Genomic DNA, 107,167 nt, shown 5'->3' on the forward strand with positions numbered 1-107,167 from the left:
GTGAACTTTTATTGTTTATGGATCCCAACGTTCACTCACACTCCTTCTAGGAAAGAACTTCAACAGATTTCCAAGTGGTGAATTTCTCCCTTCCCCCATGGCACAGTTGGTTACTGTAAAGCTGACACCAAGCCACTCTGCAAGAGTCTTCAGACAGTTAGTACTTTACATTAGCTTAACTCCAGTGATTCCTTTCCCTCAATTCGTGTGTGTGGACGATTTCCCACTTTTTCTGCTGGATGTGACTGAGAAAGCATTTAGCCCTGGGAGGTGCTGGTGATCTGAGAATGAAGTCATTCAAAGGAAAAAATGAAGAGACTATGTCCTGATAATAATATCTGGACCCTCCTTTGAGCTGCTTCTAACCCCAGATCTAAACCTGGGCTACTCAGTTATGTTATTTTTAGCATAAAAGAATTTGTGTTGGATTTTATTATCCTTCAACTGAAAAAAATCAATTTTCTTTTCCTTTGTTCCTTCCTTCCTTCCTTCCTGTTTTCTTCTGTCTTTCTTTCTCTTTCTCTCTCTTTCCCTCTTCCTTCCTTTCTCTCTCTTTCTCTCTTCTTTCCTTTCTATTTCTCTTTCTCTCTTTTTCTTTCTCTTTCTTTCTTTCTTTCTTTCATTCTTTTTCTTTCTTTCTTTCTTCCTCCCTCTCTCTCTCTGTTTCTTCTTTTTTTTTTTTTTCTGATACAAGATCTTGCTCTGTCACCCAGGCTGGAGTGCAGTGGCACAATCACAGCTCACTGCAGCCTTGACCTCCTGGGCTCAAGTGATCCGCCCACCTTAGCCTCCCAAGTACCTGGGACTACAGGTATCAGCCACCACCCCCAGCTAATTGAAAAAAACATTTTTTTCTTTTGTAGATACAGGGTCTCCCTATGTTGTCCAGACTGGTCTCAAGCTCCTGGGCTCAAGTGATCCTCCTGCCTCGGCCTCCCAAAGCATGGAGATTACAGGCATGAGCCACCGTGTCTGGTCTGTTTTGATTTTTAAAAGAAATTTATTGGCTCACATGATTGACAAATAGAGTAGTAAATCCCCAGGTATGGTGGCAGCCAGTGTGGAAAGCCTGTTCTCTCTAAAGAAGCTGGAAGTAGGAAAAGGAGGGCTGGGTTGGGGGTTGGAGATGGCAACAGCAGGGTCCTGAATGCCTGGACTGGCTGAGAGGGGCTAGGCTGTTTGCTCACAGGATCTTAAACCAGAAGTAACTACTAGAAGCAACATTGCGGGAACTGCCACACTCAGGTCTGGTTCACACTGAGTCACTAGGGTGAAGAAAGGGAGTCTGGATTCAAAGCCAAATAAAATGGAGAAGGGGCACTTGAAGAGAGGAGAGGTTCCGATTAAGTGGTGGTGAGCAATGCTTGGAAATATTCCACCAGCTTAGAGTAGGGAATCTTCTTATTTCATTATTGTGGCTGTGGGCAGAAGAGCACTAAATCACTTAACGGAAAGACAGAAGGGCAGATTCTTGGACTTTTAGTCATCTTATCTTTGGGATTTGATTTGTATCCTGCTTGACACTGCTTACCTCTATATCCAGTCATCACCCGGCTTTTCTTTCTGCTTAGATCCATTCATTTAATCAACAAATATTTGCTGTCTGTTAAGCATTGTGTTAGGTGCTGGAGATGTAGCAGTGAACAAAACAAAATTGCTGCCCTCATAAGCTTATATTCTATATATTCAGAGACAGAGATAAATGAACAAATAGAAATAACCATGGGAATAATGATAAGTACTATGAAGACAAATAGAGCAAGATCTGAATTAGGTCACGCAGAAACCTACGGGACAAGCTTTGCAGGCAGAGAGAAGAGCATGTGCCACAGAAGCATGCTGGATCTGTTTGAAACCTGCAAGGAGGGCAGTGCATGAAAGGGGAGGCTGGCGGGAGAGGAAGTCGCAGGGATAGACAGAGGCCTGAGAATGTAGGAGCTTATGGGCCATAACAAAGACTCTGGATTTAGATGGTACTTGCTACTCTGATCCAGTTCTAAAATGCCAGCTCTTTGTGTTCAAGGTTCAGAGGGTTAAGAAAGAATGAATCAGAGACAGGACTTTGAGAGCTCAGGGAGTGGGTTAAACAGATGAGATAACAATGCTAAGGCTCTGGCCAAACTCACATCCCACAGTGCAACCACACCCTGCTTAGATTTCATTTCTATCTTTAAACTGGAGTTTGAGCAGAATGGGAGTGGAGGTTCAAACTGCCTCCTTGTGAGAATTCTCTTCTGATCTCTTTCCACTGCATGCCTGGGCAGGGAAAATGGAAGATCGGCACAAGTGAGTGTGAGATCAGAAGAGAATTATGCAGCTGATACTCTAGTTAAAAGGAATTCCAGCATTCACCCCTACTCCAAAATTATCAGTGGCTATTTCTGCCAAAGCAAAGGTTGACACTATAATGCTATACTGATTTGCTCTTCATTTTAACAGAAAGCATATTTCCATAACTTAAAGATAAAAGTCAAACAGAAGACCCTACATATTGTGATCTCTTAACTTGTCCTGATAAGTTAATCCTTTGGAAAGTATTGAATAATTTACCCTGCTTAGAAAAATATTCACTATTTGCTTTAAATGGTAGGCTTAAGAGTGATTTTTCTTTCTTCCATATTTTCTTTGTTGAATGGTAATTCATTGTATGGCAGAAGAAAGAAACTTTGTTAAAATGAAAAAGACATTTGTAAATATTTTGTACCAAAAACATCTATATTAGAAATGGATGCAAGCGAATGACTATACTCAGGTTTGGGGCTGGCAGAACAGAAGAATAGAATAGAATAGAATAGAATAGAATAGAATAGAATAGAATAGAATAGAATAGAATAGAATAGAATAGAACAGAATCAAGTATTTTGAGAACTTAGATATTCTTTTAAATTATCCTGACTTTTTTAACATGAGAAAATTAAGTTTGAAGAAGTTTGACTTAAGTTTGTCTTTCAAACTTTGCATGAAAATTTAGGTAATCTGTTCTATCTGTTAGGTAATCTGTTCTATCTGTTTTAACTTTTAGTTATCCCTGCTATCAAAGGTAGTCATTTTATTGTGATTATATTTTTTGTAGATGCACAAAAATCTGGAGGATGGTATCTCCCATGGGGTTGGTTATAGTATTTTGGCGAAAATTACCTAGTCATTTATTTCATAAATACAGGTCTATATCTATGTCTACATTTACATATCTATGTCTACATTTTAACTGTAATTCACATAAAGAAATGTATTTAATATTGAGACCTAGCACATACACATACACTTAAAACAAAAGTTTCTTTCTTTTCTTCTTTGTTTTTCAATTCTATTTTATTCTTTTCTGTTTAATTAAACTTCTGGTCCCAATCCACTGAACTGATTTTATAACCCACTTTTGGGTCTCAACTCGCAGTTAGAAAAGAAAGTATGATTTTGAAAAAAAATTCTTTTGGATTGAGAACTAAAATTTAAGCTATTAGCTAATGATGAAATCCATAATGGCTGTAAAGTGAAGGTGGGGATTATTTTGGGATCATAGTCCTAGGCTTTGGTGGTTGCTATCATGGAATAAGTTTATTCTCTACTCCTGGACCTGATGGCCAATGGCCATAAGTTTGACCATAAATATGTCTTTTTTCTTGGTGCCATTGATTAGCTTAACTGGCCTTGCAGTACTAGCAAAAATAGGTCACAAGTTCTTGAACCACTCGCGCTATACTATGAGCCATAAATATTTGCTTATAACTTTATACTTTAGGTTTCATTAGGCAGATAGAGAGGGAAATTGAGAGTAAAGTTCATTACTGAATTTATACATGAGATTCAATCATCAATCCAAAGTTCACTTAGAACTTTCAATGAAACTGTGAAGGCTTTAATCCTGTCCAATACATTGAAGTCCACATAAATCCCATATAAGTTAATTATTTTGAACAGATCTGTAGCTTAAATATCTCAGAACACATACCATCCTTTTTTTACTCTGTATCCCTTAGGCAACAGCAATGTGTTGAAACTCATTGTAGGGGATAGCTTTTGTTCTTGCCAACTGAATATCCATGAAGTCTATCCATGAAGTAACTTTCCTCTTGAGTACCATCCACCTCTTCCCCTTCTCAGTCTTGCAGTGTAAGTCATGAGGGTAGGGACCAATTCTCAGAACTGTTTGCTGGATTTTTGCAATACACCCACCCTCACCCCCCGCTGCCTCCTCCCTGACACCCCCTGTCATTGCATTTGAATCCCAAGGCATCCTCAACCTCACTCCAGCCTTCAGGGCCAATATTGAAAAGAGGCGAGAGTCATCTAAAGAATTCTATGATGCAGCATCATGATTTTTGTTCCTAAATTGGTTTCTGACTTTGTGCCTCAGTTCTAATGATGGGTTATCCACCTTGATAGCTGGGTCCTGTCACTGTATGTAACTTGTCTATTCTCTGAAAACCTGACACTTTGCCTTACTCTTATTTGATACTAGAGATTTAGATTATGACTGCATCAATTGTCTGACTTCGCTGGTACTACTGACCTGATTTACTGGCTCTCTTTACTTTTCTGTAAACTCTTGGGAAACTGGTCTATAGTCACTAGGCATCTCATGATTAAGAGTGTTCCAGGCTAGGTGCAGTGGCTTATGCCTGTAATCGCAGCACTTTGGGAAGTCAAGGTGGGAGAATCGCTTGAGGCCAGGAGTTTGAGACCAGCCTAGGCAACAGCAAGACCCCATCTGTGACTTATTTCCTTGTAAAGACCACCTGAGGAACTACTTTCCTATGCTACCCCAAATTGTTGCAATGTTCCAGATACTGACTATTGCCAACTCACTGGGACATCTCTGTAGCTGAGTTGAATCTGAATGTCTGCCCCACTTCTGTAGATGAGTCTCTTACTAGAGGCCAACCCTTACTCCCTCTTTTTTTCCTGCTGCTGACTGGAACATAGCTGGTAGAGTCTCAAGACATGTAAGACTAACTTTTTATTGTCTTTCCCCATGTCTAACAGGGCATCTTGTTCAGAAAATAGTTGAATAAGCATGGCCATTTGAAAATTAGCATCAGATTTCACTTTGTTTGAGGGGTCAGATTGATTTACAAAATGAAAACTTGTACCTTGATATCTGTTTTAAATGAGAAAAACTTGAGAATAATGAGTCTACTTCTTCAAAATTTATTATGAAATAAAATGTCAAAAGTTCAAGTTCAGAATGATGTATATTTAAATGCAACATCCAACTTGTTTCATTTTGGTGCTAACAACTTTTGAGTATGTTCCATGAAACCTCAAACAGCTTTTGAATTTTGTCTTTAATTTTGCTATTAAACTATTTCATAGAGACTACAAAGAAAGAAGGAAAGGCAGAAAGAGATAAAGAAAAGGAAGGAAAGAAAGAAGGAAGGAAGAATGAAAGAAAGAAAGAAGGAAACACAGAGAAAAAAGAAAACAGAAAGAAAAAAAAGAAAAGAAACCAATTGGGTTCCTTTATAGTCCCCTGATGGGTCTATTAGTCTCTGGGATCCTAACTCTATTGTAAACACAATATTTGGGAATTTATTTTGAAAGAACTAGAAATTGGGTTTAACTAACATTATTATGTGTCAAGTTTCAGTTGTCAAAAACATTCTGTCCATAGAGAAAAAAAATAGATTGTTTTGCTTCCTAAGGAAATGCACTGAATTTGGAGTATGATGACTGAAATTACATTGTGTTGGACAGTTAAATGCAAGTTAACCAAATGCACATGGCATTGAAAATTTCTCTAAATGTTCTTTGTGGATTTGGGTATACAACCTTGGCACCCCCCACCTCTTTTTTTTTCTTTCATCTTTTCTTTTTTCTTTCCTTCCTTCCTTTCGTTTTTCTTTCTTTTTTTCTTCAGATAAGCTTATCAGCCTTTCATAGGGATGTTTTCTGTGTCTGGGTCCTAAAGTAGCAAAATAGATTTAGCTGTGAGGGAGTCAATGCAGAAGGAAAACAGTAAGATAGTATGCAGAACAAAATACTGCTATAATTGCTTTAAACGCAGCATCACGAGCTATTTGCATTTTTGTCAATTTGCTTAATTAAGCAACAGAATATTAAAAGTAGCTTTCAAGGGCCTCTCTGTCTCAGCCCAAAGGCAGACATGCAAACAAATAATTAGGATATAATGTAATGGCAAATCATAGTGGAATGAGAGACAAATTGTCTCCTGGATAAGTGAGTCATGAAGGCTTCAACAGTATAAATGATGTTTGAACTATGTCTCAAAGGGTGATAAGAATGTGCTGGATGGAGAGGAAAAGAAAGGCATTGTAGGGCAGTGAATAGCTAGAGCAAAGGCACTGAGCTGTGAAACTGCAGGGCATGTTGAGGGAAACAGTGAATGACCTGGTGTGGTTCTAGAAATATACTATGTTGGGAAACATATACTATGTTGGGAAAAGGGTTCTTGGCATGATGTGGCTAGAAAGATAGATTGGAATCAAATGATGAAGAACCTTATATGTAGATCATATGATTTTGGACTTGATCTCAGGGTCCTCTGAAGTTTTTTTTTTTTAAATTCACCATAAGTTTAATATTAAGAATACACATTTTTTTTTTTTGTCATAGTGAAATAGGCCTTTTGGAGAAGGGACATCTTGGAGTAATTGATTTCTCTGCTGAACTCGGCCATTATTTATACTTTTTCTGAGGTTTCTAACATGATAATATTTCCTTCCATTTATCTACCACCATTCCGATATTGTTCCATTGCCCACTAGTTGTGATCTCCACACATTCATCAAAGATTCATAAAGGGATCAGATCACCACAGTATTCCTTTGGCATGTCTGACACAACTTAATTTTAATGACTACTTCTTATCCATATTTTTTTCTCTCCAGGAGGGTGAGCTTTGCTTGTGCTATCTACTCACCAGGCTCAGAGCTGCCTTGAAATAGAATTTGCAGCCTTCCTCATGTGCCTGTGGTATCATCAAAGGTTTTTAAGCAGAGGAAGCTGCCACTTTCTGGGTCATTACCACCTCTCCCTCATGCTCTCTAACCCCACCTAAGCAGTATATTACATGAACTTTTTATCTCCCACTACTATTCCTCCCAAACTCTCACAGCTTCCTTAATACCCAGCCAATTGCCAACATCCTCTTTCTTCAAGCAACTGGTGATTATCATTGCTCCCCAGAATGTATTTGATCCTTAGAACATCCATAGTTTAAAAAAAATCTTACTAACCAGGCAGTTAACATCCTTTTCATGGTCATCCATGGCTTGGTGGCCTTGGACATATGACCTCCATGTCAATTCAAGCAAGTTCTGCACCCCTTTTAGAGATTAGACTAACTTTTAATAAATATTTATTGAATACCCATTATGTGAGGGATGTCATAGGCATTGAAAGACAATGATGAATAAAACAAATGAGATATCTGCCCTCAGGAGTTTATGGCCTGTAACAGGTGTTGGCAAACTACACCCCGTGGGTCAAATCTGGCCCACCATCTGTTTTTGACTATAAAGTTTTATTGAAACACAGCCATATTCATTCTTTTGTGCATTACCTATGGCTGCTTTTATGCTACAAAGTCAGAGTTACATAGTTGCAACAGAGGCTATGTGACCTGAAAATCCCAAAACATTTACTATTTCACCATTTACAGAGAGAGTTTGCTAATCCTTGGCCTAAACCATGCTTCTTGAACAATCTGTAATGAAAGATAGTTAAAAACTTAAAAAATTATTGTAGACATGTTTTCTAGCTTTTTATAAAAATGAGTTTTTAGAAAAACAAACAAAAAATCAAACATACAAAATACAAGCTCAGAATACTATGTCAAATTGTTATACAAGTTTCTAAATACTTAATCTAGTTTCTGTATTTATCTCCTGGATGATGAGTAATAAATAGTTTGCAGACAAGCACTCGTGAGCTTTGAGACCACACTGTGAGTAGTGCTAGCCTAGAAGTTAAGACAGAAATCAAGCAAATAATAACACTAATAATTATCCTAGATCAAATTTTACTAATAGCTATGATAAAAAATCATAAAGTGATATGCGGCTGAATTTTAGGGGAGACCAAGACAGGGTTTTATGAAGGGATGAACTTTGAGCTGAGATTATAGAGTGAATGTGAATTAACCAGACACAAAGTGTGTCTTTGCTGGAGTCTGATGATGTTAAAAGAACATCCATGGCAATGGAAATACATGTGCAAAAGCCCTAGGTGGGAATGAGGCAGGAGAATAGGGTCTAGAGGCAGGGAACCTAAGGCTGTTTCTTGCCGACTTCCTAGAACTAAAAAGAAAGGAAAACCCTAACTTTCCATGCCTAAGTAACAAAAGGACCAGAGGCTACTCCCTTTGCAAACCTCCCATCTTTTCTGGGCGGCAGATGGGAAATTGGCTGTCGGCAACAAATCATACTGTCAGTCTTCGTTTGCAACTTTGTAACTTCACTCCAGCCTCTGAATGGTTGCTGTCCACAACCAGTCAGACTGATTGCGGGCGGAGTCTTTGTTTGCATAGAGGTATAACTTTGTAACTCACCTTAGCCTCTGATTGGTTGCAAAAAGCAATGTTTGCACAGGAGTGTGAACTTTATAATTTCACTTCAGCCTCTGGTTGGCTGCTTTCTGCAACCAATCAGACTGATTGCGGGCTACCACTTCATTTACATGAGGTGAGTATGAAGTGGTCAATGGGAAACTTCTAGTGGGTATTTGGACCCAAGAAGATTCTGTATCCTGGCCCTTAAGCAGCTGTTGGGGCCCCTCCCACACTGTGGAGCGTACTTTCATTTTCAATACATCTCTGCTTTTGTTCTTTTGTTGCTTCATTCTTTCTTTGCTTTGCTGGGCGTTTTGTCCAGTTCTTTGTTCAAAATGCCAACAACTTGGAAAACTTGCAGTCAAGACCCTCTACTGGTGACAGGCAGAAACTTACTATGTGTCTGTAACTGTTTTAAACACTTTATGTATATTTCTCCTTTAATACCCTCTTCAGTCTATAAGGTCATTATCATCATCTCACTCATGCTTTTCATCATAAATTAAGCAATTCGTTAACATGCCCTTTTTATCATCTATTTTATATATGAGAAACCTGAGGAGTAGAGATGTGAAATAACTTATTCAAAATCACTTAGATGGCTAGTGAGGCATAGAGTTGGAATTGGTTTCCGGGGCCATAGAGTTGGAATTGGTTTCCGGGGGTATTTGATATCACAGTCTGTGCTTTCATCCATTGTGCTATGCAAGTATCATTTTTAATCATAATAACCCATGATTTCAACCCTGGAGGCATTTGCCTCTAGTTTCCAGCAATCCTAAAGAACTATCTTAATTTTACTGTCTTCCTTGACAAAGCTAGAACATATAATTAGCTTTATCAAATTTCCAACAATTTCCACATAAGTGGAGAACCAGGCTAGTCAATGAAGACTAGAATTAGGTACCACAGCCTTTGGTAGCACCTAGTAGAAGAGGTATATGGCTTGTATCAGAATTAGGTTTATCTGTGAGTAATAGAAACCCTAAATGACACTTGCTTCAAGACTCTAACTTGTTTCTTTACTATGTAAACCTCCCCAGACGAGAGCTTATCCAGAGCTGTATTCCAGGCAGTCACCAAGGCCCGTATCTTGTGTTCTGACATCTGTAGCAAGCCATCTCATAATCCAAGATGACTGGACACTGTATTCATTTCTCAGGGCTGCTGTAATAAAGTCCTACAGACCAGGTGCAGTGGCTCACACATGTAATCACATCACAGCACTTTGGGAGGCCAAGGCGGGAGGATCACCTGAACCTAGGAGTTTGAGACCAGCCTGGGCAACCTAAGGTGACCCCTATCTCTACAAAAAAAGATTTTTAGGCCAGGAGTGGTGGCTCATGCCTGTAATCCCAGCACTTTGGGACACCAAGATGGGAGAATTGCTTGAGGTCAGGAGTTTGAGACCCACCTGGTCAACATAGTGAGACCCCATCTCTATTTTTTAAAAAAATATAAACATAAATATATATTTATACATACTATATGATTATATGTAATATATAGTATTATGTATTAAATGATATATAATATATACTAATATAATATATATGTTAAATATGTATACCTTTAGCCAGGCGTGATGGTGCACACCTGTACTCCCAGCTACTCAGGAGGCTGAGGTGGGAGGATCAGTTGAGCCTGGGAGACTGAGGCTGCAGTGAGCTATGATCACGCCACTGTACTCCAGCCTGAGTGACAGAGTGAGACTCTGACTCTAAGTAAATACAGTGCTACAAGCTAGGTGGTTTAAAATAACAGAAATTTGTTATCGTAGCTCTGGAGGCTGAAAGTTCAATGGTAATGTGTCCGGAATTGGTGGGTTCTTGGTCTCACTGATTTCAAGAATGAAGCCACGTACACTCGCGGTGAGTGTTACAGTTCTTAAAGGCGGCCTGTCCAGAGTTTGTTCCTTCTGATGTTCGGGTGTGTTGGGAGTTTCTTCCTGCTGGTGGGTTCATGGTCTTCCTGGCTCAGGAGTGAAGCTGCAAACCTTCGCAGTGAGCGTTACAGCTCTTAAGGCGGGGCCTCTAGGAGTTGTTCTTTCTTCCCGGTGGATTTGTGGTCTCCCTGGCTTCAGGAGTGAAGCTGAAGCTGCAGACCTTTGCAGTGAGTGTTACCGCTCATAAAGTCAGGGTGGACCCAGAAAGCAAGCAGCAACAAGATTTATTGCAAAGTGCGAAAGAACAAAGCTCCCACCCAGAGGAAAGAGACCCAAGGGTTGCCACTGCTGGCTCCAGCAGCCTGCTTTTATTCTCTCATCTGGCCACCCCCCGCCCCCCCCACCCCATCCTGCTGATTGGTCCATTTTACAGAGAGCCCATTGGGCTGTTTTACAGAGAGCGGATTTGTCCGTTTTGACAGGGTGCTGATTGGTGTATTTAAATCCCCTAGCTAGACATAAAGGTTCTCCAAGTCCCCACTAGACTCAGGAGCCCAGCTGGCTTCACCCAGTGGATCCCGCACAGGGGTCACAGGTGGAGCTGCCTGCCAGTCCCGCACCATGCGCCCGCACTCCTCAGCCCTTGGGTGGTCGATGGCACCGGATGCCGTGGAGCAGGGGGCGGCGCTTGTCGGGGAGGCTCAGGCGGCGCACGAGTCCACGGCGGGGAGAGCGGGGAGATTCAGGCATGGCGGGCTGCAGGTACCGAGTCGTTCCCCGCCGGGAGGCAGCTAAGGCCCGGCGAGAAATTGAGTGCAGCGCCGGTGGGCCAGTACTGCTGGGGGACCCGGCGCACCCTCCGCAGCTGCTGGCCCGAGTGCTAAGCCCCTCATTGCCTGGGGCCGGCAGGGCCCGCGGGCCGCTCCGAGTGCTGGGCCCGCCAAGCCCACGCCCACCCGGAACTCTAGCTGGCCCGCAAGCGCCGCTGCAGTCCTGGTTCCCGCCCGGGTTCCCGCCCGTGCTTCTTCCACACCTGCCCGCAAGTCCAGGGAGCCGGCTCCGGCCTCTGCCAGCCCAGAGAAGGGCTCCCACGGTGCAGTGGCGGGCTGAAGGGCTCCTCAAGCACAGCCAGAATCGGTGCCGAGGCCGAGGAGGCACCGAGAGCGAAGGAGGGCTGCCAGCACAGTGTCACCTCTCAGTAAGGCCTTGCCATCACCAAGGTTTTCTCTGAAGAATGTGGGAGATGCTACTTCTTTGCCTCTTCTAGCTTATGGTCTTTGCTGGCATTCCTTGATTTCCTTGGCTGGCAGATCCATTGCTTTTATTTCTGTCTCTGTCATCACATGACTTTGTTCTGTCTGTGTCTCTCCACATCATCTGCCCTCTGTGCCTGTCTTTGTGTCTTCACATGGCATTCTCCCTGTCTGTGTGTTTCAATTTTCCTCTTCTTATATTTCTTCTTCTGGAAATATAATGACCTCTTCTTAACTTGGTTAAACCTATAAAGACCTGTTTTCAAATAAGGTCACATTCACAGGTACTGGGGATTACGATTTCAGCTTTTTTTGTGGGGAAGGAGGAGGTTGTAACAATTTAACCCATAACATGTTCCAAAATCATGTTTACATTCCAACTTTCATAAATAGGAGATCATGCCTCTTTCCCTTAAGAATACTTTCTATTATATATGATGTACAGAAAAATTCTGCTTATACTGGTCCTGTATAGGTGCAAATGAGTTGGTCAGCTTTCTGCCCAGCTAAATCAGAGGTTCTGGTACTAAGGAAGAAGGAATGCATCCATATTGAATGACAGCAAGCAGTACCTGCCATATGGTCTACAATTACTCTTCACACCTGCTACACTTTGTCATTTCTTGATCTATTGGATTGCAATGTTTGACACTCCCACAGAAAGCTACTTCATCACACACATCACCTGTTTTAGGCTGAAACAGAGATGTAGGGCTTCCTGGAAGTTTTTAACAAGCCACTACCATGGTGTAGTGGGGAAATATAATTGGAATCGGATTGTAGTTGTATAACTTACTGATGCGATCTTGAGCTATTCAGTAAGCTCTAAGTCTCAATTTCCTCATCTGTAGATTGGGGATAATCATTTCTGCCTCATGTAATTGCTATATGGCTTCAGTGGGATAGTATTTGAAAGTTCCTGGCACAAATCAGATACGTTTTAACTGTTTGTTAGATACGGATCTAGGAAGGAGAAGCAGGAGGAAAAGAAAAAAGGAAGGAGGTGGGGGAGAAAAATGGCTTTCTTGACATAACGGTGTCATTTAAAGAGAAGCTTGAGAAAAATGGATATTTCCTTAAGTGTCCTTTTAAGCAAGTCATGGTTCTTTTGAGAGAACAATGATCTACCTACTTTCAGCAGTTCTTTTGATATGATATATAACCACCTCACGCTATACTGAATTATTATTTGAGGAGTAATTCTCAGCCTTGTCAGAAAGAAATATCACTGAACAGATAATATCACAAGCCCCTAAGAAGTGACAGCTATTGTGATTGCAGTAACTTAGAGGAGTCCAAATGATTTTTTGGGCATTATATACGTAAAACATACAATGTTTCTGGCAGACATTTTTTATTTTATTTTTAAGTTCCAGGGTACACGTGCAGGATATGAAGGTTTGTTACATAGGTAAATGTGTGCCATGGTGGTTTGCTGCACCTATCAACCAACCCATCACCTAGGTATTAAGCCCAGCATGGATTAGCTCTTTTTCCTTATGCTCTCCTTCCCCTTCCCCACCCTCCCCCAACTAGCCCCCGTGTGTGTTGTTCCCCTCCCTGTGTGCATGTGTTCTCATTGTTAAGCTCCCACTTCTAAGTGAGAACAAGCGGTGTTTGGTTTTCTGTTCTTGTGTTAGTTTGATGAGGATGATCATTTCCAGCTTCATCTGTGTCCCTGCAAAGGACATGATCTCATTCCTTTTTATGGCTGCATAGTATTCCATGGTGTATATGTGCCACATTTTCTTTATCCAGTCTACCATTGATGGGCATTTGGGTTGATTCCCCATCTTTGCTATTGTGAATAGTGCTGCAGTGAACATACGTGTGCATATATCTTTAAAATAGAGTGATTTGTATTCCTTTGGGTATATACTCAGTAATGAGATTGCTGGGTCAAATGGTATTTCCAGTTCTAAAATTTTGAGGAATTGCGACACTGTCTTTCACAGTGGTTGAACTAATTTACATTCCCACCAACAGTGTAAAAACTTTCCTAATCTTCCACAAGCTCGCATTTTTTGAGCATTTGTTGTTTCTTGACTTTTTAATAATTGCCATTCTGGCTTGTGTGAGATGGTATCTCATTGTGGTTTCGATTTGCATTTCTCTAATAATAAGGAATGTTGAGCTTTTTTTCACATGTTTCTTGGCCACATGTATGTCTTCTTTTGAAAATTGTCTGTTCATATCATTTGCCTATTTTTTAATGGGGTTGCTTGTTTTCTTCTTGTAAATTTGCTTAAGTTCCTTGTAGATTCTGGATATTAGACCTTTGTCTGACAGACATTGTAGCAAATAGAGTCAGCTATTTGTCCCACAATATACAATCCCTCTCCCTTTCCATGTATGTAGTCAGTCAAATTTTTAGCTGGGACACATGGCCACCTACCAAATGACATTTCTCAGCCTTCCTTGCAGGTAGGTGTGGCTATATGATCAAACATTTGCGAATGGATATGAACATAAGTAATGTATGCAACTTCTGGTCATTTTTTGTTTGTTTCTTTGTTTGTTTTGAGATGGAATCTTGCTCTGTCTCCTAGGCTAGAGTGCAATGGTGCCATCTCGGCTTGCTGCAGCCCCCACCCCCCAGGTTCAAGCGATTCTCCTGCCTCAGCCTCCTGAGTAGCTGGGATTACAGGTGCTCGCCACCATGCCTGGCTAATATTTGTAATTTTTAGTAGAGATGGGGTTTCACCATGTTGGCCAGGCTGTCTTGAACTCCTGACCCCAGGTGATCCACCCACCTCAGCTTCCCAAAGTGCTAGCATTATAGGTGTGAGCCACCACACCTGGCCCTGGTCATGTCTTTAAAAGGGAGAGATATGTCCTTCAATTTATCTTTTCTCTTTCCTGTTACCTGGGATGTGGATGTGATGTTGAACATTTTTTGACATGGGCAACTACTTAGGACGGTAGAACAACAAGATGACAGAAGCCTGGGCCCCAATATCAAGGAGCTGCTCTTCCAGCCAAGTTTTGCTTAAACTTGGATTGTTACATGAAAATAAACTATTTTGCTTAAACCACTGTTATTTTGGGGTTTTATTATAGCAAGTGAACCTGTATCCTAAAAATGACAGGTTTTGGTAACCTAAAAATGGGCACTGACTGAGTGGCCAGGCAGTGGGTACAAGAACACAGTTAATATCATCTGGAAGGCTGTCCACATTTATTATACTGTGGAAAAATATTTGGAAAGCTGTCATCCACAATAACTTGGAAAGCAGACCAAATGCTCTTGGAAGCCATAGCTTTAAAAGAAAAGGTTAAAAAAAATTCAGGATGTTGGAATGTATTGGCTGCTTCTTTACTTCTTTCAGTAAAGTTTTCAAAACAGATATGGATTGAGTCCAGTTGCAAACAAAGATGAAAGAGAATACAACTTTCCTAAGAGAAGACTAATCATTGAGCAATTTAGGGCCCCCAGAAGGTTGAGAGAACCAATTGCTTCTGCAGTACAAATGAAAGTAATGACAAGCGGTGGCTATGAGGAATAGATGTGGCAGGAAGGTAGTTTCAGTTCCTCTTTACTACCAGCTCTCTCCCCAGCAAGTCCAAATAAAAATAATAATGTTTTCAAACAGATTCTCATAAGTGTTCAATAAGGCATCTTTTACAATTTTTAATTTTTCCACTGGAACTAACAATTTAAGTAAAAGGAGTGTTCTTACTATTCAAATAGAGCCTTAAGTAAATTCAGCCAGTCCAAAGATCTTCAAACCAAAATATGCACATTCTTGGGTTACAAGAATTATTCCCAGGGGAGCACTTGGACACATATAACTTTAACTTTCATGTTTATTATTTCAAAAATTGAACTACCTGAGAATTTCCCCATGGTCAAGAGCCATTGTACTTCTTTATTGTCTTCCCTTTCACAATTGCCCTTGTCCCACTAAACTTCGAAAGGTCTACTACCTCTCTCCCATCTCCAATCTTATAATACTGTAAATGTACAATACTTTATGACATTTGCAATGATTTATGGCTAATACATATAATAACCAGATGATTTTTAATGAAAAACTTAGACCATTGAGATCATAGAGAAAAACCTATTTACATAATTTCAATTTATATACATAGTTTTATTGCAAAGAAATATGATGAAGGTGATCAATGTGAGGGTATAAGTACAAAAATATATTAACGTACAATTCTGTGAGGGAGTGAAAAGGAAACATGAATTCAAGGAGCAAAAGGGACTATTAAAGAGCAACTTATTGACATTTAGAAAAATGAATGATGGTAGTGTTAAATCACCATATTATTTACATTCTTTAAGTAATATAATATTTTATTTTTAAAATATCAATATATACAATATGTTGGAATTGCCTCTTTTGCTACTAGTGGTTAGACTTATGAGAACATTTTTATATTTAGATTTTAAAACGTTTGAGGGACTTCATAGTATCTAAATGTTCTTTAATTGTGTATTCCAAGCAAAATGTTTTAAGACCACATTTCTTTCTTTTTCTTTTTTCTTTCTTTTTTCTTGTTTTTGAGACGGAGTCTCACTCTGTTGCCCAAGCTGGAGTGCAGTGGTGCAATCTCGGCTCACTGCAACCTCCACCTCCCAGGTTCAAGCGATTATCCTGCCTCAGCCTCCCCAGTAGCTGGAACTACAGGCGCATGCTATCACACCTGGCTAATTTCTCTTCCCCATTACACCTAAATTACTCCCCATAAGCCCCTTGTAGATGTGGAATTACGGCCCCTTGGTTTGCTCCTGAGCAAATAATCCTTTGTTTGGAATTGTGGATGACTCCTGGATGGTTGTATATTGTCTAGGGAGCCAAATGAGATCAGCAGAAGTTTTGTCTGCATGAAGTATAGAGGAGGTTAAGCTTCAGACTTGGGCATAATAGATGGGCCTTTCAGTTTAAGTATAAACAGTAACAGTAGGTTATTTGAGGTGAAGAAACATACATGGAAATGGCAACAATGTACGCCTTTCTTCTTTTTATGAGGCTTTCCTTTTCAGAAAAGTTGAAAATATAACTTTCTCAGTCCTTCCATATTTGATACTGTCACTTGGAGATAATCTTGCTGAAACAGTGTTACTCTACATGTTTTTCTTGTATCCAAAGCAAATACTAGTTTCCAGACCTTTGTATTTTTCAAATAGGACTGTTAGAGTTCTCAATTATGAACTGCATTCATTCTGCTATAGCTAGAAGGCTTGGCAAGTGTTTTATAACAGAACATTGTATACCTTATTAGGTTTGTTACTTTTTTTTTTTAAACAATGGAGATTTGGAAGAACAAGTCAATGGAATGTTTTATTAACACCTTAGCTTGATTTTCTAATAAGGAAAAAATTATTAGACCTGTATTAGCACACTGATCAATTCTTAAAATATATGAAGATAAGGATTGAGTGTCATATTAATAAAACTTTAATTTCTCTTTAGCAGAAGAAATTTCCTCTCCACTATAGTTTGTACTTATTGTTCCTGTTAAAGCCAACTATAAAAGACTAACAAAGCATGTTATAATTTGTCTTCTAACTGGAATATATTGATTTTTTATGTTTTACCAATTTTCCCCATTGAAATAAGAGAAATAAGTCTTGCATTTACTTTACCTGTGAAGTTGAATATTCAGTAGGGATTCTTATCCTGCCATATTTCTCTGGGAACTGCTCATTCTACAGCAGGAATGTCTCCCTCTCCTAATAGTCTTATTTCTATGAAAAGACCCACTTCCAAAGTACTAAGTTGATTGGACCCAGGATTGGAGCTCTCCTCCCCTTCTCAACCTAAGCTGAGCCAATCTGATTCTCTTTCAGGAATTTAGCAGCAGGGCTGAGAGACTGGAATTTGTTCTCTACCTGTGACTGAGCCTTTTGCTTATTATCTTGGAGCTGAGGACATAGCTTGCCTTTGCAAAAGAAAAGATGTCTGATCCCTAACATTAATCGAACCAGGAGCAAGAGTACAAATGGTGGCTCTCATAACTGTGTTTAAGTATTTGAAAGGCCATAAATTAAGAAAACAAACTACAAATAAGTTTTTTTTTTTTTTGAGACGGGGTCTCACTCACTCTGTCGCCCAGGCTGGAGTGCAGTGGCATGATCTGGAGTGCAGTGGCATGATCTCGGTTCACTGCAACCTCTGCCTCCTGGGTTCAAGTGATTCTCGTGCCTCAGCCTCCTGAGTAGCTGGGACTTCAAGCACCTGCTACCATGCCCAGCTAATTTTTGTATTTTTTGTGGAGACGGTTTCACCATGTTGGTCAGGCTGGTCTTGAACGCCTTATCTCAGGTGATCCACCCCTTTGGCCTTCCAAAGTGCTGGGATTACAGGTGTGAACCACCACACCCAACTCAAAATAAGATCTTTTCTATCTTTATATCTTGACAAATAGATTTTATAACTACGTGGGAGGTGAGGTTTGAACATTTGAAATTCTGTGACCCCTTGGAATTTTACAATGGAAAGTGACTTTTGGGGGAGAGATGCCACGTGGTCTTTTCCCTTTTCCATCAAGTACCACTAAGGGCCACACACTGCATGTACATGGACACCTCAGGATCCTATCCAAGCACCATCCACAATCCCCCCATACAGTTGCCCCTTGACTATGCTTTGGGACCAGAGGGGCACACTGATGGAACAGTCTGCTCTTGGGAAGACAGACCCAGGGAAGAGGCTAGTGCAGGCCTTGGGAATAAACTCAGGTATTTTCTTCCTGAAAATTCTGGGGCCTCAAGTGCCCACATCATGTTGTAGAAGGGACTATGTAGACTCTGGAAGGACACAATTTCATAAATGCATCAACTCCTTGAGTCATCGAGAAGGGCATAGATAGGGACAGGAAAGATTGGGGTCCGCTAAAGGCCCTCTTTCATAGCGCTGCTGTTTTTCTGCTCATTTTTTTTAAAGACACCATGGCATTCTTATATAACATTTCTCCATTTATCTTAAGCTAGTTTGATGTGGTTTATATTAGTTGTAATAAATGAAACCTAGCAAAATCAGGATGCCCAACTAGGAGACTTTGAATTGCTGATCCAATTAGAATTTTATTACCTGAATTTATATATTTATGATGCTTTTAGTGTACAAAGTGATTTCATATTCACTTTATAATTCCCACAGTACCCTATGAGGTAAAAATCTCTTCCCCTTTTGCAGATATAGAAACGGAAGCTCAACTAACTTGTTCAACTTGCCAAACAAGATTCCTTATGGATCTATTTCTTTCCAGACATTGATGTGCCTAAAGAAAGCAATCAGTAGGTGCTAACAGTAAAGCAAAGCGCACGTTAATAGAAAAGCATCTCTTCTCACAAAAGCTATTAAGAAAAGAGAGAAAAATAGGCAAAAATATCATTTTTGAAAAATAGACAAAAACATCATGCAAATGTTAGTCAGGTGTGGTGGCCCAAGTCTGCAATTCCAGCACTTTGGGAGGCCAAAGTGGGCAGTTGCCTTGAACCCAGGAGTTCGAGACTAGTCTGGACAACTTAATGAAACCCCATCTTTACAAAAAATACAAAAATTATCCAGGCACAGTGGTGCACAACTGTATTCCCAGCTACTCTGGAAGCTGAGGTGGGAGTATCACCTAAGCCCAGAGAGGTTAAGGCTGCAATGAGCTGTGATTGCGCCACTGCACTCCAGCCTAAGTGACAGAGCAACACCCTGTCTCAAAAAAAATGCAAATGGTAAGAATCAGAGACTTCAGTTGGTAGTGTCCTTTCATTTGGTGGCCTGCACCCGGTGCTAAGCCAGAAGTATACTTTCTAAGTGTGGGTGTGCAAGATGTAAAGCCAAGAAGGACTTTTTCCAGAGTCAATGGGAATTTGGGATGGGGAGGGGAAGCAGGTATTAAATCTCTAACTGAGGTATGCAGGGATTCTACAGGTAGCTGGTTCTATCTCTGGTTACAGAATGAAAACAAAGGTGTGGAATGTGGGCAGGGCACTCTTCTCTGGTTTTGGCAATCTGCCTCCCTGAAAATGGAGTTGGGGCAGATGCACAGAGCATAAGTCTACTGGTAGTTAATAGCACCTTTGAGCAGCCCAAGGAATGGTGGTGGTTTGTATGTATGTATGTATGTGTGTGCATGTGTGTGTGCATATGTGTGTCCTTCAAGCCAACTAATACACTGCAATTATGGTGTATTCATTTTCACACTGCTATAAAGATACTATCTGAGACTGGGTAATTTATAAACAAAAGAGGTTAAATTGACTCACAGTTCCACATGGCTGGGGAGGCCTCAGGAAACTTACAATAATGGCACAAGGTGAAGGGAAAACAAGTACCTTCATCACAAGGTGAGAGGAGAGAAAGAGAGAGCTCAAGGGAAACTGCCACTTTTAAACCATCAGATCTCGTGAGAACTCCCTCACTATCACAAGAATAGTATGATGGAAACCACCTCCATGATCTAATCACCTCCCACCAGGTCCCTTCTTCAAAATATGGGAATGACAATTCAAATTTGAGATGAGATTTGGGTGGGGACACAGAGCCAAACCATATCATTCCACCCCTCTCAACTCCCAAATCTCATGTCCTTTTCACATTTCAAAACCAATCATGTGGCTGGGCGCAGTGGCTCAAGCCTGTAATCCCAGCACTTTGGGAGGTCGAGGTGGGCGGATCACGAGGTCAGGAGATTGAGACCATCCTGGCTAACATGGTGAAACCCCGTCTCTACTAAAAAATACAAAAAAAAATTAGCCGGGCATGGTGGCCGGTGCCTGTAGTCCCAGCTACTTGGGAGGCTGAGGCAGGAGAATGGCGAGAACCGGGGAGGCGGAGCTTGCAGTGAGCCAAGATGGCACCACTGCACTCCAGCCTGGGCGACAGTGCGAGAGTCCGTTTCAAAAAAAAAAAAACAACAAAAAAACCAAACATGCAATCATGCATGACTTTGGAAAAGCCATAACTCATTTCAGCATTAACTTAAAAGTCCAAATCCAGCTAGGCACGGTGGCTCACACCTGTAATCTCAGCACTTTGGGAGGCCGAGGCGGGCGGATCACGAGGTCAGGAGATGGAAACCATCCTGGTTAACACGGTGAAATCCCCTCTCTACTAAAAATACAAAAAATTAGCCGGGCATGGTGGTGGGCGCCTGTAGTCCCAGCTACTTGGGAGGCTGAGGCAGGAGAATGGCGTGAACCCAGGAGGCGGAGCTTGCAGCGAGCAGAGATCATGCCACTGCACTCCAGCCTGGGCGACAGAGCAAGACTCCATCTCAAAAAAAAAAAAAAAAAAAAAAAAAAAGTCCAAATCCAAAGTCTCATCTGAGACAAGGCAAGTCTCTTCTTTCTATGAGCCTGTAAACTCAAAAGCAAGTTAGTTACTTCCAAGATACAGTGGGGGTACAGGAATTGGGTAAATGTTCCCATTCCAAATAAGGAGAAATGTGCCAAAACAAGGGGGCCACAGACCCTATGCAAGTCCAAAACCCAGCAGGGCAGTCCTTAAATCTTAAAGCTCTAAAATGATCTCCTTTGACTCAATGTCTCACATCCAGAGCATGCTGATGCAAGGGGTGGGCTCCGAGGGCCTTGTGCAGCTCCGCGCCTGTTGCTCTGCAGGGTACAGCCCCTGTGGCTGCTTTCACAGGCTGGCATTGAGTGCCTGCAACTTTTCTAAGTGCACAGTGCAAGCTGTCAGTGGATATTCTGGGGTCTGGAGGATGGTGGCCACTAGGCTCCACTAGGCAGTGCCCCAGTGGGGACCCTGTGTGAGGGCTCCAACCCCACATTTCCCTTCTGCACTGCCCTAGCAGAGGTTCTCCATGAGGGTTCCACCCTTGCAGCAGATTTCTGCCTGAACATCCAGGAGTTTTTATACCTCCTCTGAAATCTAGGCAGAAGCTCCCAAAGCTCACCTCTTGCCTTTTGCACACCCGCAGGCCCAACACCATGTGTAAGCCACAGAGGCTTGGGGCTTGCACCCTCTGAAGCAATGGCCCTAGCTGTACCCTAGCCCTTTTTAGCCATGGCTGGAGCTGGCATGGCTGGGAGGCAGGGCACCAAGTCCCAAAGCTTCATAGAGCAGTGGGGCCCTGGGTCTGACCCATGAAGCCATATTTCCCACTCTAGGCCTCCAGGCCTGTGATGGGAAGGGCTGCTATGAAGGTCTCTGACATGCCTTAGAGACATTTTCCCCGTTGTCTTGGCTATTAACATTCAGCTCCTTGTTACTTATGTAAATTTCTGCAGCTGGCTTGAATTCCTCCTCAGAAAATGGGTTTTTCTATTATATCACATGGACAGGCTTCAAATTTTCCAAACCTTTATGCTCTGCTTCCCTTTTAAACATAAGTTTCAATTTCAAACCATCTCTTTATGAGCACATATAACTGTACACTTTCAGGAAAAACCAGGTCACATCTTGAATGCTTTGCTGTTTAGAAATTTCTTCTGCCATACCCTAAAATCATCTCTCTCAAGTTCAAAGTTCCACAGATCTCTAGGGCAGGGGCAAAATGCCTTGTCTGTTTGCTAAAGCATAGCAAGTGTGACCTTTGCTCCAGTTCCCAATAAGTTCCTCATCTCCATCTGAGACCACCTCAGCCTGGACATCATTGCCTATATCAGTAGTTTGGTCAAAACCATTCAACAAATCTCTAGGAAGTTCCAAACTTTCCCACACTTTCCTGTCTTCTTCGGAGCCCTCCAAACTGTTCCAACCTCTGCCTGTTACCCAGTTCCAAAGTTGTTTCCACATTTTTAGGTATCTTTATAGTAGTACACACTTCTGGTACTAGTTCTCTTTTAGCCCATTTTCACACTGTTATAAAGAACTATCTGAGACTGGGTAATTTATGAAAAAAAGAGGTTTAATTGAGTCACAGTTCTGCATGGCTAGGGAGGCCTCAGGAAACTTACAATCATGGCAGAAAGCAAAGGAGAAGCAAGCACCTTCTTCACAAGGTGGCAGGGGAGAAAGGGGTAGGGGAACTGCTACACACTTTTAAACCACCAAATCTCCTGAGAACTTACTTGCTATCATGAGAACAACATGGGGGAAACTGCCCCCATGATCCAATCACCTCCCACCAGGCCCCTCCCTTGACATGTGAGGATTACAATTTGAGATGGTATTTGGGTTGGCGCACAGAGCCAAACTATATCAGAAGGCCATCAGTGGAGGGCTCTTATGCACAAACGCCTGATAACAAGAACTATCAAAAAAACCTGCAAAAATCATGATCTTGCACAAAGGTCATTGCAACTGTACACACAAAAAATATTTCTGTGAGGACATTTGCCCAGTCACTGTCTATCCAACTTTGAACTGGCATCATCCTTGTTAATCTTTGTAACCAAGGATAATTATCCCAAAATGATTATGTAATCTTCATCATTTTTTAAAGAAACTTTGTCTTCTTTTATCCTCGGAATATGCACATTAGTTTATTATCCATTGTATTCCCATTGCAATGCCTTTTCCCAAATAAACATAATTTTCTTTTAGAGTTTCTCTCTCTCTCTCTGTTTATGATTTAGGTTGACAAGGGTTTGCAAATGGAAATTTTTTAATTTTATCATTTCATTTGCATTTATTAGCTGGTATGTTTGATGACTAGAATGACCTTTCTCATATATCAAGGATATTTGGTTACCCTGAAATACAGTTTATACAAGAAAGGAAGGACAAGTGCTTAATTCTTTTTATTTTACTATTAATTTACAGGGTAATTATTTATTGCCCTAGCAACTTTCTGTGGTATTTAATGAGTTTTGTTTGGAGCTCCATCTGCCACCCTTTTTAAACTGATCAACTCATTATTAATTCTTCTATGTTCCTGTGTTTTACTAAATTGCATCTTTATTTTTTTGATGCTTAAATTGTCTCATCTTTGGTTAGTGGGAACTTCAAGCAAGCTCTGTGTCCCTGGGACATGGTCTGATTTGATAACGTTTTTGCTTTCTGGCATATCATGATATCCCATATCCATATTGCACTTTTCCTGCCTCAGATGTGGGACCAACCACTTTTGGAAGGTGTTCTGGTTCTTTTTGGTGGAAAATAATAATAGTCTAGAGGCCAAGTACTAGGATGATATTGCTTCTAAGACTTTTTTATGAAGAGAAATAAGAAAAATGTATTTTTACAATAAAAAAATTATTACATGAAGTTGTCATATAATTTTACATAGTCAATTTTACTTTCTATAGAAAGGCTGCTTTTGAACTTCTCATCTAGTGGTGGCAAGCATTAAAAAATTTATTTTATCAGAATAATAATAAAATTGTCATAACTGATTTCATTTAAAGCAAAATATTGTACATGTCTCCTGCACTCAATAATATGAGTGCACAAATATCTCTTTATTAGAAAACACAAAATAAATTATTTCTAGGGATGGAGAAAGACAGTAGTCAGCTATTACATATATTCCCAACTGAAGCTGATAACTGATGAATACAGTGATTTTTCTTAAACATCAGCTAGCCCTTTTTTTCATTATGTTCAACTGACTTCTTGGAAGTTATTGGAGAAGAGTGTTGTTTTCCCATCATAGTTCTTTAATTGTGATAAAGCATATTTTCAGAATTGAAAAGGCCACCTCCCATACCCGCTTCACTCATACACCCATTCTGTCCATGGCAAATTTTTTGTTTTCTTTAGAAATTACAGTGATTGCAAAATCTGCTGTGGATAGCAAAGAAGCCACACCAGCAATATCAGTCAGAGCTGTTCTTACGATCATAATTGGCTTAATTATTCTTATTTATTTATTTATTTTGAGATGAATCTCACTCTGTCGCCCAGGCTAGAGTGCAGTGGTGCAATCCCGGTTCACTGCAACCTCTACCTCCCGGAGCTCAAGTGATGCTTTTGCCTCAGCCTCCAAAGTAGCTGGGATTACAGGCACCCACAACCACACCCGATGTCAATGATTCTTTTTTTTTTTTTTTAACCATATTCATAGAATCCTCAACCACAGCATTATAATGGACTTCTGGGAAACTTTGCACATTTTCTTAATTATTAATTACATTTCAACACTTACATTCTTAGCAACATTCATTGTAATAATTATGCATTTCTATTAATTATTTCTGTATGAATTTTTAAATTTTCATCAATTGGAGTTAGCGAATCCTAATCTGGAACGCACCAAAACAAAACTCAGTTCTCGGGAACTGCACACAGCCAAACCCAGTGTCCAGCCTGATCAGGCCAGCCTCTCTGTTCTACTAGGTGTGAAACAGGAGGAGTTAGCTGCATTTAAAAAGGTTAGTCCTTCCTTCTATTCTGCTCTTTAAGAGCAGTTTTCACAGCATTCAGGAATCTGTAACTGTCTTTTAAAAAATTCTTTTACGTTACCTGTCCTACCAAACTTCAGTGCAGTTACTCCACCTGAAAGTTTGCCAGACATTCTGGGATGTCTTTCTTTTTATTTTTACTAGTACTAATATCTAACTCTTTAATTCTGACATGTCCTACAATATAAGTTGCCGATTTTACCAGTGTGTCGCTTTGACATTGCCTTCTATGCAGGCTGTGAGGACATATTCCAGTTTAACAGGCTGTTTTCAGAATTTCTCACCCCTGTCCCATTCCATGCAGTGTTCTTTCCTTTTGGGGAAGCCTATTTTAGCAATTTCAATATTCCATGGATCTCAGTACACTTCAGAATTTCAATTTCTCTTCTCCACATTCACTGCATGTCTGCTAGCCCTGTGCGGCTCTCTGGCATGAGGTGTTTGGGCCAAATTATTTATATTTTAGGTTCTTGAGAAAGACTTGTTACGTATGCAACCTGCAGGTTTCCCCACCCGACCCCGCCTCCAATACATTACTTGATCTCAACGATTTCGAGATTCTGCAAGATTTTCTTTTTTTTTTTTCTTCATTTTCATATATTTGGTAGAATTCACTAGTAAAGCTGAGGCTTTCTTTGTGGGATGGTTTATTGAAATGAATTTAATTTCTTCAATAGATATAAGATTATTCAGATTTATTATTTCATCTTGTGTCGGTATTGCTAAGATGTATTTTAAAAGAGATTTGCCCATCTCATTTATTCAATTTATTGGCATAAAATTGCTCATAACATTTCTTATTATTCTTTTAATATCTATAGAATTTGTAGTGATTTACTTGTTTTATTTTCTAATATTTATAATTTGTGTCATTTTTCTGTAATTCCTGCTGAGTCTAACTATGAGTTTATCAATTTGTCAGTCTTTACAAATAATTCATTTCAGGCTTTATTAATTTTCTCTATTGTTTTCTATTTCATTGATCTCATCTATTATTTTCTTCTTTTACTTTTTTGGCTTTTCTTTTGCACTTCTTTTCATAGTTTCCTAAGGTGATTTTATACTTTATTTTTTAATATAAGAATTTAAAGCTGTAAATTTTCCTCTAAGTATAAATTTTGATATATTTTCCTAGATGTTCAGCTTAAAATTCTACTTTTGAGATGTATTATAATTGTCATTATTTTTGAGATGTTTTCTAATTTCCCTTGTGATTTCTCCTTTGACACATAAGTTATTTAAATGTATGCTATTTAATTTCTAAATATTGTAGGTATTTTAAATATTTTATTGTAATTTATCAAATGATAAATTACTTCCATTATGATCAGAGAACAAACTCAGGTCAGGATTTCAATCCTTTATGTTTATTTGATATTTATTAATACTTGTTTTAAGAGCCCACAATATGCTCTATCTTAGTCAATATTCCATGTGCTCTTGAAAAGATCGTGTTTTCTGCTCTTTCTGGGTGTAGCGTTCTATAAATATCTTCACGTCATGTAGGTTGATACTGTTTTTCAATTCTACATTTTTGCTGAGTTCATGTAATTGTTATAGCAATTGCTGAGAGAGGATTGTTAAAATCTCCAATTATGGTTTGTTTACATTTCCACTCAATTTTGTCAATTTTTGTATCATGAATTTTGAAACTCTGTTATTAGGTCCACGTACATTTATGATTATAATGTATTACTGACAAATTGAGCTTTTAATAATTATGATCTCTATTTCTGGTAATGGTCTTTGTCTTGAAGTCTATTCAAACAGATATTAATATGACCTTTTAGTCTTCTTATGCTTACTAGATACATGGCATATCTTTTTCTATCCAATTGCTTTCATCCTGGGTATATAGATTTCAGGTTGTCTTTTGTAGGCAGCATATAGCTGGATGTTGCTTTTTAATTCATTCTAACAATCTCTTCCTTCTTTCATAGTCTTCATTTCGATTTCTTCTTGTCTTAATTTGCACGTAGGAATGTCAGTACAGATGCTTCTTGACTTATGATGGGGTTACATCTCAATAAACCCATTGTAAGTTGAAAATGCATTTAATACACCTGACCTACTGAGCATAATAGCTTGCCTAGCCTACCTTAAACATGCTCAGAAGACTTAATTAGCCTACAGTTGGGCAAAAATCACCTATCACAAAGCCTGTTTTATAATAATGTGTTGAATAGCTCATGTATTTTATTGAATACTGTAATGAAAATGAAAAATAGAATGGTGTGGTACTTGAAGTATGGTTTCTATGGAATAAATATTACTTTCACACCATCATAAGGTCAAAAAAATTATGTCAAACATTGCAAGAAGGGGACTATCTGTATTATATTGAATACTAGCAGTGACAGTACTGTTCCTTGTCTTGTTCTGGATCCCAAAAAATATATATAAATTTTCCCTATTAATTGAAATGTTTGTTTTAGTTATTTTGTAGATAGCCTTTGTGTCTTTGTCAAAGTAATGAGGTTCTGTTCCTGGTGTTCTTAGCCTTTTCTGCACATGTGTTAAATTTATCAAATCCTTTACACACTTTTTATTTTTATTTTTAATTTGCATAAATTTAAGGAGTACAAGTGCAATTTTGTTACATGGACAAATAGTGAAGTGGTGAAGTCTGAGCTTTTAGTGTATCCATAACCTGAATAATGTGTATAATATCCATTAAGTAATTTCTCATCATCCACCTCCCTCCCAGCATCTTACACTCTTGAGCCTCCAATATCTATCTATCATTCCACACTTTATGTCCGTGTGTACACATTATTTAGCTTCCACTTATAACTGTGAATATGTGGTATTTTTCTGTTTCTGAGTTGTTTCACTTAAAATAATGGCCTCCAGTTGCATTCATGTTGTTGCAAAAGATATGATTTTATTCTTTTTTAAAAAACGGCTGAATATTATTGCATAGTGTATATGTATACACCATATTTTCTTTTTCCAATCCTCCTTTGATGGACATTTAGGTTGATTCTGTATCTTTGTTTCCGTATCTTTGGGATGATCATATGGTTTTTGTCCTTAATTCTATTTAAGTGATGGATTACATTTATTGATTTGTATGTATTAAACCATCCTTGCATCCCTACTTGATCATGGTGTATTATCTTATTGATTGAGGCAGGGTCTTGGTCTGTCACACAGGCTGGAATGCAGTGGCACAATCTTGGCTCACTACAACCTCCATCTCCTAGGCTTAAATGATCTTCCCACCTCCACCTCCCGAGTAGCTGGGACTACAGGCATGCACCACCACACCTGGCTAATTTTTCTATTTTTTATAGAGATGGGGTTTCCCTACATGGCCCAGACTGATCTCAAACTCCTGGACTCAAGTGATCCCCTGCCTTGGCCTCCCAAAGTGCTGGGATTACAGGTGTGAGCCACCACACTTGGCCATATAATGTTTTTAATGTGGTGTCAGATTCAGTTTACTAGTATTTTGTTGAGGATTTTTGCCTCCGTGTTTATCAGGGATATTGGTCTGTAGTTTTCCTTTTTTTATTGTGTCTTTGTCTGATTTTGGTATCAGGGTGATACTGGTTTTGTAGAATATGTCAGGATAAATTTTTTCCTTCTTGAGTTTTTGAAATAGTTACAGAAGGATTAGTCCCAGTTCTTCTTTGTACATTTGCTATAATTTGGCTGTGAATCTGGTCCTGAGATTTTTGTTGTCATTGTTAGAAGACTATTTATTTATTTACTTACTTACTTTGAGACAGGGTCTCTGTCTGTTGCCCAGGCTAGAGGGCAGTGGCACAATCATGGCTCACTGCAGCCTTGACCCCCTGGGCTCAAGTGATCCTCCTTCCTCAGCCCCCCAGGTAGCTCAGACTATAGGGGCATGTCAGCATGCCTGGCTAATTTTTGTATTTTTTGTAGAGATGGGGTTTCACCATGCTGCCCAGCCTAGTCTTGAATGTCTGATTTAAAGCAGTCTGCCCACCTTGGCCTCCAAAACTCTGGGATTATAGGTGTAAGCCACTGTGCCTGGTCAGGATTCAATCTCACTACTCATTATTGGTCTGTTTAGAATTCATATTTCTTCCTAGTTCAATCTTGGGAGGTTGTACATTTCTAGACATTTATCCGTTTGCTCTAAGTTTTCTAGTTTGTGAGCATATAGTTGTTTGTAATAGTCTCTGATGATCTTTTGTATTTCTGTGGTATCAGTTATAATGTCTCATTTTCCATTTCTGATTGTTTTTATTTGAATCTTCTCTTTTTTTTGTTTAATCTAGCTAGCAATTATCAATTTTGTTTCTCTTTTCAGAAACAAACTTTTCATTTTGTTGATACCTTGTTTTTGTTTTTTGTTTTGGAGTCTCTGTTTGATTTAGTTTTTCTCTGATTTTTGTTTTTTTGTTCCGCTAGCCTTGGGTTTGGTTTGTTCTTGTTTTTCTACTTCCTTGAGGTAAGACATTAGGTTGTTAATTTGTGATCTTTCTAATTTTTGATGTAGGCATTTAATGCTGTAAACTTCTCTGTTAGCACTGTTTTTACTGTATCCCAGAGGTTTTGGTATGTTGTGTTTCTATTTTCATTCATTTGAACAAATTTTAAATTTCTGTTTTAATTTCATCATTGACCCATAAGTGTTTAGGAGCATGCTGTTTAATTTCCATGTTTTTGTATAGTTTCTGAGGTTCTCCTTGGTATTGATTTTTAGGTTTATTCCACTGTAATCTGAGAAGCTACTTGATGTGATTTTGATTTTGAAAAATTTTTTGAGACTTGTTTTGTGGCCTAACGTATGGTCTGTTCTGGCAAATATTCTCTGTGCTGATGAGTAGAAGGTATATTCTGCAGTTGTTGGTAGAATGTTCCATATGTGTCTGCTAAGTTCATTTAGTGTAAAGTGCAATTTAAGTCCAATGTTTCTTTGTTGATTTTCTGTCTCAATGATCCATCTGGTGCTGTGAGTTGGATGGTGAGATTTCCCCCTATTATTGTATTGCTGTCTATTTCTTTCTTTAGGTTTAGTAATATTTGTTTCATGAATCTGGGTGCTCCACTTGTTGGGTACATATATATTTAGGGTTGTTATATCCTCTTGTTGAATTGACCCTTTTGTCATTATATAAAATACTTTTTTTGTCTGTTTTTTACTCTTTTTGATTTAAAGTCTGTTTCGTTGTTGTCGTTGTTAATGTAAGTATAATTATTCCTACTTGCTTTTGGTTTCTGTTGCATGGAATATCTTTTTCCAACCCTTTAATTCAGTCTAAATGTGTTTACTAATAAGGTGAGTTTCTTGTAAGCAGCATATAGTTGGATCATGTTTCTTTTTTATCCATTCTGCCAATGTGTATCTTTTAAGTGGAATATTTAATGCATTTATGTTCAAGGTTAATATTGTTATGTGAAGTTCCGTTTTTGACATATTGTTAATTGTTATCTACTTGTTTTATAAATCACTTGTTTCTATCTTTTTCTCTGCCTGTCTTTGTGGTTTGTTGGAATTCTGGTTTGTTGACATTTGATTCCTATTTCTCCACTGTGTAATTGTTTTATATGACAGTGAGTTTTATACTTTTGTATGTTTTTATGATGGTGAATGTAGACCTTTTGTTTCCATGTTTAGGATTCTTTTGAGAATTTCTTGTAGGGCTGGTTTAGTGGTGTCAAATTTCTTCATCATTTGCTTGTCTGGGAAAGACTTTATTTCTCCTTCATTTAATCTTGCTGGATATAAAATTTGTGATTGGCAGTTTTCTTCTTTCAGCAATTTGAAAATCCCCTCCCATTCTCTTCTGGCTTGTAGGACTTCTGCTGAGAAGTCCATTGTTAGTCTGATGGGTTCCTTTTATAGGTGATGACACTTTTCTCTTGTTGATTTTAGAATTCTTTTTTTTCATCTTGACTTTCTTAGATTCCTTCTTCTGCCTGGTCTAGTCTATTCTTGAAGTTTCCAAAGGTATTTTGTAATTCCTTATATGATTTTTTTTATTTCTAGAACTTCTCTTCAGTTTCTTTTTAAAGATAATATATATCATTGATAAATCTTTGGTTTATATCCTGAATTGATTATCTGATTTCTTTCTATTGGTTTTCAAGCTTTTAAAAAATTCACTATTTTGAGTTTTTTAATCTGGCAGTTTGAGGATTTCTTTTTTGTTAGGATCCATTGCTACAGAATTACTGTGTTCCTTGGGTTGGAGGGGGGTGGTGTCATAATACCTTGCTTTTTCATGCTTTCCATATTATTATTCTGCTTTCAGCACAACTGGAGAAATAGTAGCTTCTTGTTTTTGAATTTACTTACTTTGGGGCAAGACTTTATTTTTTGTCTTAAGGGTATGAGTATAAAGTAAGTTTGCTAGGACCATTTGACTTTGCCTCTGGGTGTGCTCAATGTGAAGACTCTATATGACTTCCTAGGTTATAAACAGTCTTGGTGTTTTCTCAAACATCAGTTGTAGTAGTGGTATACTGGATGAATGAGCAGGCTTATGACCTTCTGAGAGTGGCCAGGGTTTATGGGCAATAGTGGTAGCATAGGTTGCAAGAGCATCATTTTATTCTTGGGTATTGTGTACATGTATCAGCAGATATTGTAATGAGCTATGTGGGTCAACCTCCTGGCCAGTAGATGATGCTTTCAGGTAAGAGCCTGCTACAGTGGTGGCAATAGGGTTTATTCTTGACCTCTATTAACATGTGTAGTTCTCAGGTGTCTCAGGTGATGGGTTGGGCTGTGGGATGCTCAATGATCTGGGTCCTGTGCTCTGTCTTGGGAGATTGGGCAAAGCTAGATGGAACTGGAACAGGGCCTGAACTTGGGCTCCCCAATATTGGGCATAAGCACTAGCCCTGACAGGGTTAGGGGGCAGTCCTCAGTGGCCTGGAGAAATGCTTGGGTGAGGAGCATAGTGGCTGTTGCTGTGCTGAGGTCTCAGTATGGGGAAGAAAGAGTGGCCCTAGTGCCATAGCCTAGCAAGTGAAGTGGGACCTTCTCTCCTCTTATGCCCCAGACCCAGCAAGGCAACTACCTCATCCCCACTGTGGCAGTAAGTTGGGACACTTACTTAGTCACTGAGGTTTGCTTCCAGTCAGCGAAGCTTCCCTAGGCTGTAAAACTCACAGCTCAGTCAAAACCGTGTTGACCGACCAACTCTCCTCCTGCTTCTTTCCTGTGAAGGATAGGAGCCTGGTTCCAGTGCCAGCAGCTGGTGCACATACTACACTAATTTCTCAGTTCTGTCTGTGCGAGCCAGTCCCCTGCTAAAGCCCCAGATCTCCAATCCCCAGCTCGAGTCTCTCTAATGCCAAGATGGCTACCACTGCTTCTAGCTTGCAGGATCCTGCACAGCTTGTTAGGAGCTAAGATCAAGAATGGCATCCTTCTATTGGTGCCTAGGTCTGGGAACATGTGTGGGACACTTCCTGGAGACATTCCTTCTCACAGTCTCCTAGCTGCCCCCAAGTTAGATCCAGGGCTTGGGAGTGTCCTGCTGTTCTCCTGTAACCTGGATTGCACAACTCCTCACTAGGAAGATGGATCACGGAGAGACACTCACTCATGCTCTCCTGTATTAGGGATTCACTTGTGGTTTTCAGCTGGACCCGGCTGTATGGGGTGCCTGCCTACCTTCTCTTTCCAAGTATCTTTCACTTTTCTGTTGAACTCTCTTGTTCTTTCTTGGATAAAATTTCAAAATGTGAATCTCTGTACACTATTTTGCTCCTTTCCTTTCTCCTTTCCTTTCCTTTCCTTTCCTTTCCCTCCTTTCTTTCTTTCTTTCTTTCTTTCTTTCTTTCTTTCTTTCTTTCTTTCTTTCTTTCTGTCTCTCTCTCTCTCTCTCTCTCTTTCTTTCTTTCTCTTTTCTGTTGAACTCTCATGTTCTTTCTTGGATAAAACGTCAAAGCATGAATCTCTGTACACTGTCTTGCTTCTTCCAAGTGGGTGAAGTGTGCTGGAAAAGCCTCTATTCTGCCATCTTGGAAAAGAACGCAAAACAACAAAACAAAACAAACAAACAAAAAACAACCCTTTTTTAAAGAAGTCTACTAATTTTTAAAAACTAATCTACTAAAATTATCATTTTTTTTCAGCATTCTTTTCCAGCCTGCCTGTTCTTGTAGTTTTTCATCCTAACTCTTCCTGAGCTCCTGTGCTACTTTGATGTTAGTATCTCCCTGTTGATTCTAGGCTGGCTTTGTTTGACTGTTGCAAAGAGAAGAGCAATGACATCCTAGGGTAGTGTTGTGAAAATAAGTGGGCATCATTACCAAGTTATCTGCCAGCCTTCCCCTGTTACTGCTTTTCAGTCTTCTTCTACATTAGGTTTCCATTTTACTCTCAATATCCTTCCCCCAGTTATACCAGGCTTTGACCTCAACTTCTCTCCCTAAGAGCTTCTTACCTTTTGGTGCAAAGTTCTGGGATTCCTTAATTTCTATGTCATTTCTGTGACATCGTCAGAGTTTGGTTTTAGGGGTGGTAGCTTTGTTAATTTGCCATCTTTTCTGGAAAAAATAATAGATTATTTATAAAATAGAAATTGTATTTATCTTGTACTATAATTAAGATTTTCTAATAGTTATCAGTGCTATGAATTTTTTTTTTTTTTTGCTTTTTTCTGGGTACATGGTAGGATTGTATTTCCCTACACTTTTGCTGAAATTCAATGTAGTCATGTGACTTGCTTTGCACAATGAACAGCGAGCAGAAGTCTATGTGTCACTTCCTCTGGAAGCCCATAGAGCCTGTGCATAATTTACCATTTTCTCTTTTACTCTCAGCCACGGCGATTAAACATGCTGTAACTGAAAGTCTGGCAAACTTCTGTAAAGAACCAGAAGATAAATATTTTAGGCTTTGCATGCCCTATGGTCTCAGTTGCAACTACTCAACTCTGCCGTTGCAGTGCGAAAATAGCCATAGGCAATACATTAATAAATGAGCATGGCTATGTTCCAATAATACTTCATTTGAGACACTGAAATTTGAATTTCATATAATTTTCACATGCCACAAAATATTATTATTTTTTTAAAAAGTGGTTTTAGCTCTTGGGTCATATAAAATCAGGCAGCAGGCCAGATTTAGTCCACAGGCCATAGTGTGTCAGCCCCTTTCTAGATAAAAGTACTTGAAAACTCTGATTCCCAGAGGGAGGGTAACATAGAGCAAAGCCCCCTACTTACCCACAAAGAATATTTGGTGTGTGACAAAAGGGGAAACTTGTTATTTTAAGTCACTAATTAAAAACCTAGCTCAATCTAATACACTAGCTCAATCTAATACACTAATTTTGTTTTTAAATTAGTGTAAACTAATTTAAACCTAGCTCAATCTAATACACTAATTTTGTTTTTAAATGATAATACAGCAATGAATACCTAGAAGACAAAGGTTAAGGGAAAGGAAAAGAGAAAGAGATGCTGAGAAAAAAACAAGGGGAGTTTGAACTGAAAGTTAAAGAGCTCATTAAAATTTTGACAGATCATCCATCTTTTCGTCTGAACTCCGTATCTATAAATCCTGATCATCTGCCCATTTACACAATTAATAATGTATCTTTTACTCTTTCTGGGATGCTGAAATGTTGATCGCTTCAAATAATTTTTAAAAATTAAGTCATGGAAGTATTTTAAAAGTGATCTGAAAACTGCGTCAGAAAGTCAGGAAGGCCAAAATAAGGAGCTCTGTTAAGAGACATTCCATCAACAAAAATATCTCTTCTCTTTTCTGCCATGGCAACTCCAAAATAGTAAAGAATATGTAATATGCAGTATCCTTATTTGAACCAGGATGCTAAGAATCGTGCAGGCAATAAATGTCTATTTTGGTGACAAGCAGGAGCATTTTATGAAAAGAGATTGTTCTGATTCTTTAGCTTTTGTTGAGCTTTCCCAATTGTGAATGGCAGAATTCCAGAGACACTCAATGTATCCACTTTCCAACTTATAATTGTATACTCACCTTGTGTATCTTTGTAATCGTTGGAGTCCTGATTCTAGCATGGTTGGTTGTGTTAAATTATCTTTTTCTTTGGACATGCCAGAGCAGGACAGAGAAGAAGATATTTATGGTGATACAGGTTGCACTTGTCAGAGCCTCCTGCCGTAGAAACATTGGTGGGGAAACAGTCCTTATTTGATCATTTTTGGGGAAGGAAATTAAAATAAGTTTTGTGCAGAGGCTCTAACTCCCTCAGGGCAGCTGAGTGGGAGAGAGAGAGTCTCTTTGGAAAATCCACAGTTTATTCTTCCAAAACAATGTAGCCTCTAAGAAGTCAGAAACATTTGGAGAAAGTACAGAAATGAAAAGCATTATTGTGTGAAGTTCAAACTCTCAAGAAAAAAAAGGTGTTTTATAAAAAGCTCAGACTTTACTTTTTGCCTTGGAAATCCTGTGGACTACAATGATAGGATTTGTTTAAAATATTGCACTTAAATATTTAAATGTAGCAGGCCCTATGTGTTTGATTTCTTTGTTTAACTGATGCATAGTTTCCCAACTATGTAGTGACTGGTGTAAAGTGTGAGGCTGTTCTATATTTATGTGGTTCAGCTTTCCAGAATATTTGGATACTGGCCTTAAATATGTACAGTATTGTTCCCTTGCAGCAGTTTTGTCAATGCCCAAATATATTAATGTTATATCCCCAAAGTCCTCTCTTCTGACAGATGGCTAACAAGGAAAAAAGTTAATTAAATTTGTTAAGTCATTTATGAAAAATATAGGGGCTTCCGAGAATTACAAAGCAAAGTTTCCATTCACTATGTGGAAAGTCAGATGCCTGGTAAATCTTTTATCTATTTGTGTTTTAAACAACTTTGCCTTCAGTATATGGATTTTGTGTGCAATGTCAGTATGTAATCTGAAGTAATTACAATAATTTAATAGCATGAAACACAGAACGGGGCAGTAAGAATTTTAAAAATAATGATTTAGCTGATTTTCTATCAGAAGCATTGAGAAAAAAATTTATGAAGGAGAAAAAAGTGAAATGTTACTCTCCAGTGAATGGTTTCACACAGAAATGAATCTGTTGTCCAACAAAGATTTGGTTTTACTGGTGCCCTGTGGCACCAATACATTGTTCTAAAGTGTAGAGAGGTGAATGTGGATGCCACGGTCTGGTCCTGACCTCGCTAAATACATGGAATCTCTCCCTGAGGCAGACCTTCATTGGAGTGAGGTCAGCAACAAGAATTTGACTTTGAAGAAATCGTGAATTGACAAGCAAGCAGAGAATCTGAAAGGATACATTTTCTACCAATGAAACTTTAATAATCCCCAGGAAGACTGTACACATTTTAAAATAAGTAGTTTTCACTCCTAGGAATTGGAGCCCAGGGCAAAAGTGAATGAAAGGATATAAAATTAGCTTGAGAAACAAAAGAAGTCTAAGGAGAGTTTATATTATAAAGTGCATACTGGATTCTATAACAGAATGATCAAAGTAAACATGATTTTAAATGATACAGATGTTCCCAAGATACAAAGCATTCTGTGGTTCTAAGAGTTCTTAGGAGGCTGCACAGACTCTTATAGTTTAGATAACATGAAATAATGTTTCTGTGTATTCTATAGGAAATCATTAATCTAAACAATTCTGTACAGCTTCCTAAAATACTTTATCAACCCTAGAAGAATCTGTTTCTTAAAAGACTATGTTTTTTCATGATTATTGCTCTTAGTCTAATTTTAGAAAAGACAAGTATTATAGGCTAAACTGTGTTCCTCTCAAATTCATATGTTGAAGCCTTAAGCCCTAGTACCTTAGAATTTTACTGTATTTGAAGATAAGGCCTTTGAAGAGGTGATTAAGTTAAAATGAGGCTTCTAGGGTGGGTCCTAATTCAATGTGACTGGTGTCCTTATAAGAAGAGGAAATTTGGAACACAAGGAAACACTAGGAATGTGTGTGCACAGAGAAAAATCTATGTGAGGAAATGGGAGAAGGTGGCCATCTGCAAGCCAAGGAGAGAGGCCTCAGAAGAAAACAAACCTGCTGACACCTTAATCTTGGACTTCTTGACTCCAGAACTCTGAGAAAATAAATTGTTGTTTAAGCCACCCAGCATGTAGTATTTTGTTATAGAAGCCCTACCAAACTAATATAAGACACAATAATGCTTTACCTTTTCCCAGAGCCAGGAGATATCTATTGGGAAGAAAATGAACTGTCATAGGGGAAATCTATGCACTTTTAGTTAGGCTTTTTGCTTTGTTTTACCTGGATACAAATCCCAGTATGATTTTCATTGAGAATGTTAGGATGAAGAGGTCAGGAAGCCAGATTTTTCAGACCACTGATATAGAAAAACCTTTCACTGCTTTATCACAATCCCAAAAGAAACCAATCAATACTTTTGATCTGAAATATGTGAGTCTTTCTGATAATCTGGTGTCAAAAAATGTCCACCTATCCTATACTAGCTTTAATATTAAGAAGATGTCCTGACGAAAAAAGTAGGAGGAAATTGGCTTTTATTTAACTGCAAAACATTAAAAATATTTGCATATTTTGGCATCATGGAGGGGTAGCCATTATTTGCATTTTAAAGGTATAGAAAGGAAAATATACAGATGTTAAAGTTTTCTTTGGTTACATAAGTCAAAATCTTTAGCAAGATGAAGACTTTTTCTTTTTTTTTAAGATTTATTTTTGTGGACATATGGCAGGAGAAAGCCCGATTAAGGCAGCATTCTGGAGAGGGTGATCTCATCTTACTACACATAAGATAGAATCAGAATGTGGGGTATGTCTAGAGCAGGCTCAGGGGGTTAGGATGACCTTGCTAAAGGCTGCATTATCAAAAGCCAGAAAATTACCTATAGTTGGAATTACATTCAAACACACACACCAAATTCATGTTCCTAATCCACACATCAGAAGTCTAGAATCCAATGGGGTCGTCCTTCAGTAAGACAAGATGACACATCAGGCAAGCAGTGAAACCCAGGAGTTAGGTGGAAAGAACAATGTCCCAAAGTAATCACAGTTCACAAAGGCAGGAATTGAAGAGCTAAGTTATAGCACAATCAGTTCACAAATGTGTACATGTAAGAAACATAAACCTGTATGTGACATTTCTATGATTGAAATTAATATCCATTTTGAGCACCTGTTGCACAAAGAGATGAAATGTGCTCTTAGTCAACTCAGGATTTCACCATCCCTTTTTCCAAGCTTATGGCCAATTTCAAGCACCTTTTATATACTATCAAGTGAGTGGCGTGAAGGAGATCTGAGGTTTTTACATCTGGCCTCAGTTGTTTTGACCAATTCATTCAGGAGTGTACTGAGATGGACATTATCTATCTGGTTCTTGTTTATCAATCCTTGCAAGTTGCTGCTGAACTACATCTTGGTCTTTAGAGAAGGAGAAATGTTTTTTTTTTTTTTTTGAGACGGAGTCTCGCTCTGTCGCCCAGGCTGGAGTGCAGTGGCGCGATCTCGGCTCACTGCAAGCTCCGCCTCCCGGGTTCACGCCATTCTCCTGCCTCAGCCTCCCGAGTAGCTGGGACTACAGGCGCCCGCTACCACGCCCGGCTAATTTTTTGTATTTTTAGTAGAGACGGGGTTTCACCGTGTTAGCCAGGATGGTCTCGATCTCCTGACCTCGTGATCCGCCCGCCTCGGCCTCCCAAAGGGGAGAAATGTTTTGTTGCTAGTCTCCCCCACTAAGGGCTATAGGGTCTCTACGAGCTGTCTTATCTGTCTGCATATATGTACCCTGCAGCCAATATGACTCCACAGATCCTGGACTTCACTGAGCCCCAGAAGCTTAGACCTTATTTTCACGATTATTATCTGAGAAAGGGAACTCCACCACCCTCATTCTCCATTTCTCCTACTCTCCTTCCATTTCTCCTTCGTTTTGGGTAATGTCAGGGTATACAACTCCTCTAGAGGCCCAGAGTTCAAGTCCTTTTCTTGCATTTTCTGAGTCTCTTTCCCCCAGCCATTACTATTCTCAGATATGATTTCCATTGAGAACCATAAACACTGCCCAGCTAATAATAGGAGCTCCTAAAGATATTGTTAGTAGCATTTATTAATGCCTTCAGTTATTGTCCTCTACCCCAGCTTTATTAAGGTATGATTGTCAGATAAAAATTGTATTATATAATGTTATAAAATGACTACCACAATCAAATTAATTCATATATGTATTACCTTACATAGTTACCTTCCCCCCTGTGCAGAACACTTAATATCTATATACTCTAAGCAAATTTCAAGTATATAATACATTATTATTAACTATAGTCACTATGCTGTACATTAGGTCTCCAGAACCTATTCGTTTTATGACTGCCTTGTCTACTCTCTGTTTCTGTGAGTTCAACTTTTTTTTTAGATTCCATATATAAATGAGATCATACAGTATTTGCTGTTCTGTGTCTGGTTTATTTCATTTAGCAAAATGTCCATAATTTCGTCCAGGTTCACTCATGCTGTTGTAAATGGCAGAATTTTCTTCTTTTTAAAAGCTGAAAAATATTCTACATATTATATGAATGTATATATGATGCAACATTTTCTTTATCTATTCTTAGTCATCCATTGATAGACACTTAGGTTGTTTCCATATCTTGGCTATTGTAAATAATGCTACAGTGAAAGAACATCAGAGTGCAGATAGCTCTTTGAGATGATTTTACTTCCTTTGAATACATACCAGGAAGCGGGATGGCTGGATCATATGGTAGTTCTATTTTTAATTTTTTGAGAACCTCTGCATGTTTTCATCAATGGCTGTACCAATTTATAGTCTCACCAATAGCGTACATGTCCTCTTTGTCCACATCACCTCTATCACTTATCTTTTGTTTTCATGATAACCACCAAGGTGTGAGATGTTGTCTCATTGTAGTTTTGATTTGCATTTTCCTGATGATTGGTGATGTTGAGTACTGTTTTTGTGACAGTGTCATACTTTTATGAATATTATAACTTTAAGATATAATTTGAAATCAGAAATATGATGCCTCCAGCTGTGTTTTCTTGCTCGAGATTTTTTTAGCTAGTCAGAATCTTTTGTGGTTTTATACAAATTGTAGGATTTTATTTTCTATCTCTGCAGAAAATGCTATTGGAATTTTGATAGGAATTACAGTGAATCTGTAGATTGCTTTGGGTTGTATGAACATTTTGACAATATTAATTATTGCAATTCAAGAACATGGGATATCTTTCCATTTATTTTTGTCTTTTCACATTTCTTTCATGTTTTATAGGTGTTGGTGTACAGATTTTTCATATCCTTGGTTAAGTTTATCCTAAGTATTTTATTCTTTTTGATGTTCTTGTGAATGAGATTGTTTTCTTAATTTCTTTTTTGGATAGTTTGTTGTCAGTGTATAGAAATGCTACTGATTTTTGTATGTTGATTTTGTGTCTTGCAACTTTACTGAATTTGTTTATTAGTTCTAACACTTTTCTGGTGGAGTCTTTAGGTTTCTCTGTTAGAACTAATAGACAATTTCAGTAAAGTTGCAGGATGTCTTCTGTAAACAGAGACCATTTTACTTCTTCCTTTCTCCTTTGGATGGCTTTTATTTCTTTTTCTTGCCCAATTGCTCTGGCTAGGACTTGCAGTACTATGTAGTGGAAGTGGTGAGAGTGAGTATCCTGATCTTGATCCTAACATTAAAGGGAAGCTTTTAGTTTTTCACTGTTGAGCATTTTGTTAACTGTGAACTTTTCACACATGGCCTTTGTTATTTTGTGGTACCTTCCTTTTATACTATCTTAGTCCTTTTGAGCTGCTATCACAAAATATGAACTGGGTAGCTTATCAACAATGAACATTTAGTTTTCACAGCTATGGAGGTTGGAAAGTTCAAGATAAAGGCACTGGCGTATTTGGTATATGGTGAGGATTTGCTTTCTGGCTCATAGGTGGCAACTTCTCATTGTATCTTCACATAGCAGAAAGGGTGAGTATCTCTCTGGATCTCTTTTATAAGGGCACTAATTCCATTCACGAAGGCTCTGTCCAGTGATTTAACTACCTCCCAAAGGCCCCACCTCCTAATACTATCACCTTGAGGGTTAGGATTTCAATAAATGAATTTGGGGGAAACATAGTTATTCATACCATAGCTTATACTTAATTTACTGAGGGTTTTATCACGAAAGAATTTTGTCAAATGCTTTTCATGCATCTATTGAGATGGTCATATGATTTTTATCCTTCATTTCATTAATGTGAGTTATTATATCTATTGATTTGTGTGTGTTGAATCATCCTTGCATCCGAGGGATAAATCCAACTTGGTCATGGTGTATTGTCCTTTCAATATGCTGTTGAATTTGGTTTGTTAGTATGTTGTTGAGGATTTTTGCACCTGTGTTTATCAGGGATATTGGTCTATAATTTTCTTTTCCTGTAGTGACCTTATCTGTCTTTAGTATCAGGGTAATGCTGGCCTTATAAAATTAGTTTGGAAGTATGCTCTTTTCTTTAATTTTTTGAAGAGTGTGAGGATTGTTATTAGTTCTTCTTTAAATATTTGGTAGAATTAAACCATGAAGCCAGCTTTTCTTTGATGGGAGACTTTTTGTTGCTAATTCAATTTTCTTACTAATTATTTTTCTGTTCAGATTTTCTATTTCCTCATAATTCAGTCTTGGTTGGTTGTATGTTCTTGGTCAGTTGTATGTGTCCAGAAACGTATCCATTTCTTCTAGGTTATTCAGTTTGTTGGCATTTTCGTTCATAGTGTTTTCTTAGGATTCTTTGTATTTCTGTGTTTCTGTGGTATCAGTTGTAGTCTCCTCCTTCACTTCTGATTTTATGTATTTGAGTCTCTTATTTCTTTTTATCTTAGTCAGTCTGGATAATTTTGATTTTATCTTTTTAAAAAACCAACTTAGTTTTGTTGACCTTTTCTATTTTTATTTTTTAGTTTCTATGTCATTTATTTATGTTCTGAATTTTGTTATTCAATTTCCTTTTGCTAACTTTGTTCTTTTTCTAGTATTTTGTGGTGTAAAATTGGGTTATTTATTTGAGATCTTTCTTTTTTCTTAATATTGGACATTATCACTATAAAATTACCTATTGGAACTGCTTTTGCTGCCTTCCAAAAATTTTGTATTTTGTGTTTCCATTTTCATTTGTATCAAAGTATTTTTATTTACCTTTTAATTTCTGCTTTGACTCATTGATTGTTCAAGAGCACATTGTTTAATTTCCACATAAAGGTAGAGTATTCCTAATCCAAAAACCCAAAATATGAAGTGCTCAAAAATCTGAAACTTTTTGAGCACCAACATGAGGTCAAAGGAAATACTCATTGGAGCATTTTGTGTTCAGTTTTCAGATTAGGGATGTTTACTTGGTAAGTATAATGCAAATATCACAAAATCGGAAAAAATCTGAGATCTGAAACACTTTTAGTCCCAAGCATTTTTGGATAAAGGGTACTCAACCTCTATTTGTGGATTTTCTAACTTTCCTCCTGTTATTGAGTTCTAGTTTCATAGCATTGTGTTCAGAAAAGATACTTGATATGATTTCAATATTTTTAAGTGTATGAAGTCTTGTTTTATGGCCTAATATAGAATTTAACCTAAAGAATATTTTGTTTGTACTTGAGAATAATGTGTATTATGATGCTGTTAGATAAAATATTCTGTATATGTCTCTTAGATCCATTTAGTCTTAAGTATAGTTTAAATCTAATGTTTCCATATTAATTTTCTATCTCCATAATTCATCCATTGTTGAAAGTTGGATATTGAAGTCCCCTATTACTGTTGTATTGCTGTCTATTTCTCCCTTCAGATCTGTTAATATTTGCTTTATATGTTTAGAGGCTCTGTAGTCAGGTTCTTATATATTTACAGTTGTTATATCCTTTGATGAATTGATCTTTTTATTATCATATAATGACCTTCATTTTTGCTTTTTACAATTTTGATTTTGTCTGATGTAAGAATAGCTACCCCTGCACTTTTTTGCTTTCCATTTGCACGAAATATCTTCTTTCATCCCTTCCTTTTCAGCCTATGTGTATTCTTAAAGGTAAAGTGAGTTTCTTGTAGGCAGCATATAATTGGATCTTTTTTTTTAATCCACTCAATCACTTCATCTTTTGAAGAATTTAATCAATTTATATTTAAAGTAATGATTGATACATAAAGCCTTACTTTTAACATTTTGCTAATTATCTTCTGGCTGTTTTGGAGTTCCTTTGTTCCTTCCTTCCTCTCTTTTGGTCTTCCTTTGTAATTTGATGTTTTTTGTTGTTGTTGTTGTTTTGTTTTGTTTTTTTTTTGTAGTGGCATGTTTTGATTCCTTTCTTTTTTTTTTTTTTTTTTTTTTTTTTTTTTAATTTTTTTTATTATACTTTAAGTTTTAGGGTACATGTGCACATTGTGCAGGTTAGTTACATATGTATACATGTGCCATGCTGGTGCGCTGCACCCACTAACTCGTCATCTAGCATTAGGTATATTTCCCAATGCTATCCCTCCCCCTCCCCCCTCCCCACCACAGTCCCCAGAGTATGATATTCCCCTTCCTGTGTCCATGTGATCTCATTGTTCAATTCCCACCTATGAGTGAGAATATGCGGTGTTTGGTTTTTTGTTCTTGCGATAGTTTACTGAGAATGATGGTTTCCAATTTCATCCATGTCCCTACAAAGGATATGAACTCATCATTTTTTATGGCTGCATAGTATTCCATGGTGTATATGTGCCACATTTTCTTAATCCAGTCTATCATTGTTGGACATTTGGGTTGGTTCCAAGTCTTTGCTATTGTGAATAATGCCGCAATAAACATACATGTGCATGTGTCTTTATAGCAGCATGATTTATAGTCATTTGGGTATATACCCAGTAATGGGATGGCTGGGTCAAATGGTATTTCTAGTTCTAGATCCCTGAGGAATCGCCACACTGACTTCCACAATGGTTGAACTAGTTTACAGTCCCACCAACAGTGTAAAAGTGTTCCTATTTCTCCACATCCTCTCCAGCACCTGTTGTTTCCTGACTTTTTAATGATTGCCATTCTAACTGGGGTGAGATGATATCTCATAGTGGTTTTGATTTGCATTTCTCTGATGGCCAGTGATGATGAGCATTTTTTCATGTGTTTTTTGGCTGCATAAATGTCTTCTTTTGAGAAGTGCCTGTTCATGTCCTTCGCCCACTTTTTGATGGGGTTGTTTGTTTTTTTCTTGTAAATTTGTTTGAGTTCACTGTAGATTCTGGATATTAGCCCTTTGTCAGATGAGTAGGTTGCGAAAATTTTCTCCCATGTTGTAGGTTGCCTATTCACTCTGATGGTAGTTTCTTTTGCTGTGCAGAAGCTCTTTAGTTTAATTAGATCCCATTTGTCAATTTTGTCTTTTGTTGCCATTGCTTTTGGTGTTTTGGACATGAAGTCCTTGCCCACGCCTATGTCCTGAATGGTAATGCCTAGGTTTTCTTTTAGGGTTTTTATGGTTTTAGGTCTAACGTTTAAATCTTTAATCCATCTTGAATTGATTTTTGTATAAGGTGTAAGGAAGGGATCCAGTTTCAGCTTTCTACATATGGCTAGCCAGTTTTCCCAGCACCATTTATTAAATAGGGAATCCTTTCCCCATTGCTTGTTTTTCTCAGGTTTGTCAAAGATCAGATAGTTGTAGGTAAGCGGCGTTATTTCTGAGGGCTCTGTTCTGTTCCATTGATCTATATTTCTGTTTTGGTACCAGTACCATGCTGTTTTGGTTACTGTAGCCTTGTAGTATAGTTTGAAGTCAGGTAGTGTGATGCCTCCAGCTTTGTTCTTTTGGCTTAGGATTGACTTGGTGATGCGGGCTCTCTTTTGGTTCCATATGAACTTTGAAGTAGTTTTTTCCAATTCTGTGAAGAAAGTCATTGGTAGCTTGATGGGGATGGCATTGAATCTGTAAATTACCTTGGGCAGTATGGCCATTTTCACGATATTGATTCTTCCTACCCATGAGCAAGGAATGTTCTTCCATTTGTTTGTATCCTCTTTTATTTCCTTGAGCAGTGGTTTGTAGTTCTCCTTGAAGAGGTGCTTCACATCCCTTGTAAGTTGGATTCCTAGGTATTTTATTCTCTTTGAAGCAATTGTGAATGGGAGGATTCCTTTCTTTTTATCTTGTGTATTTACTGTAGGTTTCTGCTTTATGGTTACCACAAGGCTTACATTAAACATCTTATAATTATAAAAGTTTATTTTAAGCTAACAATTTAACTTTGACTGCATACATAAACTCTACACTGTAGTTTTCTCCCCTCATTTTATGTTTTTGATGTCACAATTTATATTTTTAATATTTTCTATTAATTACACAATATTATAGCTACGTATTTAATACTTTTGTCTTTTAAGCATATTAGAGTTACAAGTCATTTATATATCACCATTACAGTATTAAAGAGTATTCTGAATTTGACTATACATTTACCTTTGCCAGTGAGATTTATACTTTCATAAATTTTCATGTTACTAATTAGCATCTTTTCATTTCAGCTTGAAGAACTTCCTTCAGCATTTTTTTGTAATGCAAATCTAATGGTGATAAACTTCCTTAGCTTTTGCCTTCCTGGAAAAGTCTTTACCTTTCCCTTATTTCTGAGGGACAGCTTTGCCAGGTAAAGTATTTTTGGTTGGCTATTTATTTTTATTTTCAGCACTCTGAATATATTGTTCAACTTTCTTCTGGCTTGCAAGGTTTCAGCTGAGAAATCCACTGACAGTCTTGTGGGTGTTCTCTTTTATGTGATGATTCAGGGTTTTTTTTTTTCCTGGCTTTCATAATTTTCTATTTGTCTGATTTTTGACAGTTTGATTATAATGTGTCTTGGTGAAGTCCTCTTTTGGTTCAACTTATTTGGGAACTTTTCAGCTTCATGTACTTGAATGTCCATTTCTCTTCTTTTCTCTCTCTGTTCTCCTTCTTATACTCCTATAATGTACATAATAGTTCCTTCAATTATGTCCCACAAAATCCCATAGGCTTTTGCCATATCTTTTAATTTTTTTTTCCTTTTTCTACTTTGACTGTACAATTTCAACTGACCTGTCTGAGTTCATAGGTTCTTTCTTCTGCTTAATAACAACCCTTGTTCATGCATTCTATTTCATTTTTCATTCAATTCATTGTATAATTCAGGTTCAGATTTCTATTGGTTCTTTTTCTGTGTGTGATTTATATGTCTTTGTTGAACTTACTATTTTGTTCAGGCATTATTTTTCTGATATTGTTGAGTTGTCTACCTGTGTTCTGTAGGAGCTTATTGAGCTTCGTTAAGACAATTGTTTTGACTTTTTTCCAGGCAATTTCTAGATTTCCATTTCCTCAGTGTCAATTGCTAAAGCTTTATCAATTTCATTTGATGGTGTCATATTTGCCTGATTCTTAATGATTCATATAGTCTTGCATTAATCTTTATGCATTTGAAGGAACCAATACCCCTTCCTGTTGTTACAGATTGGTTTCAGTAATTAAAGACTTTCTCCTCCCTGGTCCTCAGACTGATGGGATTGCCTCCAGGATTTCAGTTGATTGTGGCTGGAGCCAAGTTATATGGCTGTAGCAGGGTCTACAGTTGGGTCCATTGTTGGTATGCCTGCTACTAGATGTGTGAGCAGGGTGGTTCCTGCCAAATAGCCAAGGGACAGAACTATCTCTGGTACCATCATTGAGCTAGAGCCAGCTGGGTTATGTGGCTACTTTGGGTCTTCGGTTCAATCTGTAGGTAATGAGCCAGTTACCAGGGATGTAGATATATGTGGCTTTCATTGGGTCCTGGTGCAGATGTTTGGGTGGGCAGGACTGCTTATGTGACTGTAGTAAAGTGGGACTGGAGCCAGGTTACAGGACTACTTCAAGGCCTGCAGTCAAGACTGAGGTCAATGGGACTGCTACTGGGGGATCAGATGGGCATGTCTCCTGCCAGTTCTGTGACTGGGCAGAACTCCCCCAGGACCATAGCAGAGTAGGGCTGAAACTGAGTATCAGCATTATTTCAGGGTTCACACCTGGTACTCAGGTAATTGTACCTCCTGCCAGGGCATTTATGAGCATTGCTGGGTTCCTGGGTGGGCAGAACTGAGAGGAGGGCTGGAGCCAGGTCACAGAGCTGCTTCAGGACCTCCAGTCAGGTCCATGGCTCATGGGCTTTTTATGTGGCTCCTTCTTGGTCTCTATGTGAGCAGGAATGATTCAGGACTGGTGGTAGGTCATGGCTGCATAAGGGCCACAGGGCCATCTTGGGATACGCAGTTGAGTACACAGCTGGTGGGCCTATTACTGGGGACATGGAGACACATGGCTCTTCCTCTTTCCCTTGGCAGATGGTGCTGGTTGCAGGAGCATGTCCAAGTAGGGCTAGGACTGAGGCCAAAGGGGAATGGGGCTATTTCTGAGTTTGTAGTTAGGACCATGGTCAATGAGCCTAACTTGGGCATGAGTGTGCATTCTCAAAACAGCCTTCCTTGGTCTTGAGCTCTACCAGCGCTATGCAGTCTCCTACTTTTGTTCCAAAGCTCCCACAAAGGCACTTTTGAACATGAATGGCTGCCAAATTGTTGCTACTGTGGGGGGATATCAGTGGGGACCTCTTATTCCACCATCTTGCTGACATTCTTTCCTGATCTCCTTTTTAAAATTTGCTTTTGAAGTTCTAAATCCCAGGTCTTAGAAACTCAAAAGTCAAAACTATTGACATTTTTATTCGTTGTCCTAAATTGCCTAAAGTGTTGCCTAAATGGGAGAATGAGTCATATGTGAACAGGAAGTATGGCAAAATAAAATTAAACCAAGCAACCAACCCCCCACCACCAAAAAAAAAAAAAAAAAAAAAAACTCTCCCAAACACATAAAATAGGTTTTTATAACAAAACTAGACAAATGAATAGAACTGGAACTTAACTACTAACTCAAGCCCATGAGCCAAAAGTCTGGTTGCCAAAGCCAAGAAAATGATCCAAAACTTGGACAGGTTGTTATATAGCTATGTATCTGTTTTTTAAAATTCATGAGCTTAGAAAGGTTTAAATAGTCATGAATTGAAAATGAAGTATAGTAATCACTGACAATGAGAGATCAGAAACAGGTCTAGAATAATTTTAAAGGCACATTAAAGGTAATGACTTCAAAGACAATAAATTCTTGCCTCTGGTTTATATTCAGGCTCTGTAGTTATAGATGAGAGACAAGTTTTTAGTAGTTAAAGGTAAGGAATGGATAGAAGTTCTGGCTACTAAGTTGATATACAACTGTAAAGTGGGACCTACTGGATCCGGATTTGATATATAGCAACAACTGAAAGAGATTCCTTATTTTAAACTCAGATCTTTATAAGAAAAATATAATGGATTAAAAACAGATGCAACTACACTTAAGAACAGATTATGTACAGTTTATATAGACTAAGAGTGGTGTAGTACAGTGATTGTGAACATGGACCCTGAAGTCATAGAGCTTGAGCTAGAAACTTGGTTTTATCACTTACTAATCTTTTCACCTTAAGGAAATTGCTTTGCCTCTTTGAATTTCTGTTTATCTGCAAAAAATGGGAATAATAATAGTGGCCACCCAATAGGGTTATTTTCAGGATTCAAAGTTTGAATGAATGAATTTACTTGAAATATTTTAGTAAGTCCTCAACAAAATTTACTTACAGTAATATTATTATCATCACTATTATGTGATATTCTGTGTATTCACGGGATTAACTTCCAACCCTTCCCACTAGAATATTGGCAAAATCCTTACGGACGTGTCACTAAGTGAAATGTATTGATTTTTGCATCTTTTCCAGCTAGAACCGTGGAGGGTGTCGAAGAGAAGAATAAGGTTCCTGGCTGTGCCAGAAACCTTTAAGAAAAAGTGTAGGAATTTTGCAGAGCTAAAGATCAAGCGCCTGAGAAAGAATTTTGCCCAAAAGATGCTTTGAAAGGCAAGGAGGAAGCTTATTTATGAAAAAGCGAAGCATTATCACAAGGAATACAGGCAGATGTACAGAATTGAAATTCGAATGGCTCGGATGGCAAGAAAAGCTGGCAGCTTCTATGTACCTGCAGAACCCAAATTGGCATTTGTCATCAGGGTCAGAGGTATCAATGGCGTGAGCCCAAAGGTCCAAAAGGTGTTGTAGCTTCTTTGCCTTCATCAAATCTTCAATGGAACCCTTGTGAAGATCAACAAAGCTTCATTTAACATGCTGAGGATTGTAGAGCCATATATTGCATGGGGGTACCCAAATCCGAAGTCAGTAAATGAACTCGTCTACAAGTGTGATTATGGCAAAATCAATAAGAAGTAAATTGCTGTGACAGATAACACTTTGATTGCTGGATCTCTTGGTAAATATGGCATCATTTGCATGGTGGATCTGCTTCATGAGATCTATACTGTTGGAAAATGCTTCAAAGAAGCAATAACATCCTGTGGCCCTTCAAATTATCCTCTCCACAATGTGGAATGAAGAAAAAGACCACCCATTTTGTAAAAGGTGGAGATGCTGGCAACAGGGAGGACCAGATCAACAGGCTTATTAGAATGAACTAAGGTGTCTTCCATGATTATTTTTCTAATCTGGTCAGTTAATAAACAGTACATGCTCTCAGATTAAAAAAAAGAAGTGTATGATTTTTTGTCTTTCCTTTTTAAATGTATTCCACTGATGCTTTGGCATTTGCTGACTCTCCTCTATGTTCTGTGCGAATTCACCTTCCATTCTTGTTTGTGTCTGAGTGGTTACTTTGCATTGTCAGGAGTATCTCCACCTCCTTCCCACCCACAGAGGATTATCAGTATTTCCATCAGAACTTGCTTAGATTCCATCCTTTCAATTGTAATCTGCATCAATTGTATGTTTCCAGCTTTCTTCCCATTTAGGATTGTCAGAATTTGTGCAGTTGCTGAAACTTAGAGAGTTGGAGTTTATTCATTCACCAGTATTTATTGAACTCCTCATATGTGCCAGGTAATGTGCCAGGTGCTAAAGTACAGGGTTCCTGCTCTCATGGAGCTTTCAGAGTAGACAGGCTCTGTAAAATGCCTGTTATTGTTGTCCTCTCCCCAGGGATGGCTGAGGTGCATTTCTCCCTGCCCAGCCTCCTTGTTCTGCAAGTTCTCTGACATGTTAATGATGTGGGAGAAAGTTTCATACTCTGCTTTAGCATAGAGGTGAGAGCAAAGAGATGCCCATTATCTCCTTTACTGCACAGAACTCATTCACTCCATAATTCTTGTTGTTGTGTTGCAACATTGCCTCTTGGCTCCAGCGGCACTTGTGAAGGATGAAGCCTTCACGTTTTTGCCATTTCTTGCTCATTTGTGTGGTGTGTGTGAGAGAGAGAGAGAGAGAGAGAGAGATGCACTAGGAGACTTGGCTTCTCTAAGAGAGTTTATATTGTATTATAAAATGAATTATATTGAAATATATGGACTTGATATTGAAATATATGGACTTTGTATACTAGAGAGTTTGTGAACCAGATAAACTGGGGTTACAACCCCGAGTCTTCAGTTTGTTAGCCATGTGTCTTTAATCAGTATTATTCTATAAAGTTCTCAGACTACTATTTTCTCTTCTATAAAAGGGACAAATACCTCTCACTTTGGATGACTGCTATAAGAAAAGAGACAATGATTGTAGAGTCCCTGGTGTAGTGCCTCAAATTTAGCACTGGAAAAAATGAAAGCTCGTATATTGCCTTATGCAATTGATCCTCTTATTTGTGTTCTATGCTATAAAAGTCTATAAATATTTATTGATTATATGCCATAAAATTTCTGGGCATGATTCAGAGATTAAGAGAAAATATCCAGATGGCATTATCTTTTGGGGCAGGGAAATCCACGGAGGAAAAGAAAAAAAAATATGAAGAAGGTAAGAGAGTAAGAAAGATCATAGTCAGGGATTTTTTTGGTTGTAAGACATAAAAGTCCAATCAATCTAGCTCAAACCAAGATGAGTTTATTAAAAAGACTCTCAGCTATTAAAAAGGATTTAGGGTCAGAAAATGTGTATGTACTTCATGAAAAAATGGAAAGTTGTCAACAATTAGGGAGTATTTGTTCTCTCTTATGTTCTTGTTCTTGTTTTTGCTTTTACTTGTCACATGGCCTCATGTTTCTAATTGTTTCTGAATGTTTGTTACTTTGTTTTCTTCTGTCTGAAGTCTGATTCTTTCTGCTTCCTCATCAGCATGATTACACCCAAATGACCACCCTAGTTCCTGACATGTCAGTATCTTTTTAGCTTTTGCTGACTCTCAGTACTGCGATTCTTAGTTCAAGTTCACAAGTGAGTGGATCTGATGGGACTAGTAAAAGGGGCACATGTCCACCTGCAATCCAATCAGCTTATAGCCAAGGAGGAAGGAGGTCATGTGATATAAACAACTGGGACTGTAGAGTGAAGAGGCAGCTCTCAGACAAGAGGGCATAAGCTGGGCAGGCACCCTAAAATTTGTTGATGACAAGCCAAATACCTAGGATGGCTTTAATTGAGAGTTGGCTGCTGAGGAAGAGTTTGGAAAAATACCTTATGGCAAAGATCATGTGTGTGTTTGTGTGTGCATGTGTGCGTGGGTAACGGGGGTGGAGAATCAGGCGAGAGAGAACAGAATGTACTTTATAGAAACAAGGCCTAAACAGGAAGGAAACTAATCATCCAGATACCAAAAATGGATCTAAGAACAGTAGCTTCTCCTAGGGCTGGAGGATGGAAATCGTTTGGACTATCCAGAAAACTGGATCCTGGAGGAGGACAGGATCTATAAGAAAAGCCTTCTGATTCAAGGCGTGTGTGTGTGTGTGTGTCTGTGTGTGTGTGTGTGTGTGACAGAGAGAGAGAGAGAGACAGGACTCTTAGTAACAATCTCTTGGTGCAGCTTTAGCTTGCACGTGTACGTAGAGTGGGCTTCCTGTACCTTCAAGAGGCCCAGATCATTCCAGCCCTTCAAACTTTTATGTAAAGTAAACAATAAAATGAGAGTAAACAATAACAAAGAGAAAGTTAATAGAAATAAATGACAGAAGAGAGATATTAACTGTTTGGTACATTACACTTAGACTAAATTAAGAGCTGGGAAACTACGTCAGATATATTAACCTTTTAAAAACTTCCATCCAGAAATTCCCATCCAATATGGTCAGTTAGCTGTGTCATTGGGTAGTGTGTTTGTGTTGGCCAGAAATGCAAAGGAGAGAAAGAGTTACTACCTGAAAAGAATTGGAAGAGAAATGTTTGGGTCCAGGGATTCCTTTTTTTTTTTTCCTGAAAAAAATTGTTTTTTCTTTTTTACTCTTGGTTGGGTGGTAACAAAGAATGCACTCAAGCTCTAACAATAAATGAGTTGTGTCAAATCCAGCACATGTTTCCAAGCAGAATTTAAAAATATGTAGAGTTGTAAGAAAGTGTTAGCGATTATTTTTGGGGAATACGATTGAAGTAACTTGAGGAAGGAGTAGGAAGAGGGATGCTACTTTTTATTTTATACCGCTTTGTAGTACCTGACTAAAAAAAAAAATTAAAAAGTATATGTTAACTTTATAAGAAAACACAAATATTGTCTAAGTTAAAAATTCACAAAAATACGTAAATACTAATAATACCTAATCTTTCTGGCTTGGTTGGGGAGTTAGGTTTTTGTGTAAATGTTTAAAAAAAAACTGAAGCTATTGTAACTATTTTAAGTGAAAATCTCTCTAAGGTACATACTACTCCCTTGCTTTCTTAAAAAGAAAATGTATTGATGATTCAGGAATATGATGATCAAAGTGTGGAGAAACTCAAAAAAGGCTACAAACTTCAGTATCTTGAATTTTATGTAAATATCTAATCTAAAATAGTAAAACAGCATGATGCACAATTATGACATAAGTTATTCTTTTAAGAGTACAGTGTGCATGGTTCCAGGATTCTGGAATAAGGATATAGAAACAATGAAAAAATAAAAGTTAAGTAATAATGACCCCATCAAAGCCAACTGTTCTTAAGTATTTTAATATTGAATTGAGAAAAGGATAATACTGTTTCATTGCTGTTATAATCATGGCACTATTTTTTAAAATGACTGGAAACCAAATCAAATCCAATATGTTGCCTAGCAACTATGAGACACAAATACTTTACTTTGTTTCTTAAGCTGACATTAAAACACTACCAAAGATTCCTAAAAATACCTGCCTTAGAGTTCAGTTCTCAGCTAATCTCTTTAGTTCTCAAACATGGTTTTTTCCCCCATTAGAACATCTGACATTAAAATTCCTAATATTCACTTTAGCAAGTACATCAGTAATTCATCAACTTTTTCTTCTTTTTAAATCTTCAGACTGTGCCTGCTATTTAAGTTACTTGTAATATTAGCACTTTAAAATGAGAAATCAAAAGCCTAAAACATAAATAACTTAGCAAGATTTTTCTCTTGGCTTAGAGCATAATTGTAAGACGGCGTATAGCTCAAAAGTTTTGGTGCTCAGCTGTGTGCTGAAGAAAGTTATTTCCAAGTCTTTTACAAGTGAATTCCCACTAACTGGGCCCTCATCCTACAGAAACATGGTTTGTGGGGGAGGAGGAGGGAGTCTGTTTATAGCTCCATCACTCATGCTGTGTCATCAGAGCTGGATTATAAAAAGTTATGTCTTCTAGATCAGAGCCTTGCCTAAATAGGAAGTCTAGAAATCACCTAAACAAAGAGATGGCTATGCAACTCCCTGAAGGGGAGTTAGTTTATACTCCTGCTATGAGAACTATCAGCAAGTCACCGTTTTTTTGGAAATGGATTTTAAAAAACATTCAATATTTTAACAATAATGAATTATGTTTAGTTTCATTTACGTGGAGAAAAATGAAGGCAAATCAGGTGGAGAAGATGTAATGTGAATAGAGATGTAAGTACTACTTGTTTAAATTCAGAGAAATAATAATTATGATGCTCGCAAGTATTTACTGAGCATTTATTATGGGCTAAACACTAGGTAACTGCCTTACATTTAATCCTTATAACACCATATAAACTGGTAGCTAGTGCTGCTCAGCTTAAATAGGAAGAATTAATGGAGAGAAAGTTTAGGTATCTTGCTCAAGGTACACAAGGAAAGTGGCAGAGCTAGTTTCAAACCTGAGCCTATCCTGGTTCCAAAGTTCTTGTTCTTGACCAGGAAAGTGCAGTTAAGTACCCCTTTATTGTTCCGTATCAGCTAAAACCAGCCTATATTAAAAATTTTTATTCTGTTTTGAAGTTTTGTTAAGATGATCAGATAATCAAAAGATTAACAAACTTACTGGCAACTAGACCATTTGTTTTTGCTTAATTTAATCAAGTTTTAAAAATTCATAATCAACCTATCTTATAATAGTTTCATCTTATGCATGTGGGCTTTATACCAATTCATCTTATTTTCCTCCTGTGCTTTATATAATTTTATTCTCCTAGAGCTTAGTTCAGAGCATAAATATAAATGCTCAACAAAAATGTGTTGGATGAGTGAATGCAGTTTACATGTAGATCTTAGTGTGATTAATTTCAGTAGTTGAGCCTTTCCGTATATATTGACTTTGTCAAGGTCTGGATGAGGTATCCACACTAACAGCACCATGAATTACAGTAATAGTTAATGCATCTATAGTGCTTCATAGGTGTCAGACTCTGTTTTAAGTGCTTCACATACATTAGTTCATCTAATCCTGTCAATAACCTTAATGAGATAGGCGCTAGTATCTCAATTTTATAGATGAGAAATTTGAGGCAGAGGGAGGTTAAGGAATTGGCCAAGTTCATATAGATTGTAAATTGTACAGCCAGGATTTGAACCTAGGTTCTCGTAGCTCCAGAGACTTAACATCTATAGCTTACAGCTTTGATAGGATCAAAAAGAGAAGAATTGAATTGTACCAAGTTGGCTGGGAAGCATCAAGTTGTCTTTCCCTTCCCTTTCTCTTCATCTAACCTCATATCCGATTCCCTGCCTCACCCCAATCCCTTCTCTCACTTCCAAAGCGAAATACACCTAGAGTGACTGTCTTAGTTAGTTTGGGCTGCTGGAACAAGTTATTAGGTTGGTGCAAAAGTCATTGTAGTTTTTGTAATAATTAGTTGGTACAAAAGTAATTGCGTGATAACTTTTGCACCAACCTAAATACTATAGACTGAGTGACTTATAAACAACAGAAATTTATTTCTCATCATTCTGGAGGTGGAAGTCAGAGATCGGGGTGCCAGCATGTCTGGGTTCTGGTGAGAACCAGCTTGCTGGTTTCCAGACTATTGTATCCTCAAATAGCTGAAAGAGGGCAAAAGAGCTCCCTGGAGTCTTTTCATAGGGGCACTAATCCTATTCGTGAGGGCTCTAACCTCATGACTTAATTACCCTCAAAGGCCTCACCTCCTAATACCATCACACAGGGAGTTAGGACCTTAACATGTGAATTTTGGGAGGATATAAACATTTACTCCATTGCAACAACCAAATTATGTGTTAAATAGACAGGTCACTTTGGACAGTACAAGGCAATGCCAATTGGATGGAACACCAGAACAACAAGCATAAACCCAGATGCCCTGGAAACTGGGATTTAGGATCACTATATATACGCTTTGGATTTGTTTTGTCCTTTTCTTTAGTGTTTGCAGTTGTATGGAGTAAGCACATTGAAATGGATGAACCAAATTTGATTTTATCAGCCCCTATGCAAGGATATAAAGCTGTGTCCAATATTTACAATTAAAAAAAGCTGTAATGTATAACCTTATGCTTTCATATTCCACACATATGTGTGGTAACCTTTGCTAGGTAAAAAGTATGCATATTTATAGCTTTGGTAGACACTGCTAAATCACACTCCAAAAGGGTTTTACCAGTACCTACTCCTGTCAACATGAGTGAGAGTGCCCATTCCCAATAGACTTGCCAACAGAGTATGCAATAAAAGTTTTAGATCTTTATCTTCCTGATAGGTGAAAAATGATATTTCAATGTGAAGTTTATTTGCATTTCTCATTTTAATTTCCTTTTCTATAAACTGTCTATTTGTAGTCTTTTCTACTTTTTTTTTTCTATTCAGTGGATGGCTTTACTATTTATTTATTTGAGCCCTTAATATATCCCTTCTGTGATACCTCAAACTCTTGGGCTGAGGTGATCCTCCTACCCCAGACTGCTGGGTAGCTGGGACTACAGGCATGTGCCACCACACCCAGCTATTTTTTTGTATTTTTTGTAGAGACAGGGCTTCACCATGTTGCCCACGCTGGTCTTGAACTCCTGGGCTCAAGTGATCTGCCTGCCTCAGCCTCCCGAAGTGCTGGGATTACAGGTGTGAGCCACTGTTTCTGGCCGTTTTTAGTTTCTTATGGTTATGTTTACTTGTTTGATTATGCTTCTGTATTTTGCATCACGTGTACAAAGTATCTTAGACTGTCAGATTACACTTTTTAAAAACCCACGATGGTTTCTTCTGTAACTTTTTAATTTTATTTCTTACATTTTTATAATTGATCCATCAAAATTCATTAAGTGTAAAGGTGGCACAGATAGAATAAACTTGTTCTTTAGATGACTGCCCAGTTTCCCAACACCGTTTATAAATCCATTTTCCTCTCAAAATTTCTAATGCCATTTTATTGTAGACTAAATACTGTTAGGTATTTACATCTAATTGTCGGCTTCCATAGTGTTTCATTGATTTCTCTGTTTAGTCAAGTGCAGGTACAGATTGTTTCAATTATTATAGCTTTATTATATATTTTAAATACCTAATAAGTCTAGTCCCTCCACTTTATACCTCTTTTCCAGAATTCTTCTGTTTTGTATGTTCATTTTATATAAAAACTTTGGAATAAGCGTGCTCAGTTGAAAAAAAATTCTCTAGTTATTTAATAATATCAAGTTAATTGTATAAATTATGGTGGAGAAAATTGGTATTCTTGTTATAACTGTACCTTCCTATCCAAGAACATGGTATGCCTTTCCACCTGTCTAAGTCTTCTGTGGTTCCCTTTCTCAGTGTTTTAAAAAATGTCTTCCACAGAAAGATAAATACTACATGTTCTCACTTATAAGTGGGAGCTAAATAATGTGTACACATGCAAGTAGGGTGTGGAATGCTAGATGGTGGAGACTCTGGGGTGGGATGAGATTGGGGTGGATGATGAGAAATGAGTAAAATGCATGTTACTCCAGTGATGGATATGCTAAAAGCCCTGACTTCAACACTGTGCAGTATATCAATGTAATGAAATTATGCTTTCACTCTATACATTTATATGAATAAAAATAAATCTTTAAATAATAAATCTTCATATACATTTTGCAAATTTTGTTACATTTATTCCTTGGAATTTTTGTCAGATTTTTTTCATTATATTTCCTAATGTGTGGATACATAAAATTTTTTTTTTAATTGGCTTACAAATACACACACACATATATCCCAAACCCCAAACCATACATAAAATAAGTAAGTTCTCTCTCTCCGTAAAACCTAAAACTATTAAGGTTTTATATTCTATCTGTCTATCTGTCTATCTATCTATCTATCTATCATCTATCTATTATCTATCTATCTATCTATCTATCTATCTATCTATCAATCATCTCTCTGTCTATCTGTCTATCTATCTATGTTTGCACATAGCCTACAGACCACCTGTTATTCTTTGGAGTTTAATATTCTGATAAACAGGAATATATAAGAAGCAAAAATATGAAAATCATTACACATATATTAGTTTTTGTATATTTCTTTAAGCTATCCCAGGGCCTTCCTTCCATTTATAGTTAGGCTGTGAATTGTTTCCAATTCATTAGGAAAAATGCTCTTTCAGCCAGCTGGTAAAGTCAGGAGCATGCCAATTTAAATTTATTTTCTTCCCTTTTTTTTCTACCTGCTGTTGCTCAGGAATATCAAGGTATGTCAGTGACATCAGCTGGTACATTCTAACTTCTTTCAGAAAAGAGAGAAAAAAAAAACCCTGAAAAATGCACTGTTCAAACTCCTTTGGCTCCTTGGTCCCAGAGGAAAATTTGGGGAATCATTTCTCTCTGTGGTACAATCTTGTTGGATGCAGACCATGTTTACTCAACTTAAGAAAGGGGACACATCTTCCCTTTTTAACAAATGTGTTTGATCTCACAGGATTCCATAGTCATTATAGTGAAAGAGAAACAGAACCTTGTGTTGAGACCACACGACTCCCTTCTTACCCACAGTTATTCTGCTTACTGACACCGTTTTGCCATTCTCTTCAGTTGTCTCTTCTGGGCTCATGCTGCTGAGTGAAGATTTTTTCTTTTGCCTTTCTTGGTGACTGTACTAACATTGCTTCCAGAGGAGAGGTGTTGACACATAACTGACATCCCCAAGGCCCAGCCTGCAGGAGACTGTGACTCTCACACCTATCTTTCTTTCTTTCTTTTCTTTTTTGGCTGAGGCTGGTCTTGTTTGATTTCTACCCCAAATGTGATTTTTAGAACATTTGAGGAAAATCTTTTCAGAAAGTGAAACAAAATGAAAAAAAAAAAAAAGAGATTCTCCCCTCACCATCCAAAATCTTTGTTATGATTTCGTTCCTGAAGATAATTTTAGAAAATCATTTCTGTATCATGGGAACACACATTTGTCCTTGGTTCTTGACAGCTCAAAGTGTTCAAGATGGGGACTTCTCTAAACAAGTGGCTTAATGTGAAGATGATTTTGAATGTTTGGAAATTCCATGCTCGATGTGTGGAGGAGAAAGTGTCACTATGTTAGGAGGTGAATATTTCCACTTGCACTGAATGCACACCAATGTCTTTCAAAGGAAATATTAACTGTACAATAGTTAGAAATGCAATTAGGATGTGATGTTTCTAGTCAAATAGTGCCATAAGGCAGCTCTGGAAGTCAGACAGACCTAGTTGGAAACTCTGGCTTCACAACATAGAAGGGTCATGAGCTTAGGTTTAATCCTTAATCTAGACCTCATCTTCTTTAATCATTAATGGTATTTGTGTGTTTGTGTGTAAATGCTAACTTTAATTTGGTCGAATTAGCTAAGATATATAGAAACACCTAACCAAGTAGTTAAAAAATAGTAGACATTATTTTAAGTTTTAAAAATGGCCATGGTAAGAATGTAACATAAACATTAAAAAATCTGAAGGCTGGGTGCGGTGGCTCAATCTTGTAATCCCAGCAGTTTGGGAGGCTGAGGCGCCCACTTTGGGGCGGATCATGAGGTCAAGACATCGAGACCATCCTGACCAACATGGTGAAAGCCAGTCTCTACTAAAAATACAAAAATTAGCTGGCTGTGGTGGTACGTGCCTGTAGTCCCAGCTACTCAGGAGGCTGAGGCAGGAGAATCGCTTGAACCCAGGGGGTGGAGGTTGCAGTGGGCCTAGATCATGCCACTGCACTCCAGCATGGTGACAGAGCAAGACTCAGTCTAAAAAAAAAAAAATCTGGAATATATTAAGTACCATCACAAAGTCAGAACTGTTAGTATAATACATCGCCAAGGCTCAGCTTTTAGGAGACTATTGCTGTCACATCTATCTTTCTTTTTTTTCTGGCTGAGGCTGGCCCTATTTGATTCAACAGTGAGCTGCTAGTATTATGAAGACAAAACAGTGTGGAGGCCATCTCCTTGGGAGCAATTGGGAACCACAGGGGAAGAATCCCAAACAATGGTAGGCTCCCTAAAACTACTGCTGCCATAAACCAAACATTTTTACATTTATAGTGTGGCAAGGAAAGTTGGCTGGACTTTTTTCAATGGGAATTTACTAAATGTATGTAAAAAACACCTAGAAAATATATGAATTCAATCCCCATCCCCAAGAAAATTATTGTCTCATTGAGTTACTCAGTGAGGGAACTCAAAATATCAATAAAGAAAGCAAAGAAACCCAGCCTTGTACTGAACTGAATTATGTACTGAATTTCAAAATGTGCTTCCAATGTAAAGGGTGCCAAAACCAAATAGAGAGTCCCTGTTCAGATATTGTGGAGCTCTATTGCTTCTATTTGCCTGAGATCACTATCTCCCTTCTCTGTCTGCTTTTTTTTTTTTTTTGCGGGGGCGGCGGGGGGAACAGCTTTTCTCCAATTACAATAGTGTGGTTTTAGAAGGGACTATCAATCATTGTTTCCTGACTTGTTCTTTATACACTCCGCAAGCTTGTCCCCATCCAGGGATAGACAAGAGACCTGGGTTATACTAGCGGATTACCTTACTGCGCACAGGGATTGGTCATAAAATGAGGGAATGACTCAAGTTAGGCCAAACGGCATCCTTTCCTGGGTATTGCTGAGCTGGAATCAGAGAAAATTTTTTTCTCTTGTTGGTGGTGAAGCTAGTAAGATATGAGTCTGGGGATGATGATAGACATAGTTTCAGCTTTATGAACAAATCTGTAAGAATGATGTCAATGGGCAGAGAGAAGCAGAGATGGCAGAGAGAAACAGAGAGAGAGAGAGAGAGAGAGAGAGAGAGAAGTGAGGCCATGGTTCCAGTTGTTGCTGACATTGAGTTTTGAGTTGGGTTCCTGTCATTCTCAGTCAGAGTTCGAAGTTAAGTGGTTCCATCCTGTATGGCGTTGCCTACCTCATTTTCCTATTTTGCTCATCAGGATTATGACCGCAAGTCCCACGGAGTCTGAGTCATGCTGCTCATGTAACAATCTCCAAAGGAATCCCTTTACATCAGACCACGAAAAGATTAGTTGAAAAGAACCGAAATAAGGATACTAATTGAATTTATTTAATTGACTATATAATCTTCTCCTTTTTTATATTTAGAAGGATAGTCCTAGTTTCAACACGTACTGGATTTATGACTTGGGGTAAGTGACCTAATTTTTCTACACTTCTTTGCATAGCTGTAAAATGGGTATAATGAATACATGACTTACCTAAGAATAGTGTAGTATAAGATAATGGTTGAGAACATGGTCTCTGGGAGAAAGACTTCCTAGAGTCAAGTCCTCCTTCTACCATTTACTTGTTTTTGGTTTGTTGTGAACTTGAGCAAGACACTTTGTCTTTAGATTCCTTAGTTTCCTTATTTGTAAAATGGTAATATTGTGGACTACATGTTTATGTCTTCCCAAATTTCGTATTTTAAAATCCTAACCCCCAGTGGGATGGTATTAGGAGGTGGGACCTTTGGGAGTTTATTAGATTTAGATGAGGTCATGAGAATGGTGCCTCAGTAATAGGATTAGTATCCTTATAAGAGAAAGAGACTAAAGCTCACTCTTTAGGCCACATGAGGATACATGGAGAACACGGCTGTCTACAAACCGAGAAGGGTGCGCTCATTAGACACTGAGTTGGCTGATGCCTTCACAGTCTCCAAAACTGTGAGCAACAAGTGTTTGATGTTAAAACCAGCCAGCCTGTGGCATTCTGTTATAGCTACCTGAACTAAGATAGGCAATAACAATATTTACCTTATAAAGTTGTTTACACATTTAGTGAGTTAATGTATTTAAAGCTGTTCACATAACAAGTGCGATATATATATAATATTAATGATTCTTATAATTACATTATTCAATTGTAACAGAGATTAACTAGAAGCCTTATCACAATGCCTTCTTCGCTGTAAACACTCTGTCTAGCTCTACACTGGCAGTTAGCATATCACTCCGATTAATTTTAATAAGGTAACACTTTTGCTGTGTTATACTTGTACTAAAACACCTTCAGTAGCTGCCTATCACCTGTAGATAATCATACTCCTTAGGCCATCTCTGTCCGAATCATTCTAGTCTATTTTCCAGGATTGCCTCACATGACCACTTCACTTAGTTAAACAATTTTCTCATCATTCATTATCTGTCAAGAACTGTGAACAGTCTGAGATTTTACCTCATTTATAAGCTAAAAAGTTAGCCTTCTACAGTTTCGGGTTGCTGGCATTAGACACAGAATTCCTGAGTCATTACTCGTGGTGCAGCAATCAGTATGAAACTTCATTTTTGCACTGGTTACCTTTGCTTTCCGAGTCCCATGGAGGGGGATACTAAGGGGCCCAAGTGGTTGCATGCAGTGGGTTTGTGTGATAGCTGGGGACCTACAAGCTTAGAGTATCTGACATTCTTTGCTAGTAAACCAAAATACAATAGTGGTAGTTTCATAATGCTTAGTTGCAATGTAGAATCTGAAACCATATTTGTTACTATGATGGATTAAAATCCATTAGTGTATATTGAATTTTGAACAAACCTTTTACCCATATATGATTTTGTAACCAAATGCACTGGTCATCTAGAAAATATTGGTTCCCCAAGTTATGTAGAACTTCCAAATGTTGACACATTTCAATATATAATACAAAAAAATCATATTTTTTAAGATTTCCAATATTCTAATTTTTCTAATATCTGAATTAGTATGAATATTATCCTTTTCTAACATTCTCTGAAAAAATGGCTACTTCTACTTACAATTCAAACACCTACACAATTGCTTTTCTTTGAGACAAGGACTGTTTCAGTAGATCAGAAGAGCTTTATGTGTACTTTCTATTTCATCTCACAGAATATTTAAAAGGTATGTACTCAAGAGTCAATGTTTTGAAAAATTGATATATTTTACTACTTCATCAAAGATATTCTTTAGTGAATCTGGCTTCTTAGAATTTAAACTGGGAGTGTATGGTGGTGAAGAATAAAATTCTAGTATAGTTTGCTTCTACTACTCTATTCATGCTAAGTTGTCAGCAGTTTTATCACCCATTGTTTTTTGCACCATTAGTGCAAAGGTCAACACAGTAAAAAAGCCAAATAATATCTTAGTATTGTTATGAAAATAATTTTGATCTTGTGAACTCCTGAAAGGGTCTCAAAAATTCTTAGATGTCCTTGGATCATACTTTGAGAACTGCTGTATTAAGGAGACCTGTTAGGAGGCTGTTATAAGGGGATATTGATAAGGAACTGTACATATAATGTAGAGCATGAAAGAAAAGGAATTTGATAAATTGAGTACTGTCTTAGTCTGTTTGGGCTGCTATAACAAAATCCCATAAGCTAGATAGCTTACAAACAGCAGAAATTTATACCTCACAGTTGTGGAGGCTGAGAAGTCCATGATCAAGACATGAGTCTATTCAGTGTCTGGTGAGGACATGTTTCCTGGTGCATAGAGGGCCCCTTCATGCTATGTCCTCACATGGTAGAAGGGCAAGACAGCTCTTTGGAGTCTCTTCTGTAAAGGCACGAATCCCATTAATGAGGATTCACTCTCATGACTTAATCACCTTCCAGAAGGCCTCAGTTTTTTTGGATTAATTAATCAGTATTAATGAACAAAATATTAATGACATCCCCTTCCCCGTCCCTGTGGATCAAGGCAAGAAGGGCCATTTGCCGACACAGATACCAGGAGGTGGAAAGCTGCAGCAGTTTTGAGCAGAAGGCCTCACTTTCTAATACCATTTCCTTGGGGTTAAGATTTCAACACAAGAATTTTGGGACGACACGACCATTCAGAGTAGAAAGCACATTGTTTCTAAGTTATGCGTGGAAAGTTCAGGTACAGATGTCTAGCAGCCATTATAAAATATGAGATTGAATATAGAGAATTACAACTTAATGATCTGCATTGGGGAGGCATCCACACACAGGTGACAGGTTGAAGACACGGGAGTGTGCACAGCATACTGGTCTAGGTCATGGTCTGTCTTGGTTTAAACTCTAGTTATGCCACCTTCTTAACCAATTTGTGACTTGGTTTCCTCATCTGGAAAATGGGTAAAATAATAGTATCCACCTCAAAGCGTTGTTACAAAGATTAAATGAGTTAATATTTGTAATGTGGTTATAACAGATCTTGGCACATAGTAATCTATATATCTGTCTAGATCTGAATGTAATTGTACTATATAAATGAAATACAAAAATGGGAATAAATGGAGATTTCTCTGGGAGAATACTGAGGGAGAAGAGAAGAGGGCTGAGAATTGGGGCAACCAATGTTTAAGAGAAAAGCAAAAGAAAAGAAGCCAGTGAAGGAGACAGAGTGATGAGGGAGGCGGGGAAAAGCTCCAGAGTGGTGTCCTGGCAGCCTAGGAGAAGTTTGCCACATTGCAGACTTCAGGCAGGAATGTAAACTTTGAGATGGCGGGTGCTGCATTTACTTTGTTCTCTGCTGAATCCTCTGGACTTAGCACAGTGCCTGATATATAGCAGGTGTCCAGTAAATATTTGGCAAATGAAAATGCCCAAGAGAAGTTGGAAAGATAAGGGCCTGAATATGTTTATTTATATTTAACAAAAATAGGTCAGTTGGGGACTTAGGCCTCCCTATATAGTGCCATACTAACGTCAGAACTTGATGTTAAAATATTCTGAGACGGAGTTTCGCTTTTGTTGCCCAGGCTGGAGAGCAATGGCGTGATCTCAGCTCACAGCAACCTCTGCCTCCCTGGTTCAAGCGATTCTCCTGCCTTAGCCTCCCAAGTAGCCGGGATTACAGGCATGCACCACCACACCTGGCTAATTTTGTATTTATTTATTTATTTATTTATTTATTTATTTATTTATTTATAGAGATGGAGTTTCTCCATGTTGGTCAGGCTAGTCTCAAACTCCCGACCTCAGGTGATCCGCCTGCCTCAGCCTCCCAAAGTGCTGAGATTACAGGCATGAGCCACTGCACCCAGCCCTAAAATATTCGTAACTTATGAGTTAACCCTTACAGCTATTGCCTGTTATTACCATGGTTTCATTATAATTTTGTGCAACTGGCCCCAAAGTCTCTTTTTTAAAATAACTGCTTTCTGCCTATGATCACAGGCATATTTTTAGCCTTTTTCTAAATGCCAAAATTAGTCATTAGATAGAAGAATTGGTCATCAACCAGGCCACTGGATGACTCAAGATTCCATCATTTGACCTCATATTGAAAATATGAAGACCAAACAGAGTTTGACAAGCAACACTGCAGCAGTGTTTTCTGCTTTCCATTATTACTGTACAGGAAAACAATCAGATTTAAAATACTGATTTTTCTTTTATTTGAGTATGTGGCAGGCAGTACACTGCTCTTTACTACGAGCGAACTCCTTGTAAAAATCTCCACACGAGGAGGTAGACTGAATCCCCCCACTGCGTTTCTGGGCTCCTTAGACTAATGGATTCCATTGAATTGGTCTCAGATTAAATTTCTCTAAATATTACATTATTTTTTCTACTTCCTTGCTCAAAAAGTTTCTATGGATCAAGCCTCTTTAATCTGGCCAAACTCCTTTTTTTCTGAATTCCCTCTGTGTAAACTCTGCACTACAGTCACACTAGTCTACTTTCTTTTCTCAAACACTTGGTTCTCCACTTGTGTGTCTTTTGTTAGCTTGATTCCTAGATATCATATAGTATTGAAATATTTTCTCTGTTATATTATCCAATGGATTATGACTGGTGCTTAGGAATATGCCCCCAACTTTTGTATGCAGCTCTTTTACCCTTGAATCTGTGGGTTATTTTTAGATTCTAAAGGCTGAATATAGAAGCTATTGAATTTTTTGTGTGGACAAACCATATTTTTCACAAATAATGATAGTTAGGTCTCTTCTTTTCTAATTTATTATACCAAAAAATTTTATTGGCTTGCATTTACTATAACCTACACTAAAATGTTTAATAGAAGTAGCAGTAGTTGGCAACCTTGTCTTTTTCCCGACGTGTAAAGGAATGCTTCTCAAATTTCATCATTAAGCTACTTGGTTAATAATGACATATATGTGAGTCAGCATGTTAAATGGTTAAGAGCTACAACTCTGGACCAATCTGGCTGGGTTTAAATTCCAGCTCTGCTACTTAGCTGCGGCGTTATATTGGATAAATTAACTCTGGCTTGGTTTCCTTATGTGTAATATAGGGAATGACAGCATCTAAATCATAGAATTACTGTAAAGGTTCGATGAGATAATACTTATAAGGTGCTTAAAGCTATCTGGCACATACCAGCATGGTATAAGTGTTTCTTAAATATATTGAGGTAATCATTTGAAATCTCTCATTTAATATACTACTTTAATTGATATTATTTTATTGAAGTCTTTAAATTCTTGGGGTCAGCCATACAGAATTATGAGTTTAAAAAATATGTGGTTCATTTCTAGTCAATATTGTACTGAAGGTTCTAGTCAGGAAAATTAAGCAAGAAAAAGAAATAAAAAGCACACAGATCAGAAAGGAAGAGGTAAAACTATATGCACAGATGACATGATATTGTATACAGAAATAATAAAAAATCCACAAAAGCTATCAGAGCTAATAAGCACATTCAGCAAGGTTGCAGAGTACAAGATTCATATACAAAAATCAATTGTATTTCTATACTCCAGCAATAAACATTCAAAAAGGAAGTTAGCATAATAATTCCATTGATAGTAACATCAAGAAGAATAATATACTTAGGAATAAAGGGAACAAAAGAAGTGCAAGACTTATAAACTAAAAATGATAAACCCTTTTTAAAGAAACTAAGGAATAGCTAAGTAAATGGAAAGGTATCTCTTGTTTGTGGCTTGGAAGACTTCATGTAAAGATAAACATACTCCCCAAATTGATCTATAGCAACAAAATCACTATCAAAATTCTATCTGCTTTTTTAAAAAAGAAATCAACAAACTGATCTAAAATTTGTATGTAAATGCAAGGGTCTCAGAGTGGCCAAATTGGTCTTAAAAAAGAACAAGTTGGAGGACTCACACTTTCCTTCTTTTTAAAAATTTACCTCAAGAAGGTAGACACACACTTTCTGATTTCAAAAATTACTACAAAGCTACAGTAATCAAGGCATTGTGGCACTGCTACAAGGACAGACATATGATCAATGGAATAGAATATAGAGTCTAGAAATAAACCCTTACATTTAAGATCAGTTGATTTTTGACAGGAGTGCCAAGATAACTTGATTAAGAATAGTCTTTTCAACAAATGCTGCTGTGACAACTGGATATCCACATGTAAAAGAATGACACTGGAATTAAGTCACAACATATACAAATATTAACTCAAAAATGGGTCAACAACCTAAATACAAGAGCTAAAACCTTCAAACTCTAGGAAAAAAACCATAAGAGTAAGTCTTTGTGAACTTGGATGAGGCAATGATTTCTTAGATATGACACCAAAAGCATACAAGCACCAAAAGAAAAAGAATGGGATTGTATCAAATTACAAACTTTTGAGCTTCAGAGGATATTATCAAGAAACTGATAAGACAAACCACAGAGTGGGAGAAAATATTTGTAAGTCATATATTTGATAATCCAGAATACATGAAGAACCCTTGTAAATCAACAATAAAAATAAATAATCCAATTTAAAAATGGGCAAGGGATTTGAACAGACATTTCTCTAAAGAAGATATACAAAGGGCCAGTAAGCACATGAAAAGATGCTCAAAATCATTCCCTAGTGAGAGAAATGCAAATCAAGACCACATTGAGAAATCACTTCACGTTCATTAGGATGGCTCTAGTAAAAATGATAGGCAATAACAAATGTTAATGAGAATGCAGAGAAATTTGAACCCTCATTCATTTCTAGTAGGAAGATAAAATGGTATAGCCTCCTTGTAAATGAGTTTGGCAGTTTTTTAAAAAAATTGCATATAGGGTTTCCATATGATCCAACAATTTCACTCCTAGATATCTATCCAAGAAAATTAAAATTATTTCCTAGACAAAAACTTGTACATCAATGTTCATAGCAGCATTATTCATAATAGCCCCAAAGTGAAAACAACCCAAATGTTCATTGATTGATAAATGAATAAACAAAATGTAGTGTATTCCTACAATGGAATATCATTCAGCAACAAAAAGAAATGAAGGACTGATGCTTGCTACAATGTGGATGAACCTTGTAAATGTGATTCTAAATGAAAGAAGCCAGTCACAAAAGGTCACGTATGATTTCACTTCTATTAAATGTCCAGAATAGGCAAATCCATGAAGACAGAAAGTAGATCAATGGTTTCTGAGGACTGGGAGTAGGGACTGTGAGGGATATGGGATTTCCATAGGGCTAATGGATATGGGATTTCCTACTGGGGTGACAAAAACGTTCTGGAAGTTGTAATGGTTGTACAATTTTGTTACTACACTAAAAACCACTGAATGGTACACTTAAGGGTGAATTTTATGATGTGTGAATTACATCTCCCCCAAAATGTTAAAACATTGGTGAATTTAGCTTTCTACTATATCCTATTTTATTTAGAATATTTACATAAGTGTTTATGAGTGAGATTGTTCTCTACTTTTCTATTCTTAAATATTTTGTTTTAGGATCTGGACCCAAGGAATCTGACTTCTCTCTTACTGTTATTTCTCAACTGTCCAGGTGTAATTCCACCTGTGCACTAATTCCTATGCCCTCTTGCCTATGTAAGTACATAACTTCAACGAATTCTGCCTCTCTTTCCTCTGTCATCATTTACCTCCTCTTTATTTGGTAATCCCAATGAGCCTTCAAAAATTGTACAATATCTCGTATTGTGAAGGAACCCTCCCTCGACCCCACATTCGCCTCCGGCTACTGCCACATTTCTCTATGATAGCAAAACTTATTGAAAAATTTATAGTCAGCAGCTCACTTTTTTTTCTCTCCGTTCTCTCTTGGATCTACTTTAATCAGGCTTTTTTCCTCATCTATCTGTTAAAGCTACCAGTTACTTCCATGCAATTAAATTCTAATGATCAGTTCTCTGTTATCATCTGACTGGAACCATCAGAAGCATTTGCCACAACTGTAACTCTCTTCTTGAAATATTTTCTTCAATTTACTTCTGGGATGTCACTTTCTTGGTTCTCCTGTTCCCTGGTTCTTCTTCTCAGTCTTTTTTGCTGGTTTCTTCTTATATTAGTTTTCTTTTGTTGTGTAAGGAATTACCAAAAAATTAGTGGGCTTTAAACAGATACATTATCTCACAATTTCTGTGAGTCAGGAGTCAGGGCATAGTCTAACTGGGCCTTTGGATCAAGGTCATACAAGACTGTAATCAAGGATATGGCTGGACTGCATTCTTACCTGGAGGCTCAACTGGAGGTGATTCTGCTTCTGAATTCACTCAGGCCATTGGCAAAATAATTTTCTTGTGGATGAATGACTGAGGGCCTGGCTCTTTGGAGGTTGTTGGCTGAAGACCACTCTTGATCCTAGAGATCACACTAATTCCTTGCTACACTGGCTTTTCCAGCATAGCTGCATACTTCAAGACCACAAAGAGAGTCTCTTACATCAAGGTCAACCTAGTCCCCTCCCCATCCCCCCTTTTAAGACCTTTTGCCTGGTTAAGTCAAACCCACCAGGAACATCTCCTTTTGATTAACTCAGAACAATTAATTTGGATCTTGATTTCATCTTGAAATCCCTTCAACATTGCCATACCCTGTTGTCTAGAAGCAAGTCACAGGTCCTGCCACACTCAAGGGGCAGGACCATACAAGCCATCAACACCAAGGAGTAGAAATTCTAGGGGGTCATCTTACAATTCTTCCTACCACACTCCTCATCTGTTTGACCTTTACAACTGGAATTCCCTTTGGAGGCCGAGGCGGGTGGATCACCTGAGGTCAGGAGTTCAAGACCAGCCTGGCCAACATGTCGAGACCCTGTCTTTACTAAAAATACAAAAATTAGCTGGGCATGGTGGCAGGCACCTGTAATCCCATCTACTCGGGAGGCTGAGGCAGGAGAATCGCTTGAACCCGGGAGGCAGAAGTGAGATTGTACCATTGCACTCCAGCCTGGGCAACAAGAGCGAAACTCTGTCTCAAAACAAAACAAAACTGGAATTCCCTAGGGCTCAATTCTTGGGTCTCTTTTCCTCTTTATCTATTGTGCTTGGATCTCTTTTATTTGCCTCCCCATATTTTCTTTCTCCCCTCCTCTTCTTTGGTTTGTGCTCTAAGAGGTGATTCAAGCACACCATATCAACAGCTTCTTTGCCCTTGACTTTCTGTTGGAGTTTAGGAGGAGAGTGGGATAGAGTATTGCTTCCTCTAGCCTCCTTACTGCTGGGTTGCCTCCCTTAACTAAAGGTTACAGCTCTTGTCAAGGGGAGCATCTCTATTCAGCTACCTTCTCTGGGTTTCTGGTAATTCCTCCTTCCCCTGGACCGATTAGGCTGCCTGGTGTTGGGGTAATACATCATCCTTTATTCTCTATCTGAAATTCTGCCACACTATTTAAATAGACCCTTTGTTGAAGTCTTCTCAGATTGTGTGATTGGAGTGTGCTACTTGGACTTACTCATAAATATACATGCTCTCCCTTTCTGATCTTGTTTAGTCTCATGGATTTAAATTCCATTAATCTACTGATGACCTCTACATTTTTTCCCATAACCTGGACCTCTCCCTTGGGATTCCTACTTGAAATTTCCACTTGGATATATTCTATATACCACAAACTTCACAAGCCCACATCTTCAACTCTGATTCTTATCCAACTTCCAACCTCAAACCTTACTCTTCTTCATACTTTCCAATCTCAGAAAATGGCAATATCAGTCTTCCAGCTACAGAGGCCAAAGAGTCTGGAGTTGTAGCCAAGCATGGTAGCACTTGCCTGTAGTCCCAGCTATTTGGGAGGCTGAGGTGGAGAATTGCTAGAGCCTAGGAGTTTGAAGCTGTAGTGTGCAATGATTCAGCCTCAACAGCCACTACACTTCAGCATGGGCAACCTATAAAGACGCCATCTCTCTTTTTTAATGATTATTCATAGGCTGATTTTTAATCGATACACAATATTTGTAAATATTTGTAGGGTTCATGTAATATTTTGTTACATACATAGGGTGTGTAATGATGAAGTCAAAGTGTTTAGGATATCCATCACCTCATGTGTTAATCATTTCTATGTGTTAGGAACATTTTAAGTCCTCTCTTGTAGTTATATTGAAGTATATAATACATTGCTTTTAACTATAACTACTCTACCATAGAACATTAGATTTTATTGATTCTATCTAATTGTATGTTTATACCCATTAATCAGTCTCTTATCCTCCCCAACCCTTACAAGCCCTTCCCTACCTCTGGTAACTATCACTCTTCTCTGCCTCCATAAGATCAATTGTTTTAACTCCCACAGATGAATGAGAACATGTAATAGTTGTCTTTCTGTGCTTGGCTTATTTCACTCAATATAATGATCTTCAGTTCCATCCATGTTGCAGCAAATGGCAGGATTTCATTTTTGTTAATGACTGACTAGTATTTCATTGTGTGTATGTGTGTGTGTGTGTTTATCACAATTTCTGCATCCATTCTGTTTCTGGACACTTAGGTTGGTTACATATTTTGCTATTGTGAATAGTGCTACAATAAACATGAAGGTACAGGTATTCCTTTGAGATATTGATTTCTTTTCCTTTGGATAAATACCCAGTAGAGGGGATTGCTGGATCATATCGTGGTTCTGTTTTTAGGTTTTTTTTTTTATTATAAATTTCCATATTGTTTTCCATAGAGACTGTACTACTTTACATTCCCACCAAAAGTGTGTAACAGATCCCTTTTCTCTGCATCCTAATCAGCATTGTTATTTCTTGTCTTTTTGATAATAGCCATTCTAACTGGGGTAAGATAATATCTCACTGTGGCTTTGATTTGCATTTCCCTAATGACTAGTGATATTCAGCATTTTTTCATGTATATGTTGGCCATTTGTATATCTTTTGAGAAATGTCTATTCATGTTCTTTGCTCATTTTTCAAGGGGATTATTTGTTTTTGTTTTATTTTTTGCTTTTGAGTTGAGTTCCTTGTTTAATCTAGATACTAGCATCTTGTGAGATGAGTAGTTTGGGAATATTTTCTGCCATTCAATAGGTGGCCTCGTTACTCTGTTAATTGTTCACTTTTGCCCTGCAGGAGCTTTTTAGTTTAATACAGTCCCATTTGCCTGTTATTGGTTTTGTTGCCTGTGCTTTTGAGGTTATTACCCATAAAATCTTTGCCTAGATCAAAGTCCTGGAGTGTTTACCCTATGTCTTCTTCTAGTAGTTTTATAGTTTTTATAGTTCTCTTTAAAAAAATCTGGGATCATTTCTGACTCCCCTCTTTCTTTCACACTATCCTTCTGATCCAACAACAATCCTCTTGTCTCTGTCTTCAACATAATTTCAGACCATAACAACGTTTCCCCACCTCCACTGCTTCCCTCCTGGTCCAAGCCCTCATCATCTCTGGTCTGGATTGCTTAAATAGGCTTTTAATTTGTCTCCTTGCCTCTTTCCGTGCTCCTTGTCCTTCACTCCAGTCCTTTCTCACCAAGGCTGTCCTAGTGATCTTTTTAATACATTAGTTATATTATGTTTCTCTTCACCTCTAACCCCCACAGTGGTCTCTCATCTCACTGGGAATAAAAAGTCACAAACATGGAAATGGCTTTGAAGGTTCTATGTGATCTGGCCTTCTGCTCCAATTCTAACTTTTGCTCCTACCACTCTTCTTACTCACTCCTCTCATCACACTCATCTCCTTGATATTCCTTGAGCCTACCCTGCATGTCTCTACCTTAAAGCCTTTGAACTTCCTGTGCCATCTGCCTGGGACACTTGTCTCCCATGTCATTATAACTGGCTCCCTTAAATATCACATTCTCACTAGGTCTTCTCTAGCTCTCTTTATAAAACAGCATCCTTCCTTCCCTCTTTGATGTTTTTCTTCCCCTTTACCTTAGCTTATTTTCTCTTCCTAGCAGTTCCACCCTCAGACATTATATATTCACTTGTTTATTTGTGATCTGTTTCCCACACCGGCCCCTCTCCCTCAACTAAAGTGTAAACTCAATAGGATAGGGACTTCGTTTTGTGCACTCATTTTTCTCCAGCACCCAGAACACCGCCCAGCATTTAGTAGCTGCTCAAGAAATAGTTGTTGAATAAATGATTGAGTAGATGAATGAAAAGTTATGATTAAGGTATTATCCTACAAGTTTGGTAAGTGATATCTAGAAAATCTGTAGAGTTGTTCTAGGGCTCCTGATCTATATTTGGAAATCGTGGTCCTGGTTTCAAGGCAGTGTCTTTTTTCTCCCACTTTCTCAGGTCCAATGAGTCCCAGTAAGCCACAGTTCCTAACAGCAAGTGAATTGTTTTTTAAACTGCCTACGTGTTTTTGGAAGTCCCAACCCAGCTGCAGCTTCAGGCAGAGTGCCCAGTTCTGGCCAGTCATCTCTCTGAGCCTTGCTCACTGCGTTGGCTTTCTGTTCTTTTTCTGGTCCATGGAGATGTTTATCTTGATTTTGTACCCAGCTAATGTCATAATGCTTTTATCTTTTTATATATTTCCAATCATGGCTGAATGTTTAGAACAGAGGGGTGTGGTAATTTATGAACTCACTAAACCATCTTGATTAGAAGTCCCCACACATTTCCAAACAATGTTTGAAATGTGGCCAAATTTTAAATCCAGGAGACAGTACATAAAAATTCAGATTTACTGTTTATCTTGAAAATTTGTATATCTGGCAACACTAAGCCAGCATTTCTGTATGTGACAACTGACTGGAGGTGAATACTTGCTAAGACGCTTCAATGGGTCATGCACTCTACAAGCTGCCAAGTCCTCCCCACTGAACATTTTGTTAAATTTGACAGAAATGACTTCACTCCTTTGCTTTATCTGCCTAACCCTTGTAGGTATTTTAATTTGTGATCCCTATTTTGAGAACGGTCTGAGCGAAAGCATCAGGTAATTTATTAAGAGGTTAGAAAATGAAAACACCAAAACCGAAAACAAAGCCCTTATTTTGAATAATATATGGGGATGGAGGAGAGAGAGAGAGAAAGAGCATATTTTATACTTTTTCTCTCTTTAGTGCAAGTTTTAAATTCTAGCTCCGTAGTCACAGTTTCCAAACCTGCCAAACTGCAACTTTTCCCTTTTAGGTGAGACATACCATTAAGGACTTTTTCCCCCATGAAAATGGCATATAAAACTTTCTACCAGGGAGTGCCCTGGAATCCAGTGATGCCATTACACAACTGAGAATATAATGTGTCTACTTTTCTGTCAAGGTAAGATTTCTCTAATTTATCAAGAAAGAACTAACTCATTTGATACCGACAAGCTTTTCTTCTGAAATTGAACTGAGTAGTTAAGAGAATCAGATTTTTTTACTCATGCAAGAATCTGTGTAATCATCTCCTGTTACCCATCTATCACAGATACTCTTCCCAGAACAACCTGTGGTCAGTTTGAGGAATTCTTACACTTCTTGAAGTCTAAATGTCTGATTCATCTGAATAGTGACTTCCATTAAAAAACATACAGGCTTCCCAGCTACTCCGGAGGCTGAGACCGGAGAATGGAGTGAACCCGGGAGGCGGAGCTTGCAGTGAGCCGAGATCGCGCCACTGCACTCCAGCCTGGGCGACAGAGCAAGACTCCGTCTCAAAAAAAAAAAAAAAAAAGTACAGGCTTTGCAAGAGTACGCATGGAATGGGCATTTGCCTAGTTTGTGTGACTTGTGGAGCATCAGGAAAACCTACTGCTCTCTCTGTTTGCCTTGCTAGTGGGTCATGGTGCCAGAAGCAACCGTGTTTCTTATTTATTCAGGTTAATGCAATGAAACTGTTATTGAATGGCAAGTAAATCCTCATATGTTTGTGCCATTTGTCACTTCATTATAGATTTTAGATTTGAAAGCGCCATTTATACAATGCTGCTTCCTGAATACTTCGCCAGAAAACTTATTACACTATGACTTACTACTTACATATACTTATTACTTAACTGTGCCTAGGTAAGGGGGCTTATTGGTGGTCCAGAAAGTTCCATTTTTGAAGGTGTGGTTATAGCCTGTTTTTCTATTCAATTGTTATTTCTCTCCCATAAAAAGTTAGGACTTTTTCTTCAAAACAAACATTTACTATTATTTAGTTACTACATTTCCAAGAAAAATTCATTATATGGGCCGATATTGAAAGAATATCAAACATCAGGCATGATTAACGTTTAACAGTAAAATTAGATATTATTATCTTGGTTTAATATAACCTTACTTTTTCTCCTAAATTTGAGTTGGATCAATTCACCTTGAGTTACAAATATTGTTTTCATTTATTGTTTTGTTGTTGCTTAAATATTAACACCAATGATTTGTTTCACTCAGAATTTGGTCTCTTTTCAAAAGAGAAAATCTTTAGCTGCTTTCTTGGGAAATGGAAGTCAAGTTACAATTTCTTGAGAAGGTTTGGTTCATAGTAAGTGACCGAAAAATGGATTTTTTGTGGGCCCATGTGTATCACCTTACCCAGAGGTGAGATAATTCCTTCTGAGCCATCTAGATTTGAGTTTTTCTTAAGTCAGAGCAGGGTCTTTCTTTCTAGAAGTTCCAACAGTTTTCACTGCTCCTCCTTACTGTTCACATATGCCTAAAACTCAAAATGCTCATTTTGTTTTAATCACCTTACAGATTGGCCTACCCTCCCTGTTGGGCTCCTGAGATGTGTTGGAAGTTCATCTTAAAATCCTAATTTCAGTTGAATTATTCTTAAAAATGAGTCTACCCTTTTTTGAGTCCGTAGTAACAGGGTAAATTATTGCTATCACTATTACTGAACTACAATCTAGCTGACGAGGACCAGCAAGGCCTTACCTTTAGTTAGATTTGTTTAGGGAAGCAAGACAGAGGGTCACTCAGGTAACTTTGTTTGTGGATACAGTTCGTAAAGAAGTGACTGGAGCAGCAGCCTCAGAGGGAGGCTTCCTCGTAGCTGTGGAAAGTGTCCTTCATGGAACCCCATTCATCGTTTGTTCTGAGTTCAGTTGCTACCACTCTAGTAATGTAATAGCAGTTTTGATTCTCTCTCTCTCAAATTAAAAACTACTTTTGATCATATTGAAGTTCTAATGCCTATCAGCATTACCTTGGAAACTGTTAAAAATGCAGAATCTCATGCTCACCTGCAGACCTGAATCATATTCTGCATATTGACATGATCCCCAAATCTTGAAAAGTATTGCTTTCATATGCTGGCCTCTTTATTTTCCCCAAGTCCATCACCTCTCATCTTTTTATCTCTGTTGATCTTTTCGTTATTATTATTTAGTTTAGATTCCACAGTCCATTATTTGCATAACACTCTCACCAATATTCTCAACTCCCTAGTCCTGTTGTCTTAAATTTTTTTTATCTTTGTCTGACAAATGTCCAAACCTGGATGAATGCATCTGTATTCCTTCTCTATGCCTACACTCGAACAGCCTGGCACTGCCACAGATAGTCTCCCAACAGTGGAGCAGATACAGGCAGATTGGTGCCGACACATGGGGCCTGTTCAGCCTGCCAGTTCTTCCATGTGTCTCTGGTAAATTCTCTTCCTCTGTCTACAACAATTGTTTTAAACATTCTACATTCTATTCAAACCTCGAATATTCTTAACTCCTCCTCATTTGCAGCAGATGACTTCACCTCCTACTTCCCGAAGAAAATAGAAGGCATCAGATGGGAACTCCCTCAGCTTCCTGCTAGCAAATCCATACAGTTCCATCTGGACTCATGTTCTTCTCTTTTCCTCCTATTTTAGTCTAGGGAGTATCCTTCTCATTTAAGCCCAATCCCTCCACCTGTGCTTTGGAAACTGTCTGCTCATGCCTTCTCACTTCATTATCAACCTTACACTATCAGTTTCTTCTCCCACCCTGCCCCCCATTTCTATTTATTCGACATACCCTTCTCAATTGGATTATTTCCAATTACATTTAAATCTTCTCATGCCTCTTCCATCTTAAAAAACAACCTTCCTTGTCTCCCAATTTCTTTCTATGTTTCTATCTTTCAACTCCTTTCTATCTTTCCCATTTCTTTCAATCTAAATTTTCTAAAGATGTCTCATTATTTGGTGAGTCCATTTTCTCACTTCAAACTCCCTCCTCAATCCTCTTTAATTTGGCAGTTGTTCCTGGCACTGCACCAAAACAACTTTGGCTAAGGTCACCAATGACCTCCATGATTTAAGTCCAATGGACATTTTCCAGTATTTTTTTTTCTAATCTCCCAGCACTCTTTGTTTTGTTGAGATGTGTTTATTTTGGCTCCAAAACACCATGCTATCCAGGTTTTCCTTCTTACTTTCTAGCATTTCCTTCTCTTTTACTTTGCAGATGGCTGGTCTGTAAGCTTCTTCCTCTTTCCATTTTATGCTCTGTTATAGGTTAGCTTCTCTAGGTAAAATGTTGTTGACATAGAGTTTAGGGTGCAAGATGGTTGTTATGAATCAATACCTGCCAAAGGAAAGCATAGAGATGAGAAAGGAGTTGAAATTTGATGCAAGTCTAGCAAAACTTTGGCCATTGGTGGGACATTCTGGATCATGGGTTCATCCCACATTTGACTGAAGTGGCCAGGCCTTCATATTCCTGCCATGCTCATTCATTAGATGTGGTGTCCCCAGAAAAGAGATGAGGTCCTGTGTGGCATTTTCCCAGCTAAGGTATATCCTGAAAGAGCTAAGAGCTGGAAGCTGGAGGCTGTCTGCTGATTTCACTCTCCGTCAATCTGGGCATCAAATCCTTTGGTGGAGGTAGAGCTGAGTGGTGCACCTCTGGATTTATTACATATTCTCTCTTCGAGATAGTATTTTTGATATCCATGGCTCAATTTTCATCAATTGACTAATGATTCCCAAATTTATACCTCCAGACCAGACCTGTGAGTTCCTGACCCTTACACTCAACTGCCTATTGAATATTTTTACTTGGGTTTCTCAAAAAGATCTCAAGTTTATCATGTCTAAACCTCATCAATCAACAAATCTTGTCAAATTTATATCCTAAATATCTGTGAATCCATTCACTTCTCTCCTTCACTACTGCTGCGATTCTAGCCCATACTACCATTTTCTCTAGCTGGACTCCTATAAGTCATTCTATTTGATTTTCCCATATCCACTCCTCCTTTCATCCATTTATTATATTGAAGCCAGCAATATTTTCAAATGCAACTTTAAGTATATTAATTCCTCTCTATGCCCCACTCCCATCACTTTAGGGACTTCCCATTGCTGTTTTAAATAGAAGCCAAAATTATGAAGCGAGCCTTCAAAGGGCTCCTATGGTTTGGCTTCTACCTATGTCTCCGGCCTACCTTTACTCTACTCTACTTTTTTCCTCAATTCGTACATCCAGTGACATTGATTTTTTTTCTTAGTTTTCCTAATGGACTCACAGAGAGTCTCACAGCGCTGTTTTCTCTACTAGAAATATTCTTCTTTCATTCTTCAGCTGATTAGCTATTACTTCTCCTCCAGTTCTCAGCTCAAGCCTCATTTTTTCAGATAAGCTTTCCTTAAGTCTCTCATGTAGGGTGAGGCTCTTATAGCCTTCTGTTCTATTTCTTCATAGCACATAGGTTAGAATGTAAATGTATTCCCATTTATGTGATTATTTGACTAATGTTTGACTTCCCTACTAGTAATCTCCAAGAGTATAGGACACCACTGTCACTTTGCAATGTTTCCAGAACTTGGCACATGCCTTACCCAGAGTAGGCCCTTAATACAGTACATGTTTGTTGAATGAATGAAAATCTCCTAGCCAAAGTAACGGATAAAGTTGTTAGCCACCAGCCAATATGCTTTTCTTGGTGCTAAACTTTTGTTCTAGGCTACTTAAGAGGCTCTTGGTTCAGCCTATTGGTTGCTTCTGGGGAAGAGATTGTTTAAAGTCTGGGTAGTCTGATTCCATGCACTAACCTCAGTCAATCTTGTTCTAGGAGCTACATCTGGTTGCTGTCTCAGAAGGTGCCTATTGCCATAATAGACCTTGGAGAACAAGAGGCTATTCTCCACTTCAGCCCTCTCGTTTATTTACATTAGAGATTAAATAACATTCAATTTGAATCTTTGGTAGATCTAAGAAAAATAAAACCTACTCACACTGTGCTTCTCTGATTATTATGTTTAATGCCATTATAAGCACAATCCTTAGTAAGCAAGCCCTATCAAATGTGCTGTTAACGCTAACTGAGTAGCGTTGTAGGAAAGTTACCTTAGGAATGTTCACTGCAGCTAACTGGTGTTGCACAAAATCTAAATACTTTGCTCATATAAGCTCATGAATACTAATGGCTTTGCTTGATTGGAAAATTCTCAAAGTGATTTGCCAACACACAGAAAGTTCACCAATACTAGCCAGGTCTGAGGCTGCAGCTGGGGGCAGCTGTTTAATGCAGCACAATTAAGCCTTTCAACATGCAAATGCAAAGGAACACCTTATTCAACTGGAGCTTCAGGGGAAATTTAGAAAGGCATATGCAATTATGCAAATTGGACAGTTTCCAAAGAAAGAGTTGGCCAACATCTTTAATTTAGCAAAGAGGGTCATTATCAATTTTTATATATAAATCTCCATCTGTCCTTGGAGAGATATTGAGTCCCCTAGGATACAAAGTGAAGAGATGTTTTTCATGGAGAATCGGTAATACAGAAACAATAATATTGATGCCAAGATACATATAGCATCTGCTATCAAATAGACAGCTATACCGCATATAATTAAGCAGTGCTAAGCAGTGGCCAAGGTCTAGAATTTTCATTATGCATGAATTTTTATTTTTGTGTTGTGTATAGCTCCCTGGCAAAAGTGGATAGAAGATAAACATCACTTGGCTTGTTGTCTCCCAAAAAATGGCTTGGAAAATAATCCAGTCAAACATCTACAAACAGCCAATGTTTAGAAAATAAATGTTAATAAGTATATAGTTATAATTTTTCTTATTGTCAAAGTGAAAACCTGAATTCAGCTTTCACTGAAAAAATTATTGTAGTTTCTCTTATATTTTTGTTTCTTGGGAAGCAAAGGGAGCAACTAAAAAGAGTTTCTTTTTTATGTCAAGAATAAATTGATTCGTTCAATATATAATCATTTTATTGGGCACCCACAATGTGCAAGGCAATGTATTGGGTGTTAGGGCTACAACAGTGAGCAAAACTTAGACACAGTCCCTGCCTTGGCATTTATAATGCAGTGAGTATGACAGGCTATAATCAAGTAATCACACAAACAACTGTAAAGCCACAGCAGTGGCAAGGCATATCAAGGAGAAGTACTTAGTACAGTGCTATGAAGATAAAAAATTAATCTAATGGTTAGTTTGATGTGGTCAGACAGGTCAGGGAGAGCTTCTCTAGAAATTGGAATTTTGAGCAGCATGGGGAATAAAAAAACTTGCCTGGCAAAAATGAGAGCCTATGTGCTATCTCTGTGGAAGGAGGTTGTCTGGCATGTAGGGAGAAGTGAAGGAAGGCTAACAAGGCTGCAGTGGAGAGAGCTCATGGCAGGGTATAACATGAAAGGGGGTACCAGGGACTAAACCAGGCTGGGCTCTGTGTATCATGTTAAGGTGTTTGGTCTTTTCCTTCAGAGCAATGGAAAATATTAAAGAGTTCTAAGCAGAAGGTTCCAAGGTCCAATGTGTATTAATTTCCTGTTTAATGTCAATTCCATTTATATTGTCAATATATATTTGCTAAAACATGTGTGGAATAATAACCTGTATGCAGGATAACTGCATATTTTACTTTATGTCACATCTTACATTTGAGGTATTTTGAAAAGGAAGTTTGATGCCCTCTTCACCACCATTTTGAGAATGATTAATAAATTAATTAAATTGAATTTATTGAAATCTTAAAACAGCTTTGCTTTTTAAGTATTGAAACAACCTTGATCACTAAAAGATTTAAGAAAGGTGAGGACTAATAACTATTTTCAGTTTAGATGAACAGAGGATGTGAAGCCAGAAATAAAATGATGGGGATGTGTAGATAAGAAAGTGAAAAATATAAGATTAAGTTTTGGTATTAAAAAATATAAAAAGTACAAAGTCAGGTGTGAGTATTAAACGACAATGTTTAATCTGAATGAATGCAAAGGAGCTACTTGGAAAGCAAAATGAATGCGGACAAATGATATGTTTTTGAGCTTTTCTTTTTGTCTGTTTTGCCAGCTTTGCATCTTTTCCTTTTGGACAGAATCCTTTCTGCACTGTTAGTCCTTCCATGTGATTTGAGTGAGACTGACCCTGCCTACCAACCCAGGGGTGGCCAACCAGAGTACTCTATTTCCTGGCCACAGTGATTGACTTAGTGAGGAGTCTGTGATCCCAGAAGGTACCATAGGAGTCATTCTTGTAATAATTTTTGAAGCTAGTGAGAAAGATGTGTTCTGTTTTTTGGGGGTGGAGGAGTGGGGTGAGGAATAGCTATTGTAACAACAGATTAAGATTCAAGTGTTCTCCTTTGCCACTGATAAGGAAGAACTTGCCTGAAAAAGAAGCCAATAGAAAGGAAAGCGGAGTCAAGAAATGGAGAAGAAGAAGACAGATTGCCAATGACAAAAGTTAACCTTCTGGAATCAGCTACATATTGAAATTTCCTATTATGTAGCCCAATCAATTTTCTTATGTGTTTAAGCTAGATTGAGTTGCGTTTCCATCATTTGAAGTTACGAATCCTTTCTTTGCACCAAAGGTGCAAAAAACTTATCCCAGATCAGTCTAACCATCTGTCTTCTCTCTACACCTGGGATCTTAAAAATACTTACAAAAAGTGTTACAAGAACAGCTCAGAGATGCAAAGTTCTGCCGGAGATCACATAAGCTTGTGGGTTGGTGCTATGACAGCCATGGTTCACAGCACAGCTGGGACCTCGACACTACTTGGCAATATTTATTTATTTACATACATATTTTTAATTGACAGAGAAAAATTGCGCATATTTGTTGTGTACAACATGTTGTTTTAAAATAAGTACCCTAATGCTAATGGTTAATTAAGCTAATTAACATATGCATTACGTCACATCCTTTTTTTTGTTGTGGGAACACTTAAAATGTACTCCCAGCAATTTTTAAGAATATAATACATTGTTATTAATTATAGTCACTATGTTGTACAATAGATTTCTTGAATGTATTCTTCCTATCTGAAATTTTATTCTTTGACCAGCATCTCGCCAGCCACCCCACCTTTCCAAGCCACTGGCAACCACCATTCCATTCTCTACTTCTCTACTTCTGTGAGTTCAAGTTTCTTAGATTCCACATATAAGGGAGATCATGTGGCATTTGTCCGTCTTGTGCCTGGCCTATTTCACTTGACATAATGTCCTTCAGGTTCACCCGTGCTGTTGCAAATGCCAGGATTTCCTTCTTTTTTAAAGCTGAATTGTATTGTGTATACATACCACATTTTCTATCCATTCATCCATTGATGGACACCTAGATTGATTCCATACCCTGGCCATTGTGAACAATGCTGCAATGAACATGAGAGTGCAGACACTGGCAATATTTTTTGTTTTCTGGTTAGGGTGTCTCCCATTCCCTCAGTATTTATCTATTTTGTGAAAATCTCATTATGCCCTCTATCCTGCCAATTCTGTCTTCACTCTTAGTAGATGAGGCTGCCTTTTTCTTCACTGAGAAAACTGAAACCATCTGGTAAGAATGCCCTGCAACATCCTTTCTACCTGCCTACTTGGCTCAGCATCTGCACTCATCCTTTCTTCTTTTCCTCTGGGCACACAAGAAGACATGTGCTTCTCCCTTCTCAAGATAACTCTATGTTGCGTTTTGGTTTTTTTTTTCGTCACCTCCTTTTGGACCTTGCTTTGTCAATCTGCTTTTCTTCTGCATTATCAGCCTCTTGAAAGACATCTCAATTTCCTCACCTTTCATTCACACCTTAACTTGCTACAACTTGACTTCTGCCCCAACTCAAATTGATCTGCTCAGCAAAGCTCACCAATGTCTTCTATATTGCCAGATCTTTTTTCTGATCTTCATTGACCCCTCTTCAGCACTTGACATTGTTAAGCGCTTTTGCTTTGAAGTGGTCTTCTTCCTTATATGATTTGCCATGAGCCTTCTCTCTGATGACCTTTCTACTCTAGCTTTCAGGTTGTTTTATTTTATAGCTCACCGATGAAGACTCATTCTGCCTCATGACGTGCACTAACTAATAATAATAACTCACATTTATTGAATGCTGATGTTGTGCCAGGCTCATTGGCTTATGTAATTATAATAACTCTTTGAGGTAGGTGCTATAATTATCCTTGTTTACAAATTGGAAAGTTGAGGCTAAGAAAGGTTATTTAATTTGCTCAGGGCTATGCAGCTAGTAAGACATGGAGTCAGGCTGGAATCCAGAGTCTGCTTTATATGACTTTAAGTAATGAAAGTATAATACACAACAGAAAAGTGGACAAATGCTAGAAAAGAACCTGATGAACCTTCACAAGGCAAACATGCTTGTGTAGCCAGTATGCAGATGGAAGAGCAGAATGTTCTCAGCTCTCCAGAAACCCCCTCATATCATCGCGGCACTTCACAAAAGAGCAATCAATATTCAGATTCTAACACTACAGGTTAGCTTTGCCTGTTTTCAACTTTATATAAATAGGATCATAGAATCATACAGCATATATGTAAGATTAATTTATTTAGTGGTGAAAAGAAAAGCTCATTTATTGTTATTATATTTTAGAACATCATTGTGTAGATACACCACTATTTATCTGTCCTGTTCTTGAATTGATGTTTGGGTTGTTTCCTGTATTTTTTCTACTGCAAATAGTGCTATGAATATTCTTGTACACATTTTCTGATGGACAGTGTATGAGTGGAGTTGCTGGGTCATGGGTCATGCCTATACTGGTTTTAGAAGTGCTGCCAAATGATTTTCATAATTGATTTTGTCCTAAGGATTGAATATTTCAGATATTATATACCCAGAATAAATCCGTTATCTCCCCAGTAGAATAAAAAGGTTTCTCTTTTTTATTGATTATATCTCCCACCTGTGCTCTTCATCCAAAATTTATTTTTATATGTATGGAGGGTACTTTTATTCATGTCATACTCAACATGTATTATTACATTGATCAAAATCTTTACTGCATTCACTCCAAAAATAGAATCTTGACCGGAGTGAAATTCTTTTCAAGTATGCTTTATTCTCTTCTTTCTTTATCCAGATGCCACAGGCACATTTGTTAGAAGTTCTTACATTGTAATGTTGCTCTTCATGTGGCTGCCTTTCATTTATGTATGCTGAAACATTGTTCATGAACATTGACATGGTAGTCAAAGATGTCATAGTCATACCCTTTTGTTAAAAATTTTTTCCTGGGGTGGGAGGGAGACACACGACTTTGCTTCAATATTGCCACAGCAAGCAATTACTGTTGCACAGTGCTGTAATTGTTATTCCTAGTTGGACCAGCTGACTCAAACCCTAGAAAACCATGTGTGATAGAATATATACTGCCAACCCAGTAGTTTTCTGTAAAGGAAGCCCATTGTGAAGACTAATTTTCCACTGTACACTTTTGAATAAAGTCTCTCTTCATTCTTTGAGAGATTCCTCTATCCCACAGATATGCATAAGTTAAAGTCTTGCATTACTCAGCTGAAATGTTATGTGAACATATGCAAGCAAAAAGTCTCCAAATAATGTCCTCATGTGTTTGGCGGACTTGTATTTACTTCTTGATTGCATCACTCATATGCTCTAGCTATCTCTTCTACCATTTTATCAGCTGGGGATAACACTTACCCTGTCATCCATTCCCACTGTTAATGTTTATCAACGAAGAGAACAAAATAATCTATATTTTGTTCTTCTTCCATGAAATACCCTGTTTTTTAAATATATGTAATATTAAGCAGTTTATTAGTACATACTCTGGAAATACATAGCTCATGATCTTCAAAGCATTAGGGAAAAAATCTTTTGTTGAGAATGAATGCTTTAATTTAATATAGGGGCATTGTGGTATAATACAGTGGTGGCTGACATTCAGAGTTCCAGAAATTATTTTTCTACAGAAGTAATGTGGAAAATATGACTAGAAGTGAAATCACTTTCCACCTTTTAAAACTGAGCATAATTATCCACATTTACTGTTATCCACAAACTGGTAAGAAATAAAAAATCTCCTAAATTGATTTTAAGTGTGACTGATTAATATTCTTTAAATGTTACAATACTGGATCAAGACAGCCAGAACTGGCAAAAAAGCAAGAGTTACGCTTTAACGATGTTTATTTTACTCTAGTTTGAATTACTTGTGTCTGATGTTCAATCCCAGGAAGTCTGCTGTTTTCCTTTTGCATGTTGTGATAGGTGTCTAATAATACCTACATTATGAAGGTTGATTAAATAGCAAATAAGAGGAATTTCCTGCTACTGTATTGTTCATGTCTGTTCTAACTCTAAATGCTCTGCCATTTTTCTTCCCTCTTTTTCTTTCAATAAATTATTTGAAAATCTTTAATATTTCCCTTCACTATTATATTCAAACAAACCTGACTGTTTAGAGAGCCTCTAATTAGCTTCATTCAGAGAGCAATATTTTTTCTTTTTATATTTTTATTTTCCCGAGAGGGCAAAATCTGTTGTAAATTGGTAGCTGGTACAGTTAACACCTCACTTGGACATTCATGGAGGGAGACCAGGGTTTAGAGATGCTAGCCCAATCTCTTGGTTGCTGTGTCATTATGATAAAATTGCTAAAATGTATCAGTTTCTTAATTGATAAAACAATACCTGTAATAATGGCTCACATTTACCAAGCCAGGAACTATTCGAAGCACTTTATTTACATCAACTAATTTAATATTTACAGGAATCCCTGTGCTAGGTATGATTCTGCTCCCTGATTTACAGACAAACAGAAGATACTATTATTATCTCAATTTTGTGGATAAAGAGTGGAGAACCAGGGAGGTGAGATTACTTGCCCAAGCAACACAGCTAGTAAATGGCAGAGCTAGGAGATCAACTGGAGCGCACTAAACTATCTCTTAAGCAGGTTAGGTTGTGAGAATTAAAGAGATAATTCTGTGAAACACACATCACAACAGTAAATTTACCTAATAAGTGCTCAATAATTGGTGATTATTATTATTTTCATTGAGCCAGCAAGGAAGGAATAAGGCATGTCGGTGAGCATAGGAGGTAAGATGTCTGTCATATTCATTGCAGATATCCCTCCCATACCTAGAGCAGTGCTTTAAATGGATGAATGATGCATGCATAAAGAGTCATCTTAAGGCAGCATTAAACTGGACAAAATTATAGAAACCCTATATAAGGGTACAAAGTGTTTTAAGAGTATCATGAATGTCCTGATTCAATTAATGGTCCTTAATGTTTCTAGAGTGACAATAAAGTTGAGAAAGGGTTGTAGGATTAGGAGAAATAAAAATAGGCTATGAGAGAAGTCCTTAAAAACGTTACTATAATAATAATCTTGTCAGTTTGTTTTATTAATTGTAATCATGTCTACTAGAAAAAAGGGATTAAAAAAGAATGAAAAGAAAAGACAGGAAAAGAAACCCGCAATAAGATGTTAAGTAGCTGTAAATTTCTCATAGTCAAAAGAATGAACATTGTTTGGGTTCCTGGATTTAAAAAATGATGATTATTCTGTCTTCAGAAATTTTGTAAATCTGCAGCTATTTCCAATTACTTGTTGAATGAATATCAGAAATAATGCTAACGTAAAATTTTTTGTCAATTCTTCTTTCTATGAGAAGATTCACTCCTTTGAAGTGTATATATTCACACAAATACTTCTAAGAACAATAGTGCTTTATAAAATAGTAATTTTAGTTTAATAGCTGTTTTGTTTTCCTTGGCTGATAATAATAAAATACCTCATTTAATTAAAGAATGCATTTTATTTTTTATAGTTCAGGATAACAAGTCAGCTTTTATAGGTACATGTAACTCAGCAGAAAAAATTATTGAACTATTGAAAAAGAGACAATTTATTTGTGCTTTTCTTAGCTCGTGTGTTAGTCATCTGTAAGTTGCTCATACAGAAGAAAAAAAGGTAAGACCTCAGTATTAAAATAAGCATAGTCTCAATATTAAATCTCTTAAAAGTCCTGGGGTGGTTAAAACTTTTAATTCTTGAATGTTAGACTGTAATAAGTTTGGCTAATGCTATTTTTTTTTTGATGAGAGAATTAGATCATTAATTTCTGTAAAACTATTTTCTGAACTGCACCCCAAATTTTATGCCTTTTTTTGGTATAAAGAAAGTTTAATTCTAAACAAAAATGAATTAAGGAAAATTGTAACAGTATGGTCATGATCACTTGCTTTTAAATAGTGGAAGAGAATGTCATCACAAGTCAAATTTGCTTAAACAATTACAATTGCTATAGACTGATTCTACTTGACAAATTTCTGCTTTCAGTATGCCAGTAAAGAAAAAGACAGGAATTTTTTCTGTTTGCTTTATTTATTAGTTTCAGCCTTGACAAAAAAATTACAAATCTGTATGCACATGGAAAAATGCATGTATAACAATCAAATTGGTTTATGTGCTGTGAATACCTTGTATGTGTATTTTCAAATTAGATACAACTAAACTATCAGGAAGAAAAATATTAGAGTTGATACAACTTAAGTTTTTATTATTTTCTTTGAGACAAATTAACCACTAGTACTTTATCCTCAAACATAAATAAAAAATTAGAATTCAAGGGTTTTCAGTGAAACAGTTGCTAACATTCATGTGTTTTTGATTTGCCAGGCACTGTTCTAAGTGCTTTCCATATTTTAACTAATTTAATCCTCATCACAAACTTATGGGGTAGTTATTAATTATTCCTATTTTTAAGATGAGGAAATTGATGCACACAGAGGTTAAGTAGCTTTTCCAGGGTGACACAGCTAGTAAGCAATTAATTATTAATTAATTACAATTAATTACTAAAACATTTGGGGAACCTTTTTGTGCCAGGCCTATCTTAAGCAGCAGGGATGCAGAAGTGAATAGAATAAAAGGGAATAAAACATATTGAGGGTTTACGATTTTAGATAGGGTGGCCTGCAAACTTTCACTGGGAGGGTGACTGGGGTAAATAAGGAATTAGTGAAAAAGATCTTTCTCTGCTATGTGAAATGAAGGAATATTTCTAGGTATGGAGACCTTTAGGAAAAAAAAACTATTTGGTGATAAAGCAGCTTGGGTTGATGATTAAATATAAAATATTAACAGCAACCACAGTGCTGGTCCTAGATATTTTTTGCTTGCTCCTCTGGATCCCCCGTCTGCAGTTCTTCATGCTCCCTGTGCCCCAGGAGTTTGAGAAGTATGTGCTACTTCAGTGAGCCATGTTGGCCTTTGGCTGCTGGTTTGGTTTGGCCAATATGAGTCCCAGCAAGAGCTGAAGGGAAGGAGGAGAGAGAGGGCAGGTGTTCATCCCCTTGCCACCTCCCTGAGGGGGTCACCATTGGCTGGCTGCTTCTTTCTACCAAAGGCTGTGACTTCAGTCAGGTGGCTCCCTCCACAGGACTCTATCCTTTTGTTTCTCATGACTGTTCTTTTTCATCCCCTTCAGGCTTAGAATGGTAAAGATGTCCTGTTAGTACTAGGGGTGCAATTTCCCTAGACCCCACCCACTCCTTTGGAAGGAATCCCTTAAGAGACAAATGCCAAATTTGAGTGTGATTTCCGTTTCCTAATGTGATCCTGACTGACACAGTTGACATATTAGCTACTTGGCTCTGTGAGTCTTCAGTGTAATGATTTTGAATTTGCTTGTCATCATAAAGTCCTCCAAACCAATGAAACTGTATAAAAGTGTGTATTTATTAGGTATCTTTTTTGGGGGGCAAAAACCGGAAAGCTGGCTAGACAAATTCTAAAAGAGCTGTAACGCATTAGGTATCTAATACACTCAGTGCTTGCACTTTCCCTCCATTCTATCCCAATTTTAAACTGTTTATATGATTGACTCTGAAATCCCCTTAAAATTAACCTTGTCTTCAGAATAGTTTGGGTGACATCTGAGGACACTGCGGATGGACATTGTTGGAGCAAGGAAGTACTCAAATAAGTGGTCATTTCGAAAAGAAGCAGTACTTTTACTTCCAGGGAACAATTTTAGGAAATGTTAGGAAGCTGGAGACAAATTCCTGAAAAGTGAGACTAATGGAATTTTTAAAGGAACAATCAAACGTTCTTTTACCTTAAAAACCACGAAGGATAAGATTTTGAGAAAATCATTTTCAGTATTTGTATAACTTCAGGGGAATTATAGATCATCAATGGCATATAAATGATAGAGGCAATATACTTTAGAGGTTAAGCATATGGGCCCTGGAGACAGAATACCTGGGTTTGAATGCCTACTCTGCCACTTACTTGTTGGTTGACCTACCTTGGGCAGATTTCTTATTCTTATTCTTACAATAGTTCAGTTTCTTCATCTGCACAATGGGATAACTTCCCTCCAAGGATGGTGTTGTGATAAACAAACAAATTAACACACGAAAAGCAATTACAACAGTGCTTGGCATGTAATAAGCAGTAGGAAAAATAGGTTTAAAAAGACATTTTAAAATCCAATCCAAATGAAATAATGAAAAATTATGTAGCTACAGAAATTAGAATGTTTTATAATAGCATTTCAAAAAATGTTCTAAAGATTGCTCAGTGTTGACTTTTTTATTACAGTATTATTAAAATATGTATAAATATTAAGTTAGGTTTAAACTTCCAATGCTTGCTATATGACCATAAATCTAACATATGACCAATGGTTGCTATATGACCATAAATCTAACATAAATGTACAAAACTACAAACCAATAGAATATGAACTTGAGACATATATTTAATGTAATAGATACGTGGCTGAAAGGAAATTGTTGCTTGTTATGAATCCTATTATAGCATAGAATCCTTTGGGTTTGATGTACCTATAAAATCTTATAATGGCTCAATTTTACCACCTTTTTAAAAGCTTGGATAATAAGGAAATCTTTGTGTAACCTGCCATGATACCGTTTTTGTCTTTACTTGGCCCAGATTAATCATTTTGGTATTCAGTACATTTTCGTTCCTTTCTCATTAGGCAATGACAAAGCAGTACTTCTTGCTGACAGTGTACTCATAAATACAAGCACAAACCCAAGCAGAAAAACCGAGCGGTAGTATTCAGTTATAAGATGATTCAAATGATCCTCAATCTCTTTTTTAATTATCTTATTTTTATGTAAGTAAACACATGACACTAAAAAAGAATCCACAGAGAACTCTCAGACCCTGAAAAGCTTCCAAGGATCAGTTTCAGAAACAATGATTTACAGTACAGAATTTTCCCCTCAGAGACTGTAGATATTCATTAAACTAACTTCAGTAAAATTTTAGTGAAAACATATCTGATAGTCATGAAGATATTATGAGGCAGGTAAAGAATGAATACTTTAAAGAACAAAAAAATGTGTTAAATGGATTTCTGGGAAACAATGCTATATGGAGCATTATTTACACCTTATAAATAATGCAATTTTCTAAATCATAATTTTTTTTAAATTTTAAATTTTTATTTTTATAGGCATGGGTTCTCACTAAGTTGGCCTGACTGGTTTTGAATTCCTGGCTTCAAGCAATCCTCTTGCCTCAGCCTCCCAAATGCCTGGGATTGCAGCTGTGAGCCACCACACCTGGCCCATAGGAATTCCTTTTAACCAATGAAATAATACTGTAATAATTTAAAAATGAGATGAGCCTGGGCACAGTGGCTCACACCTGTAATCCCAGCACTTTGGGAGGCCGAGGGGGGCAGACGACTTGACCCCAGGAGTTCGAGGCCAGCCTGGAAAACATGGCGAAACCTTGTCTCTACAAAAAATACAAAAATTAGCCAGGTGTGGTGGGGTATGCCTTAGTCCCAGCTGTTTTGGAGGCTGACGCAGGAGGATCACCTGAGCCTGGGAAGTGGAGGTTGCAGTGAGCTGAGATTGCACCATGGCATTCTAGCCTGGGTGACAGAGGGAGACTGTCTCAAAAAAAAAAACAAAACAACCCACAAAAAACAAAACAAAAACCAATAAATAACAATAAAAATGAGATGATAGATATATCACAGCAGCACAAACACTATAATGCTTAAGAGTTTACAAACATGTTAAGGTTCTGACTCATGTCATTCAATTTTGATCTACATTGTTGCATTTCTACAGTAAACCGAGAGTAAACTCAAATTTACTCAGTAAAATGAATCTTTAGCACTATCTTTCAAATATTCAGCAAGATATTAATGTCCTGATTTTCCATTAAGATCATTATAGACATTATTCACCTAAGTGGGAAAACTGGAAAAATGAAAATTTGATCAGAAAATTAGGCTTTTAATTTTGATTTTAAAAAGTTTATTGCTATATGGACGCTACCATTAAGAGAAGTATTTCTACTAACATCTAATAAAAAAAGTTCCACATACAGGACGGGTGCAGTGGCTCATGCCTGTAATCCCAGAACTTTGGGAGGCTGAGGTGAGAGGATCAGTTGAGCCCGGGAGGTCAAGGCTGCAGTGAACTGTGGTCGAGCCACTGCACTCCAGCCTGGGTGACAGAATGAGACCCTGTCTCAAAAAAAATAAAAAAAATAAAAATAAAAAGTTCCACGTACAACAAAACAAATGAGTAGTAACTTCAATATCAACGATCAATGTCACTATCAATAGCATCATGACAGTAGCTAACATTTATTCGCTTTTCTGCCAAATGACAGACACATGCTAGTTGCTCTATCTGGGTTTTCTAATCGAATCCTCACAATAACCTTGTGATTAGGTACTATTACACCCATTTTGCAGTTAAATAAGTAGGGTAGCCTGCCTGAAGTTACATGACCAGTGAATAGCACAGCTGAAATTTGAACCTGGGCAACCTGACTACTGAGCCTGTTTATGTGACCCTAGGATGAGAAGTTTCCTGAAATAGTTCACTGATTGGACCACTACGTACAAGTAAAATATTTTTTTCTATCCCATTAATAACCCCCTTCTCAATATGGACTTCTTACACAGTTACTAGCTTAAACCATAAATAAAGCCTCCATATATTAGTATTTAGGTTGAACTATTGAGAATGTCATTGCTAATAAAGTATAAAAAGTCATTAATATCCCCTATTTAATAAATTTACAGTTATTGAGAGTACTAATTTTTTTCATTCTCACCATTAAATATAACTTTTATTGGTGTGTCTTACATGCTCTTTATCAGCTTGAGGAAGTTCCCCCCATTCCTAGTTTGCTGAGAGTTTTTTTTTTTTTTTAATCCTTAAGTTCTGGAATACATGTGCAGAACGTGCAGGTTTGTTACATAGGTATACATGTGCCATGGTAGTTTGCTGCACCCATCAATCCATCATCTATATTAGGTATTTCTCCTAATGCTATCCCTCCCCTAGCTCCTCACCCCCCGATAAGCCCCAGTGTGTGATGATTCCCTCCCTGTGTCCATGTATTCTCATTGTTCAACTCCCACTTATGAATGAGAACATGTGGTGTTTGGTTTTCTGCTCCTGTGTTAGGTTGCTGAGAATGATGCTTTCCAGCTTCATCCATGTCCCTGCAAAGGACATGAACTCATCCTTTTTTATGGCTGCATAGTATTCCATGGTGTATATGTGCCACATTTTCTTTATCCAGTCTATCATTGTTGGGCATTTGGGTTGGTTCCAAGTCTTTGCTATTGTGAATAGCGCCCCAGTAAAGATACGTGTTCATGTGTCTTTATAGTAGAATGATTTATAATCCTTTGGGTATAGAGCCAGTAATGGGATTGCTGGGTCAAATGCTATTTCTGGTTCTAGATCCTTGAGGAATTGCCACACTGTCTTCCACCATTTACACTCCCACCAACAGTGTAAAAGCGTTTCTATTTCTCCACATTCTCTCCAGCATCTGTTGTTTCCTGACTTTTTAATGATCACCATTGTAACTGGTGTGAGATGGTATCTCATTGTGGTTTTAATTTGCATTTCTCTAATGACAAGTTATGATGAGCTCTTTTCCATATGTTTGTTAGCTGCAAAGATGTTTTAGAGAAGTATCTGTTCATATCTTTTGGCCACTTTTTGATGGGGTTTTTTTCTTGTAAATTTGTTTATGTTCCTTGTAGATTCTGGATATTAGACCTTTGTCAGATGGATAGTTTGCAAAAATTTTCTCCCATTCTGTAGATTGCCTGTTCACTCTGAGGATAGTTTTTTTCTGTTATGCAGGAGCTCTTTAGTTGAGTTAGATCCCATTTGTCAATTTTGGCTTTTGTTGCCATCGCTTTTGGTGTTTTAGTCATGAAGTCTTTGCCCTTGCCTATGTCCTGAATGATATTGCCTAGGTTTTCTTCTAGGATTTTTATGGATTTAGGTCTTATGTTTAAGTCTTTAATCCATCTTGCGTTAATTTTTGTATAAGGTGTAAGGAAGGGGTCCAGTTTCAGTTTTCTATATACGGCTAGCCAGTTTTCCAACACCATTTATTAAATAGGGAATCCTTTCCCCATTGCTTGTTTTTGTCAGGTTTATCAAAGATCAGATGGTTGTAGATGTGTAGTGTTACTTCTGAGGCCTCTGTTCTGTTCCATTGGTCTGTATATCTGTTTTAGTACGAGTAGTATGCTGATTTGGTTACTGTAGCCTTGTAGTATAGTTCGAAGTCAGGTAGCGTGATGCCTCCAGCTTTGTTCTTTTTGCTTAGGATTGTCTTAGCTATACAGGCTCATTTTTGGTTCCATATGAAATTTGAAGTAGTTGCTTCTAATTCTGTGAAGAAAGTCAGTAGTAACTTGATGGGGATAGCACTGAATCTATAAATTACTTTGGGCAGTATGGCCATTTTCAGTGTATTGATTCTTTCTATCCATGAGCATGGAATGTTTTACCATTTGTTTGTGTCCTCTCTTATTTCCTTGAGCAGTGTTTTGTAGTTCTCCTTGAAGAGGTCCTTCACATACCTTATAAGTTTTATTCCTAGTTATTTTATTCTCTGTGTAGCAATTGTGAATGGGAGTTCACTCATGATTTGGCTCTCTGTTTTTCTGTTATTGGGGTATAGGAAAGCTTGTGATTTTTGCATATTGGTTTTGTATCCTGAGACTTCGCTGAAGTTGCTTATCAGTTTAAGGAGATTTGGGGCTGAGGCAATGGGCTTTTCTAAATATACAATCATGACATCTGCAAACAGAGACAATTTGACTTCCTCTCTTCCTATTCGAATATCCTTTATTTCTTCCTCTTGCCTGATTGCCATAGCCAGAACTTCCAATACAATTTGAATAGTAGTGGGGAGAGAGGGCATCCTTGTCTTGTGCTGGTTTTCAAAGGGAATGCTTCTAGCTTTTACCCATTCACTATGATATTGGCTGTGGGTTTGTCATAAATACCTCTTATTATTTTGAGATATGTTCCATCAATACCTAGTTTATTGAGAGTTTTTAGCATGAAGGGTGTTGAATTTTGTTGAAGGCCTTTTCTGCATCTATTGAGATAATCATGTGGCTTTTGTCATTGTTTCTGTTTATGTGATGGATTACGTTTATTGATTTGCATATATTGAACCAGCCTTGCATCCCATGGGTGAAGCTGACTTGATCGTGGTGGATAAGCTTTTTGTTGTGCTGCTGGATTTGGTTTGCCAGTATTTTATTGAGGATTTTTGCATTGATGTTCATCAGGGATATTGGCCTGAAATTTTCTTTTTCTAGTGTGTCTCTGCCAGGCTTTGGTATCAGGATGATGTTGTCCTCATAAAATGAGTTAGGGAGGATTCCCTCTTTTTCTTTTTTTTAATTTATTAATTATTATACTTTAAGTTTTAGGGTACATGTGCACAACGTGCAGGTTAGTTACATATGTATACATGTGCCATGCTGGTGTACTGCACCCACTAACTTGTCATCTAGCATTAGGTATATCTCCCAATGCTATCCCTCCCCCCTCCCCCCACCCCACAACAGTCCCCAGAGTGTGATGTTCCCCTTCCGGTGTCCATGTGTTCTCATTGTTCAATTCCCACCTATGAATGAGAATATGTGGTATTTGTTTTTTTGTCCTTGCGATAGTTTACTGAGAATGATGATTTCCAATTTCATCCATGTCCCTACAAAGGACATGAACTCATCAATTTTTATGGCTGCATAGTATTCCATGGTGTATATGTGCCACATTTTCTTAATCCAGTCTATCATTGTTGGACATTTGGGTTGGTTCCAAGTCTTTGCTATTGTGAATAGTGCCGCAATAAACATACGTGTGCATGTGTCTTTGTAGCAGCATGATTTATAGTCCTTTGGGTATATACCCAGTAATGGCATGACTGGGTCAAATGGTATTTCTAGTTCTAGATCCCTGAGGAATCGCCACACTGACTTCCACAATGGTTGAACTAGTTTACAGTCCCACCAACAGTGTAAAAGTGTTCCTATTTCTCCACATCCTCTCCAGCACCTGTTGTTTCCTGACTTTTTAATGATTGCCATTCTAACTGGTGTGAGATGATATCTCATTGTGGTTTTGATTTGCATTTCTCTGATGGCCAGTGATGGTGAGCATTTTTTCATGTGTTTTTTGGCTGCATAAATGTCTTCTTTTGAGAAGTGTCTGTTCATGTCCTTTGCCCACTTTTTGATGAGGTTGTTTGTTTTTTTCTTGTAAATTTGTTTGAGTTCATTGTAGATTCTGGATATTAGCCCTTTGTCAGATAAGTAGGTTGCGAAGATTTTCTCCCATTTTGTGGGTTGCCTGTTCACTCTGATGGTAGTTTCTTTTGCTGTGCAGAAGCTTTTTAGTTTAATTAGATCCCATTTGTCAATTTTGGCTTTTGTTGCCATTGCTTTTGGTGTTTTAGACATGAAGTCCTTGCCCATGCCTATGTCCTGAATGGTAATGCCTAGGTTTTCTTCTAGGGTTTTTATGGTTTTAGATCTAACGTTTAAGTCTTTAATCCATCTTGAATTGATTTTTGTATAAGGTGTAAGGAAGGGATCCAGTTTCAGCTTTCTACATATGGCTAGCCAATTTTCCCAGCACCATTTATTAAATAGGGAATCCTTTCCCCGTTGCTTGTTTTTCTCAGGTTTGTCAAAGATCAGATAGTTGTAGATATATGGCGTTATTTCTAAGGGCTCTGTTCTGTTCCATTGATCTATATCTCTGTTTTGGTACCAGTACCATGCTGTTTTGTTTACTGTAGCCTTGTAGTATAGTTTGATGTCAGGTAGTGTGATACCTCCAGCTTTGTTCTTTTGGCTTAGGATTGACTTGGCGATGCGGGCTCTTTTTTGGTTCCATATGAACTTTAAAGTAGTTTTTTCCAATTCTGTGAAGAAAGGCATTGGTAGCTTGATGGGAATGGCATTGAATCTATAAATTACCTTGGGCAGTATGGCCATTTTCACGATATTGATTCTTCCTACCCATGAGCATGGAATGTTCTTCCATTTGTTTGTATCCTCTTTTGTTTCATTGAGCAGTGGTTTGTAGTTCTCCTTGAAGAGGTCCTTCATGTCCCTTGTAAGGTGGATTCCTAGGTATTTTACTCTCTTTGAAGCAATTGTGAATGGGAGTTCACTCATGATTTGGCTATCTGTTTGTCTGTTATTGGTGTATAAGAATGCTTGTGAGTTTTGTACATTGATTTTGTATCCTGAGACTTTGCTGAAGTTGCTTATCAGCTTAAGGAGATTTTGGGCTGAGACAATGGGGTTTTCTAGCTACAGTATCATGTCGTCTGCAAACAGGTACAATTTGTGTTCTTCTTTTCCTAATTGAATACCCTTTATTTCCTTCTCCTGCCTAATTGCCCTGGCCAGAACTTCCAACACTCTGTTGAATAGGAGTGGTGAGAGAGGGCATCCCTGTCTTGTGCCAGTTTTCAAAGGGAATGCTTCCAGTTTTTGCCCATTCAGTATGATATTGGCTGTGGGTTTGTCATAGATAGCTCTTATTATTTTGAGATATGTCCCATCAATATCTAATTTATTGAGAGTTTTTAATATGAAGGGTTGTTGAATTTTGTCAAAGGCCTTTTCTGCATCTATTGAGATAATCATGTGGTTTTTGTCTTTGGCTCAGTTTATATGCTGGATTACATTTATTGATTTGCGTATATTGAACCAGCCTTGCATCCCAGGGATGAAGCCCACTTGATCATGGTGGATAAGCTTTTTGATGTGCTGCTGGATTCGTTTTGCCAGTATTTTATTGAGGATTTTTGCATCAATGTTCATCAAGGATATTGGTCTAAAATTCTCTTTTTTGGTTGTGTCTCTGCCCGGCTTTGGTATCAGGATGATGCTGGCCTCATAAAATGAGTTAGAGAGGATTCCCTCTTTTTCTATTGATTGGAATAGTTTCAGAAGGAATGGTGTCAGTTCCTCCTTGTACCTCTGGTAGAATTCGGCTGTGAATCCATCTCGTCCTGGACTCTTTTTGGTTGGTAAGCTATTGATTATTGCCACAATTTCAGCTCCTGTTATTGGTCTATTCAGAGATTCAACTTCTTCCTGGTTTAGTCTTGGGAGAGTGTGTGTATCGAGGAATTTATCCATTTCTTCTAGATTTTCTAGTTTATTTGCATAGAGGTGTTTATAGTAATCTCTGATGGTAGTTTGTATTTCTGTGGGATCGGTGGTGATATCCCCTTTATCATTTTTTATTGCATCTATTTGATTCTTCTCTCTTTTTTTCTTTATTAGTCTTGCTAGCGGTCTATCAATTTTGTTGATTCTTTCAAAAAACCAGCTCCTGGATTCATTAATTTTTTGAAGGGTTTTTTGTGTCTCTATTTCCTTCAGTTCTGCTCTGACTTTAGTTATTTCTTGCCTTCTGCTAGCTTTTGAATGTGTTTGCTCTTGCTTTTCTTGTTCTTTTAATTGTGATGTTGGGGTGTCAATTTTGGATCTTTCCTGCTTTCTCTTGTGGGCATTTAGTGCTATAAATTTCCCTCTACACACTGCTTTGAATGTGTCCCAGATATTCTGGTATGTTGTGTCTTTGTTCTCATTGGTTTCAAAGAACATCTTTATTTCTGCCTTCATTTCGTTATGTACCCAGTAGTCATTCAGGAGCAGATTGTTCAGGTTCGATGTAGTTGAGCAGTTTTGAGTGAGTTTCTTAATGCTGAGTTCTAGTTTGATTGCACTGTGGTCTGAGAGATAGTTTGTTATAATTTCTGTTTTTTTTACATTTTCTGAGGAGAGCTTTACTTCCAAGTATGTGGTCAATTTTGGAATAGGTGTGGTGTGGTGCTGAAAAAAATGTATATTCTGTTGATTTGGGGTGGAGAGTTCTGTAGATGTCTATTGGGTCTGCTTGGTGCAGAGCTGAGTTCAATTCCTGGGTATCCTTGTTAACTTTCTGTCTCGTTGATCTGTCTAATGTTGACAGTGGGGAGTTAAAGTCTCCCATTATTAATGTGTGGGAGTCTAAGTCTCTTTGTAGGTCACTCAGGACTTGCTTTATGAATCTGGGTGCTCCTGTATTGGATGTGTATATATTTAGGATAGTTAGCTCTTCTTGTTGAATTCATCCCTTTACCATTATGTAATGGCCTTCTTTGTCTCTTTTGATCTTTGTTGGTTTAAAGTCTGTTTTACCAGAGACTAGGATTGCAACCCCTGCCTTTTTTTGTTTTCCATTTGCTTGGTAGATCTTCCTCCATCCTTTTATTTTGAGCCTATGTGTGTCTCTGCATGTGAGATGGGTTTCCTGAATTCAGCACACCGATGGGTCTTGACTCTTTATCCAATTTGTCAGCCTGTGTCTTTTAATTGGAGCATTTAGTCCATTTACATTTAAAGTTAATATTGTTTGTGTGAATTTGATCCCGTCATTATGATGTTAGCTGGTTATTTTGCTTGTTAGTTGATGCAGTTTCTTCCTAGTCTCGATGGTCTTTACATTTTGGCTAATTTTGCAGTGGCTGGTACCGGTTGTTCCTTTCCATGTTTAGTGCTTCCTTCAGGAGCTCTTTTAGGGCAGGCCTGGTGGTGACAAAATCTCTCAGCATTTGCTGGTCTGTAAAGTATTTTATTTCTCCTTCACTTATGAAGCTTAGTTTGGCTGGATATGAAATTCTGAGTTGAAAATTATTTTCTTTAAGAATGTTGAATATTGGCCCCTACTCTCTTCTGGCTTGTAGAGTTTCTGCCAAGAGATCCGCTGTTAGTCTGATGGGCTTCCCTTTGTGGGTAACCCAACCTTTCTCTCTGGCTGCCCTTAACATTTTTTCCTTCGTTTCAACTTTGGTGAATCTGACAATTATGTGTCTTGGAGTTGCTCTTCTCGAGGAGTATCTTTGTGGCATTCTCTTTATATCCTGAATCTGAATGTTGTCTTGCCTTGCTAGATTGGGGAAGTTCTCCTGGATAATATCCTGCAGAGTGTTTTCCAACTTGGTTCCATTCTCCCCATCAGTTTCAGGTACACCAATCAGACGTCGATATGGTCTTTTCACATAGTCCCATATTTCTTGGAGGCTTTGTTTGTTTCTTTTTATTCTTTTTTCTCTAAACTTCCCTTCTCACTTCATTTCATTCATTTCATCTTCCATCACTGATACCCATTCTTCCAGTTGATTGCATCAGCTCCTGTGGCTTCTGCATTCTTCACGTAGTTCTCGAGCCTTGGCTTTCAGCTCCATCAGCTCCTTTAAGCACTTCTCTGTATTGGTTATTCTAGTTATACATTCGTCTAAATTTTTTTCAAGTTTTTAACTTCTTTGCCTTTGGTTTGAATTTCCTCCTGTGGCTCGTAGTTTGATCGTGTGAAGTTTTCTTCTCTCAACTTGTCAAAGGCATTCTCCGTCCAGCTTTGTTCCATTGCTGGTGAGGAACTGCATTCCTTTGGAGGAGGAGAGGTGCTCTGCTTTTTAGAGTTTCCAGTTTTTCTGCTCTGTTTTTTCCCCATCTTTGTGGTTTTATCTGCTTTTGGTCTTTGATGATGGTGATGTACAGATGGGTTTTTGGTGTGGATGTGCTTTCTGTTTGTTAGTTTTCCTTCTAACAGACAGGACCCTCAGCTGCAGGTCTGTTGGAGTTTGCTAGAGGTCCACTCCAGACCCTGTTTGCCTGGGTATCAGCAGCGGTGTTTGCAGAACAGTGGTTTTTCATGAACCGCGAATGCTGCTGTCTGATTGTTCCTCTGGAAGTTTTGTCTCAGAGGAGTACCGGGCCGTGGGAAGTGTCCATCTGCCCCTACTGGGGGCTGTCTCCCAGTTAGGCTGCTCAGGGGTCAGGGGTCAGGGAGTCAGGGACCCACTTGAGGAGGCAGTCTGCCCGTTCTCAGATCTCCAGCTGCGTGCTGGGAGAACCACTGCTCTCTTCAAAGCTGTCAGACAGGGACATTTAAGTCTGCAGAGGTTACTGCTGTCTTTTTGTTTGTCTGTGCCCTGCCCCCAGAGGTGGAGCCTACAGAGGCAGGCAGGCCTCCTTGAGCTGTGGTGGGCTCCACCCAGTTGGAGCTTCCAGGCTGCTTTGTTTACCTAAGTAAGCAAGCCTGGGCAATGGCGGGTGCCCCTCCCCCAGCCTGGCTGCCGCCTTGCAGTTTGATCTCAGACTGCTGTGCTAGCAATCAGCGAGACTCTGTGGGCGTAGGACCCTCTGAGCCATGTGCGGGATATAATCTCCTGGTGCGCCTTTTTTTAAGCCCTTCGGAAAAAGCGCAGTATTCGCGTGGGAGTGACCTGATTTTCCAGGTGCCGTCTGTCACCCCTTTCTTTGTCTAGGAAAGGGAACTCCCTGACCCCTTGTGCTTCCCGAGTGAGGCAATGCCTTGCCCTGCTTCAGTTCATGCATGGTGTGCTGCACCCACTGACCTGCGCCCACTGTCTGGCACTCCTAGTGAGATGAACCCAGTACCTGAGATGGAAATGCAGAAATCACCCGTCTTCTGTGTCGCTCACGCTGGGAGCTGTACACTGGAGCTGTTCCTATTCGGCCATCTTGGCTCCTCCCCCCCGCCTTTTTCTATTGATTGGAATAGTTTCAGAAGAAATGGTACCAGCTCCTCTTTGGACCTCTGGTAGAATTCGGCTGTGAATCTGTCTGGTCCTGGACTTTTTTTGGTTGGTAGGCTATTAATTACTGCCTCAATTTCAGAACTTGTTATTGGTCTATTCAGGGATTTGACTTCCATGTTTAGTCTTGGGTGGGTATATATGTCCCAAAATTTATCCATTTCTTCTAGATTTTCTAGTTTTTTGCATAGAAGTGTTTATAGTATTCTCTGAGGGTAGTTTGTATTTCTGTGGGATCAGTGGTGATATCCCCTTTATCATTTTTTATTGTGTCTATTTGATTTTCTCTCTTTTCTTCCTTGTTATTCTGGCTAGCAGTCCATATACTTTGTTAATGTTTTCAAAAAAACAGCTCCAGGATTCATTGATTTTTCGAAGGGTTTTTCATGTCTTTATCTCCTTCAGTTCTCTGATCTTAGTTATTTCTTGTCTTCTGCTGGCTTTTGCATTTGTTTGCTCTTGCTTCTTTGGTTCTTTTAATTGTGATGTTAGGGTATCGATTTTAGATCTTTCCTGCTTTCTCCTGTGGGCATTTAGTGCTATAAATTTCCCTGTAAACACTGCTTTAGCTGTGTTCCAGAAATTCTGGTACATTGTGTCTTTGTTCTCATTGGGTTCAAAGAACTTATTTATTTCTGCCTTAATTTCATTATTTACCCAGTAGTCATTCAGGAGCAGGTTTTTCAGTTTCCATGTAGCTGTGCAGTTTTGATTGAGTTTCTTAATGCTGAGTTCTAATTTGATTGCAATGTGGTGTGAGAGACTGTTTGTTATGATTTCCGTTCTTTTGCATTTGCTGAGGAGTGTTTTACTTCCAATTATGTGGTCAATTTTAGAGTAAGTGTGATGTGGTGCTGAGAAGAATGTATATTCTGTTGATTTGGGGTTGAGAATTCTGTAGATGTCTATTAGGTCTGCTTTGTCTAGAGCTGAGTTCAAGTCCTGAATATCCTTGTTAATTTTTTGTCTCACTGATCTAATATTGACAGTGTGTGAGTACTATTATTGTGTGGGAGTCTAAGTCTCTTTGTAGGTCTCTAAGAACTTGCTTTATGAATCTGGGTGCTCCTGTATTGGGTGCATATATATTTAGGATAGTTAGCTCTTCTTGTTGCATTGATTCCTTTACCATTATGTAGTGCCCTTCTTTGTCTTTTTTGATCTTTGTTGGTTGAAAGTCTGTTTTATCAGAGAATAGAATTGCAAGTCCTCCTTTCTTTTGCTTTCCATTTGCTTGGTAAATCTGCCTCCATCCCTTTGTTTTGAGCCTATATGTGTCTTTGCACGTGAGATGGGTCTCCTGAATACAGCACACCGATGGGTCCTGACTCTTTATCCAATTTGTCAGTGTGTCTTTTAATTGGGGCATTTGACCCGTTTACAATTAAGATTAATATTGTTATATGTGAATTTGGTCTTTATGATGCTAGTTGGTTATTTTGCCCATTAGTTGATGCAGTTTCTTCATAGTCTCAATGGTCTTCACACTTTGGTACATTTTTGCCGTGGCTGGTACCAGTTTTTCCTTTCCATATTTAGTGCTTCCTTCAGGAGCTCTGATAAGGCAGGCCTGGTGGTGACAAAATCTCTCAGCATTTGCTTGTCTGTAAAGGATTTTATTTCTCCTTTGTTTATGAAGCTTAGTTTGGCTGGATATGAAATTCTGGGTTGAAAATTCTTTTCTTTAAGAATGTTGAATATTGGCCCCCACTCTCTTCTGGCTTATAGGGTTTCTGCATAGAGATCCACTGTTAGTCTGATGGGCTTCCCTTTGTGGTTAACCCGACCTTTCTCTGTGGCTGTCCTTAACAATTTTTCCTTCATTTCAACCTTGGTGGATCTGATGATTATGTGTCTTGGGGTTGTTCTTCTCAAGGAGTGTCTTTGTGGTGTTCTCTGTATTTCCTGAATTTGAATGTTGGCCTGTTTTGCTAGGTTAGGGAAGTTCTCCTGGATAATATTCCGAAGAGTGTTTTCAAACTTGTTTCCATTCTCCCTGTTACTTTCAGGTACACCAATCAAACATAGGTTTGGTCTTTTCACATAGTCCCACATTTGTTGGAGGCTTTGTTTGTTCCTTTTTATTCTTTTTTCTCTAATCTTGTCTTCATGCTTTATTTCATTAAGTTGATTTTCAGTGTCTGACATCCTTTCTTCCACTTGATTGATTCAGATGTTGATACTTGTGTATGCTTCATGAAATTCTTGTGCTGTGTTTTTCAGCTTCATCAGGTCATTTATGTTCTTCTCTAAACTGGTTATTCTAGTTAGCAGTTCCTCTAACCTTTTATCAAGGTTCTTAGCTTTCTTGCATTGGGTTAGAACATGCTACTTTAGCTGAGAGGAGTTTGTTATTACTCACCTTCTGAAGCTTACTTCTGTCAATTTATCAAACTCATTCTCTGTCCAGTTTTGTTCTCTTGCTGGTGAGGAGTTGTGATCCTTTGGAGAAGAAGAGGCATTCTGGTTTTTGGAATTTTCCGCCTTTTTGTGGTGGTTTTTCCTCATCTTCATTAATTTATCTACCTTTGGTCTTCGATGTTGGTGACCTTTGGATAGGGTTTCTGTGTGGATGTCCTTTTTGTTGATGTTGATGCTATTCCTTTCTGTTTGTAATTTTTCCTTCTAACAGTCAGGCCCCTCTTCTGTAGGTCTGCTGGAGTTTGCTGGAGGTCCACTCCAGATCCTGTTTTCCTGGGTATCACCAGCAGAGTCTTCAGAACAGCCAAGATTGTTGCCTGTTCTTTCCTCTGGAAGCTTCGTCCCAGAGGTGCACCTGCCAGATGCCAGCCAGAGCTCACCTGTATGAGGTGTGTATTGACCCCTGCTGGGAGGTGTCTCCCAGCCAGGAGGCACAGGGGTCAGGTACCCACTTGTGGAGGCAGCCTGTCCCGTAGCAGAGCTGGAGCACTGTGCTGGGAGTTTTGCTGCTCTCTTCAGAGCCACCAGGCAGTAACGTTTAAATCTGCAGAAGCTGTGCCCATAGCCGCCTGTTCCTTCGGGTGCTCTGTCCCAGGGAGATGGGAGTTTTATCTATAAGCCCCTGACTGGGGCTGCTGTCTTTCTTTCAGAGATGCCCTGCCCAGAGAGGAGGAATCTAGAGAGGCAGTCTGGCTACAGAGGCTTTGCGGAGCAGCAGTGGTCTCCACCCAGTTCGAACTTCCTGGTGGCTTTGTTTACATCGTGAGGGGAAAACCCGCCTAGGCAAACCTCAGTAGTGGCAGACACCCCTCCCCCCACCAAGCTCGAGTGTCTCGGGTCGACTTCAGACTGCTGTGCTGGCAACAAGAATTTCAAGCCAGTGGATCTTAGCTTGCTGGGCTCTGTGGGGGTGGGATCCACTGAGCTAGACCACTTGGCTCCCTGGCTTCATCCCCCTTTCCAGGGGAGTGAACGGTTCTGTCCTGCTGGCAGTCCAGGTGCTGCTGGGTATGAAAGTAAACTCCTGCAGCTAGCTTGGTATCTGCACAAATGGCCACTCAGTTTTGTGCTTGAAACCCAGGGCCCTGGTGGTGTAGGCACCCGAGTGAATCTCCTGGTTTGCAGATTGTGAAGACCATGGGAAAAGCATAGTATCTGGGCCAGAGTGCACCATTCCTCAAGCACAGTCCCTCAAGGCTTCCTTTGGCTAGGGGAGGGAGTTCCCTGACCCCTTGCGCTTCCCACCTGCTCCCCACCCTGCTTCAGTTCGCCCTCCATGGGCTGCACCCACTATCTAACCAGTCCCATGAGATGAACCGGGTACCTCAGTTGGAAATGCAGAAATCACCCACCTTCTGTGTTGATCTTGCTGGGAGCTGCAGACTGGAGCTGTTCCTATTTGGCCATCTTGCCTAATCTCTAAATTCCAAGAGTACCAATCTTTTTTTTTTTTTTTTTTTTTTGAGATGGAGTCTTGCTCTGTCTTCAGGCTGGAGTGCTGTGGTGTGACCTCAGCTCACTGCAACCTCTGCCTCCCAGATTCAAGCAATTCCCCTGCCTCAGCCTCCCAAGCAGCTGGGATTACAGGCACCCACCACCATGCCCAGCTAATTTTTTTAGTATTTAGTAGAGACAGGGTTTCACCATGTTGGCCAGGATAGCCTCAATCTCCTGACCTCGTGATCTGCCCACCTCGGCCTCCCAAAGTGCTGGGATTACAGGCGTGAGCCATAGTGCCTGGCTAGTACTAATCTTAATGAAAGGGAACTACTCCATACATTTGGCAAATCAAAGTTACACAGATAATTAAAATGAATCAGTTATTCTTTTATAGATCAATTTTTTGTTAAAATTTTACATAAAAAATTAACTTTGGACCTCGAACTACCAACTGTGTGATGAATTCGTCCTTTGTCTGAAATTGTTTCTTCTTTAACACATTAACCAGAAGCAGTGCAGTTTTGGATGCTGAAAGCAAACATGGAATGCATATATTTCATGTAGTCTCGCAAAGAAGAATTGTCAACAAGACCAACCATACAACTAAATAAGGTGGCATTGAAAACATTGAATATAATATATCAACAAAGTAATTTTGAATTGTCTTAAATTCCAGGATGGAAATAAGCAAGTGGAACGTCATGTCTGTTCTCTCCTGGTGAATATGTATTTTTAAACAAAACAAAAAGAAAAAAATGAACAATAGCACTGTATGTTCTTACTCAGCTTTGTAATTTTTATTTTTTTTAACCTATGGGAGATATGTAAACTCTTAAAGGTCACGAGATAGAAAGGAGGGCAAGACATTTGTGTCATATTAATAACATTTTTTTCTGTTTATAAAAATAAACTGTGATCCTTATATCCTTATTATAAAAATAAACTGTGAAAAAAAATTTCAACAATACAGAAATATATTTAAAGGGAAAAATATCCTGTAATTCTATTTTAGTTTGTAAAATCTTAGATTTTCCCTCTGCAGATAGTAATATGGAATGTATGCCACATCCATAGTTACAGGTAAATATCTTAAGTAAATATACTCTTCTATATATACATATACATTTTTTAGCAACAAAAATGAGATTATTTTTGCTCTTTGCAACCTTTTTTTTAATTGTAACAGTATATCTTGGACATCTTTCAGTGACATTACATGATTTCCCCCAGGGGCAGCGCACTATTCCATTGTACCATAATCTGTGTAACTAATCCTTTACTGGTGATATTGGGGTTGTTTCCAGTTTTCTGCCATCATGACAACTGCAGTAAATATACTAGTATATATTAAGTTTGATAGAACTTAGTGACTGTATCAGTCAGCATAGGCTAAGTTATGCTTTATTAGCAAGCAGACCTAAAGTCTCAGACGCTTGAGACAACGTAAGTGCCTTTCTTGTTTATGCAAAGCACTCTGCGGGTTTAGGTGACACTTCAGAGAAGTTGCCCTCCATGTGTTGGCTCAGTATTAGGGGGTGCTCTGATCTTGTGACTCATCCAAGTCAACAAGTACTTTTATGATTACTGTGACAGGAGAAGAATGAACTAGAAAGTCAGGCACTGGCAATTGAATCCTTTTGGAAAATCACTTTTGCAACCATATTATTAACCTAAGGAACTAATATGGTCATGTCTCACTCTCATAGAATTGTGAAATGCGGCTGTTCTATGTGCATGTAGTAGAGGAGATTTGAATGCTAGCAAATAGTCGAAATGACTACCATAGTGATTGATTCACTGATTGTGGACAGTGAGATGGGAGTCCAAGATATCAAAGAGTTTTTGAACTTAAGTAAGTGAGCATAGGAATGCCATTAATTAGATTCCAGAGTTCATCTGGAAATGGTCAGTTAACTAAGATAGAACACAGACTGTGGGAAGAGATGGAGATCAGAAATTATACCTGCTCCTGGACTGGAAGAATTGCCTCAGCAACTACCTGCTGTGGTCAGAGATTTTTAGTCTGGAGAACAAAATGTAATTTTGAAGGGGAAGCTGCAATTTCAGTCATAAGGTAGGCAAGTAGCTTGCAGCAACAAAAAGGTGAATATAAAGTCCTGTTATCTCAACAGGTAGTTGGACATCAGGAATGGAAGTAAAAATTTGATGACACTTAGAATTTCAGTCTTAAAATTGGCCTTGGAGAGTGAAATGGTTCAAGGTGCCAGGATGGGATTCAGGATCAGAAATGCAATACCTCTGGGGGATATAACAAGACTGGTACATTGGTTCTCAAAATTTATGTGTATCTAGTGCACTTTCTAATGCTAGAAAAGATTTAAAGATGAATATTACCTTTAAAAAGGAGGTATCTTTGGAAAATTGAAAACATTATATGCTCATGTATTGCTCATATCCATAGGTATACTTTCACACTGAGGATCTGTTTGAATAGAGTCATTTACTGTCCTAAATGTCATCTCCTATATTAAAATGCCATAGAGATCCCAAAACTATGTACATCTAGTATGCATCAAAAAAATTTAAAAAATAAAATGCTAAAGAGGCACTTGT

The 107,167-nt window shown here is 38.2% G+C and overlaps 1 long non-coding RNA gene and 3 pseudogenes across 1 annotated transcript; 1 reads left to right on the forward strand and 3 right to left on the reverse strand.

Moving 5' to 3' along the window:
* Positions 1-6,640: 6,640 nt before the first annotated feature.
* Positions 6,641-6,858, reverse strand: LOC107967778 (small nuclear ribonucleoprotein G-like; annotated as a pseudogene).
* Positions 6,859-30,036: 23,178 nt separating this feature from the next.
* On the reverse strand, positions 30,037-76,227 carry LOC107967590 (uncharacterized). Its single transcript, XR_002938839.3, has 3 exons — positions 75,495-76,227; positions 33,287-33,389; positions 30,037-32,053 (listed from the first exon to the last, which is right to left on the reverse strand). It is a non-coding gene; the product is annotated as an uncharacterized LOC107967590 (long non-coding RNA).
* On the forward strand, positions 48,678-49,507 carry LOC107967730 (large ribosomal subunit protein uL30-like; annotated as a pseudogene).
* Positions 76,228-88,518: 12,291 nt separating the features above from the next.
* LOC112205127 (U7 small nuclear RNA) lies at positions 88,519-88,587 on the reverse strand (annotated as a pseudogene).
* Positions 88,588-107,167: the final 18,580 nt, after the last annotated feature.

This window comes from Pan troglodytes, chromosome 10, assembly GCF_028858775.2.
Source record: "Pan troglodytes isolate AG18354 chromosome 10, NHGRI_mPanTro3-v2.0_pri, whole genome shotgun sequence".
Classification (NCBI taxonomy): Eukaryota; Metazoa; Chordata; class Mammalia; order Primates; family Hominidae; genus Pan; species Pan troglodytes.